At 45.2% G+C, this 144,179-nt stretch overlaps 1 protein-coding gene across 2 annotated transcripts; it reads right to left on the bottom strand.

Moving 5' to 3' along the window:
* Positions 1-70,028: 70,028 nt before the first annotated feature.
* On the bottom strand, positions 70,029-141,170 carry Ryk (receptor like tyrosine kinase). 2 transcript variants are annotated; one of them, XM_032910322.1, is made up of 15 exons: positions 140,987-141,170; positions 114,614-114,735; positions 108,851-108,950; positions 107,724-107,858; positions 104,794-104,847; positions 101,384-101,528; positions 95,430-95,530; positions 90,745-90,879; positions 88,409-88,495; positions 85,726-85,795; positions 80,622-80,754; positions 79,269-79,378; positions 79,005-79,164; positions 72,120-72,256; positions 70,029-71,110 (listed from the first exon to the last, which is right to left on the bottom strand). In XM_032910322.1, exons 1-15 carry the CDS (start codon positions 141,087-141,089, stop codon positions 70,999-71,001), a joined length of 1,704 nt encoding a protein of 567 aa, XP_032766213.1. In that variant the 5' UTR covers positions 141,090-141,170; the 3' UTR covers positions 70,029-70,998. The 2 variants fall into 2 exon arrangements, with proteins under 2 accessions (XP_032766213.1, XP_032766214.1); XM_032910323.1 differs by having other exon boundaries at positions 90,745-90,870.
* Between the last annotated feature and the right edge of the window lie 3,009 nt (positions 141,171-144,179).

Below are 144,179 nucleotides of genomic sequence, written 5' to 3'. Positions count from 1 at the left end.
GGCCAGGCTCCCGCTGAGAACTACCCTGGAAGCTGTGGCGACAGCTGGCTGCCCTATCAGAACTTCACCTTACATTACAGCCTATTATATCCCCATGGATATGGAGGTAGGTGGCCTGTGGTTAGCTGTCCCACCTCATTGTAGGCAGATTTCCTGAGGATCCAGCCCTGAAATTTCAGAAAAGGGAGAACAAATTGATTCCAGCAAAGGACTGCTTCCAAGAACATTAAATCCAGCTGTTGTTTCTGCACTCACAAGACCCCTCCCCCTCCACTGGCTGCTGCCTTCCTGGGGCCCCTGGCCACCTCCCCTCCCACCCTGCCCCTGTTCTTGGAAGCAGAGAAAGATGCTCTCTTCTGGCCCTTGGTCCCACCACTACCCTCTCAGTTCCAACCAGCAGCACTTCCGGTTGGGGTTCTCCACCTTGGACTTGCTCCCAGGAATTTCTGGAAACATCAATGGTGCAAACAGATTGTTTTCATTATGATTATTCTGGGCTTAACCTCCTGGCCCTGCGTCACCAGGATCATGGACTCATTCTTAGGACTGCACGGGGGCCAGGAGCTTGTTTTTCCCTTGGGCTCACATCCTAAATCAATCTTTAGTTCCTTGCTTCAGTTCCAAACCCTCGGAGAGGTTCCCAGGCCTGTGCATACAATTTCTTCCTCCTCGGGCCTGTATTTGACAGAGTCAAGGGGTCCCAGGGGCTAGGCTGCCCTCCCAATCTAACCTGTGACTATGTTCAGATCCAAACCAGCACCGTTGGCTCCAAGCTGACTCTCAAAGGGCTTCAGGGGATGTGCCAACATTTGGTTTGAATGTTTCTAACATGAAGATTTTCCTACTCCTCAAAAATTATAATAAAAACAACACACCCACTCAAAAGTGTTACATACAAATTTTAGTACATTGAAAACTACCAACATAGTAACTTGTACTGTGGGTTGTATTAGAACCTTAGAACAAAACATTTCTGTAATCAATGGGAATCCCAAGAGTGTTGGGAACAATGAAAACACACACATACACACACACAACACACACACATACACACACACTCACACACACACACACACACACACACACACACACACATGCAAACGCACCACCTTATTCATAATATTTTTTCATTCAAAATAGACAGCATTGGTTCTTGACCGAAGTAATTTTGTTACCCAAGGGGACATGTGAAATGTCTGGAGACATTTTTTATTTAAACAAAGTAGCTGCCACTCCCCGTGTCTGGAACAGAGATCAGTGTTTCTGTAAATGTCTTTCAAGGCCCAGAACAGCCTGTGACTTTGGGTCACCTGGCATCCACGTTGATAGGGCTGAGGTGGAGAGAAAGATACATGGGAAGGCATTGCAGGCCTAGGCTGGTCTGAGGCCGCCTGCTTCCTGTCACCCTGGGTTTCTTTCAAGTGTTTGTTAATCTAATAAACTACCTTACTGTTCTCTGACAGACCTTGAATAAAATTATGTTAATAAGTCACTGTGTACTCAGGCTTCTATGTGAGATTCTCTTTTATTTTTTACATTTATTGATCTGTGTGTGCTTGTCCACGTGTCTACTTGCGGGTGCATGAGCACGCACCCACACACGTGTGTACCACATGTGAAAGTTACAAGTTGCTTTTCTCTTACCCTGTGGGTCCCAGGCATTGAACTTAGGCTGTCAGGTTTGGTGGCAAAGCCCCCTTTACCCATCTTGCTGGCCCTAAGTGAAAACAAAAACAAAAAACAAACAAACAACAACAACAAAAGCCTTTTTGTTTTGTTTTAAATCTAGACAGAAAGGTATATGGCCAGATGAGCCGTCAGCCCCTCGAGATGCTCCAGTCTGCACCCTGTAAGAGAGCCCTGTAGGATACGCGCCTTGCACACGCAGAAGGAAAGGAGGTTTGTCCTAGTACCAGAGGTGGACTTCTCAAGGGCAAAGGTGGTACTAATTAAAATAGTCTTCAAATGAATGTGACCTTTAACCCTTTATTCCCTGTCTTCCAGTCAGGGCTGCGAAGTGCCATTCAACTCCTTCAGAGAGCAGGTTGGTGAGCTAGACCGTCCCGGATGCAAGCCTACTGCCTGTGCTGTCCTTGGCACTACCAGGTAGTGCCTTGGCACTACCAGGCACGTCAGACTTAAGGATCAAATGATGGACTTCTTCCAAAGAGACTTTTAACATCAAAAGCCCACCTGTCCCCAGCTCCCCTGAGAGACTGAGGGCCATCCTGAACACTCCCCGAGCCTGCCCGGAGCCTCCCTGACAGCTGTTTTAGCTGCCCACAGGCTATGGATAGCCACTCCAGACTGGAAGAGCCTCATTCCAGTGTGCTGTGCTCAGACACATTTACTCACCGTATCTAAAGCTAGGAAGGAAACGCTCCCATGGTGTCACGAATAAGTCATGCCCCCTGCGCCTTCCAGAGACTCCTCTGAGTGACTCCTCATCTTACCCAGCTTACAAGAGCTGCCACCTGGTGATGGCACAGAGGTCTCACCCTTCAGTGAAATGTCCACCCAAGCTCCAGCAGGCCCCTAAGATGGGCTAGGCAAGGCCGTACGCTGGCCACTGGTAACCTCCCAACTCGCCCCCACTGAAACTCACCATTAACAACTGTAGGAAAAAATTGGTAAGATCTAATCCCTAGAAGGCAAGTACATCAGCCAAATGATTCCTCTCAACTTATCCAAGGAACTTCATCAAACAATGAGTTAGGTATCGTGACCCTGGTCACAGTGGTGCACTTACATCATGGTCTCTCCTTGTCTACAAACTCCCAGAGGTTGGAGACTTTGTGCCATTCACCCTTGGGCTCCCAGAGAGATCTTGTGAGGGTGTGTAGAAGGGAATTTGCTTTGGTGATGAGATGAATGCTGTCCTCCTCGTCCTGCCCTAACCAAGGGCAGCTGTCACCATGAAGCTCTTGTATCGGATCGTATGGATTCCACCCTGCTCCCTCCTTCCCTACCTCAGGCACATCGCTGATCCCTCCAAACCTGGGTATCCTTAGTCATAGGATAACAGCAATGACACGTACATCACTGATCAGTCAAGGGGATTAGATACTGCTGTCACATCAAGGGCTCTAGAGAGTGCCAGGCACTCAGTAAGCCCTCCACAGACACTCAGCTCGACTCCACCACTGTTATAGTCCAACAGACTGCAGACCAAAGGAGGAGCTGGGGAGAGGGCTCAGTGGTTAAAGGGCTTGTCACACAAGCATACGGTCTAGAGTTCAGATCCCAGAACCCACGTCATGTGGGTATGAGGGCCTGTCTGTAATTTCAACTCTGAGAGACTGAGGTTGGGGATACCCAGAACAAGCTGCCCAGCAAGACTAGCCACACTGGAGAGGTCTGGGCTTGATCGAAAGTCCCCACAGCGGTCGCATATCAGATATCCCGTATATCAGATATTTATATCATGACTCATAACAGTAGCAATGTTACAGTTAGGAAGTGGCGATGAAATAATTATATGGTTGGGGCCACCACAACATGAGGAACTGTATTAAAGGGTCACAACGTTAGGAAGGTTGAGAGCGCTGTTCTACATCAACTTCAGACCTCCACAGTATGCATACACATGCATGCATGCCATCACACATCACACATCACACACACACACACACACCACACCACACACACACACACACACACACACCCCACACACACACACACACACGCACACACACACACGGAAAAAGAAATAAAACTCAAAGAATTGGTCAAAGCAGGCTACTTGTGTTCTTATCAGAGGGTCTTTGTCTTTACAGTCCAGAGTCATGATGGGGCTTCCCAGAGGAGAACAGCCCTACATCCCCATTGTAGCTGGGAAGTTGACGCTGCTAGGTAACCAGATTCAGACATGTGAGCAGTAACCCCTTTCCATCTCCTCCGTGAGAGATGGGCTGTGTAGAGACCATGAGGGAAGGGACGTCTGCTCAGGACAGCCAGGATGGAGGGAAGTGCTTAGCAGGCTCCAGTGTTGTTAAGGACACCGGGGCCCTGTTGAGAGTGGGTCTGAATTCCCCAGCCTTGCAACTGAGACCAGACTGTGAGTTTATAGCAAAAGTCAATACTTAACAAATGGAGCACCTGGCAGAATCTATAAGCTGTCTTCTGGTTCAATGTTGAGAAATTTAATTTAAATCTTATAGGTCACCTGGTCATAAAGAAATGAGGCAAGAATAGGAACAGACTTGTCAGAGTTGATCGCAGGTGGACCCTAGACATGGAGGGACTTGGTATTTTCTTCATGAGCACGTCTCTAACCAATACTAAACTCTCTCTCTCTCTCTCTGTCTCTCTCTCTCTCTGTCTCTCTCTCTCTCTCTTTTTCTCTCTCTCCGTGTGTGTGTGTGTGTGTGTGTGTGTGTGTGTGTGTGTGTGTGTTGGGGGCACGGGGATCTTGAAGCTCTGAGGAGGTTTTCTTTCTGTGGCCAGATAGAGAATGATTAAAATGTCTGTTCTTGACAGCTGAGCGTCTGTCCCCTCAGGGAGGAATTTCCCCATCCCTGGTCTCCAGACCATCAGGTACTTAAGGCAAAGTCTGAGATCCCACCAATGTCTCTCACAATGGATGGATGGATGGATGGATGGATGGATGGATGGATGGATGGATAAGATACTTAATGCCTTACTCATCATAACATCCATCTGGCTTTGCCTTTGGATCTTGTCCATATCAGATCATACCCTCACTACATCCAGGGTCGCCCAAGCCAAGGCACTATCCTCCCAAGCTCAGGTCACTGCTGGGGCTTCTTCTCCAGCATTTTTCTGGGTCTGCCCACAACCTCTGTAGCCTTTCCCTACACAGCTGCAGACCAAATGTCTTTGTCCTGAAGTCTGATGCTGTCACTGTCCTGGAATGCTGTAGACCTCTGAGACCCTTCCCATCTCTCAGAGTAAAACCCAGCCTCTCACTTCCACCCACCTGCACTCCCATACCTCTCCCCCATTGCTTCCCCATCTCCTGGCACTCCAGGCTCCTTTCCCTGCTCCCAGCCTCTTGTCATTCCCTCCCCCAGCACATTCCAGTCACTCTTGTTGTGTGGTTTCAGGATCAGCTCCCAGACATTGCCTGCCCATTACCCACTTCCTTCCTGTCCTTTTCAGAGGCCTACATAGACCTTTCTGGTGTGGCATATACTCTGCATTCTGGCCAGCTATCTGACTATTGCTTATTTGCTTATAGCTCACCCTCCTCCCCAGAACAGAAGCTTACCTAGAGCTGGAAATTACATCATTCACAGCCGTAGCCCTCAGACCTAGCAGTTCATGGAGGGAGGTTAAGCTCCTCCTAGTGAGGGCAAGAAGCCCATAAAAGGACAACAGAAGCAGCAACATACTCCAAGTAGAAGAACCAAAAAGCACCCCCCCACATACACACACACACACACACACACACACACACACACACACACACACACACACAAAACCTGCTTCCTGAGCAAGGGCTGGCAAGGTAGGATACAGTCCCGCAGACAGGGCAGACTGCAGTATTTGTGTTGTGAGTATGGGCAGAAAGAAATTTCTGGAACACCTGCTGTGTGCCAGGCCTTTGTGCTAACAGGATGGAAAAGTGGAAAAGATCTTCTTTCCTGACCCCAATCACTCCACACAGGATAACAGGTACCAGAGTCAGGCACACATCACAAAGACATCCTCAGATGGCCTCTGTGTGGCTTTCGCTTGGTCTCCCAGTAGAAACAGCTGCAGGGCTAAAGACCCACGGGACAACTCATAGGCTGTATCTACTCCTGCCCTCCAGTGTCCAAGATCACCTTTCACCTCCAGACAACTCTTTTCCAATGGGTGCCCATTTCCAACTAAACCACGTGCCAACCTGTTTCCATCTGAACCACAGAGACACGCCCAGTTGTGGTCACCAGGGCCGCATGAGGAAGCTGTGCCTCTGAAAGATAAAAGTTTTAAAGTTGCCCCCCTAGACACAAAGTTTAGAGCAGAAAAAAGAAAACAGGTTAGGCCCCAGAATTGTATGTTCCAAGAAGCCTCTCCTAGGGCTATAGAATGGATAATTACATTGGCCAGCTCAACAGCTTTCTCCCAGAAACTAGCTGACCATAAATCTTAGAGAACAATCTTGAAAAGCAGGAAACAACTTCTCCTAAGAACTAGCGGACCATGAAGTTAAACAATCTGAGAAGTAAGAGACAGCTTCTCCTAGGAAACAATCTTGGGAGACAGAGAGTTCTTCCTTGTGATTTTTCACTGTTATTCTATGACGCTATCCCTGCCCCCTCGGGTTGTGGTTTCTCCCTTTAAATACCTCTTCTCCCAGCCTCTCGGGGTCAAACTCCACTGCCCCTGCGTGGGATACGAGTCTCGACCCCAGTGCACTGGTTGCTATCGATAAACCTCATGTAATTACAACAAGGACGGTCTTGTGTGAGTTCTTTGGGGGTTGCGTCATCCCGAGACTTGAGTGAGGGTCTCCCCACTCCGGGGGTCTTTCATTTGGGGGCTCGTCCGGGATGGGTGACCACCCTCGTCTCCAAAGACCCACTTGGAGGTGAAATAGCGTCTGTGTCTTTGTCTGTGTCTGTGTTTTGTGCCGGCTAAACTCTGGGTCTGTATTTGCTACTCTGGGTCTGTATTTGCTCGAGAGTTCTGGAGTTCTGGTTTCGCAGTCACTCCCATCTCGGGCTGAGAGGGAGGCTCGTGTCTCAGGAGAGAAGCGAGTGTGAGCGGTAGACGTGCCTGGGGCTCACTGATTGTACTGCCCTGGGAGACGTCCCAGGAGCTGAGGAGGGACCCCAGGGACGCCTGGGAGATTCCCATCTGGGTGCTTGTGAGGATTCGGTGATTCTCCTGGATTGGAGAAAATACCTGCCCTCCTGGCCATCTGTATTTCCAGAGTGGTTTTTGTCTGTGTGTCTTAGGTCTTTGTTTTGTGTTACCACTAGATTGAACACACAACTTGTCAGTTGAGATTCTGGTTGGGAAAGAGGAGTGATGTGGAATCTGCTCCCCTTCATCTGTTTTTGGTGAGCTCACGGAAGCTCCCATCTGAATCAGTTCGGTTTTGTAGTGATCTTGCGGCGGCCACTTGTCTTTTGTTTTTGTGTGCACTTCTGTTTTTTTGTTTGTTAATCTTTTGATTGTCTTTCTGTGTGACTGAATGCTTTTGTCCTTTTAGGTGGACCTCTATTTTCTGGACTCTCTTCTTGTTTTCTCACCATCCCACTTGAGATGCTTGTTAATAGCTGTTACAGGAAATACAGAATCCTACTAGAGGCCAAAAAAATGTTCCAGACTCCAGACACGGATGTAAGGCCCTCACTTCTGCCTGTTGGATTCAATATGCCTGAAGGTAGGGAGTGCTCTGGGTCTGCCCCCAGGCTCCAAGGGTGGGTCTCCGAGGGGCTAGAAAATGCCCCACCAATCTGGCTAAGATAAAGAAAAGATATGAAGAAAAAGTTACAAAAATTTAAAAGGTTAAGAAGTTAGAGAGCTAAAGAGAGATAAAAGACAAGAGAGGAACATATACTGGCCACAGTAGTTAGGGAACCTAGGAAGACAGTACCTGACAACAGAAGAGAATTCCTGGCTAAAGATCAGTGTGCCTAATACAAAGAAAAAGGACACTGGGTCAGGGACTGCCCCAGAAAGAACAAGAGGGGCCACTGGAGAGCCTCTTGGTCCTAGAGTGCTGGCTATGCACAGAGATAGAAGAAAAGCCTGCCCAGTTGTTTTATGGACTACCCGAAGAACAGTGGACCTTGGCGTGAGCAGGATAACCCACTAGTTCATGGTCATCCCTGACTGCCCCTATCCCTTGCTCATGAAAAATTTGCTCTCCAATATGGCTAGCGTGGGCTAAAATGGCTGGGTGAGACCATGTGTATGCATATCTGCAGACTGTGTATGTGGAGCTTAAGACTGTCTCAGTGCACCAGTACCTGATGCTGGGAGATGTGTGGCTTAGTGCTGTTCTGCCTAGAACCCATCACTCCTGCCAGCCGGGCACTAACAACTGTCACCCAATCCAGGGTGATAGAGTGGCTGATGTTTTGCCTCTGAATAGAACGTCCCAAAAGATGGGACCACTGGTCAGCTGCCATAGACTAGATTCTCCACCGGTTGGGGGCAATCTGGTCACCTTGCTGCCCAATCCTGACCTGGACCCACCATAGCATGAGTATCAAGTACTGGCAGAAGCCAATGGGTGGAAAAAAAGACCTCTGCGACTGGCTGATTGATCCCTGCTGAAAGCCGAGGCTACCTTGTCTACCGATGGAAACGGTTCTCTTCATAAAGGTCAGAGATAAGTACATGCTACAATGAAGGACAACACAAATGTCATCTGGGATGGACAAACCTCTACCCCCCAGCACATCAGCACCACAGATGCCTTACCATCTCTTGGATGCCCGGATGAAGCCAACAACTGTGAGTATTATTCATTGCCCAGGACATCAGGAAGGAAGAGATTCAGTGACATGGGACAGTAATAAAACAGATAAAGTGGCTCGGGGAATGGCTATGCAGGAGCCTATCCTGGTTACAGGCCTACAAAAGACAGCCACTGGAAACTGAGATTGGACTAAGGGATGGCCTCACTTAGAATGTACAACAGAAGAAAAGGCCCAAATTGCTTATCTCCTAGTGTTTATAGATACCTTTCCAGGAATAGATAAAAGCTTTCCTCACCAAACAAGAGACGGCCTCGATAGTCATCCAGAAGATACTGGAAGAAATCTTCCCCTGATTTGGAATGCCCAAGGTAATCTGGTCAGACAATGACCCTACTTTCGTTGCCAAGGTAAGCCAGGGTGTGGCCAAGTATTTAGAGGTCGATTAAAAATTACATTATATCTACAGACCTCAAAGTTCAAGACAGATAAAATAAATAGATAAAGCTCTAAAAGAGACCCTGACCAAATTAACCATGGAGACTGGTGCAGACTAGGTGATACTCCTTCCCTCTTGCTCTCTTCAGAGCAAGAAATCTCCCTTCTAGATTCAGCCTAACCTCCTTTGAGATCTTATATGGGGCCTCAGCTCCTCTGACTGTATTAGATGATGTTACTGAACCAACATGTCATAGTAATAATGATTTGTATGCCACGCTAAAAGACCTACAGGTGATACAGAAAGAAATCTGCTCACAGCTGGCAGCAGCCTATGCCCTGGGGACCCCTGAGACATCTCACCAGTTCCAAGTTGGAGACTTGGCTACATACAACGACACTGAGCCCAGACACTTGAGCCTCGATAGAAAGGACCATACCTGGTGCTGCTGACCACCCTGACAGCTGTCAAGTCTCAGCCTTCACCAGCCACATACTAGCCGTTGGGGCTGAGAGCTGGGACCTAGAGAGACACTCAGATCTTCAAAAATCTCCCTAGACTTACACATCAGAGATGGTTTGAGAGCTGGTTTAATAGATCTCCTTAGATGACTACTCTGATATCTTCCCTTATGGGACCCTTTTAATTTTGCTTCTGTTTCCGATTATAGGTCCCTGTGTGTTAAATAATCTAGTTACCTTTATTAAAAAAAGATGAGTACTGTTCAGATTTTGATGTTACGTCAACAATATCATGTTTTACAAGGTTAAAAAAAAAACAATATTATAAAGATACAAAAATTTAGTTCTAAGATTAGAACTAGCCACGAGAAGAAGTGGGGAATGAAAGATAAAAGTTTTAAAGTTGCCCCCCTAGGGGGTTGGGGATTTAGCTCAGTGGTAGAGCACTTGCCTAGGAAGCACAAGGCCCTGGGTTCGGTCCTCAGCTCCGAAAAAAAGAACCAAAAAAAAAAAGTTGCCCCCCTACACACAAAGTTTAGAGCAGAAAAAGAAAACAGGTTAGGCCCCAGAATTGTATGTTCCAAGAAGCCTCTCCTAGGGCTATAGAATGGATAATTACATTGGCCAGCTCAACAGCTTTCTCCCAGAAACTAGCTGACCATAAATCTTAGAGAACAATCTTGAAAAGCAGGAAACAACTTCTCCTAAGAACTAGCGGACCATGAAGTTAAACAATCTGAGAAGTAAGAGACAGCTTCTCCTAGGAAACAATCTTGGGAGACAGAGAGTTCTTCCTTGTGATTTTCACTGTTATTCTATGACGCCTATCCCTGCCCCCTCGGGTTGTGGTTTCTCCCTTTAAATACCTCTTCTCCCAGCCTCCGGGGTCAAACTCCACTGCCCCGCGTGGGATAAAGTCTCTATCGATAAACCCCAGTGCAGGTTCTTTGGGGTTGCTCATCGAGACCTGGTGAACCTTCATCAGTCACTCTCTCATAATGGATGTGAGTAGAATCGGCAGGAAACTAAGATGAGGGTGGGGGATGGGAACAGAAGACCGATAACATTTTACTGTGACAATGTCTTGTGTTTTCTATCGGGCTGTGTACCGCATAAAGAAAATAAGCACTTGATTTTTAATTTTTTTTTCCTTTCTCAATTTTGAGGCTTCGGGAAGCCAGACTGGTTTGTGGACAAGTCTTCAATCATGGCTGCCCATGTGCTTTCTTTCCAAGTACCCAGCATACCTCAGGCTCTGGAGGACTTTGTGCAGAGCCTTAAGGCTGGAAGGAACGTGGTAGCTTCCGGGAGGCCAGAGCCTGCAGAGACAGGCTGCTTCTGAGCCACCCTGGGAGCTGTACTGAGTGGGCTCAAGTGTAAACATGGCTCAATCCCCTTAGTGGTTCGCTATTTTGGAGAATAAGGTCTCTGGAGAGAAAGACCCATTGGGCAGCCCTGTGCCTGGTGCCACACTGGGCTGTGTCTAAGTGGTAAGAGGACCAGAGTGGGCATCCTACAAACACCTTTGGGTCATTGATGATAAATGGCTTTGTTTCTGAAGGAAATCCATTCTGTGCGGTGTCAGAGGGTACCAAGCCACCTAAAGTGGTCTCACATCCCCCACAGAGAGACAGAACAAATGCACTTGAAATTGGAAGGGGGAAAATGTGAGTGGATGGTCAGATCAAAGGGAACAAAGGGTATGTAATAGGCCACGGGAGACTACGCTCATTTCCCAGCCACAGGGAAGAAAACCCCGGTTGGAGGATGGCTATGCTATTTTGAATGTGAAGTTACACTTCAGAGGCAACTAATAGGATTTAGAACGCATGACTCAAATTATAAATCCCCTCTGGGGGTCTGAGGAGCCACACCCGAGCCTGTTCCTTGGTTTCTAGTAAAAAGCAGAGGCTGGAAGCACAAGATGTTGGGGGACGTAGCGAGGTCCCAGTACAACCCACAGCTTTCTGACTGAGTAGTCTCCTTCTTGGCAATCTTGGGGACACTTCATAATCCGTGGAAGAACATTGTGCTTTCATAAAAATGATGAAATAATCGGAGTGGAGAAACTCCATCAATGATACAAGTCTGGCATGGATATTCCTGCCTTGAGGCCTGAAAGCCCAGGCTGCCAAATACCAGGGTTCTCACTTGGCCATTCTGAAAGCATGACTAACCCCAGTGAATAAGGATGAAAAAATTCAGTATCAGGGGATTGATTTTTCTTATATTGAAAGCCGTAATTCAGAATGGCTAAAGGCTGATGCATACCTCACCATATTACTGATAAAAATACTAGCCTTCGTCAGCCTGTCTTTCCAGTTAACAGTGATTCCGAGAGGCCAAAAATCCATATGCCGTGTCCCCTGTGTGTGTGTGTGTGTGTGTGTGTGTGTGTGTGTGTGTGTCCACATGCATGCACATGTGTAAGCACGCATGTGGAAGCCAGAGGACAACCTCAGTGGCATTCCTTAGATGCTGTCCACCTTTCTTTTATTTTGAGACAGTTTCTTATTAGCCTAGATCTTGCCAAATGCTAGCCGGGTTGGCCAGTGAGCCCCAGGGAACCTTTCTGTCTCCGCCTCCCAACACTGCACTAAGGCTGCACCACCAAGACTGGATTTTTATAGGGGTTTGGGGGAATTGAACTCAAATTCTTGTGCTTGCAAAGCAAACACTTTACAGACAACTATCTCCCTTGACCCCACAGAGATCGTTTCTAAGACTGCTTCCAACCACAGACAGGAAAAAGGAAACCAGGCACTGGTCCCTCAAGTTGATACTCTACTTAAGCTTCAAGGCAATTCCAGTTCCCTCCACAACAATGGCTGTGCTTGTTTTGTTCTGCTACATCAGTGTTTCTCAACCTGTGGGTCATGACCCTTTGGGACCCGTAGGACCCTTTCACAGGGGTTGTCAAGGATCACCAGAAAACATAGATATTTATATTACAATTCTTAACTAGTAAAATTGCTGTTGTGAAGTAACAACAAAATAATTTTATGGTTGTGGGTCACCACAGTATGACCTATAATTGAAGGGTTGAAGCATTAGGAAGGTTTGAGAGCCACTGAGTTGCATGAATGTTTGACAAGGGTAAGGTAGCTCTGTCTCCAGACCCCTCAGTCCAGGACTGCTTCTCCAGTAGGGAAGCCATCTGTTGTTGTTTATTCAGGACTGAGGGGGGTTCCCAGGGCAGGGACTTTTAGAGCTAAAACCAGAGAAGTTCAAGGGAGACTAGGGCAAGTTATTTTGATCTATGGCCTAATTGTTTAGTGCTAGCCTCACAGTCTCCTGAACTCAGACCCTTGAATACAAAAGAAGGGTCATGTGCGCTTGGCACGTGGAAGTCTGGTGGTCCTTGTCTCTCCCAGGCAGGGACTCCCAGACTCAGCCATGGGCTTTCCATGCATTCACACACCCCACACTTCCTACTAATGTTTCCCTAATGTCACCTGACCAACAGATGAGAAGGCAAGAATGGGGCTCAAATCTTTATGTCAACAAAGTCTTGCACGGACAAGACTGATACAAATATTTAGTTTTTTTTTTATACCAATTGTGCTTTGAAAATGTTTGCTTTTAAATCAATAGAACCAAAACTATACATATTTAGGAGAACTGTATGAGGTTTCAACCCATGAATTGCGTGCGTGCGCGTGCGTGTGTGTGTGTGTGTGTGTGCGCGCGCGCGCGCGCACACACACACACACACACACACACACACACACACACACACACACACACACACACTGACGGTCAAAACCCAGGTCTTCATTATGTGCTAAGCAAACATTCTATAGCCACAGCCTTGAACAATTTTTAAATTGGGGTAAACATATGTATCATCATAAATGTTTGTCATTTCTGTTTTTTTTTCTTTTCTTTTCTTTTCCTTTCTTTTCTTTCCCCTGAGAATTGAGCCTAGCTTCTCACAAATACTAGGCCAGCATGCTGCCAATAAGCTACACTCTTAGTCCTCAATAACTGTGAAAGTCTCCAAAATCCCTTTAATGGTTCCAAATAAACAGTGCATTGGCATCATCTGTGGTCACATGGCTGTGTCATAGCACGTGAGAACACGTTACTCCTCTCAGCTGTCACTTACACATCACTGATCAGCATCCTCCAACTCCCCTATACTCTCTCCACTAACAACCACTCCATTGTTAACTTCTGTAAAAGCAGCTTTCGTAGAGTCTACGAAAGAATGACATCCTGCAACACCTGCCTTTGTGTACTTAATTTGTTTCCTATAACATGATGGCCTCCAGGCCCATTTGTGACAAATGACATAGTCCTGTGTTTCTCATGGTGGAGAGACTGTACGTTTTTACCCACTCATCAGTTAATGACTGCCATTTTTTTGTTGTTGTTGTTCTTATGAACTATGCCACAATTTGCACTGGGATGTAGGTGTCTCTTTAAACATACTGACTCCATCTCCTCCGGGTGTATATTCAATAGAGAGATTGTGGGACCATACGCTAGCTTGTTTTTTAAACTGAGGAGATGCCTACCTTTCCATAATGGCTGTTCAAATTTGCATTGGTACGGATAGTGTGCAGAGAATCCATTTCTTCACATCCTTTTCAGTATTTGATGTTTTTGGTCATATTACTAAGACAGATTCTTCCCCACCACACCCCTGCCTCCAGCATGGAGACAAATGCTTGCAAGCCTAGCATTTAGGTGGAAACTAGAGGATCAAAAACTCAAGTCCAACTCTGGCTACACAGTAAGTCTGAGGTCAGCCTGGGCAATCTAACCAAGTTTTTTGAAAGATTTTTGTACTCTCCCAAAATTAAGTAAAAGGGTTATTTCATAGGTCTAAATTGCTGTAAATACATAATTACAGATATACTGGAAATACTAAGAAAAATGTCACATCACTCTTGATAATGTATTCAGTGATAGAAAGTGGCAAGGCCCAACCCTGTCTGTCTTAGAGTTTCTACTGCCGGGATGAAACACCATGACCAAAAGCAAGTTGGAGAGAAAAGGGTTGATTTGACTTACACTTCCACATTGTAGTCCATCACTGAAGGAAGTCAGAGCAGGAACTCAAGCAGGGCAGGGACCTGGAGGCAGGGGCCGATGCAGAGACCTTGGGAGAGTGCTGCTTCCTGGCTTGCTTCCTGAGTTGCTCAGTCTGCTTTCTTATAGAAGCAAGAACCACTGTCACAGGGATGGAACCACCCACAGTGGGCTGGACTCTGTCTTGTCCATCACTACTTAAGAAAATGTTCCAGAAGCTAACCTACAGCCCTATCTTATGGAGTTATTTTCTCAACCCAGGCTCCCTCCTCCTCTCTGATGACTCTAGCTTGTGTCAAGTTGACACAAAACTAACCAGCACAGTGTGGAAGGGAATTTGATGAGCACACCAAACAAAATTACACCAGTCTTTAATCTTGTTTTGGGGATGGGGGATACTAGATCTATTCATGACTCATATAATTAAAACAACTCAAAAGTTAAAGATCTTGCCATACTTCTGGGGAAGGGAGGAGAGACAGATGTTAGAACTGTAAACTAACTTAGGCTTATTGCAAATGGTTATGACAGAGAATGAGCAGCACTCCGTCCCCCAGACAGCATTCGCTGCCTGTCGGTAAGCAAGACTCATTTTCAATAAGAGGTTCAGAGACCTCACAGGGCCCAGCGACCCTAGGGGTGTGCTTAGAATCTGCGCTGTTCACTCTTACACTGGACGTCTAAGAACCGAGTCACAGACTTACCAGCAAGTGATACAAACTGCCCTGTCATCAGATCCTTCTTGTAATAGCAGAAGATTGGAAACACACATTTGAACCACAGGAGGATGCTCAGTGGACCCCACCCACCATGACCAGGCAATGCAGAGCCAAGAAGGAGTTAGAAAGAGCGGCGACATATCAGGCATCTATTGGAAAGCAGAGAGGAAGGTGCAGACCACGTGTATAGTCCACAGGGATCATTAGCTGCTTTTCTTGTGACTGTGGCCAACGTGCCCGATGGAACCAACTTAAAGGAGGGAGAGTTCATTTTGATTCGTCATTTCAGAGGGATTATGGCCTATTCGGGTAGGGAAGGACACAGAGTCAGCAGTGGCTCCTTCTGAGGGGAAACAAGTCACCAGCTCTGACATGACACAGGAGGCTCAGAGCTCAGGGGGACCAAGGCCAGGTATAATCTCCTGAGGCCTGCCCCAGTGACCGGCTTCCTCCAGCCTGGTCACTTAAGGCAACAGAGTCTTCAAAATAAATTGGTCACCAACTATTCAAACCTCCAACTGTGGGAGACAGGGCAACAGGACGCTATCTTCCTCCTTTGTTTTTTTGTTTTGTTTTTTGAGACAGGGTTTTTCTGTGTGGCCCTGGCTGTCCTGGACTTTCTCTGTGGACCAGGCTGGGCTGGAACTCAGAGATCTGCCTGTCTCTGCTTCCCGAGTGTTCAGATGTAAAGTATGTACCACCACCACCCAGACAGTATGGACGTATGCTATCTTTCATGTAAATGCTAGAGGAGTAGGACTGGGAGATGGCTCAGTCAGTGAAGTGTTTGTCACGCAAGCGTGAGGGCCAGAGTTCAGATCCCCAGCATCTGTGAAAAGGCCAGGTTTGGTTCATGCATGTAACCCTTAGAGCTGGGGAGTCAGGGCACTAGAAGGGAGGTACATGGAGGAAATTAGATCCCCAGAGATGGACGGCCATCACTACAGCCATTGATGAGCTCTGGGTTTAGAGTGTGACCTTGTCTTAGATACATACATACATACATACATACATACATACATACATACACAAACAAATGATAGTCATTGATAGAAGAAACCCAATATCAACCTCTAGCCTACACATGCATGTATATACACAAGTATGCACACCAACATGTCTATGTACACAAAACATGCACACATATATACACTCTATACACACACAACATTTAAAAATTTAAAAAAATTAAAGTTGAACCCTATAACCTGAAAATTTGATCTAGAATATCAATATGATACATAGTAGCTCCAAATGTCAAAATAAATACTTATTTTCCTAGGACATAGAAAGCGCACTTTCCACCTGCTTTGCATATCTAGACACCAACAGTCAGTGAAGGAGGAAATATATGAATCCTGAAGTAGGAAATGAACAGGGTGAGGCCAGAAGGCCTTGTCGGACTTGAAGGCTATACAGGACCATTGTGGCTATGCCAGAAGGTTACAGGAGCCAAATCAAAGGCTCCTACCAGTCCCATAAGGGACGCTTGAACACCAGCAAGCTAAATGAACGTGACAGAATAAAATACATCAAAAGTATTTACAAGTGACTGTGCCTTTGGATAATAATTCAAGACGCTGAGGACATGAGCCCAGCACCCCTGCTTTTCCTCAGCCTTATCCCCTCCTTGCCCAGTCTGGGTCTCTTAGTTAGCTGTACACAGAGTAATTGTGTTGGGTCAAAGAATGTCGTACTCAAAGCCAAGGTGAATCTCTCAGTGCAGTGTGTGTCGGCTATCACACAACCCCACTGCATAGACAGTACCTACCTGGGTAACACCAAACTCCCCTGGAGAGACTTAGGATAGGGGAGAACCGGTGTGAGCATCAGACTCGTGCTTGGCCATCGGTGGTAGAGCCCGCCACTTCTGATTTCGACCTTGCAAATCTTCAGCTGGTACCCACAAGGATGGCAGGCTAGCCTGGCAGCGTTCAGAAAATTACTCAGAGGTTAACGCCCGTCTCACTAATTGCCTTTGACAGATATTGAGACACGAGCAGAGGCAAAGGTTTATCTGAAGCTTCTCCATCCACTGTGTTTCAGGGCCACCAAAGGCCTAGCCATTTGCTGTAGGGAAGGGTCTTCTTGAGTAATGAATTCAGAAGTGCTTGGCACAGTTTAAAAACCACTGTTTTGCATGTCATGACATAATGACTGACCGAGGCATTCTGGGATGACGTCAACACTTTTTTTAAATATTGATTGATTGTGTGGGCATGCACGTGTCGTAATGCACATGTGGAGGTCAAAGGACAACTTCCAGGTGTCAGACCATGTGGGTTTGAGGGATCAAGCCTAGGATGTCAACCTTGGCAGCAGACACCCTTAGCTACCCGTGGGCCCGTGGATGTCATTTAAAACTGTCAGCCAGGGAGTATGGAAAACTTTGCAATGAATATATTTCACAAAACAAAGAAGAACGGACATGTTTGCATAATAAAGACTGAACTCATTGCCAATGAATTCTTACAGAGAATTTACCATAGTGAAACCTCCAAATCTAACTGCCGTTGTCAGCAAGAGAGACCAGAGGAACCCATGAAAGACACTAGGAGGGTGCAATCAACAATGATCAACATGCAAAAGATTCTGCAGGACATATGATTCTTTTTTTAAACAAATATATTACAAGGAAAAAAATGGTTGTCTCGAGGAAACTTAAGAGGCGTGTTAACCAAGCAAAATCGATGTGCAAGCTTTGTTTCGACAGCTCATCTATGAAAAACCATCAGTAGGACCTGGATAAACGACTCAAGGGGTAAGAACACCTGCTGTGCAAATATGAGGACCCGAGTTTCGAACCTGGAACCCAGAGAAAACCACTGGGTGTGCCCACCCATTAACCGCTAACGAGGACAGGCCCAGGAGGATCTTATTGACACGGGGTTTGTTGACCATCAACTTATCTCAAGGGGGTGTGGCTGAGAAGAATAGCGCAGAACTGTTGATGCTCTTCTCTGGCTTTTGGGGTACACACAGCTGCTCACTCATACATGGCGTAAAGAGACAGTCGGAAAGCTTAACCACGAAGGGGAATCTGATGACAGTCAGGAGCCACAGTTAACTCTCCTACGTTGCGTTAGCTTGCACATCTGGTTTTGAAGAGAAAGTCCTACTTCTTAGAGCACTAAGTATTCACAGATGAAGGCCTTCAAGTCTAGAGCGGGCCTTACGGTAATCCCATGACCAGAGGCTAGGGAGGAAGTACAGATGCAGGCTGGAGATGAATCAAGGGTGGGCAGATGGTTATTATTAAACCTGCTCATGGCACACTGGAGACCGACTCCACTGTGTATGTTAGACGTTTTTACATGGGAGAAAGTGGTGTTTTTAGGCAAAATACTATTCCTCCTCAGATAAAAACACTTGAAGAAAAATTTCGACGTGGCTATGATGTGTTGAGCAGAATCAAAGCACTTGTCAGTCCGAGCAGGAAAGCCCACACTTTGCCAAGGCTGAGGCTACCTCTTTCCTAAACGACCCTCAGGGACACTTGGTCCCGTGTCTATACCTAAGTAGGCGGCCTGTTTTAAATTTACTTTCTGGAAATTATTAGCAGAAAGAGGGGGTAAAAACTAAGATTACTGTCAACCCAGGAAAAGACATCAGCTGTTTTAAATGTCAGCGTGCTGCATGCCAGGACCCATCTGACCGGACCGTCAGGGACCGCCTCGTCTTCCTTGTGCCCACCTCTGGTCCTCCCTTCTCTACCCCCTCTAGCACCATCCTTGTGGCCACAAGCATGTGACATGGTGCAGGGGGATGGTTTCTGTTGATGCTCTAAAACTGCTAGTGAGAAACGGTCCGGTCCTCCTGCACCAAAGGGCTGGGAATCCTCCCCTGGCTCCTCCCTTTCCCCTCGCGTTCCTTCCTTGGGATCTCCAGGTCAAATGCTTTTGGCACACCTATCTGGTAAGAGAAATCCTACGTGCCCCGAGGGCTCGGATCCTATAAACTTCTGACCGGATGTTGGGTAGCTGGGGTGGGATCTACCACCAGGCTCTTCCGGTCCTTCAGCAGAGCACGATCTTAATGAAGTCTCATCTACCGCTGAGGCCTGAGAGAGAGGGTTCTCAGGCTCTAGGCTCTAGAAAGCTGACCCTGGGAGCCCCCATGGCGTACAGGAAGTCCCGCTCCAAGTTTCTAACTCTTCCTGGTAACAGGGTTGTAAATTCTTCAGGAGTCACAGGAAATTGGGAAGGTTGCACAAGTTGTTAGATCCAAGGAGATTCCAACTCCCCAAGCTCCAAAAGGCAATTCAAACAGCCACAAATGGACCTTAAGAGGGGATTTCTGATTATTAGATAAAAGCCAGTATTCCTCAGGAACGTGTGAACCTGGTTTCCCCCTACCAAAAGGTGTCATTTCCATTACCTGAGGCCAAAGGGACAAATGGCTACCTGTGATGCCTTTTAGCATACCAAGGCACATGCTGGCCTCTGCCCCACCCCCCACTCAGTGTCACAAGTATGTGCACACCATTCAAAGTTAATGCCGCCTTCCTGGACTTTTCACTTCCTCCAGCTCCTGGGCTTCCCTTCCCCCACGTTCTCCACGTAACCCTGAAGTTTTGTGGTGTTTTTTCCCCCATTATGTTTTCTCTCTCCTTCCCCTCCTCTTCCCCTCCCTCTTTCCTTCCCTCCCTCCCCTTCTTCCCCTCTTCCTCTCTCCTTCTCTGTCTTCCTCCTCCTCTCTGTGCTTGGCCCTGTTTGTCTCCTTATGTTTTCTCCTCTGCTATTCTTGCTCTGCACTCTTACTAATAACCATAGCTATTCTCACCCGCCCCCACACGCTGTGTTTTATAAAAATAAAGAGAAAAGGACTATGTTTGATGGAGGTGCGGTAAGGTGTGGGGGAAGGGGGTGCCTCTGTGGGCCCATGCTGAGGCATCCCTTTCCCCTGAGGGACCAGCCACATGACGGTATAGTATAGAATAGAGTTTATTCCTGGCATGGGGAGGGGAGATGAGAGAGAGGGAGAGAGAGAGAGAGAGAGAGAGAGAGAGAGAGAGAGAGAGAGAGAGAGATCAGCCATGAGTATGGGGAGAGAGAATGGGGAAAGGAAATGGGGAGAGAGGGGGAAGAAGGTAAGGGAGCAAAGGCAGGAGAGCAAGAGAGAGAGGAGTCAGTCATACCTGGCTGTTCCCAGGTAACGGTGAGGCAGAGCCTAGACTAATTCCCACCCACCCCATCTACAATAAAAGCCTTCAACTTAACCATACCGTGGAGTGGCCATGCTCTCAGTTTATACAGAGGTCCCTCCAGGTAAGGAGAAATGAACCTTCTGTGACCTGCCAATCTGTCGCCAGAGAGGAAGAGCCCTCCAATAAGAACTCCATCCCCAGATGAGGGTCTGTGAGTGTAAGGGGTAACAGAGCACTGCCCCAGAGGCTTAGTCTCCCCTTTCCCTGATTCTCAACTGATTCCTTGCTATTGTGGCAGCCCAGCATGAAGGGTGCCAGGGACACCAAGTCCCTAGGAAAACCCCTTTGGGTCCACCCACCCTGGGTGTATCTCACCCAAAGGCACTCAGATCCCAAAGTGGAATCCCAGTGTTTCTCTGACCTTCTAGACTCGTGGTCTCTTTATGGTGGAGTTGGGTTGTAGCCTTGGGTTCAGATTCATGAACATGGAAGCCAAAAGAGCAAGAGAGCTTCTATCCAAACGGCAAATGTGCATGCCGTGTCATCTGCTGACCTCCCACGTCAACACTGCATCCTGCACATAGCTGCCCATCACCTGTAAGTGTGTTACCTGTTACCTCTTAGTTCCTGGACCCAGCTACAGTATCAGGCCTGTCTCAGAGGCATGAATGGCAGAGGTTGAGTCAATAATAGGAAGAAAGGCTCGCTGTGGGAGCCTTCCAGGAAGGGCGCCCCTCCTTTGGCAACTCGCTTTATAGCTACAAAATTAGCCGCCTTTTGCCAACTTCTGGGAGCTTTAGAGTTAAATTTCCAAGGAAAGTGGCCTAAAATACCAAAATTCCTCATCCCTCAGCTTCGGGGGATGAGGAAATCTCCCAGAGGTGCCTGCCTCAGTGCCCTGGATGACTCCACTCTGCAGAGCCTCCAGCTCCTGTCCTTATGTTCCAGTTCTGAGCCCTTACATTGGGCAAGCTTACACAGGAGGATGGATGGGGACAGCAGAGACTGCATAGCTAGGGACCCTCAACCTGGGTGCCATGCCACAGTCATGGTACGAGGAGACTTTTTAACCTGTCAAGATTTCTGTCCTGCTCTAGATCTCTGGGGTGCGGCCCAGGCACTGATGAGTTAAGAAAATTCTCTAGCTATTGCAGTCTGTAGCCAAGATGGAGAGTCCCCTCTGGGCTCTGGGTGCCCCCAGCTCCTCCTGATGGGCAATGTGAAAATGTGGCATGAAGAAGGAGCTGGGGCATGACTCCTGCAGTGGCCTTATGACCTTAAATGTTGTCACCGTGGGCCATACATTATGACGGATGTCCTGCTGAAGGCTCTTCTCCAGCTAAGGTGCAGCCCGGCAATCGGCAGACCTCCACAGTCTGGAAAACAGTCCCAGGTTGGGGCTGTTTGTTCTGGGAGAGCTGCTGAGCCTCTGCCTCCAGACTCCCAAGATCATGGCAGAAAGGCAGAGAGAAGTGCAGATGGGGGTGTAGGGATATGAGCTGGGCTTTCGGGTCAGTCCGATTCCAGATCAGATAACTTTATCTATCCGAGCCTCCTTTTTTTCTGCAGCCTGGGGTGAGCGGCTCTGGCTGCCTTGCAGTTAAAGCAAGGAGAGGAGGTAAGAAATTGTCCTTCTCTGTGCCTGTTAATGGTGCTAAGGGAGGCCCAAGCTGGACCTGTGTCAGGGAGAGGGGAGGAGGTGATTCGGTCTGTGTCCCTATAACTAGCACACCGGCTCACCCTCAGCGCCTTGCTCACTGTAAATGTCCCCCACTGAACCTCATGTTCATGTCCGATGGGGGCTGAGGGCTGTAAAGCTCAAGGGCAGGTGTGGCAGCCTCTAGATCACAGCCTGGGCTTTTATACGTCGAGTACCTCAAGGTCTTGAGGATGCCATCGCAAATGTCACCGTCATTGGCTTGGAACTGTCTGAGAACAAGAAGAAGGGACCTCACTCTTTGCAGGCTGACAGACAGGAGTGCAAATCTAGGCTTGGCTTTAGGCTAGCTGTGTGAGACCCTCTGAGCCTCAGTTCATACACTTTAAATCAAAGGTGATGATGTTTACAGACAGTGCTGGAAAGGCGTACCCCAAGAACAGTATATGGGACACTACAGATAAGTTCCAGGCTTGCTTGAGTCAAGGCTCTGACTCACTCAGGACAGCCAGGTAAAGCTGGCACAGGTGTGGTGAGAATGGATGACAAAGCCCCGCTTATCAGACCTGCCGGAAATCCTCAAAGTTTCTGCCTTCACCCCCAAAGGAACCAGTGACCTCTCTGACCATGATTTTTTTTTTCTTTTCTTTACTCAGAAATTAGGTTATCACTTCCCAGGAAGGGTTCCCTAACTGCTTGCTATAACCTAAGACCAGATGAGTAATTTTCTCCCCGAACCTGCCCACCCTATGTCTGTGGTGAATTTTCTTTCTGTCTCCCCACTGGATGACCAGCACCATACAGGCAGGGCTATCTCCATCACCATGGGTCTGGCATTCAGTACAAGGCCTCCCCCCAATGCAGTGTGAAGATACGGTAGCACCAGGTTTGCCTCTGTCTCCCAGATGGTGGCAGCTGATGCCCACCCTGAGACCCACTCATGGCAAGCATGCTGAAGGGCCATTCAATCCAGGAACACTTAGAGATGGATGCCATCTTGGTTGCTGACTATAAAACCCTGGGGTGAGGGGAGGTCCCCATCACTCACTTGCATGGTGTGTGAGACCTGGCTGTGTGACCAATGCTCCTTTGAGACTGGTCTGTGTCCAGTGACAAGGTCCTGTTACCTCAAGGAGGAGGTAGAGTTGAGCTGCACAAGAATACATTTCCTGGAGGGCAAGGCAACCCCATGCTAGGGGACAGTGGCCTCATTTATCTGTCTGCTCCCAATGACTCTTCCAGTGATCATGGCTGAGGTACTACCTCTCCACAGTCTAGGCTTGCAGGGGGCTGTGTCACTGGGTCCCCTCAGCCTAGACGGAGACCCTATTATAAGGTCTTTGACTATATAGCACTTGAATGGAATCACTAAAGGGCTTGGAACTGGAGAGGGATGTGTTCTGATTTATGTTTCAATAGAATCTTACTGTTGCGTTGAGAGTAGTTGGGAAAGTGTGACCAGACAATACTCACAGTTAGTGTGCACTTGGAATGAGCAAAGGTTTAGTCCTTACCCCGCCCCTAACCATGAGGTAGGCATATTATAGTCAATCTCTTTGTAAATAAAAAAGCTGAACCAAAGAGATTATGTAATTGCCCAAATATCAACCAGTGACTGGTAGATTCAAGATTTGAACTTGAGCCTTAGTTCTAGATTCTGTGTATTTAATCAACTCTCTAGATTGAGTACATACAAGTATTTCAAAGGAAGAAACTAATATGAACTAATAATGACAATGGTGTGAGGGCGCAAGAAATAATACAAAAATAATCCTGAACTTTATTACTTCTATTCAACATAATGGTACCAGACTAAGGTATAAGAAGAGTAAATGCTAGAAATGAAGAAGTAAAACTGCCTTTATTTGCAAATAATAATCATCAAAAATCTTAAGGAACCCATCTTAGAAAGTTATTAATGGCAATAACAGGATTGAGAAGGGTTCCAGGAGACAAAATCAGTATATAAACATAATTTGTTTCTGTCTACCAGTAATAAACATCTCAAAAAAGAAAGTAAAAACAAAACCCCCTTAAGTAGTCTAAAGAAATATATAACATTTAGAGATATTTTAAACCATGTATACTCAAGCCCCATTCACTGAAAACTATGGGAAATCATTAATAAAAATGAAGGAGAAATTAAATGACGAGATATAGCATGTTCATGGACTGGAAGATCTTATGTTGTTAAAACATCAATTTATCTCCAATTTGACCCATGAAATTGTAATAAGAATTCCAACATGTTTTCCTTGTAGAAATAGGAAAACTAATAGTAATATTTATATAGAAATGTTAATGACCTACGATAGCCAAATAATATTTTAAAAGATATATCCATTGGGAGACTGGGTGTTATATTTGATTTTCAGATATGCTGTAAATCTAAGGCCCAAGACCAGAGAAACAGACCAGAGAGTTGTCTCAGTCAGGGTTTCCACTGCTGTGATAACTTGGGGAACAAAAGCAACATGTACTGGAGGTTATGGCTTACACTTCCATATCAGTCTATTAGCAAGGAGAGTCAGAGCAAGACTTAAAGGCAAGAAGCAGGAACTGAAGTAGAGGCCGTGGAGGAATACTTCTCACTGGCTTGCTCCTCACAGCTTGCTCAGTCCACTTTCCTATACAACTACCAGCCTAAGGGATGGCACCACCCACAGTGGACTGAATCCTCCCACATCCATCATTAATTTTTCCTTTTAAAAAAAATGCTCTACAGAGTCTTTATCCAGACTTTTGGAGGTACTTTCTCAGTTGAGGGTACTTCCTCCCAAATAACTCTAGTTTGTATCCAGTTGACTTAAAACCAGGGCTGGAGAGGTGGCTCAGCAGTTAAGGGCTTTGAAGTGCTGGAGTTTGATTCCCAGCATCTAGAAGGTGGTTCACAATTGTCTCTTACTCCAATCCCAGGGGATCAGATGCCCTCGTCTGGCCTCCATGGGCATGGCATGCACATGGTGCCCAGACAGATAAGCAAATAAAACACCCATTCGGGTTGGTTTTAGAGTTGACTTTAAAACTAACCAACAGACCAATGCAAAAATAAAACCACATAGATAGACAGAAAAGATGCTCAGAAAAAACCCAGTAAGAAATCTTAAAAGTTCAGTGGGTAGAAGAATTTATTCTTCAAATGAAGCAAGATACCTGAGTATCTATAAACAGAAATACAAAGGAACCTCAATTCTTACCTCAGACTATATGCAAAAACTGAAAAAAAGCATAGAAACAAATATAATGGCCAAAACTGTAAAATTTCTAGGAAAAAAATATGTGGGATTCCCTAGTGTATAAAATGAATCAACTATAAAAGAAAAAGTGGTCACAGATTTTGTCACAGTTCAAAGCCATTTTTGAAAACAACAACAACAAAACACTATTGAGAAAATAAAAAGCCAAGCTACATATCAGGAAAAAATATTTTAAAATATTGTCTGTTCTGAACTGGGTGTCTCACGTTTTTAATCCCAGTGTTTAGGAAACTGGGGCAGGAGAATCTCATTGAGTTCAAGGACACCCTGGTCTACAGAGTGAGTTCAAGGGCAGCCAGGGCTACACAGGACCTCCGGAAGAGTAGTCAGTGCTCTTAACCACTGAGCCATCTCTCCAGCCCAATAATTAATTAATAATTAATTTTTTGAACAGAGGTCATCATGAATTTACACACTATCCTTACACAGCAGCTACGCTAACCACTGTGCCATTCCAGTGTTAGTATATGTATACCAAATGTATATATAAATATAAATTTATATATACATATGTACTGTATATATAAATATAAATTTATACAGTGCAGCCTTCTCTGAAGCCACTGAGAAAGCCCAGCTAACTGCAGGCTTGAGGTAAAGGTCACAGGAGACATCCATACAAAGGCCCTGCACTCTGTCCCCTATGACCTTAGAGACAGAGAAGCTTCACCCAGCTGACCCTTCTCTTTCTACATCTGAGGAAATACCCTAGGAGCAATTCTGGCTTCTTCCTCTCGCTTTCCTCTTCCTGGCAGTCTGTGGCCAGCGTCTGGAGAAGGATGCTGTCGGTCCCTTCCTGTCGCTGCCCATGGGCAGGGCTTGGTGTGAGCACACTGGGTAGTAGTGGGGGATGGGAGGTGGGTGCTGTGGCCTGGAGCACCTGGGGAGCCTAGCAGTCAGGGCTACAGGCTTCTGATTTTGCTAATTTCCTCCAGGAATGACCGCCATTCTTCATTTGTCGCTAGGTAACAACGGGACTCACTCTTTGCCTTCACTGTTGTCCCTACCTCAAAGTCCTCAAACCGTGGTGGCTTTTGCTCTATAAATACCAAGGAATGGCTTGTTGCTCCATAAGGGTAGGGACTGGTGACCCTGAGGAATGCCTCCAGCTGATCACAACCCTGGGAGGCAGAAGAAACCAGAGCTGGGATGTCGCAGGGTTACCTAGCTGATCTGCCTCAGTGTCACGTAGGGGAGTGAGGATGTCTCTGCTTTCAGACACACTGAACCCTGAGCAGAGGGCTGGAAATGTCTATTACTTGCGGCGCATAGGAAAAATATCTTCATGAGTCTGAGCGATCACACAGAGGATCCACACTTGTAGGCTTTCTCACACTGCTTCTAAGCCAGGACATCATTGGTGGACTTAAACTGCTAAGTGCCACAAAGAGTCCATGTGACTAAGTGTAAAGGGAGATTCCTTTCTGTGGTCAGTTGGCCAAGCATGTTGAGATGCCGGATGTCTCTGCACGGGACAACGGCAACAACTTCACTGTTTCTCTCTGCAAGACGGGATAATTGCGGGCAGAAGCTTTTACCAGATTAACTGCCAGGTACCATTTCTTGAGAGAGAGTTTATAGTTTAGAAAAAAAATTCCTTTTTACTCGTAATTTCCCCTTTTACAGGAGCTCACCGAGGGCAGAGCGGTGCTGGCTGGTCTTGGTATGAACATGTGTGTACCCTGTAGCATGCACTGTAGCATGCACAGGGAGGTCAGAACTTGCAGGCGCCAGTTCTCTCCTTCCAGCATGTGGCTCCCAGGAGTTGAATTCAGGTCATTGGTGGCAAGCACCTTACCCTCTGGGCCACCTCTCAGGCCTATGAGTGTCCTCTTTTTACGGGCATGGCCTATTGACGTCAGGTTTTCCATCCACCACGCACACATGCAGTTTTCCTCTGACCACCACATGCCCACTGTGTCATACATATGCTCACAAAAAAATAAACGAATGTAAATAAAATTTTAATCAGAAGTTTAAAAAAAGACAAATCCCTCTCAAAGAAACAAACAGCTTTATCTTATGAACTGCTGACAGCTCACTCGACTTTTCTTTCCTTTTCTTCTTTCTCTTCCTTTCCCTCTTCTTCTTCTTCCCTTCTTTGGCAACAGTGAAGTGTGTCCTATTTTCTCCGTTGTCAGTGTGTGAGTAACAAGTTGCAGGTTACAGCATGCAGGCGAGATTTGCCAAGACTACTTTAAAATGACTTTGCACCACTTCACGTGAAAAGAGGGACTTACAGCCATTTTCCATGTTAACACACACAATTCTCTTCTAGCAGGAAAGGAGAAGGAGAGAAGGGAGATTTTAAATCATCAGACAAAGTAACGGGTTTCCTTATTGTCGTTTTCACACACTCTTAGTGTTGGCTGACCCTTCTTCCCCACTCCCCTCCCCCATCTCATGGCCCACCTGCTACCCTTCCATTCCCAATAGTTTCCTTCCATGCCCATGTCACAGATACTCTATTACCCTCCCTGCCTGTCTCCCTTCAACTCTCCTTGTCTCTCTCATGGTCCCTTTTCATTCCGTGCCTATAACTACCCTCACTCCACACAGATACACAGCCTAACAATTAGAAGCTGGGATCTGCATCCAAGGGAGAACGTGTGGCATTTGTCTTTCTGTCTTCACCTCAGCTAATATAATAACTTCCAGATCCTCCCATTTTCCATGAAATTTTCATCATTTCATTTTTCTTTATGACTTAATAAAATTCCATTGCATATATACATACACACACACACATATATATATATATATATATATATATAACACATGTTCGTTAACCCCTCATCTGTTGATGGACATCTAAGCTACTCCCATCCCCTTGCCATTGTGAATAGAGTAATGAACATCTCTATGGTAGAATGTGAAGTCCTTTGGATATGTACTTAGAAATGTTACAATATTCTACAAAGGATCTGACTATGTATGTATCTATGTATGTACTATGTATGTATCTATGTATCTATCAATTTCTGTATCTATCTATGTATCTATCTATGTATGTATCTATGTATCTATCTATTTATGTATCTATGTATCTATCAATGTATCTATCTATGTATGTATCTATCGATGTATCTATCTATCTATTTAGTATCTATATATGTATCTATCGATGTATCTATTTATGTATCTATGTATCTATGCATCTATCAATGTATCTGACGATGTATCTATCTATGTAGCTATCTATTTATGTATCTATCTATGTATCTATTGTTTGTTTATTTCTATAAATCTACACACACTGTTTTCCACAATGGCTTCACAAGCTTACACTCCCACCAGCGGTGAGAGGTCTCTCTTTCCACATATCCTCATCTGCAAGTATTGTTGTCTTCTTGATGGTAGCTGCTCTTATTGGGATGGCATAGAATCCTAAAATCATTTAAATTTGCATTGAAATGATGACCATGAGGAAAGATGTGCCCACTGTTACAATAGTGGCCTGATGGTTATTGTAACCAGCCAACCCTTTTCTGACTGGATTTGAGACTTTCTCCTCAGATGTGAGTTTGTGTGTGGTACTATAAACCTGCTCAAAAGCCTTTGAGTGTGGAGATCATAGGCCCCAGGGAGGGAATCCACTGGTGGTATTTTGGAAAGTGACCATATTGTCAAACTATCTTCTTAATATTTATGTTTATGCCCACAAATTTGTGATGTGTTCAGCCTTGGTCAGAGAAGCTTCTGTAGAGGATGGCGGTTAACGCAGAAATTCCTAACTGGTTAAAGTGCTCAGAGTTAGTGATTGTGAGTACTTGGTTATAAACAGATCATTCATATCAACCCCCCTGACCAATCCAAGTCCCAGGAAATATCAAAGAACGGTGAGAAAAATGTAAAAGCCAGAGGTTAGGAAGAAAAGCTAGGAAAGGCTGATATGGACGGTTGCCTGTGTAAGTCCTGCACAAGGTCAGACCACTGAAAATTCCGTCATAGGTGAGGGAGGGCCCCTGAGGCCACACCCACAGCTGAGCCACTATTAGTGTTTTATGGCTGCTTGGGGAGGGAGAGTTACTTTGCTTTGAGAATGTAGTCACTGGAGGGCTGTCCATGCCCCAGTGAATGACGGCCCAGCATTTGTGTGCACATGGTCAGCACTAACTCAATTCAAAGGGCTATTCATAAAAAAATAACAACTTTTTTAAAAAAGACATGGAATTTGAAGGCAGACAAGTTGGTGGGTCCTTGGGAAAGCGGGAAGGAGGAAGTGGGGGTGAATAGGATCCAAGTATACATGTATATACATGTATAAAAACTTCAAAAAGTAAATTTAAAATGGTATTCTAAAGAGAAAAGGAAACATTGCTAATGATATTGGTGTCCATAGGCTATGTGCATTGCTGGGAGGTGAGCTGCTAAGGAGGAGGAGGGAAAGGAGAGGAGGGAATGGACCTCCTCAAAGTAACCATATACGGGTCTAAAAAGGAAGCCCACAGTTTTTCACAATTAAAAATGCTAATACTTTTTCCTTTTAATGAAACAAGCTCCTCTTAAAGGGTGAACGAGCCCAAGAGCTCCCTTTGATGTGCAGGACATGGAGATCTTCCCTCCCTTGTGCAAATGCACACAACTACCTGTCCCGAGGAGGATTTCTTTGATCTTTCTTACCGTGCAAGTCTGCACTCGGCAATGATTTCTCTGAGGATTTTTATACCTGAGAAGCTTATTTTTACCATTACTGAAAGACATTGTAAGTAGGTAAGAAACACTCTTATCTCTGTGTAAAAGAATGTTGTTCTGGCTGCAGATGATTCCAACAAGAAAGCCATCTGCTATCTTTCTTCCCTTGGGCTACGGTTCCGACTTCTTATGTTATTTCTGGAGCATCAAGAAGTACTCAGCACTCTACAGTCAGTAGTTCACAGAAACACTTTTGTCCCATCTCACCTCTCTGGGGACTCCAGTGACGTGTGCACTGGGGTGCTCATTGTTATCCCAGTGCTCACTGTGGGTTTGGGGGGTTTTTGTTGTTTTGGGGTGTGGGTGTGTGTGTGTGTGTGTGTAGTATTTTTCCTTTGTGTTTCCAGGTGTCTTCGGTTTCCTTATCTTCTCCCTCTCAATCCAATCCACCGTTTCCAGTCCAAACCAGCCTCAGCTGTGGGCATTCGCACGTCTGTCCATTCAGCCTGGATCTTAGACTTCCGTAGTATGGATACTCAGTTGTTCCTCCATGTGTCTTCTCCAAGATGTAGTGAAGTAATGTGTGAGACTCCCAGCCCAGCGATTCTATCATCTATGTAAGCTCTGGCTTAGTTCTTATTGGTAACAGTTTCTCCGCGTGGAATATCTTATCTCGCTACATCCCTTCCTATCTGATCATCTTTGAGTGTATGCCTGCATGGAAATGTCGCCTTGCCAGGGATTGCATGTTTTGATCTTTCTATAAACATGTTTGAACTTCGTTATGGAACGAGATTAAGTCACTTAAAGACTGGTTCTTTTTTTAAAAAAAAAATAATTTTAATGATGTATATACTTCCGTGCTTCTGTGTGGGTTTGTGAACAGGAATACAGGTGCCCAGAGAGGCCAGAAAATAGCATTGGATCCTCTGGAGCCAGAGTTATGGGGTGGGAGGGCCAAGGTCCCTGATACAAGTGTTGAAAGTAAACTTGGGTCCTCTGCGAGAGTAGTACGTGTCATAAACTTCTGAGCCACCTGTCCAACTCCGAGATTAATTCTTCTAAGGCTTACCTTTAAGTGTGATTATATTAGATCAGAGGAGCATTTAGGCTGGGGCTAATGTTTTTCTGCTCACTGAAGCAGACACTGTGCAATCTACCTGACTCTTAGAGTTTCCATTCTGGATGGCACAGCCAGAAAGTTTTCTTTCTTGGGCTACAAAGATTTTCCCACTTTGGTCTTTTATTTTTATTTATTTATTCATTCATTCATTCATTCATTTATTTTGGTGTGGGGGGGTCATATCTCTATCTCCCCTGTGTGGCTCAACAAATGGACCCTCTGTGTATCCCTAGCGTTTTCTTCCTACAGCTTCTCTTTGCTAACCATTTCCTCTGCAAAGTCAAGCCTTCTTAGGCTCCAGTCCTATCTTCTCAGATGAGGGAGACTCTCTCAGTCCTCCCTAGCTTGTCCTTCTGGAACGAGCTTGGCATGGTGGGATGCACCTCTGTTGTTTCTCTTGTGTTAGAGATTACAGTTCCTAACTGCTCAATGTGTAATGCTTTAAGAGAGATTGTGTTACCTGTTTGCCAAGAAGTTTTGACTGTTTCGAGTGGAAGTAAGCCTGGTTCGTTAATCCATCCCATTCGGCACTGGGAGTCTCGGATATCCATCTTTTGAGGGGATAAGCCTGAAGTCTCTGTTAGTCATCCATGTGGTGATGTATATCCTGAGACCTTATGAGTCAGAAGCTGAGGGGAGGCAACTTGTTCAGTCCCCTAGGAATGGCCTGTTTTCTTGGAATTTGCTGCGAACACCTTGACAGCTGGGAGATAAGACAGGATCCCAAAACGTTCTGTGCTCGGAGAAATGAGTGGCCCAGGCTCGCTTCCCGTTCTAGCTCCACCATCCCTCTGTTTTGTCTTGAACTGACAGAGCCATTTCTGTTACACTGTGGTTGAGGTCTGTGTCAATTACAAACTGTAATTCCTTCAGGCACTTACTCAGTTGCTAATTTCTCTGAGTTGGTTCCTGGTATTAATCACAACACATTCTTTCTCCCCATGTTCTCACGCCCACCCCTTGTTGTCTCTCAGAGGAACAGCAGCTACTCAGAGCCCATCTTGACCAAAAAAAGCCAAATTAAAATGCTTGCCATGAGCTTATATTTAAGTAATAAGTGTTATTGAGTCATTGTTACTCAGAGTTCAGTTTATATCTTTTTAAAATTCTTTATTAGATATATTTCTTTACTTACATTTCAAATGTTATTCCCTTTCCCAGTTTCCTGTCCGTAAGCCCCCATCCCATCCCATCCCTCCCTCCCCCATACGGGTATTGCCCCTATACATCCCCCTTACTGCCCCCCATACTCCCCGGCACTGGAGGCCCAACCTTGGCAGGACCAAGGGCTTCCCCTTCCACTGGTGACCCAACAAGGCTATTCTCTGCTACACATGGAGTTGGAGCCCTGGGTCAGTCCATGTATAGATTTTCAGTAGTGGTTTAGTCCCTGGAAGCTCTGGTTGGTTGGCATTGTTGTTCTTATGGGGTTGCAAGCTCTTTCAACTCTTTCAATCCTTCCTCTAATTCCCCCCTAGGGGGTCCTGTTCTCAGTTCAGTGGTTTGCTGCTAGCATTGACCTCTGTATTGGACATGCTCTGGATGTGTCTCTCAGGAGAGATCTATATCCGGTCCCTTTCAGCATGCATGTTTTAGTTTCATCAAACTTATCTAGTTTCCTTCTTACAGCTTCAAAATACTCTTCTCATTTCTCCGCCACCCTCTTATTTTAGAGTGTCTCAGTTTTATTGTATTTCTACTTTGATAATGGCTGCTCTTCTCCTTAGCATAAAACATTCTTGCCATGCCTTGCCAACCCACCCAATAACATCTGTGCCCACATCGGCACGCTGTTCACCTTACTCCTTCCTGTTCCTGAGGGTCAAGTAGTGTGTGCCCTTCCTTTCTCTCTTGACAAAGCAACAGTTCTACCAAACAGTTGCCTCAGACAACATGGGTCCCTTCTCCAGACTCCAGTACCAGCTCCCTTGCTGTTACAACCCACTCCTAAGTCAGTAGCTTACATGTTGGGGTTTTGTTTCAATAGTCTCTCACTGCCTTTAATCATCTTTTTACAAGTCAAGGAGCTATGTTGTTTTGTGGGTTTGTTTTTTCTACTCTAACACAGTGGGTGTTCCTGGTTGAACGGTCACTCCTAGCTTGTGACTTCTTGGTCACCTCAGCTAGGTCGTTGATTGGCATTCAGGGAGCTAAAAGGCCAAAAGCTGAAGAGTTCATGAGACAGTCAGGCATGGTGACGCATACCCTTAGTCACAGCAGAGGCAGGCAGAGCTCTGGGAGTTAGAGGTTAGTCTTGTTTACATACTGAGTTCCTGGACAGCCAGAGCTACACACTAGAATGATCCTGTCTCAAACAACAACAAAAGAGTTCATGGGGTAGCCTAGGCACTGGGCCATCCATTAGCGAGAACTAGTCACAAGGCCCCATCCAGAGACAGGGAACGCTGGGAAATGCTGGTGATGATCTTACAGCACTGTCCCTGTGCCTTTCTTCTGTTCACTTGCCTACCTATCCCCACCATACTTCAGATTCCTGAGAAAGGCAGAAGCAACAGGCTAAACATAGACACGAGGAAAGAGACGTTATGAAAGATTGGCCCATGCAGTCACAGAAGCCGAGATGCCCCATGGTCTTTGACCTGTAACCCGGAGAGCAAGGAATGCTGATATACCTTTGAGTTTTAAAACCTGAGAACCTATAGTATTTCTGAGTCTAAATCCAAAGACTTGAGAACCACGGGTACAGGCGTCTGAAGATGAAAGAGGACAGCTGCCTAGGCCTTCTGTCTATTCTGGTTCTCAGTATGTTGGAGAATCCCCACTCATATTGGCCAGGGTGAATATTGTCTCTGATGCAAATGTTTCTTCTAGAAACATCCTCGCAGACTCAGCTAGGAATAATGTGTAACAAGCTCTTTGGACATCCCTTAGCCTAGTCAAGTTGAAACAGAAAATTAACCAACGTTATCCTCTTCCTTGTGACTAGTCAATACTTCTGAGCACCGACCACTTCAGAGGCTGGGGAAAGAACTGACTACTGCACCACCCAGAGCCCGTTCTGGGTCCATCTGCTGCCCAGACCTTGAGGCCCTTGCAGACAGAGACAGACCCTGTCTGTCTCTCCGCCTGTGACACCAGGTGCATGCTGAGTAAATGAATATAGAATGGGGGAGGGGATGAATCCACTAATGAGCAAGACACCCTCGGGGCTCCTAGCCTATGATGATGGATCGGAACACCAGTGTTTGTCTCGAGAAAGCGGGCAGAACACGGTTTGTGGAAGGAAGCAACCTCCTGAGGCCAGGTGATGTGAGGTTTCTGCTAAAATCCCTCCCTAGGGGAAAAAGAAAGCAATGTCTACCTTTCCTCCCAAGGTCTCAATGACAGCCAGGCGGGTTCCACCAGACGTCTCTCTGAAGAACTTTACTGGGCTTTACTATTAAGCCCAGGTGAGGGGTTGCTTTCAGGGGTGCAGTGTTCCTCCCACAACTGTCCACATCTGGAAAGCCTCATCCAACAAGGACGTCTTAGCCTTCCCCAGCCTATCTGCTCTAGCTACTCCCCCCAGGCCACACGCAGAGATGCTGGATGGTAGGGAGCAGATGAGCACTCACGAGAGAGTCTCTGTCTTCTATCGTGTAAGCTGTCAATTGTCCTAACTGGGGTGGTCTTTTGGGGTGGGGGATGGGGGCCCAGCTGAACTCCCCAAAATGGTAGTTGTTTGACTCAGAGGACAGTCACTCATGACAGAGGTCCTAGAGCAGGGCCTTTGGTTTCAATTAAGAGAAGGTTCAGAGCCCCCCTGCCCTCTCGGGTGGGCTGGGAGGCAGAAGTACTCGCATGAGTGCCTATGCTGTGGCATAAAGTCTTTAGCTCTGAAGTCACTGTAAAGCTGGCTGAACGTCATGGGTTGGGTACTGTGTTGGGTCCAGAGGACCTCATATAACCAACACAGGCTCTAATCTAATGGGCCTTGCAGCTAACTAGCCAACGATCATCTGTACAGCATGGGAACATCACAGTCCCCTGTCCAAGAGTGCTCCTCTTCCTCCTCCTCCTCCTCTTCCTGCTCCTTCTCCTGTTCCTCCTCCTCCTCCTCCTCCTCCTCCTCCTCCTCCTCCACCTCCTCCTCCTCCTCCTCCACCTCCTCCTCCTCTTCCTGTATATTTTCCCTGGGGGACAAGAAAGCTTTCTGTAAATGAGCAGGATCTTCTTATTCACTTCCCTTCCTGGGACAAGATACAAACCTATTTCATTTCTCTCCAAGTGTGATGTCAGCCTCTGTTGTCAATGTGCCAGGATTTGGGGTCACCTAGGAGACACACTTCTGAGGGTATCTGTGAGGATGTTTCCAGGGAGGCTTAACTGAGGAGGGAAGTTCCCTTATAAATGTGAGTGGCACCCTTATGGGCTAAGATGCCAGGCTTAATGAAAGGGGCAGATGAGGAAGGCAGCTGGGTACCGGGCACTCTTTTCTCTGCTTCCTGGCTCTAGCCACAATGTGACCACCCAGCCACTTTACTCCCCCGCCGCACACAGCTGTGTTTGCTGGGGCCACCATACCTTCCCTACGATGAGGGACTGTACCTCTAAACTGAACCCAAATCGACCTTCTGTGACGTTGATTTGGTAAAGCATTTTGTCCCGGCGTTCAAAGCAATATCCCGAGCTTGCTGAAAGGATAAAGAGGCGGTCGTCCTGAGGGAAGTAGAGGGAAGAAAAAAAACAGAAACAAGAATAAAGGGACAATAAAAGGCACCTGGGACACATCAGGCCCGTTCTCTCTCCAGCTCTGTGTCACGCCGTGTCCTGGCAGAGCTGAGCGGCATCCATCTCTGTACAGAACTGGCTGGGGACTCAGCTGGCCTAACAAATGCACCCGGGTGGTCCTGACGGGCGTGCGGAGTTCTAAAGAGACCATCTCTGCCTTCTCCAGACTACCCAGATAATGGATCCCAGGAAATTGGGATTTCTCCAGGCGTCTCATCTGGAAGAAGGGAAAGACAACACACGGGTACCGGCCAGGCAGGGAAGAGATGTCACATAGTCTTGGCAAACTTGCCAGACCACCTTGTACAAGAGTGGAGCCAATGGCCACCCTCCAGGGATGGGACAGACCACACCCTTGATAGTACTGTTTAGGGCTGGAGAGATGGCTCAGTGGTTAGAGCACTGACTGCTCTTCCAGAGGTCCTGAGTTCAAATCCCAGCAGACACATGGTGGCTCACAACCATCTACAATAGAATCCGATATCCTCTTCTGGTGTGTCTGAAGACAGCAACAGTGTACTTATAAATGAATAAACAAGAAGACAAGATCCTGTGTGGAGGGGGTGTCTCTGAAGGATCCCCATTGAGGACTCTTGACTGGTGCGGGTGACGCCCCACCTTGGGAATAGGTAAGCACTGTGTAGGCTTCATGCTGAGACCATGATCCTTTTTTTCTAGGTATTGCCTTCCTGTTCCCCGCTTCTCAGTCGCAGCTTCATTCTGGTAATAGGATTAGTGAGTCTTCTCTCTCTCTCTCTCTCTCTCTCTCTCTCTCTCTCTCTCTCTCTCTCTCTCTCTCTCCACCCCCACCCCACCCACGCAGTTTTTCTGAGCCTTTTATTTTAAATGTAATCCTGGCTGTCCTAGAATTTACTCTGTAGACCAGGTTGGCCTCAAACTCAGCGATCAGCCTGACTCTGCCTCTTGAGTGCTGGAATTAAAGGTGCGGGCCAGTGGCTCCCCTTTCTAAAGGGACCCCCTCAGCCCTCTGCACACACAGGGAAGACTGCCTAGCTCTATCTTAGCACAGTGAGGAAAATCCCTACGAGGATGGCATGAACTTAAAAAAGAAACAAACAAACAGAACCTGGGCACTATGTAACAACTCCCCCAGTTCTCCCAAACCACACCTCTGAATTTTAATGAGCAGACTCAAGGGCTGAGGATCTAAAGTTCAGATTTAAAAGGCCAACGCCCAGATGCCCCTGATGCACCAGGCTACAGAGCACACTCTGAGGAACAAGCCAAAGGGACACCGAAGCAGGCAGCTGGGAACCCTCTAGGGTAGTGGTTCTCAACCTTCCACGAGGCAGCTCTTTAAAGCACTTCCTCATGTTCCACACGTTATGGTGTCCCCCGCAACCATAGAATTATTTTTGTTGCCATTTCGTGACTGTAATTTTGCTACTGTTATGAATCTTAATGTAAATCTCTGATATGCAACCCCTGTGAAAGGGTCATTCTACCCCTGAAGGGATCTCAGCCCAGGTTGAGGACCACTGCTATAGGGCTTCCCTCCAAAGACATGGATGTACAGAGCCCTTCCTCGAGCTGAGCCAGATCAGCCAAAGGGGCCACAGGTCTCGTGTTTCTACTCTCTGCCCTCCCTACATAACAATGGAGTCGTGGGGGAAGGGAGACTTACCAATGTGATGGTAAGAATATAGACTATTCATTAGTTAGCCTTCCAAGTTGATTAAGTGTCACTGTTTTCTACATATCCTCCTGCCACCCTGGGTGTTTCTTTCCTGCTTACAGAAGACTTGCAATGCTTCTCCATGCCCAGGTGGTAGATTGACATGGACTGAGGGCAAGCCGTCGCTAGCCTCCTCTCAATGCCTACCATCAGTGTTTTAGCCAGGGTTACTCTTGCAATGTTAAAACGCCATGACCAGAAGCGACTTGGAAGAAAAAGGTTCATTTCACCTTATGACTTGTCCATCATCCAGAACAGTCAGGCAGGAACCGGAGGCAGGAACTGAAGCAGAGACCTTGGAGGAGCCCCATTGCTGCCTTGCTCCCCCATGGCTTGCTCAGCCTGCAGTTTTATAAATTCAGAGCCACCGACCCAAGGGTGGGACTCCATAATGGGCCGGGCCCTTCTAACATCAACCCCAAGGAAATTATCCACAGGCCAATCTTTTGAAAGCATTTTCTCAGTTAAGATCCCTTCTTCCCAAGTGATCGTAGCCTGTGTCGAGGTCGCATAAGGACTGGTTGGCACAGGCAGGTGCTTGTCTAGTAATTAAGACTTTACGTTGTAAGTGACAAAAACTAGGTTCTGTGATAAAGTGCCTGCCTGACATTGATGTGGCTCTGGATTATATCCCCAGCACAAGACAGACAGACAGACAGACAGACAGACAGACCAACGTGGTTTAAATACCTACCTCCCCCCCTCTTTTAAAAGATCACTTTTTAACTTTTAGTTTGTCTGTCTTTTGTTTTTCCAATGCTGGGAACCAAACCCAGGGTCCTCGTGGTCCTAGGTAAGAGCTCTCCCACTGAGCTGCATCCCACCCCTGGCTTCTGTGTTCCAGGGAACGTCTTTATTAACAATTAGAATGTCTAGAGAGGCGCCTGGGCTGATAACTAGGTCAGAGGGCCGGGACCCGGAGAAGGAGCACAGGAGTGACGGCTGCTGATGTAGCCAAAGTCACAATGAGTCTGCTCAGCTGTTGATGACAGAGACCCCTAGACGTCACAAGCAGGGAGAGCACCATGGCCAGGGGCATGAAGCCAGACAGCAACTCTAGATGATGCACACCAACCCCAGCCTCAGTCCCTCTTGCTTGCCTCTCAGCATGGCTCAACATTGCCCCAATCCAGCCCTGCTCCATTCTGTGTGGTCTGTTTCCTCTGCCTAGAACACCTTTCTCTCCCTTCTTCCTCCTGCAACGTTCCCTCACCTTTTACAGCTTTGCCAATATCTTCCCTGATCCTCCAGGGAGTGTCAGAGCCTGGGTGGGCTGCTGCCAATCCAGTGGTCCACAACTTCTAGCCTCTTAGGCTGAACCTGTATTGTCCTGTAGGCTATCAATTATCACCACAATAATAAAAAGTAATCAAGAATATATCTACACACACACACACACACACACACACACACACACACACACACACACGGCTGTGTGGTGGAGACAGAAGGCATTTCATAGCGTTGGGAACATGCATAGAAGAGTTTAACAGTCTCTCCACATCCACATTGCTCTCTGGTCCAAGGCCTCAATATCATCTCTCCCTTACCTCCATAAGGCACTAGGTCTGCAGCTCAAAAGGCAACAGGCTACAAAAGGAAGTGGAAATAGAACAGAAAGTAAGAACTGTAGTGCCTTGGTCCTAATTAGACACACAAATCAAATCCCCACAGTGAGAGTCTGACTAGGCTCCGGTGGCCGCAGGAATATGAGGAACAGTCGAGGTGGGAGGTGGTGGTTGTTGTAATTCTTCCTCAAGGCCATGTTAGGAAAATCCCTGAGAGTTTTGCTCAGCCCAGCTTCTAGCTGCTGTTCTTGGTCGCTGCCCCCATTTCCAGGCTCACTGTGTGGTAGTCATTGTTCTGACCTGTACATCTGGCTTGACTAAATGTGAAGGAGTTAGGGAGACACGGAGACTGAGAGGTGAGGGAGCAAAAGACAAAGAAATCAAAGTCGAGATGCAAGCTGGCACACAGTGGGCCATCACAAGCTGGCACGCAGTGGGCCATCACAAGCTGGCACGCAGTGGGCCATCACAAGCTGGCACGCAGTGGGCATCACAAGTGTGACACTGTATCACAAGCTACACAGCACTGTAAGCTAGTTGGTGAGACATCACAAGTTAGCATGCAGTAAGCCATTACAAGCTCGCACACAGACAGCCATCTTAAGCTTGTACACAGGGAGGAGTCATTATTGAGACAGAGCAGCTTGAGAGGGAAGCCAGGAGCCAGTGCTTTTTACTGTGTTGGTGCTTACAGAGTACCAGGGACACAGCCCTAGCTGACCAGGTCTTTGTTCCAACAACTGCACCCCATGGAGAACTTAAGAGTGCTCCCCCTGCCCTCATTACAGTAACTACAAACCAAATTTCTCCTAAGTGTGTTCCTAGTGGTCTCTGGCTTGTGTAATTATCAATAACTGAGATGCCATTGATTATGACCTGGGGTGATTTGGCTATTTTTAAAAGGCTATCAGATTGATTGTATTTGAAAAGGTGAAAATTATGCTGGCTTTTTTTTTTCAAGAATATACTATATTAAAGTAGAAGTTTTAAGTTCAAAGGCTAGATAAAGATTCAGTACGCAATGCTAATGAGAACAAAACCAGGAAATAAGATCAAAGTATGTTATACCTCTGTGTGTGTGTGTGTGTGTGTGTGTGTGTGTGTGTGTGTGTGTATGTGTATGTGTATATGTGGGTATGTATGTGTATGTGTGTGTATATGTGTATGTGTGTGTGTGTGTGTGTGTGTGTGTGTGTGTGTGTGTGTGTGTGTGTGTGTGTGTGTGTGTGTGTGTGTGTGTGTGTGTGTGTGTGTGTGTGTGTGTGTGTGTGTGTACACATTACTCTAGAGGTGGTAGGACCTGGGAGAGTGGAACCATTAAATCAGGCAGACTAAGTCTCATGCGATAACCAATTTTTTTCAGACTCCCAGACAGTTTATACTCTGAGGGTTAAGAAGGGTCATGTGAGTAAAGTTCTCATGAGCTCACGCTGTATACAATCAGAAGGAAACGCCACATGTGGCAAAAACATGTTTTTCCACAGAAGGACAGAAAGGCTAGTTCAGACATTTAGTTGACTATCAGCGGCAAGCAGTAATGAGTAATCTGAATAAACTCACGCCTATCCGCTACACCTGGGAGGAGCACGAAAACACATTCCAAGGACAGTTCTGTGTTTTGAAGAAACTGGGCTCACAAGACTTGTTTTCTTGGAGTTTTTTCACAGGCACTCAGAATTCTCACGTGACTCCATTCTCAGCCTGTGTTCCGACATGTCCGTGTGTGCATAAGTGTGTACGTGTGTGTGTGTGTGTGTGTGTGTGAGAGAGAGAGAGAGAGAGAGAGACAGAGACAGAGACAGAGACAGAGACAGAGACAGAGACAGAGAGAGAGAGACTGACTCCCTGCTTTGGCAAGCACCTGCATTCACATGCACACACCCGAACACTGGCATACATGCATACGCATAATTAAAGATAACAAACATTTTTTAAATGTACGTGAGTTGGTGAAATACTGGATGGAAAACTAGGAATAAATAGAAAAGCAGGTCCATGAACTAAAGAAAGAGTTAAAATAGAAAGTTACAGGCCACTCGGTGGGACACAGAGGGGGTCTAATAACGAACCTAATGTGGTGTTAAGGAAGGTAGGTAATGAAGACTAAACTCCTCACCAACAAGAACACGTGGCGAGTACAAGCCTTGTCACCTGCTCGCTTCCTACTCTGTGAGAGGAAGATTGCCGGTGTACATCGCAACTGCATGCCTGTCCGTACAGACACGGGACTTCAAGGGCCACTCGTCAGCTTCCCTCAAAGGTCTCCAAGGAACTCGGAGGTCAGGCAGCTTCTCATAAGGGGTAATGGTTCGGAAAATTAAAAGGGCAAGTTAAGGAAGGGAATCAAGATAGAGTTGGACATTTTACTCAAAAGTAAACGACCAACCAACCAACAACGAGCCGCTGGAGTAACCACGTGACTTAGCGCTCTAGCGAAGCTTCTAAAATAAGTCACGACCCCACCTGAGGTCTCACAACCCAAGCTGGGGGTTGTGAAAATCTGGCAGAGGTTAAAGGTTTCTAAACACACAAGGGCTAAAAGCGAACCCCAAGGCAAACACGTGAAATCCAGGCTGCTTCTGATCATGCTCGCCGGACTGCTCCGGGCAACCTCCAACCTCCCTGAAACTTTGCACCTTGCACTGCGCACCACACACGATGCCAGGGTCTCACTGAGATGCCTTGGCTCAAGTCTGACGCTTCTGTGCTTTTCTGCTCGTTTAGGAACACATCGGTTTAATTATGTAAAATAAAAAAAGACTAAGTTTCCCACTCACAGTCTTGAGTGTGCATCTAACTAGTTTATTCTACCTTCAAACTGGAACGTCTTAGACAAGTAAACACAATCGTCCATCCCATTAGTATAATTTTGTCTTTAATAAGTGTAAAATTATATGTATGCCAAGGAATTGTTTTTAAACGATCTTCCTTATGATTTACTATCGGTACATGTTGATTTGTACGTTTATACCTATACGCCCTGGGTGATCTAAAATGAAATGAGAGGCGTGAATAGCAGAAGTTTAAGAAATCCTATAATAGAATACAAATTTAATCTCCTAAGCCCCACCCATATTCATGAACAGTAGTTAGACATAATTACAAAATAGTAATAAAATTATAGCAAGGAACAAACACATGGAAAAAATAATCAATAATCTTCTGTTTCTTGTTATTTTTAGATTAAAAAAGAGAGAGAGAACTCCACCAAAATCATGTTTAAAATTATTTTGAAACTGTTGGAACACTCTTTGAGGGAAGCGATACTAACAAGATGTCGCACTAGGAGGCCTCAGCCACAGCCACAGTTATTAATAAGACACGGACGGAATGCCTCTGGGAGACCGCCAGTGAACAGGAGAGGCTTCGGCGCACTGGCTGTCAGAAAACCAAAACCACATTCCAGTGAAAACGGGAGGGACATTTTCAGAGATGGATGGGTCTGATCACGCCCCTCCCTCTACACTGCAGAGCACGGGTTATCCAGGTGGACGCCCCACCAAGGTGCGGCTCCTCCCTGAGAAGGAAAACAAAGAGACGGACCTTCACCCGATGTCGATGTCATGGATTATCTGAGCTTGCTTCTGAAGGCCTGGTTAAAAGGACCGCTGAGCAAAAGCCAGAGTCTGAAAGGAGAGTCACGCGGCCACTCCAGCTCTTCAAACAGACAGCGCAGAGAACGAGAGATAAAAAAGATCTCTGAGGCCCGAAAACCGCTAAATTGGGCCAATCGACTCAAGATTAGTACTGGAAAGCTGGCTTAAATATATATATGAATATATATATGTATATATATATATATATATGAATAAATAGCACAAAGCATACAGAGACACAGAGACGAGGTCCAATGAAGCTCTGTGATGGGAGGAGGAGGGAGGGTGGATGGAAGCTCTCTCTGGGAATGTTTGAGGACTGTCCTAGACAGTCTTCAAACAGGAATGAAGAAGCAGAGTGTCCGTCTAGACTATATAAACAAAGTTATCTGTTATTGTTGGCAATAAAATCACATACATTGGAAAGCCCCATAAAAATCAATTAAGTTCTCAGAACAAGAGGTAGGGCAGCCTGACGCAGATAATGACTTTGGAAATACAATGGGAAAAATTACTATCCCATTCTCCAAAAACCTGGAAGACTTCTAATTGCAGGCTTTTAAGAGTATGGTTATGAAGTGCTATTTGGAATTGCTGGTGTTCCTTTACATATGAACTAGACTGCATTTTGAAGGCCATGGACCGGCAAGATGGCTTGGTAGGTTTAGGCCCTTGCTGTGTAAGCCTGGGGATCCGAGTTTGACCTTCAGAACCCGCAGTGGGAAGAGGGAGACGACTCCTGCAAGCCGTCCTCTGACTATACACATGAGATAACACTGCGTGTGTGGGAGACACACACACAGTGATAAATATAACAATGATAACAGTAGTTTGTATATAAAAACTAGTGGGTTGTGATGGACAGTCACCGAGGCACTGAATAGCATGGCCCTATACATCACCATGTTAATTCTCTAAAACGTCCTTGCAATGTTGCTCCAGCGTCCACTGAGGCTTGGCTCCAGAATTCTCTCCTATGCCTTGGAAGTTCAACGTCCTTTCTGTAGAATGCATAAGTGTTTGTATACAATTCTTACAAGTCCTCTCGTGTTATTTAAGCCACCTCTAGATTACTTATTATGTCTAAATTAAATGCTATAAGTAGTTGCTATACTGTCTAATGGATACTGGCTGTCCATGCTTTTTTTCCCAATATATATATTGGAAATATATATATTAGACTGACATAAGATCCTGGGCTCATCAAGTAAAAATTTAAAAGTCCATAGGAACAGAATGAATCTTATAAGAAAGCATATTAATCAAGCTATAAATATGTGTGTAATGTTGGTTTCGGTATAAATAAGTTCCTAGTTAAAGTGAACATAAAACACAGAATTAAATTGACACATGAAAGAGAAGTGAATTTACTAAAAGTGGCATGGCAGATGAGTTTTCCATTTTGCTTTGTGAGGTAGGGTGCTGCTGTGGAGTCCAGGTTAGCCCAGAACTCACTATGTAGCCCAGGCTAACCTCAAATTCAACATCCTTCTGCCCCAGTCTCCCAAGTGCTGGTATTATAGGTATCTGTCATCATGGCTGATGCAAATACACTTTATGAAGGCTATGAAATATTTGATGAGTGATTTGGGAGCAATTGGATGTAGAAGAAAGGATAGGATAAATTCACCACCAAGCTATGCAATTATTCCGCCATCAATCAGAACTCTGGGAGAAGCTGAGAACTAAATATAAAACAAAACCAGGGAAAGAAATAAAAGCACCCAGAGAAAATTTAGATTAATTATAGTTAGAAGATTTAAAAAAAAATAGTTCTGGGTGACTGGAAATGTAGTTCTATTGAGAGAGGCTTGCCCAGCATTCACAAAGCCCTGGGTTATCCATGGTACTGTGTCAGCCATCTGATCTGTAAAGAAAGAATAAAAGGAAGGAAGAAAAGGAGAGAGGGAGGGAGGGAGGGAGGGAGGGAGGGAGAGAGGGAAGGAGGGAGTGGGGTGCTGGAGAGATAGCTCAGCGGGTAAGAGCACTGCTTGGTGTTCCAGAGGACTCAGGTTCAATTCCCATCACTCACATGGTGCCTCACAACCATCTGTATCTCCAGATGCATTGATCCTAAATCTTCTTCTGTCTTCCATGGGTACCAGGCACTCGAAGGGTGCTCAGACACATGCAGATAAAACACCCACATACATAAAGTCCTTTTTAAAAATAAGAAAGAATGAAGAATTAATTAATCCCCAGTGCAAAAGTCTGAGAGGAAAACCAGATAAATGTGATCATATCAAAATGCTTTTAGCCTGCTGTGGTGGCACAGGCCTTTAGTCCTTGAACTTTGGAGGCAGGGGCAGGCAGATCTCTGTGAGTTTGAAGCTAGCCTGGTCTACATAGTGAGTTCCAGGACAGCCAGGGCCCTTCCCATAGATAGACTATGTCTCAAACAAGTAAAAGCACAAACTAACAAATGTAATTTTAAAAACTGACAGACTAGGAGAAAAATATTTTCATCATACAGATCGGATAACAAGCAACAGCCATAAGGTATATCAGAAATTTCAGTGAAAAGAAGAAACAAAAGATACCAACTCAAAAGGAAGCAAGTGTCACCTCCAGGCGATCCTCAGGAAGATACTGAAGAGGAGCGGCCCACTTTTTTTTTTTAATTAGGCATATTTTACTTTTTGTTTATGACTGTTTTGCCTGCACATATGTGTGTTCACCATGTGCTTGCCTGGTACTTGAGGTGGTTGGAGGGAGTTGGATCCCCTGGAAATGGAGCTACAGACAGTTGTGAGCTGCCATGTAGATGCCGGGAGTGAAATCCCAGGTCCTCTGCAGAAGCCCTCTCTGCAGCTCCAGGAATAGTCTCTTTCACTCGTGTGCTCAAACTGTCCCCAGAGGACGAGAAACCCCCAATCGTTTTTGTCTTTCTGAGTTGTGGCCTAAACCAGGAGTACAATTGTGGGAAGTAGGAAATTAAAAGTGGGGCTTTAGTCACAGCCAGAAAACCAAGAGGAGGGGCTCTGGGGGAAACAGGATGTCAGAGGAAGGGTGCAAAGAATAGGGGCCTAGGTGCAGAAACCCACAACACTTATGTATTATAGTATATAATAGCATAATATATAGTAATAGAATATAACAATAATATGTAATAATGTATAATAGCATGCATCTTATATATTACACATGTATTATATAATATACACTATATAATTGTATCACTAATTACATAATATATTTAATACAATAGTAAATAATACTGCTTATGGAATCCCAGGCTTACATCTAACTGTGAGTGAATGGATATGACCCTAAAATACACGGAAACATCTGAGCATCATGGGAAGAGTGAAGCTGGTTACACCAGGGTAGGGGCACCTCACTCTCAATGCAAAAAAATTGAAAATGGAGCTCATTTCAAAACACAAATGCCAGAAGCTGGGTCAGAACTTGCTGGCAGGCAAAACGCAATTGAGTTGATGGACTCTAAAAGGCAAGAGCAATGTTCTCCAGAGAACTTAAACCAGACTTGGAGTCTGATCTATTAGATTCAAAATGACCAGAACATATAACCTGTGCACGTGCATGCTCATGGGCATGCCCACGCGCGCGCGCACGCGCACACACACACACACACACACACACACACACACACACACACAGAGACACAGAGGAGAAGTTTAACTCCTTCCAGACGGTATAACATTTTAACTGTACAGGTTGAAGCTCAGTGAGTTGAGAAAGGAAGCAGCAGGAAATCATTTTGCACAATTGCCCCAAGCTGATGACAAGGGGAGGGGGAATTTGGAAATCAGCAAGTGAAAAAAAAATTTTTTTTTAAAAAAACCGAAGATCAAAACGAATGGTTTCTTATCAAAAATCAAAGCAACATGGAGATATGGGATGACATTTCGAACATTATGTGTCCTGACGGCACGGATGTTTCTGAACCTCTCTGGCTGTGTGGAAATTCATAGGATGACACACAGAAAAAACGTAGAATTTTTCTTGTGTTAAAAAAGATAAATAAATAGTAAAAGTACATTTGAGTAGCCTTCCCCAGCGGGCAAACATTATTATAACGCATAAAGAAGTATCTTTGCAGTTTCTGTATTTACACTGTGATCTTCCCAGGTAGATTACCAAACCTTCTGGAGGCACTGGAAGCCACCAGCGTACCCTTCTTGCATTGACTTAGGACACGTACACAGGGTGTTCTGCCTCTCTAAAGGCCTTCACATAGCTTGGCTCTTACCGCTTCACACCACCAGTGCTGGGGGAAATCATACCCAGACTAATAGACTTTATGAATTATTCTGACGTCATCACTTATCAATCACATATGCACTAACTGCTAGGAAGGAAATGTATCACAACGGAACAGCCTGTACCCGACAACCACGGGGAAGGAATAAATGGGTCAGAAGAGCTGCAGTTCCACTGCCCAGGGAGTGGGTGAAGATGCCGGTTAACACTCATTTTCAGAAGTCCGGAGGTGGTTATGACTGCCTAACAACGCAAATGTGTGAGATTGAAACACTGCTTATTAAAACGTGCCCGGTCAAAAGCGAGGAAATAGATATGAGGCGCTGGGCATGGGGTGAGTGCTCAGATGTGAACCAAGTAGAAACAGGTTACCAAGTAACTGTCAGACTGTGGCAAACGAGACACCTCTTAAACATAACAGAGGCAGGAGCACAGAAAGTGACTAAATCGGGAAAGTGTCAATGTCACGAAGGATGACTGGGACTGGAGAGCTGGCTCAGTGATTAAGAGCACTTGAAGCTCTTCCAGAGGACCTGCGTTTGATTCCTGGCACCCATAAAAGATAGCTCATCATTACCTCTAATTCCAGCTCTAGGGGAATCTGACATCCTGCTCTGGCTGACACACACACACACACACACACACACACAGAGAGAGAGAGACAGAGACAGAGACAGAGACAGAGAGACAGAGAGACAGAGAGACAGAGAGACAGAGAGACAGATAGTGAGAGTGAACAATAAGTAAATCGTAAAAAAGAAAGAAAGAAGCTGGCTTAGACTATTTTTAACCATCTACCTCTAACAGCACCAGTACACCATCATCATCAATATTCTGAGCTGATTTGAACAACGCAATTAGCAAGTGTATAGCAACAGGCACATTTTCTTTCACCTAACAACCATAGATGCACATTCTTTTCAAGTGCACTTAGAATATTTGCCAAAATTTACCATAAAACATAAAAAAGAATAAATTTTATGTGATTAGAAATAGAGAGGGAAAAAAGCCATTATGTAATTATTCTGGAAATTGACAAACTATAGCTGGAATTATTTGTTTATTTGGTTATTAATTAATTCACTTATAAATAATCGATGGGTTAAACAATCATATTAGAAATGAACAGCCAAGTCTTGGGATTCAACCAAAGCAACAGGTGAAAGAAAAACAATGACTGCAATAAATATATTAAAAAACATTAAAGATAAATATTTTGGATGAGGAGAATGTATAAAATTAACACAAAGAAACAAATAGAAAAGAAGATGCAATATGGAGGACCAAAAACTATTATTTGATAGAATTTTTAAAACTGACCAACTTATTAAAACCCATTGTTAAAGAATAAAAGATAAAAACACAATAAAATAATGAAAGAGGATGAAATAGTATAGACATTAAAACAGAATAAATGTTAAAACTATATGACTTTAACTTTCTTAGAGGAAAAACATCTAGCAGGAAGAAATAGAATGCTAGTGTAGTCCTACATCCTCTGAGAAATTAATCAGTAGTCATGTGGCTTGCCACGAAGAAAACTTCTAGATCTAAGTTACTAATTAATCTAGAAATAAACAATCCAAGTACTATTAGCCTTCTTCTAGAGAAAGAAAAACAAAGAATATTTCCAATATCTAAAAGAAGAAACACTTTTCCTTTCAGAAGTGACACCATAACCCTGACACCATAAACTGACAAAGAAAAGTATAAGAGCAGAAAGCTAGAGGCCACTATCACACAAACATAATCCCCCCCCCAAGTCCTCTCAAAAATGCTACTCTATCAGAGTCAGCAATGCATAAAAATAATGTATCTTGACAAAGTTGCATTTACTCACAGATTACTTACTTACTATAAGATTGGGATGTTACTGCCTTACCAGGAAACTAGTCGGTAAATTGTTTCTCCATCTAAAAAGCTAAAACAAAACAAAACAAACAAAGAGAACCAACATGACACTATTAACAGGTGTGCATGGAGAATAGTTCAAGATACATTCCTTCTGTTAGTTTTTCCCACCACTGCCACACTAAATACCTGAGCAAACCAACCTAGGAAGAGTAAAGGTTTATTTGGACTCATGATTGTTTGGTGCCATTGTCACTGTGGGCCTGTGGGGAATACAGCATGGCAGAAAGGGCATCATAGAGGCAGAGCTGCTCACCTCCTGTCAGCCTGGAAGCAGAGAGAACACGAGACGGGAAGAGGTTAGGGAGAGTTACTAATAAATTGAATTGCTTCATGTTCGTTTTGAGATTGTTTAGCTGGGCGATGGTGGTACACGCCTTTAATCCCAGCATTCGGGAAGCAGAGGCTAGCCTGGTCTACAGAATGAGTTCCAGGTCAGCCGGGGCTACACAGAGAAACCCCTGTCTTGAAAAACAAAACAAAACAAATTGTTTATTGCTAGTTGTACTGGCTGACTTTGTGTGAGAACTTGACACAAGCTAGAGTCATCAAAGAGAAAGAGTTGAGGACTTGAGATCCAGCTGTAAGGCGTTTTATCAATTAATGATCAGTAGGGGAGGACCCAGCCCATTGTGGGTGGTGCCCTCCCTGGGTTGGTGGTCCTGGGTTTTTATAAGAAAGCAGGCTGAGCAAGCCAGAGAAGCAAGCCAGCAAACAGCACCCCTCCATGACCTCTGCATCAGCTCCTGCCTCCAAGTTCCTGCCCCGTTTGAGTTCCTGTCCTTACTTCCTCTAGTGATTGACTACACAATCTAGAAATTTAAGCCAAATAAACCCTTTCCTCTCCAATTTGCTTTTTGGTCATAGCGTTTTCATCACAGCAATAAAAACCCTAACTAAAACACTAGTATATAAGATATAATTGATTTTTGTAGGTTGACCTGGTAGACAGCCCTCCCGATATAAATGGTATTGCTTTCTTTTATACAAACAATTTCTTACAAACTTATAGCCAGCAAATTTGGTAAACTCTTAATAATTCTACTTTTTCTTTGTATTGTTTGAATTTTTCTATGTAAATGATATGTACAAATACTGAATTTTGTTTGATCTAGTAATTATTACATACATAAATTAAATATACTGTATTCAGTTGCTCCCACAGTGAATAAAGTTGTACAAATATCTCATCTAGACCAACGGATTTGGTGTGATCACAGGCAAAATCCTAGTGGGGTCCCCCCCCCACCAATAATTGGCAAATTGATTCTAAAATTCATATAGAAATGCAAGGGGGCCAGAATATCTCAAACCATCTTGGAAAAGACTTAAGAGGCTCATACTTTCTGATTTTAAAAGTTACCACGTGGGTTAAGGAGATGGTTCAGCTTCACCTAGCACTCATGAAGAAGTGAGTTCAATCCCCAGGACCCAAGTAACGATCTGAGCATTATGGCACATCCCAGCACTAGGAGGGGCAGATTAGATTCTAGATTCTGTAAGGTTGATACTTAACACTAGCCATCCCAAGAGTTTCTAGCTTAGCCTAATTGTAGAGGCCAAGATCCCAAAACCCAAGATGGATGCCCCTGAACAATGCCATAGAGGTTGAGCTCGGCCCCTTCCTTGGCTGGTAGTTGGTGTGCCACGAGTTGTTAAGGAAATCCACACTTTCACCTGCTTTCTCTTTCCCCTCCCTCTCCCTTTCTATGTTGTTAAAAAGCTCCCACTTTTGAAAGAGTAAAACAACCTTTCGTTGTTTACTTGGAAATTTTAACCTGGCTTCATCTTTGGCATGGGCACTTTTCTTTTTCTGGGACAAAGAGTGTCTTCTGAAATTAGACTACGGTAATGGCTGCGAAAGTATTCAAACCATTTAAACGGTCCGAAGAAAATGACAATGCTATGTTTAGAGAATTTCAAAAGGCCTTTAAAAAAAGCCATCTATATTTTTGTTATATAGAGGGGCTGTTTTAAAGACTTGTTTACTTTTATCTATGTGTATGAATGTTTTGCCTACATGTATGTATGAACCATGTATGTGCCTGGTGTCATGGGGGCCAGAAGAGGGCATTTATTCCCTGCAGTTACAGACGGTGTGAATCACCATCCGGGTACATGGAGTCAAACCCAGGTCCTATGCAAGAGCTTTAAGGGCTCCTATCCTCAAAACCATCTCTTCTTGTCTCACATAAAGATCATGAAAAGTTTGTTTCTCTCATCCTCACACAAAAGGAAGAGGCCGGATGTCAGCCACTCTTCTTAGAAATGAAGTCATAGCGCAAACTGTACTGAAAATCAGGGAGACAGACAAGCTCGCTATCTTTGGAGGACCACAGCTCTCTAGGAGAAGTCCGGAAGTAGAAGCCACAGCTGGAGTCAGCAGGGGAAGGAATATTTGAATAGATGAGTTGGTGGACACAGGCGCTGGTAAATTACAGTAGGGAGTCTGAAGGGAGAAGAGAGCTGATAAAGTGACCTAGATACAGCACAGAACACACCTGGACACCAGATTCTCACCATAGAGACTTTACTACTTGGAGGGACGGGGGTGGGCGGGGATGGGGGTAGGTTGCCTCTGGATTGGACAGAGACAGGGGTGGGTGACTGGCACTTGGCCCGTAGCCAGTTTCAAGTTCTCACTAGGAAAGGAGAAAGGGGCTGTGCTCTACGCCCCGCCCCCCAGAGGGTTGGGCCTCTTGGATTGGCTAGGAGGAGAATGAAGGAGAAGAGATAGCGACAGCTTTCTGTCCTGTAGCCTGGTAAGCTTGAGAGGACCAACATTTGGTAGAAATGACAGTGGTAGGGGGCTGATGGTGATAGTATATCGTTATCTCATTAGAGATAACCGATATGACCGGCCGGAAGATCACAAGGTTGATGACGTCAATACTAGGAGGCAATGAAGCAAATGGCCTTAGGAAATAGTCTGGCTCTCTGGGGCCCAGGAACGTTGATTGGGTTTTTCAGGAGTCTCCAGACTCAACATGAAGTTGCCTGGAGGAATACCGGCCTGCGGGGAAGCCCCTGTCTGTTCTGTAATCTCCAACTGGCTTCCTGTCAGGCCCTGTGGTAGTTTGGTTGGTGATGGTGGTGATGGTAGTGATAGTTAGGGCGGTGAGGAGGGAAAGAGTGTGGCTGGGGCCATGGAAGCAACCAAGGCTCGGCCAAAGAAACTCAGAGAGTCTTACACCACTTTGCTAGAGCCAGAGAACTAAGCCCAGGATTCTAAACAGGTAAGCAAGGCATGCACGGCAAAGTTAACCATGCTGCCGAGGCCTCGGAAGAGCCCAAAAGTGGGATTTCAGGCCCAGAACATCTAGGGTCGCTGTGAAAATGCACCAGGAACAGTGGATGTGTGAAGAGGGATGAGAACTCACTCTCCCTCCTTCTGTGAATGTCCCCACCTCATGCTCCTTCAGGCTTTGTTGATTTGCTCTAGTCATTGGTGATATCAGCATGTTTCCTTAAGGCGCCTCTCTTCTTATTGTCCATAGCGCTCCGATCTGTAGTTCCCCACAGCCAAGAAACCAACTATCTCAGCCAAGACGGTTATAGGAAAATCTGGGGAGGTCAGAGGACACTTTACACTGGGGTCCTGAGGCACTTGTCACAGGAAGAAATCAGCACATCGGGCTATTGTCCCACCATATCCCAGTCACAGACTTCATAGCCCACAGGGCCTTAGAGAAAGACAGTCTGAGACAGAGGCCTGTGGGAAGTGTTCACAGAAGAAGAGAAGGTGTGTGCGGGAAACCCTCTCTTAAGGCCAGTGTCCTTCTGGGCAGTCTTCCCATTGGCGCTAGGGTTCCTATGAACTAAGCTCAGTCCTCCTGGGCCACGCAGAGCCAGGCTATCTTAACCCCAGGTTGCAGCTGAAAGAAACAACATGGTTTTCGTTCCAGGGGCAGATGGGGCAACTTTCTCCTCGCTGTCCTCGAAGAGAGCCTTGTCTGCTCTACGAAGGGCTGGGGTTCCTGATAGGAATGCTGCCACATCCTTCAAGGTCCGGCCACACTGTCTTAAGAAGCCCCACTAGCCTGCCCAACTGAGTACCTGTTCTCTCTCAGGCTGAGACATAGCCAGTTCTGTCTTCTGGATTGTAACAGTAAGCCAGCCATCATGTATGCACGATGCTCCCTTCCATGTCCTCCGTTCTGTCAGCTTCCTGGACTGGGCTGCTTGTATACCAGGGGTCTGCCCAGCTATGCCTAGCAGACTTTTTATTTTGGTTTTAGCCTTTGTCTAAAGATTTGGGGTGGAGTCTACACTGATAAATCTAATATTTTGTATGCTCGGCACAGATTTAATCCACAGTACAAACAGGTGAAGTCCACCTCCATGTCCTCAGAGTCCGTCCCACTAGGTTCTCCAGCTATAGTTGGAGAGTACTGTCTGTTATACCATCACACTGGACTCAACAAATAAACCAGATCATTAGTGCAGCCATTCTTTCAATAAGGACACTTGGTGTGGTCATGGGATTTGACTAAGATCCCAGAGACCTCAGGAGAGGAAGAGAAGTCTTGATCCCATGGCCTCTCCTCTCAGGCTGGCCCCCAGCAAAGCAGGCTCTTGTGACTGCCACTGCCAGCCCTCGAAAGTCTAGACATCTGCTATTCCGAGGCTCTGGTTGGACCGTCACTAGGAGTCATTGAGCCCTCCACTTCCATAAACTGTCCCGAACTATCTCAAATAAAACGCCACGGCTCTGAAGGATCTTCTCACAGTTATGTAAAGGGGGAATTGAGCACATTTAGAACACTTGGCTATTTTTGTAGGCCTGTGAACTCAAAAGAACAGAGCGCTCTCTGCAAATCAGCACTACCTATCTTGGGGTCCCCTCCACCCTCAATGCTGCCCAGACATTGTGACGCTGACATGGGTCAGCTAATCCATTTTTCAACCACAGAGCGCCGTGTACTTTGCAGGGAGGGATCTTTATTGCCTGTTACCAATTTACCATGAACAAGCATCGGGCAGTGCAGAATGTAAGCAGCAAATACCCTTATTCAGGTTCCCAGATGCAAATCTCCAGCAGGCTCCCTGGCCTTTAGAAAAGCAATCACTATTCAGTGCTCTGGTCAGTTCTAGTTTTAAGGATCTTGTAACAGTGTCTACCAACCCAGTGCTATCATAGAACTCTGAACTTTGTGAACTGGAGATCTCCTCTCTCTGTGCCCCACCTCAACCCCCTATAGGCTCCTCCCTCCTGGGTTGTAATGTCCTGGAAGTGTTTGGGAAATGGGTCCTCTGCGCCTCAGTTTCCTAATCTGCAAAACAGTAGCGTTAGGGATTGGCTCTAATGCTGTCTCAGTTCAATTCAGCTCCCAAAGGCCTTGTTCCCAGACGCTGAGGGTCTCCGTCCCCAGCTGGATTTGATTGGCAATAAGAAAACTTGTCGTACAGCCAATGGGTGGGCAGGTAGACTGAGGCAGGACTTGGGGATTTGCAAGGGCTAGGAAAGGGGGAGAGGAAAGAAGGACAAAGGGCCACTTTCCCAATTGCGTTTGGGGTAGCAGAGATGAAATACAGATTTTAAAAGATGCTAACTCAGAAGTACCAGAGGGGAATGTTTGCTAGCAGCAAGAAGGATTAGAACTTCCCAGCCTTTGATCTAGTCAAGGCATTTTAAAATTAACCGGTGTGTGTGTGTGTGTGTGTGTGTGTGTGTGTGTGTGTGTGTGTGTGTGTGTTTCACTTGAGAATCCAGTTAGCTCCTGGGTGGGTGCACGCACGTGTAACCCTCCGGGAGCCAGAGCAGCGAGCCAAAATTACCACTCCACAGAAGAACTGCCATGTGCACTGATTAACTGACCAATTCTCTTCCAGATGAATGTGAGACGGCGCTTGCCAAGTCCGTATTGTAACTACGTTAGCAAACTTGGGAAGGGGTGACGTGTTTATGATCTTGGATCTCCTCATCTTCCACAGAGAGCATCACCACGTAATCAGAGCAGGCTTTGGTTTGCTAAGCCATGCACGTTCGTTGACTTGTTTATTCCTTGTTTCTATTTCTTGTTTTTATTCTGTTTCAAAAGCAATCTTTGCCCAGTCCTTAAAAAAAAAACTACTCTTTAAAAAAATTATTATATCTATTGGAAAGTAAGACACAGGTAAATTATCTTTGCCAGGTCTCTTAGTTATGAGTAAATGTACTCTAATAGATGATTGGTTTTTTTTTTTTTTCTACTTTCTGGGTTCATTATAAAATCATCTGCAAATCATCCCCTTCCTCCATCACTTCTTGATCATGTCTCATCAGGATGAGTGTGCTGGCTAGTTTGTCACCTTGACACAAGCTAGAGCCATCTGGGAAGAGGAAAACACTCCCACCACCTTGGCTTGTGGACAAGCCTGTGGGGCCTTTTCTTGATTGATGAGGGACGGGCCAGCCTGTCACAGGTGGTGTCACTCCTGGGCAGGTGGTCCTGAGTTCTATAATAAACCAGGCTGAGCAAGCCTTGGGGAGCAAGCCAGTGAGCAGCACTCCTCCATGGCCTCTGCTCCAGTTCCTGCCTCCAGGTTCCTGCTTGATTTCTTGCTCTGACTTCCCCCAGTGACAGAGTGTGATCAGAGAGTTTTAAGAAGAAATAAACCTTTTCTAGAACCGGTTTCTTTTAGTCATGTTTTATGAGGGCAACAAAAACCAGAAGACAGTGAGGAGCAATGGAACAGGAGCAGCAGAAGTGAAGCCTACCTTAGCAATACTGCATATGGAAGGATGGATGTGCTAAACATCCCAGCTCATCAAATCCTGAACTAAGAACTTGATTAGAATTGTTCTACTGGTGGGCTGGAAGGATGGCTCCTTGGTTAGAAGTGTTTGCCTCTTAATCCTAATGGCCTGAGTTTGATCCCTGACACCCCAATGGAAGAAGAGAACCAAGTACTAAAAATTGTCCTCTGACTTCCACACATGCACCATGGAACACATGTGCCTGCATACGCTGTGCTCACTTAAGTCTGTCTCTGTTTCTGTGTGTGTGTGTGTCTGTCTGTCTGTCTGTCTGTCTGTCTCTCATAAACAAGTGTGTGTCTGTCTGTCTGTCTCTCATAAACAAAAGTTGAAGAATAAAGACTTATCAAGTTTGGCTACACAGTGGAATTAAGTAGGAAATATAAAAAAAAAAAATACTGGGCTAGAGAGATGGCTCAGTGAGGGCTGGAGAGACGGCTCAGTGGTTAAGGGCACCGACTGCTCTTCCAGAGGTCCTGAGTTCAAATCCAGCAACCACATGGTGGCTCACAACCATCTGTAATGGGATCCGATGCCCTCTTCTGGTGTGTCTGAAGATAGCTACAGTGTACTCATATACTAAATAAATAAATAAATCTTTAAAAAAAATACTGATGCCTAAAATTCTGATATAAGTGTTCTAGGTGGTGGCCAATGTATTTGTAAAAAATTCTCTCCAGATCAATCTAAAATGGTGACTGTGGAACCAGAAACCACTCCTACCACTAATTCCCCACCTGTGGAAGAGATAAAAACAGAGTCTAATCAGGAGGTTGCTAGCCCAGAGCACTATATTAAACACCCCCTACAGAACAGGTGGGTACTCTGGCTTTTTAAAATTGATAAAAGCAAAACTTAGCAAGCAAACCTTCGATTGATCTCTAAGTTTGATACTGTTGAGGACTTTTGGGCTCTATATAACCATATCCAGTCGTCTAGTAATTTAATGCCTGGCCGTGGCTACTCACTTTTTAAGGACGGTATTGAACCTATTTTTAGTGGTGGAGCCACTCTTTGTAGCTGTGTCTGCGTGGGACGGATAACCAATCACTGTCTTCAGAGGAAGTCCTAACCTGTCCTTGTAGACCCTCCCTATGTGTGACTTAGCTCTGCTAAGATATGAGAGAAGTCTCATTCGCCTTTGTCTTTTACTTCTGTGCTCATTCTCCTCCCCCACCCCCAATTTTTGCTGGTGTGTCCACTATCCCAATCAAAGAATTACAGTATGCGTCACCCAGAACCCACAGATAGATGTGTTCCTGGCCCGCTCTGTAACAGCCGGGTAGAATTACCATGACATACACACACTTGTCTTTCCACGGTATTCGAAAAAGAGCATGCACTTCTATTACCTTAGCAGAAAGAGATCTGGTTTGTTCCACTCCACGCAGGAGCAGTTTTTCCTGGTGTGAGAGTCTGAGTACGGCTTTCTAGCGGCCTTCTGTTTCCTGTCACAGCATTGTCCTTGCTGTTCTCTTGCTGATGGCTGCTAGATGTTAATCGAGCCGCTTCCCTCCTTGATTAACATTAGTGATTCTGATTTCAGTTTTTCATTTGTTTTGCTTTTGGTTTTTTTTTTTTTCTCACGTGTTATTGGTGAAGGATCCAGGAATGTGACAGAACGGTAGAATAAGCATTAGATTTGTACGTTCTTTGGTAATTTTTTTTGTAACTACAAAGCTTTGCTACAAATTTATGCATTTCATTCATATCAGTGATCTATGTCTGTGTGATCCCTAGACATAATTGTGGACTATAAAAATGTAGCACCATGGGGCTGGAGAGATGGTTCAGTGCTTAAGAACAGACTACTCTTCCAGAGGTCCTGAGTTCAATTCCCAGCAACCACATGGTGGCTCACAACCATCTGTAATGGGGTCTGATGCTTTTCCGCTGTGTCTGAAGTGTACTCACATAAAATAAAAAATTCTTTAAAAACAAATGTAACACCGTAACCACATTCCTAACTAGAATTAGTTGTCTGCTTTTGTATCTTTATGCTGTACTTTAATACTTAGTATTTCTTAGATTATTTTGCTTTGGTTAAAATGGCTCAAGTAGAAAAGCAGTCCTACCCATATTTAGACAGTGTACAAAACTGTAAATAAAATGTGTACAGCGGAAAAAAATTCTCTCAAGACTTTAGTAGTAAAAGCTGCCAACTGTTGCACTGCGGCCATTGTGGTCTTCCGACTAACAGCAGCAGTAGCAGCCTGACACCGTGGACAAGCTAATGGCAGGTGAGGCTCAGGGCTCTAAACAGACTCTCAGGTGTCTATGATGTTTGCTCCAGTTTGAGGCCACAGATCTAATAGACAGAGAAAACAGTCCTTGAGAAAGCAAGAGGGAGTAAGGATCAGACTGCAGACTGGCCTTTCTCAGGCTGGGATGCTTTCCCAAACCTAGGATAGGGAGATGTGAACACATATGGGTATTAGCATTTCATCTAGGCTCTGCCTAGCAGTTACCTAGCAACAGCCAGGTAGGAGCCTAGTTTGCTATAAAAGGACTGCTTGGCCTCTTTTTCTTTCTCTCTCTGGCCTCTTTCTTTCTCTTCCTCCCCCTCTATCTCTCCAAGTGTTCCTGGTCAGCCTCTTCCCTTCTCCTGTCCTGTCCCTCTCTGTCCCCTTTCTTTCCCACACTCCCTTCTCCCCTTCTCATACCCCAAATAAACTTCATTTCATACTAAACCCGTCGTATGGCTGGTACCTAGGGGGAGGGGGATGCTAAGGCACCCCCTCCCACTGCATCATGCTACAGCATCACAAAACACACCAATAGGTCCATACATCTGGTAGCAGAGAGAGCAAAGATATGATTTCTGGGGTCTCCTATGGTCTCCAGAATGAGGGAAGCTGAAAGGGATAAAGGGAGCCGGGCATGGCTCTCTTGGAAGGTTTTGAGGTCAGCCTGGATAATAGAGAAAACTGCGGGACAGCTTAAGGTACAGAATAAAACCTTGTCTCAGAGAGAGAGGGAGGGAGAAAGGAAGACAGGGAGGGAGGGAGGGAGAGAAGGAAGGAGGAGGAGGAGAGGGAGGGGTAGAGGAGAAAGGGAAGGAGTTGTAAGTTTATGAAAAGACAAAGTATAACTGACTTTTCACCACTCCAACAAAATGAATGATGGAATAGTATAGAAGGATGAATGGATGACTTTAGCTCACAGGTTCTGAAATTTCAGTTCCTACTGGGTTAGCTCCCTTGCCTGAGGCACAGCTGAACATTCTGGCAGAGAGCATCCTGTAGAGAGAAGCAGTTCACACAGATGGGAGTCGGAGAGGTGGGGGGAGGGGTGGGAAGGAGAGGCACTGGGCACTAGGGAGAAGTTACGGTCTCCACGAACATGCCCAGTGATCTGTCTCCTCCACCTCCCGAAGTTCCTGAACCTTCCCAAGCAGCACCACAACCTTAGACACATGAGCCTTTTTGTGGCAACATTCCAGATCCTAACCATAGCAGTAGGAAACTTGCAAGGATGATGAAGGCCTTGTGAAGTTTGAGGTCTTCATCTGAAAGGGAAACTCATAACCCAGGCCTGAAACTCCCAGAAATGTTTGGGTTGGGCCACCCTCTTCCCTCGGACTGCCATTTTCCCCTTTTGTGTTTTCTATTTGTTTTGGAGAGACAAGACGTTTCCATGTAGCTCAGGCTGGCCCACCTCAGATCCTCTCCCTCAGCCTCTAGAGTTCTGGAGTTACAGAAATGTGTTGTAACTATGTCTGGGTTTCAAGGCAAGGTACAGATTCCAAGCTCCTGACTGAATGTGACCCAAGGAACCTGACCTAGGAAGACCAGGAAGGAGTCTGACCAAGGATTGAACGAACACAGGAAAAACAACCTTCATGGGCCTAAGTTACTGCTGGGGGCACAATGAGGGAGCTGGTCAGTGTCTGAGTTCCTTTTTCTGCTGTCATAAATACTCTTGACAAAAGCAGTTCTTAGGGGGCTGGGCGGTGGTGGCACACACTTTTAATCCCTGCTCAAGGGAGGCAGAGGCAGGAGGATCTCAGTGAGTTCAAAGCCAGCCTGATCGACCCAGGGAGTGCAGGACAGCCAGGGCTACTTAATGAGATTCTGCCTCAAAATAAGTACCACCTTTATTAAAGAAAATACAACTACTGAACTTTAAGACCTAAGCCCACTCTCCATTGGTGGATAAGGGCAGAGCTGAAGAACACAGCAGATTATTGTCCCTCTGAGGGCAGAGTTAACAAGAGGAATAGTATTTTAAAATATCCCTGAAAGATAGGGTTGCTGTAATAGGAAAAGGCCTTCAAAACTAGTTTTATTCTTCTTACTGTTAAGACTTTATAGACCCAGCCATAAATCCTGAGCCTATATTCAGTTTGACATTTTCTTTCAAACAGGAAAGAAATCAAATGCTTACTGTAGCAAGTACACCAGTAAACAACTTCAAAGCAACTTTTTAGTAGCCTGTGCCTGGTAAGAAAGTGTATTTGCTAACTATGTAACAAGGTACCCTGCATTCATTTTACTCCAAAAAAAAGAAAAGTTACAAGAAACCCAATTTCTGAGGTAGTGAGGAGATAGGCCATTGTTGGAAACTCACATTGTAGGCCCAGCGCCACCCCCAGGGAAGGTCAGCCAGCAGTGTCAACTCCTTAGAACAGCATTCTAGGTGATGTTTTGTGAGAGAGCTGATGAAGCAGTACATGACTGATGTCAGGTCACAGGCCATTTCCTCAGTGGCTCCCAGCCACAGGTTGCAGCCCAACCTCAGGAGGCGCCCTGTGGTTTCAGGCCTGGATGCAGAGATCAGGGTCATGTGCGGAAGTTTCTACTCCTACTACGAAAGCAACTCTTGGGACTAGCTGTACAGTGTCAGCTGAGTAATTACGGGCCAGAGTGGGAGTGGTGCCATAAAGACAGGCTGTGGGAAAGGCCCCCACCAGCAGGGTTTTCATAAAACAAATAAGGACAAACCTCTATACATGGCTCCCTCTGCAGGTCAACATTGAGGATAAAAGTTCATCTTCATTTGGGGGTTTGCTAGCCCTGTCTGGATACCTTCCTCTAAGCCTTTGGAATATATTTAGGTTTTTTTGGTTTGGTTTTGTTTTTTGCCAATACAAACTTTTAGAATATTGAATTCCGTAAGTGTATTTTCTCAGCGAGAAGTAATGTTTAATAAATTCTAGGCTACAGGAAATTGCAGAGCGGTGGAGTGGTCCTTTGTTTCAGGAAAGACAATAGACAGTACATACATATATTCTCCCACACACACACACACACACACACACACACACACACACACACACACACGCCTTAGTTCACATGATCCTTTGTATCACTGGTTGAACAAAACCAGTTCCCATAACAATTTAGAGCCTGAGTGATTATCTAAACAGATAATAAAAAAAAAAAACATGTATAACTAATGGTGGGGGTAGGTGGGGTGGGGCTGTGGGAAAGCAGGCTGGGGCAATGGAGTCTGGTGAGAACTGTCAAGAGACCACAAGTTCTGCCCACAGATGGCTCAGGAAGCACTATGAAGCAGTAAGGGTGGCGTCCTGGTGGCCCTGTGGAGGGTATAGTGTTGGGGATGAGGGATGCCGGATGGTCCTGCAGAGCTATTGAGCACAGAAAAGACCACTGATGGGCAGGTGCTCAAGACTGACATAGGAACCATAGGAATCTAAAATTTGGGGAAGGGGAAGGTGGACGCTTGAGCAGCAGAAGAGCTAAGTGTGGAAGGAAGGCTGCAGTGGAAAGACAGTCAGGTACATCAAAGAACGTTTTGCTCAAGCAGACACGTGAAGGAATGTTTCACGGAAGCAGACACAGGTGAAAGGATGTTTTGCTAAAGCAAGCACGTGAAAGGGTGTGTGAATTCTTCACTAACGACACGCATGTATTGGTTTGCTTTACATGCATCGTTGAGCTCCATTTCTTGTGACTCCATAGAGGCTCCTGCAGCTTCTTGCCGCTAACGAGGACTCAGGCAGGCCAATTGGCAGAGTGATACGGGCTGACATAGACTCGTGGAGTTTTGCTAAGGCAGACTCACGTGCTGAGGTAAGACCTGTGGTGCAGCAAGCCCTGTGGAGGACACATGATGTTTGGGGGGAATATAACTAGGACTCAATGGATGGTGACAAAGGCTTGGTTTGGCTTGCTTGCACAACTGTGCAACACTTCTTGGTCTTGAGGCTTCGCTGATCTTGGCTTCACTCATGGCAAAAAAGTTCTGGCGTTCCTGGTGGTCCTGCTCTCTTCTGCTGATTTGTGAAGATTTGCTTGAGGCCTGGATGTCTCTGCTAGGTCGTTCCACCACTGATGACTCACGTTTGCTATCCCAATCTACTGACCTGGACTGCTGGTGTATCTGTGGAGTGTTTGCGAGTGGAGCGAGCTGCGGCTGCTGATTCCTGTAACCTGAACTGCTGGTTTTCTGACAACACAGTTGGGATTTGCTTCATAAAACAATTTCTAAACAGGCCCACTGCCCCCATATGCTAATAACCTTTCTTTTTCACTACCTCTGGTGGGTGGTGGGCTACCAGGGAGGTTCAAGCATTTAAGAACAACTATTAAAAACAGAATTTGAAAAGTCAAAGTTGGGCTGCATATAATAAAACTGTATATAATAAATCTTTTTTTAAAAGATTTTATTTATTGTAATGTATGTAAGTACACTGTCACTGTCTTCAGACACACCAGAAGAGGGCATCAGATCCCATTACAGATGGTTGTGAGCCACCATGTGGTTAATGGGAATTGAAGTCAGGACCTTGGCAAGAGGAGTCAGTCAGCTCTTAACTACTGAGCCATCTCTCCAGCACCCCACCCCCTTTTTTAAGGATTTTTTTTATTTATTACATATAAGTACACTCTAGCTGTCTTCAGACACACCAGAAGAGGGCATCGGATCCCATTACAGATGGTTGTGAGCCAACATGTGGTTGCTGGGATTTGAACTCAGGACCTCTGGAAGAGGAGTCAGTGCTCTTAACCACTGAGCCATCTCTCCAGCCCTAAATAAATCTTTTAAGAAAAGAAAAAAGAAAAGTCAAAGTCACAGAAGGCAGTTTAAGAGAATGTCCCTGAATTTGGCACCTATGGTGTCTGGGGCCTGCAAAGGGAGCCATTACCCTAGGGAGTAAGGACCCTGATCCCACATCAGGGCAGACACTGAATGGAGTGAGGAGGTGGCAACTCACTCTAACAGGAAGGCAGGGAGAGGTGCTGGAAGTTGGGGAAGTCGTTGGCAGAACAAACCATGCATAGAACAAGTCTGAGGAGTCCAGGAGGCAAACTTGAAGCTCTTCTGATAGAGAAGATATCTCAGAACACTCTGTCCGGCAAGGAGGAGGAACTGTTGACTAGAACTGAGTTCAAGGGAAGCCGGGGAGAGGGTAGAGTGGAGGATGAGGGCAGGGCAAGCAGGGTCAGAGTGCAAGAGAGCTGGGGAAGATGATGACAGAGTTGGGGTGCCAACTGGATAGTCCTGGTGTCAAGCTGGTGCCAAGCATGGCCAGCTGCTTAGAAAACACACCCAAGCTCACAGCAGGCTCTGTCCCTTATGTGGTCAAATGTGAAATCCGCCCCCCCCATCTGCTCATGTGACACTCATGTTATATGGTATAAATGACCTGGGGGTGGGGGAGTGCAGCCTTGATGGGGGCAGACTGAAAGCGGAGACTAAGGATCCTGAAGAACCTCTTTAAGAGCTTCGTCTAGACTGCAGTAGGTATGGAACCTTACACAGACAAGATTATCCGTGAAGGCACAAGGCAGGTGTGTGTACGTGTGCTAAGTAGAAAAGAAACCATTTGTGAAGTAGGTGGTCAAGGACCAGATGATGCTAGAGTTTGGGCTTATGTCCCCAACAAAGGTCCTGTGTAAAGCCTGGTCGCTAGTTCAGGGTATTACTGTAGGGTGGCAGAGTCTTTCAGAGGTGGGGACTACTCAGAGGCCTTGCAGCCAAGAGGGGTCACACCTTTCAAATCAGTATTGGCCATCTCCTTTCTCTCTGATTTCTGGCTTCCATACAAGAATTAGTTAGTCCACCACATATGCCCTCACTTGCCACAAGCTCAAAGGACGGTTGGTCCTATACGAACAGAAACCTCCACAAACTATAAACAAACATAAGCTCTTCTTTCCTTCGGTCATCTCAGGTATTGTGTTAGAGCAAGCCGACCGAGAGTAGAGGGTGCTGTGTGCTAGGATGGCACTCCTGACCACACCATGCTGTGACTCCACCCCAACCCCTTCACCTCCCAAGCCATGGCTGCAAGGGGTTTATCTTCCAGAATTAAGGCATTCTGGGCTCAAAACCAGTTTCTCCTCTAGCCATGAAACACCAGCTCTCACTCATCTACTGTCAGCCTTAGTCCCATATTTATTCTGGAGAAGCTTAGGCCCACGGTATTCAGATCGTCAATGTCTTTGTGGAACTGGAACGCATGGCCAGGTAGCTCCTTTCCCCTATTAGCCTAAGCTCTGGAGTGCTGCTAGCCTCATGCCTGTCCAGAAAAAAACAACTGCTGTGTACAAACTATTTTCTTCCAGGCAGCCGCCAAGTAAGATTCCTTCCTACATGATGTCCTTAGGCTGGTTCCCAAGTCTTACCTGATGGATGTCAGCAGAAGTGACCTGGTGGCTTTTCTATCACTTACTGATAAGGAAAGGGCCTTTCCTGCTCATAGCCTCCTCTGGGAGCTGCACTGGTGTGCTTGCAACCCAGCACCCACCATGCAGCCACAAGGCATCTGATAGGAAGGGCAGGATGAAAGGATGATGGGTCCTTAGTTGCCCTGCTCCCTTTGGACTATAATGTAAGAAGAAAACAATTACTTAATCTACTATTTTTTTTTATAGCAGATTCCACTGTAACCAATTTTCTGAAGAAAAATGTGCTGACCAACCAGGGCAGTACCAATGATTTACCTTAGTTGTATCCCATTCCTATTTGCTTCCAGTTAGCTCCATTTTTAATTTCCCTCCATAATACTTCAAGCTCCTACAAGGCTTACAAGCCCTTCCCCAACCTGGTACTGCAAACATTAACATTACCTTTTAGATCACCAGAAATACTGGAACCAACAAGCGGGTTCCCCAAGATGTCCTGCCTCCCTTGCAAACCCCTTTCCCTCATGTCAATGGCAGTGTTTGGGCCAGACTCCCTGGATCAAGATGCAGCCTTATCTATGCAACTGAGCTGTTTTCATTTCCAGTTGTGAAATGGAAATGAGGCTGGCCAGTGCTTCGGTGTGCTGGAGGTTAGAACCGTGCCCGATGTACAGTGCCAACAGCTGCCTGCCACAAACACCGCTAAAACGCACGTGGCTGCATCTCTCCGACGTGAGCCTTTTATTGAGTTTCTATTACCTCCAGACCAAAGTCTGAACTTCTTGATGTTAGACCCTCATGGCACATCTGCCCATTTACCTCAGAACCTTCCTTCCCAGCAACTTTGTTTTTGAAGGGTTTTGACCAATATATAATAGCACTCTGTTCATGGGTTCAGAGAACCAAATACATGAGTCTGACCTCATTTGACAGGTGTTTATCAAAATGCCTACTAACAGTGTTGGTCAGGGTCCTACCAAATTAATTCCCCTTTGTGAAAAGCACACCCACCTCCTATAAATACACCAACACAAGAAACAGCCTATTATACATCTTATGTCTATAAGTAAAAGCCACTTTCATTTGCTTCATTTGTAAAATAAGGGTTACATTGTATCAGCTTCCCATCTCTAAAAACACAGCACTACACTGAGGCGGAGATGGGAAATCCAGTATTTATATCTGCTTCCCGGTCTTATGTTGTTTTAATGCACCTAAGGGCCACATCCTGTGGAAAGAGAACATCGTTCCTTCAATGGGGACAAAGCCTGAGCCAGAGGGTGAGTCCAGCAATGGGAGCCTAGAGCGTGCGGAGACCTGAGTGGCCAGGGGAGGTGGCGTGGGAGCTTCCCACCATGCCCAGCAGGCCAGACTCCTGTCTCTTCCTTTTCCTGCCTTCCCAGAAGAGGCGAGGAGAATCCTGAGGAAGCACTTACCACAGAACAAGAGTCTGTTTAGGTGACCAAAATTGCTGTCAGGTCAAATGCACAACCCTCTCCTTCAGCAAAGCCATCTGTGGGTCTTGAGGGGATAGGGGGAGCCAAGGCCAGCAGGACACTACCTAGAGATTCCAACACAGAACTTAAAATACTCATACTATGCACTCCACTTCCTGACCTGCTGAGGCCAAGGCCATTCTGGCTCCAGACAAGTTGGGGCCACAGGATCTTTCCTCACAATAGTAAATCTGATGTTTCTATGAAGCCAGAAACACTGAGCAGTGGCCTTCAGAGAAAGACAAATCCTAAAGCACTCTTGAGATAAACTTACTTCTGTGACTGAGTAAAGCCAGTTCAAGGTGGCAAACCTCTAGGGGCTGAGATGGCTACGCCAGCCTGTCACAGAAGCACAGGGATCTGAGCTCAACTCCCAGCACATACACAAAAGTCAAGTTTGGCTGGGGAGGAAGAGAGGAGAACCCATGGAGCTCGCTAGCCAGCTAGTCTAGATGATCGGTGAACTCCAGGTTCAGCAAGAGAATCTGCCTCAAAACACAACGTAATGGGAAAACACCTGATGCTGATGGCTGGTGTGCACTCACATGGCACACAAAATTAAATTAAAATTAAATATCAAGCTGGGCACTGTGCTGCACATCTGTAATCCAATCCCACTGCCCAGGAGACTGAAACGCACTGGTGCGCGTGCGTGTGTACGTGTGTCAAGAGTTTATGCTACACAGTGAGATTTGGTCTCCACAAGGAAATGTTAACAAACCTCTTATACATGCAGATAAAGACTTAAGACCTAGTCCAAGACTTGTGTCATTAGGCGAGGGCTTAAGCTCATTTACCTTTTGCATGGGCACATGGCCGACTTCTGCATGATTACCAGAGGCCAAAGTCCTAGGTAGTTAGATCATACAGCCAAAGCAAAGGCTCCCCGAGGTAGATGTTACAGTGTCAGGTACGGAGACATACTTAACTTTGCAAGCCCAAATACAGTTTGGCACAAACAGAGGAAGGCCAGAGGTCAAAGTGGCAGCAGCCATGATGTACTGGTAGGGCTTTCAGGACGAGGAGCCAGAAGTTTAGATGGTGGCGCTTACCAGGCTTTCTCCTCAGTGGTGGCTTTGCTAACTTGAACCTTCGTAGAATCGTGTTGCTTCCCTTCACATTTGACAACTTCTGAACACATTGGCAAAGGAAGCCAGGTCAAGAGTCCATCTCTAGACTGTGGCTGACCTGCTAGGAGATACCTACAGCCATTCCTCATCCTTACCCACAGAAAGCCTCTTTTTTCTTTTTTTTTCAGGTGAGGATCTGATTAAACAAAAACTCAGTTCCCTCAAGCATGTGTCAACTGACAATGTTGCATACCCTTACAAGGGAATATTTTTTTCAGCAGAACAAAGTATCTGCTGGCCACACCACAACATGGAAACCCTGAAGACCATGTGCTAAGTAAAAGACGTCAGACAGACATGAAAGACTACATCACAACTCCACATACTGCAAAAGCTCCGAGTACAGACAAGGAGATTGGTGACCACCTAGAGCCGAGGGCAAGAAGGGAAGGGGATGACTGCGAACGGGCAGTGGGTTTTCCTAGGGGCTGTACGTCTGAACAGGGGGGCTAGCACAGTACTGTTCCCCCTTTCTCCTGGCATTTGCAGGCTAAAGCAGGAGGGCTGCAAGGCAAGGCCAGCCTGGGCCACAGTCTGAGAACTTCCTATGCTACACAGTGAGGTCCTGTCTCAAAAATAAACCCGTAAGACAAAAACCGAAATGAAACAAATTGAATCCGACTGTGGTTATGACCATTTGACAATGAGTATGCCAGAACTCATCTACTGAATGGTGCAATATCAATTATATCTCAATAAAGCCACCTTTTAAAAAAAAACCTAACAAAATACAACTTCTGGGCTAGAAAGATGGCCCAACGACTAAGAGCCCTCAATGCTCTGGCAGAGAAGCCAGGTTTGATTCCCAGCACCCACAAGGTGGCTTACGACCAACTGGGACTCATTTCAGGGGATCTGACACCCTCCTTCTGGCTTCCACAGGCACTGGGCACACAAACTGTGCACATACATACATACATGCAAACACTCATGCACATAAAACAAAAATAACTCTTAAAGTGTTTTCCCTAGAATGCTCATTAGCCAGGTTCCAGTGAGATGTCGGCAGAATCATCCTACGAGAATGTTAGCAGTTTCCTCACACAAGGACTCAGCTAATCGGTGTTCCCGTTTTCCTATCACAGCACACAGGGCTGGAAAGTGGCTCCACTGGTGAAGTGCCTGTCATGCAAGTGCACAGAACAGTTATTGTCACAGTCTTCTTCTCTATGACACTGATCCGCTTGTGTTCACACGAATGCATGCGGTAACACACGGTGGAGGTCAGGGGACAGCTTGCAAGAGGCAGTTTTCTCTTTTCTAGGGACTGCACTCCAGCCATCATGTTTAGTGGGAAGCATGTTCAGAAGCTGAGCCGCCTCAACAAGCAGGGCTCTAAATCCCATCCCCAGCGCCCACCACGGCAGAAAAGCAGTGCACTGCGTCCAGTACTGGGGAAGCACAGACAGCTGGATCCCTGGGGCCTGTCTCAAACAGGTGAGTTCCGGTTCAGTAAGACACTTTGTCTTGGGAAAACTAAGGCACGGATCTTTAATCCCAGCACTCTCTACAAAGGCAGGCAGATTTCTGAGTTTGAGGCCAAATTGGTCTACAAAGTGAGTTCCAGGATAGCCGGTGCTACACAGAGTAACTTTACCTTGAAAAACTAGAAGAAGGAAGGAAGGAAGGCAGGCAGGCAGGCAGGCAGGCAGGCAGGCAGGCAGGCAGGCAGGCAGGCAGGCAGGCAGGCAAAGAATTAAGATAGAAAAACTATGGAAGACATTTAACATCCATCTCATGCTTGCACACAGAGACAGAGACAGAGACAGAGAAAGACACCAGACCTAGAGAGGAGCCATTTTCAGGGCCATCAGCATGTGTGGAGTGAATAGCTTCTGGTCACCGTTACTATGATATAAGCCTCTATGTAGTATTAGCCTGTGCTAATTCTTGGTGGCCAGAAGGCAAAAATATAAAATAACTAGGAACACTGATTCCAAATGTAACTTTTAGGCAACATGGTGTCAATTTTAGGTTTTTGTTTAAAGATGATGACTTTCAAACTGTGCTCATTTCCTGTTTTTTGGTTTTTGTTTGTTTTTGTTTTTGTTTTTTTTAAATCCTGGAGAGGTCCTTACTACTTTAGAAACAAATCACTAAAAGATGTCTTACTTTAGCCAGACCTGGTGGTGTTTACTTTGTAATCCAAGCACTTGGAAAGCAGGAGCAGGTTTGAGCTTAGCCTGCTACACAGCAAGATACTATATCAAAAATCTTTTTAAAGTGTTGTCAGAAGAGACAACCTATGGTCAATCTCTGTTCCATCATTCTGCTTCTTTCTTGAAAACCTACATTGTTGGTGGTGTTCAGCAGTATTCAGAAGCTACACAAATCACTGGAGGAGGGCATTTTGGCCATGGAAAACAGCGCTTCCTTTCTTCCCTTGTCACTGTCTCCGTAGTTCAGTAGAAAAAACAACAGAGCACGCACATGTGCATAGGTAACAAATCCTCAAAGGAAACAGAAGTACAACTTAACTGGGATGCAAGTTAGACAGCAACACTTTACCTTAAAACAGTTCTAGCTAAATCTATGAATATACACACATACCTGTATACCGTGTGCATGCCTGGTGCCCGTGGAGCCAGAGGGATCCCTGGCGTTACAGGTGGCTGTGAGCTGCCCGCCGTGGGTGCTGGGATCCAAACTTAGGTGCTCTTAGGTGCTTGGGTGTAAGCAGTCTTAGCCATGGAGCCATGTCTCCAGCCCCAGCACACTGACTTTTAAAACCACGTGTATTCAGAGAACTGTGATCAGAGAGCTACGATTTCTACACACTGCTTTCATCTGATAACAACAAGAGTGCACTGGACGTTGGAAGCCGGAGCTGAATTGCTGTAGTGTACACACTCATTGACTGGATGCTGGATTACTCTGTAACATTCACACCAGGACTTGTTGACTGGATCCCTTCTAAGATGCAGGCTATTAACAATGTGTCTTAAGTTACAAAAGAGAAAGAAACATTTTCAAACTCAGACACTTGAGGACAAAGCACATCATAAACAAAACACCGGCAAGTTAGGCTCTATGCCGGGACCCGATGCAGGATGCTGAGCTCCTTCCTGGCTTGCTTGTGGGAGCCTTGTCCTGTTGAAGCTGTCTTTTCAGATACTCTCTTTATTGATAAGACTTATTTTAATATAACAGACCCATCTTCTCCCTTGCATCCCTGAGAAAATGGACACAGAGGCAGCGGCTGCAGGCCCAGTCACTTCACAGGCCCAGGTGACCGACTCTCCCTTAGGAAGACTGAACCTGTGTGTAAATACATACAACATGCCACTTACAGGCGCTCTCTGTGACACTTCCTGTAGGAGTAATTCCAACTTCTTAACAGGCCATGGCGGTTGAGCAGAGTCAGCTGTTCTTCTGTTAGGGTTTTGGAACCTGAGTCAAACACTTAGGGAATAAAAGTGTGACCAACCAGCTGCTGCATACTCAAAGACTTTCAAGACACGACCGACAGTCACACACTGTGAGCAGTATTTTGAATACCAGCATATAAAACGAGTCCTTTAATTTTTCAAGTGTTTTAAAAAACAAATTTATACTTAAGCCAGCCTTGAAGATAAGCATAAAAATTACCAATTTAAACCAAAAACCCAAACCAAAAGACCCCAAACCCACAACATCGGAAGCACCGGCTCTGTGCACAGCTCCACCCAGGCGTGCATGGGGGAACGCAGCAGTAGAGAGGGGTCACTGTCTGGAACTGCGTCATCTCCTTACCGGGAGAGCGAAAAATAAATAGGATCACCACTGCCTTCTACGCATCTGCCCAGCCTTCTTCCAGCTCACAGGAAAGCTGAGAGGCGATGAGCTGGGAGCTGCTTCCCTCAAACACGAGCAAGGCCACAGTCACTCAACGAGCATTCCCATGCAGGGTGTATGCTTTTTCACTTTTACCTTTTAATTTCTTTTTACTTTTTTGTCAATTTTCCTTTTGCTAATATACCATTTTTCCTTGTATAAGGCAAATCAGACACTTTTGTAATGTTGATTTTCCTAAGAAATGTACCGCATTTTGAAGATACACCATTCCCAAAAGTAGTGACCAAAATATTAAAAAGCTTTAAAGGTGAGTCACCTACATTACCTCAATGAAGTAAAACATTAAAAATAAAAGCAGTTGGCACTACGACAGCTATTCCAAATGTCTGTCTAAATAATCTTTAAAACTGTTTATTTTTAAAGAATGCAACCCCTAGTCCAAAGTAACTATATTTTAAAAAATTTTTGGCCAAAAAATTTACAAAACCCCTTTTGGTTCAACCTAGTAAAAGTGGTATCTAGAAAATACTCTGCATTATTAAGTTGTCTTTAAAGGTTCGGTCTGAAAGCATTCCTAAGGCTGTGTGTTCTAGGAGACAGATGGCTCCTACAGGCACTGCGCTGCACACGAAGCAACTGCGACAGACAGGCACTTTCTTCTGAGTGGTGGAGCTGGGAGAGAAGTCAGACGTAGGCGCCCAGGGCAGCATGGAACTCTGTGAGGCACTGGACCAGCTGCTGAAACTTAGGCCGCTCCTCTGGGTCCAAGGCCCAGCAACAGGCCATCACAGCAAACCTGCAGAGTGACATGGAAACATGGCAAGCCTCAGTCAGCTGCTTGCCAGTCATGTGTGCTGTTCAGGTGTGCTGTGGGAAAACAGCCACAAGCAATTACTTTCAGAATTAAAAGAAGCTAAGCTATTTGGATTACACACAGTGATCTCTGTTCTTCATGAGAATACAATACTGAGAAAATTCAGAGCTTCTCATAAATACACAGAAGCCAGAATAACAGCCTACGTTGTCCTGGCCACTGCTGAGGAACAACAGAAGGAAGTGTTACCTGAAATTAAGATTCCTGGACCCACCAGTCACTGTGCACCCCTCTGCCATGGTGACAGAGACAGGAGGCACATGCCACTCACTAGCCCTTAGCATCTTCCTTAAGAAAGGCAAGCCCAGGACAAGAAAGGTGTCTGTCTGTCTGCCTGGGTTTACCGTCATGTGGTGTATGTACATACATGTCTCTGTGGTTGTGTGCGCGCGCGCGCGCGTGTGTGTGTGTGTGTGTGTGTGTGTATAGAGCAGAGGTCAGCATTGAGCGTGTCCTCTATTGTTTTCTTTCTTCAGACAGAATATCTTACTGAACCTGGAGCTCAGAGATGCAGCTGTACTGGCTAGCCAATGAGCTTCAAGGCATCTGCCTGTCCGCCTGCCCTGTGGAAGGGTCCCAGATGCATGCTACCATGCCTGTCTTCTTGGTGGGTGCTGGTGATCTGCACTTGGACCCCAAGTTTTGCTTGTACTGTACATTTCTGTCTGTTTAACTGACGCAGCATCCCATCAACTTCCTCACTAGATGGTAGATTCTCAGGCCCAGTTTTAGTAATTAGGATGATACACCACTGATACAAGATGCCAAGTGCGTTAAAAAGAGACTGCTGTCTTCTACAAGATCTAAGTCATGTCTGAAGATTTGCCGTTCTCAAAGAGGGGTGGGGGGCTGAACACAGGAACTTGCTTTCCTATGTTTATATTAACATAGTAATTCATCAAAGCTTATGTCCAAGATCCAAAAGACTCACAGTTCGTCAGGGCAGTTGATTGGCTGGGCTATTCGGTAACCATCTTTCAGGTAAGCAGCCATCTCAAAGGGGTCGATGTCCACGTAGGGCGTCTGGCCCAGAGTCATGAGCTCCCACAGCGTCACTCCAAAGGCCCACTAGGAGAGAACAGCAGCAGAATGAGGGGACATTTTAAAACTGGGTGCTGGTGACTACACACAGGTCAAAAATAGCAGCTGAACAAACTCAAATAAAGTCAGTATTGTTCATAAAATAAAATCTACCATATTGGTTAGTTTCTCTAGCTGGGGTAGGAAAGAAAGCATTTTAACGAGTTAACTCTTTAATGTGAACATTGGTATCATTTGTTCTAAGTAATTAGGTCTGTTCAAAGAAACCATTTTTATCTCTGGCTACCCCCAAATTAAGTAATTATGGTGGGAAATGAAGAACAACCTAAATGGACAGAACATCCACTCAGTAGATGAAAGATGCAAATTATATAAAATATAAGTCATGGGTTTCTGATTTGCTTATTTTGCGGGCTAGGGATGGAACCCTATCGTGTACAGAGGTGCATCATTCACACTTTTAGGAACGCCCTGAAAAAAGAAACAGCAAGTGGAGACCAGTAAGAACAGAGCCTACACAGAGGCAGCACAAGTCCTGGTGGGCTGACTGGACCTCTCCTTCATGAGAAGGATGAGCATGTAGAAGACAGGCTCCACCACCACCCAGAGCTGCCGCTATGCTGCTGCCAAGGGCATGATGGGGACAACCTCTGTGTGTGAGCCCTGAGTTCACGACTACGCTGGGGAGAGGGAACAACGCCTGTGCAGGAGCTAAAGGGTTCTCACCAGTATTTTGCACTGAGCCTCCAATCACGTTCAGTTTTCACGACTAACCCTGGGAAACTCACAGCTCAGGTTATAGGGAGAGGAAGCAGGTGAAAGCGGTGGCTGCCTAAGCACACAGCTCAGTGAGTGAAAGAGCAGAGCTGGGGGCAGAGGGGCACGGAGCACATCTGACCCAGAGCGTGAAGCTGGATTGTTTTCAGTATGAACAAAACCTGGAAGCACTGTGTAAAATACATGGATTTTTTTAAAAAAGCCATTCACAGGTTGAATATCTCTAATGCAAAACGTGCCAAAATCTAAGTTATAGAGCTGACATGACAATAAAGAAATTCCCATACATGGAACTGTTTCATGACAAAAATCATTAAAAATATTACATAAAAACAGAACTGTGTTTAGACTTGAGTTCCATTTGTACAGCGTATGTATGTATATATAAGTATGTATGTATGTATGTATATATGTATGTAATCTAGAAAAATATCCAAGTATTTTGGATGAAGCTATTCAACCTATGCTAGTGAACAATTGCCACGTTTTAACAGAATGTATAAAACAGAACAAAACAAAAAAATCCACAATGGAATGACATTAAAAATTACTCTAAAAGGTGGTCCGTTCCTTCCTAATTCCAGCTTCTACTGGTCACTGGAAGTCCTAGGTGTTCTTAAAGTTACAGTCTTAGTTTCAGGGAGTAAAATTCCCTGTCTATCATCTGGAGAACAGGGGTGCGGAGGTGATGCAGTTCAACCCACTACCTGATGTCGCATGAACTCTCGAGGGGCAGCGCGCGCTGCCAGAACCCTGCCTGGGACAGATGCAACAACTTAAACCCGCCCCACTGCTCTTTTGGAGGTTGGGAACTCGCTTCCTTTCCTAAACTTAGAACTGAAGACAAATTTGCCAGAGCAGAAATCATACCCGGAGGCTGATTTTAGGCAAACGAGGATCAGGAAGGAATGAGAGTGATCTACTACGTGAGGGACGGGAGTTAGGAGGCCTGGCAGCAGAGCATTAGAGACGCACTTTCTGTATGCTGCTGCAGTACATTTTGAACTCTTGACCCCCAGTGTGAGGGAGCTAGCAGGTGGGCTTGTGGGAGGAGTTAACAGCATAAGGGTGGAGCTCCCAGGAAAGGGCTTAGTGCCTTATAAAGACCTCAGCAAACCCCACTCTTCCTTCTGCCAGTGAAGAACCAGCAGAAAGCAGGACACTTCCGATCAGCACCCTCAGGTTGGACTTCCCAGGCTTCAGAGCTGGAGGAATGAATGCAGCCTGTGTTCTGAGCTACTGAGTCTATCCTTAATCCAAGACACTGCTTAACCTCAGAATTAGCATCTGTAGCGGCTGGCATAACTAATCCTCAGACACCTACACACAACCAAAGACTGTCACAGAACTGGTTGTTCATGCCACTTTCTCCGCGAACAGACACTTGCACACGGTGTCGACAGAATGCTGAGGTCTTCTCAGGGAAAGGAAGCAGGAGGAGGAGTAATTCCCCAAAGCACCCAGGTAGAGAGATGACGAGATTCTTGAGATCCTAAGAGAGCAGCACTACAGACAACGCTGCCAGGGGAAACACAGGAACTGTTCTTAAAGTAATTCCTATATTCTTCATTCTTAGAAAATATCAGGACAACTAATGTTAGAGTAACACAACTAAGCAGTATCTTAGCATCAAGAATATTAAATCTTAAATCTCTATTTCCTAAACTGAGGTCTCAACTGATCCTTTTATTTCTACATTGGTCTTTTGTCCTTACATTAACTGTCCTAATGTGCATTTGATACTAAAATGATAGGCCTAAGATTGTTAGCATGTACAATGTGCAACCATGGAGGAAGCGTGTGACTACTGTGCATCTTCTAAGCACTGCTCTAAAATTAGTAATGGGAAATACAAAACACAAAGAGTTCTCTGCTTTTAAGAATAGGAAGCACCTTCCAGTTCCTCCAGCTTTCCCTTAGACCCCGCCGTAGCTCCAAAGACTGCTGTTGGTGGGAACATTGTAAATGTCTCCTGAGAGCGTCTACTGCGGATTGGCGATGGCCGCTAGAGCACTCGGCAAACTGGAGCAGATGAAACACGCTGCAGATGCAAGCTCTGACCGACTGCAGCCTCTGCTCCCAGGACAACGTCCACTCATGTCTAGAAAGAAACAGGAGGCACACGGGGCACATTTTACTTGCCCTATGGCCTCATAACTAGTCACATGCCTTAAAAAGGGTCCTCAGAGTGCCATAAGTCATGCTGATAAGATTAGCATGGAAGTCATTTCCTTGATTTGTTTTTCCCAAGAAAATGCTTTTAAACACAATGTAGCACCATAAAGACAAGAAAACCAACATGAAACTCTCAACCGTGCTTTCCTGATTGCATTCACCACTCAATTGGTGGCAGAACCTTGACAGCTGAGCTGTATTCGCTACTATAATTATCTAAATAACTCAAAGGAGGCATCAATCAAAAAGTATTTTTTCAAATAAAGGGGGGGAAAGTCCTAACAGAAATCTGTAGTTGTGCCTACATTTGACAAAAACACGGAACAAGAACAATACCCAGACAGTCTTCAGCATGCCTATGTGAGGTCACATCTTGGGATAACAGACATTCATAACCAGCTGGATCTGGTTGTGTGTATTTCCTAAGCTGACAGTCAAAGGTGATGCTAATGTTATTAGAATCTTAATGTACCAAAATACTGGATGTTTCCAGACAGAATTACAAAACAAAGCCCAAAGTGGCAGTGTAGTACTTTTATGACAAAACAAACAACCAATGTGTTTCTAAGCAAATCACGAAGACTCCTTAACTACAAAGAAATGCATAACTGTAAGGTTCTTTCAAGGGGAAAAAGGAGTCCTGAGTTATACCTTCAAGTGTGCATTACACACACCTCCAAGTGTGCACTTTACACGTGGATTCCAGTGGGAGTGGGGTTACACTTCTTACTTAGTACATGATGGTGGGAACTGTTCAGCACCCCCTAGAAATGACAGTGAGTACAACTTTACACCCACCTCCTAGCACTCAGGAGGCAGAGGTGGGTGGATCCTCAAGTTCAAGACCAGCCTGGTGTACAGAGAAAGTTCAAAAGGCAGCTAGGTTTATACAGAGATACTCTGTTAGAAAAATAAGATTGGGACGGGGTGGGGTGGGGTGGGGTGGGGTAGGGTGGGGGGTTGCGTGGGTTGGCGTTTGTGGGGTGGGGAGGGGATGGGTTGGGTTGGGATGGGATGGGATGGGATGGGATGGGATGGGATGGGGTGGGGGTGGATGGGATGGGATGGGATGGGATGGGATGGGATGGGATGGGGTGGGGTGGGGTGGGATGGGGTGGGGTGGGATGGGGTGGGATGGGATGGGATGGGGTGGGATGGGATGGGATGGGGTGGGGTGGGATGGGATGGGATAGGATAGGCAGACAGAATCCCACCTCCACCCAAAGAGAGCAAATAAACTCAACGTGTTCATGGAGTTGTTAGCATTGTTAACCCCGTTAGAATGTAACAATAATCTTTAAGAATTTAAAACAATATTCAATGCCCAAACTGAAAGGTAGAATAGTAACAGGCTATCATAGTCACAGGAAAAGACCTATTTCTTTCAGTCCCAAGTATTCAAGGCAAAAGACACTTACAGGAATTATCTATGTGCATGAAATGAGTCTGGAAGAATTTAAGAGAAAAATCTTATCATTTTTAGGAGTTAGCCACATTAAATGTAACCAAGGGACATTCTTATAATGACATGCTAATCCCAACTCAAAAGAACTTTGAATAAGGCAAAACAGAATGCTCAACCCATGGCAGCACATGCCTGTGATCCTAGCACTTAGAAGGCAAGTTCATGTTCAAGACAAGTATGGGCTGTAATGAGTGAGAACTTCATTGAAGTGGGAGTTGGTATTCTAAGTCTAAAGAATTCTGTTAAGATGCCCATTATTGGACTCATAGTGGTCAAAATGAAGCAGAGCCATTTGAGGAGTCATAGGGAAACCTACTATAATAGATTATTTCTTAAAATATATAGATGATGAGGCCTACTGCTGAACGCAAAGCCTACATAACTCACTGACCATGGAGAAGTTGCACTGGTGTCTAACTGGCGTCTTCACCCGTACAGACCAGTGTTCATCAGTGCTCTGCATACTCCCAGAGAAGGTAACCATCAACCCAGTAACAGACCCTAAAATCTACACTGGTGACCGTCCTGCATGATACTCTGCTGATAGTGGCACAAACGTGGGAGTGACCACCCACTCTCTGACTGGATTTAGCCCACTCCATGAGACAGAACCCATGCCTGACACTGCTTGGGTGGCCAAGAACCAGAGCTTAAACAGACCACAAACCCATAAGAAAACCAAATACTGTTGTTATGCAAAAATAATTTAGCAATAAAATATTGCCATAATTATTTAATCTCAAATCAGGGTTTCTACCCTGCCTTTGATCGTTCAGTTACCAGATAAAATACACAAACTTTTATTACCACACTAAGCCTTCATCGTCACTAGAGCTGGGCAGACATCTGCCCCTCTGCAGGACTAGAATCTACCTCCCCATCAGGAACCCTGAATTACCACTTACCATGTCCCGTCTGGGCTGCTCTTAACTCCAATTGGCCAGCCCTCATGGCTATGCTTTCATGACTCACCTAACCCATGGGGTCTTCCTTCTCCCCTCCTTCTCCCTCTCCTCAACCCCAAGCCTGGGAACCCCAAAACCTGCCTATCTCAATTCTGCCCAGCCATAGGCTGTAGGCATCTTTATTCACCAATCAGGGATAACTTAGGGGACACGGTTACATAGCATCAGTTGGTTCTATGTACAGATTCTCTTGTCCTTGGAGCAACTAGGCCTTGGGAGCCGTTATTTAGCATTACAATACGTAGCAAAAGACAATACCCCTTTTTAGTACAATAAAAGGTTCTTTTTCTTCTCAGATATAAATTGAATATAATTATAACAATTATGAAAGCTATAAGGTATGATATACATTTATAATGTCCAGTCCATTTATGTCTGAGCACTGAGGTTATAGTAATTGGTTAAAGAACCAGCAAAATTAATATCCTGAGGAAAAGAGTGTGCACTAATCAACTAGCAAAACTAGCAAAACTGGTGTGAGTACCACACTGCTAAAGGGGAAATGTGTAAAGTACACAAACCAAGAGAAAGGGAACTCTGAACAAACAAAGTAAACCGGAGACCAAACACAATAAGCCCAGTTCTTCAATGTTGAAACGTGAGATCAAATCCCAATTATTTTATAAGTAATGCAGTATTCTCAAATGATGGTTTAGGGACCTTAATAGCAAAACTTTTTACCTAATTTCCAGATACATAGCTACAGTGTATAAGAGCCAAGAGATAAAAACAAAACAAAACAAAGCACGTTATTTTTTTTCTTTCTTGAGATATAGTCACTATGTACCCTAGGTGGGTCTGGAACTCATCATCCCCTGACTCTGCCTTCCCAGCTCTGGGATTACAGGCATGTGCCTCCAAGTCTGGGAGGACTATGATCTAAACTAGGATAAAAAGTCAAGCAATGGATGGAACCTTACAACAGACGAGTAGATATGGCTCCTGAAAGCCTATCACTGAGCAGGAGGGCTTATGTGTGCTCTGGAAGAGGACACCTAACGGGAACAGTGTCAGGACTACAGACGAGAGGCTGCATACTGAGAAGAGACCATTCACAGAAAGCAACCATTCTGGCTTTAGTAGACACTCGGTCTACTGAGGCTTATACAAGGGTGAAGATGAGGGGCCGTCAGCTCCCTAAACCTCAGTGCCCACCTCGGTGGGAATGGTGGGAACGGTGTTGCCTCAGCTTGTGTGAGCAGGGGGAACACACTGCACCAGCCCAGGATCTGGGCCAGTCTTTCTGCTTTAAGTAGCCAAAAGGGAGCTAAGTGCAGAGCTCTCCGGATGGAAATTTCAAGGACTAGCACCAAGACTTTAAGAACAGGACACTGAATGCAGTGGAAGGACAAGTTTCTCCCCCACCTGCTGCCGCCTGGCCACAGGCACTTACCACGTCACTAGCACTAGAGAACTCATTGTTGACCAGGCTTTCCAGAGCCATCCATCTCACTGGCCTGTTCTCGTTGTCCCCCAGACAGTGGTAGTCCATCGGAAACAGGTCTCTGGAAAGGGCATTGTCTGTGATTTTTACTTGAAGAGTGTCGTCGATGCTGAAAAGTGAAACATGGACATAAAGGGTGTCAAGGGGGTTCAGATGCAGCATTACCCATAGACAGCTTGGGTCCCGCAGCTGACTCAAGCCCCTGACACCTACACGCAGTTCCTAGCAGCCAGGTCTTTATGAATCACTTCCCTTCTGGCCAGGTAGCTCATTCCGCAGGCAATCTGAATAGCCATATGTACCAGATCTTGTTGGGAAATTGCCTGTTCAAACAGAAAAAGACAGTTTGCAGACACTACAAAGCTAGTTTGGGATCTGATTATCTGAGTCTATAGCCCCACCCCAAAACACTGCCTTGCACTTACCAAGTTTTTAAAAACCCATTTCTCAATCAAGATGTGCTCTGGAAGCATGGTATACTATTCATCTACTACGACAAGTTTATTGTCTATGTGACTTTATCCATGACACTTAACTTTTGCATTTATCTCTCTAAAATCAGCATTTGAGAGCAGTTTCTCAGTGATTCCTGCACAGTAACACTGAATCTCTAGAGCAGTATTTCAAGTGACTTGATCTCTTCTTTTGCAGTAGTAAGTTTTATCAGATTATCACCATTACCACCACCCTGGGGTTGGGGCAGAGTTCTACCAAAACAAGTCTCTGCTGACAAGCTCCTCGAGATGCACGCCAGCAATGCAGGCTGGGGAGGAAGCTCCTCTCCTGGTGAAACTCATGGACCACAGCCTCTAACTACATGGTTCAAACCAGAGCTTTATTCTTTTAGCTTAAATGACATATCACATACATTAAGAGTCAAATAGTGCAGATCTGAGTTTATTTTTCTTTTTTCTTTTTTTTTTTTTTTTGTTTTTTTTTCGGAGCTGGGGACCGAACCCAGGGCCTTGTGCTTCCTTGGCAAGGGCTCTACCCCTGAGCTAAATCCCCAACCCGAGTTTATTTTTCTTAATAACTACAATAAGTATGCTATTATAAGTCTTAAAATCAACTTAACAAAACCAGCGTATAGAAGACTCTCTTTTCACTGTCACAGCATGTCTGGAACCTGAATGAAGTAAGTACATGGGGTAGTGACAAGAAAGAACTCTCAATGGTAGCATCTCAGTCACTCACATTAAGGATATTCCCAATTATCTCCCACAACCCTGACCTCCAACCTTCAGAGCTGGCACCATATGATCAGGCAGCTCTGTTAAGATTTCCATTACAGGAAGGGAAATCCTGGACCATCTTCAGAAGCTACCCCAGAGGGGACTTTGAGATGCTGTCACAGGGCATGAGAGGTGACTGTGAATGAGTATGTGGTGAGCAGTGAGAAACAGCATGGGCCAAGGTCTCCACTGGGGGAACCACAGGCCATCTTCATGGTCATCTAAATCAGCAGCTTATCAACACCTCCTTTAAAGTCTTTAGACCATATTGTGTAGTTATTAATATCTCCTTGCAATTATTAGAAATTATTCCTATCTAGGGAAGTTTTCTCACCTGTGGATTATTGGCTTCTACTAATTTGCACTGCCGTAGAAATAATTTAAGATTCCCCCAGTTCATATATGGCGATATCACCATAGGCTTTTCTCCTTCTTCTATGCACACATGAGTAATAGGAAGAAGGTTTCTAGAAAATAATACGAGATTGGTAAAATGCAAATGAGATTTAAAATCTTATTGGTTTATCGTAAAGTAACAAAGATAATCGAAAGCAAAACAACCCCAAATACACTTAGAGGATTATCATTGATACACTTGTTTACAAATGTTCGACTTTTAAACCAGATGCAAACAGTCTTCATGTGTGTGTGCTTTCTTTGTAGAATAAAAATTACCAACACAGAGTGAATCCCTTTGTCCTAGATTTGCTGAAAGCCATGTTAAATTCACACCCCAAAGGATGAGCACAGACAGCTGACAGCAGCTTAGCCAGGAGCACAGTATGATGCTGTCCCACTGATTTTCGTCATTACACTTGAAAATGAGAAGGCCCAATCTAGGCCGTGAACGAAAGCATGATCATCAAATTCTCTTTAACAGGTTCAAACTGTCACAAAAGTGAAATGTTTGCAATAGAATTTGAAACCTGATTTTTGAAAACAAGATTCACCATTTGAGTAATATTGTTTGTGTGTGTGTGTGTGTGTGTGTGTGTGTGTGTGTGTATGTGCGTGCGCACACTCAAGTGCACACAAGTGTGCATAGAGGCCCTGCTCCCCTCCTCCACTTGGCCTTGGTTTTCAAACTTGTAACATGTGGATTTCACCAGTCACGAACAGTTCTTATGTACAAAATAAAACAAGAATGTACTGAACAATCTTGTCCACTTTACCTCTCATGGTACACACATACACACACACACACACACACACACACACACACACACACACCACACCCTCCTGTACAATGCCATACCAGCTGATACATAAAAATAACTCATTTTCCCAAGGTTGTAAGTATTTAAATAATTACCTCCCCTCTACTAAGCCAGAAATAATCACAGGCTCAATTTATATACTCAGTGCCACATCCTGGGCTGTTACGTTTAATGCATTTTTGAAACACATGCATTAACAATACCCTAAAAGCACTATTTATTATTAAATTCTGTTCCTAGAGACTGTCTCGTAAAGAAGGAATATATGGGGCTAGAGAGGTGACTCGGCATTCAGAGCACTGGCTACTCTTCTAAAGGACCCAAGTTCAAATCTCAGCACCCACAGGGCAGTTTACAACTGTCTGTCATTCCAATTCTAGGGGATCCAACACCCTCACACAGACATACTTGGAGGCAGAATACCTATGTCAATAAAAAACGTTTAAGAAGAATTAATAGGAAACGTTAAAAGTGCATTAACAAGAGGAGTCTATAGGACTTCAACAGTGAAAAGCTGCAAACAGTAAGAATGCCTGAGAATGACGAATAACACCTTACAACTGAACGATCAAACAATGACAAGAGCTCAAAGAGACTGAGGCACACAGCACACTTTCACAGACAACCAGGAAGACAGGGAAGCTGCAGAAATGTACCAAGAGGAGTAAGCTGTCTTTGACTTGTGAGACTACAGTATGTTTCTGCTTTGCCTTTGTGTCCTAAAAGGGTCCCTGCTGTAAGAACCATCAGCCTCTAAGAGGCACTGGACCCATCGAGGGCTTCTGCTTGCATTACAGCTGAAGAGTGGCAGCCATGGCAGGGAGAAGGTTAGATCAGTATAAAGAGAAGAAAACTCAGGTGTCATCAGATTCCACATGCTGTGCTTTCCCCTGGGCTGCTGGACATTTCCTCCCCAGGAAAAAGGAGAATGCAGGAAGGACTGTATAGTTCCCTCCTTTCTAGAAGCCCCACCCACCCACTACAGACAGACAGACAGACAGACACACACACACACACACACACACACACACACGGTTCACAACTGACTGTAACTCCAGTCTCAGTCTCTTGCCTCTTCTGCCCTTCTCAGGCCCTGCATAATATGGTGCACAGATGCATACCAGATGCAAACACCCATACAAATAAAATAGAAATAGAACAGGGGGGGGACACACTCTGGAAGCAGTAATAAGGTTTATGACAATGTTTCAAAGAACAAATGACTGCTTCACTGCCTATTTTACGAAGCAAATGAGGACAAGCAGAAAGGTCTGAGGTATCTTAGAATGGACAGGTGGAGGTACAGGAGAGGAGGTGAGAAGGTGGAGTCCAGGCAGGGCTGCCCGGGTGGGCACAACTGCCTCTCATGCTGAGTGTGCTTACAACAAGTTGCATGTCACTCAGCATTAACGAGTGTCGTCACTATACATCCTGGGCCAACGGGGACTTCAAACCACAAAAAAATGACTTAGGGGTTTTCAGACATGAGATAATGAAAGCAGATTATTTTTAATTTATACAAGTATTAGTTATGATAAAACATTTACAAGTTTTAGAGGAAAAGCCAAGGATTTCAAGATGCTTTAAAATGTGTCATCAGTGATTCTTAACCCATCATCACAGAATGTTAGAACACAAAGCAAACCTTCGGAATCACAGACTACAACCAGTTAGAAGGTGAAATCTGAAAACAGGTGGCATTTCTTTCTGAGCACACTGAGCCTGCATGACAAACTATGGCACCGATCTTAAGGTCACTCTCAGTTTCCTTCTCTGCCTGGCTGAGTTCTGAGTATAAAATGGGCAGTTTGTGAATGGAATCCAAGTGAGCAGGCACACAGCCATGAGTACTTGGTTAACAAGAGCATGTGGTCAGGTGAAGATCTGCAGGAAATGTAGCACACTAACGGCTTTACTGCCTCAATTGGGAGTCCTAATGTCACCTCACGGCCAAGATGACAACGAACTCTGACCAACTTGCTTTTACAAGCTCCATCTCTCATTCTGTGGGTGCCTGGGACCCATCATGGTGGGATGCTGGGAGCAGTACAGCCTACAGCTGCATGGGAGAACACTAAACGCTTGCCTGGAAGGTTGCTCAGCCAAGGCACGCGTAGAGCTGAGGTAGAGCTAACGCTCCTCCTCGGGAAAACTCTGGCTTTGTCTGCACTTATTCCTGCCACACGCTTCTGTCCTGACGGTTGTGGGTTTCAGAGAACTGGCGGAGCGTAAGCCATGTGAAGGCAACGTTCTTGAGTTATGTTACTCAACTCTTCAAAGGAACCCACGCCCTCACTGTTCCTCAATGTCGCCTTCAACTTTTTTCAAAAACCTCGTTGCTTTTTCAATGAAATTTTAGAAAATGAGTATTTACTTTTATATTAGTCAGTATCCACATTAAATAATAAATCCAATGCAACATCTGTCTTGGGATCTGAGACGAAAAAAGCTTTTTAACTTCCTTTTAAACGTTTTCTCTTTCCTCCGCTTCTGAGACTTACAGACTTTAATGTCACCTTCATCTCAGCTGATCAGAAGCCAAGAATTACCTTGTGTTTAATCTTAGTCCAAACAGGTCTTCTACTCTTGGCTTGTTTTCTTTTCTACCACAACCAAAAACTTGTCATTTTCATTACCACTGAGCTAACTTTCATGTGGCTGTCATCTTTTCAGACGCTCACAAACCAAAGTAAAAACAAAACAAAAAGAAGACATTTCTGGGAGTTCACACTCCAATCAGAACTCAGCAACTGCTGAGTCCAATGGAAGCCGATGACGCCCTCTGCACATGTGGCCTGCCCCTCCCAGAAGTCCACAGACCCTTCCTTCCAGTGTGTAGAGTCATGGTCACTCTTCAGACATGTGAGATTCTCAGTAGTCATACAAATTAAGCAGAGTCTACACAGTACTTGTATGTGGTACATGTACATGTAGGAGTGAGTATATGAGTATGTACATGTCTGAGCATGTGCACAGAGGTCAGTGGTCAACGTCATGTGCCTTCCTTAACTGCTCTCCATTTTGGTCTGTCTGACCTGGAATACACTGACTCAGCTGGGCTGGACAATGAGCTGCACACATCTGCTTGTCTGCACCCCTACAACTCCAGGTCATAGACATTACCACCTCCCAGACCTCTACATGATGATTCAAACAAAGCCAGACTGCCTGCTCAGCCTGGTGGAAGATGTCTTTAATCCCAGCGTGCGGGTGGCGGAGACAGTGGAAACAGTCTAAACAGTGAGTTCCAGGAAAGCCTGGGCTATAGAGAAACTCTGTCAACAAACAAACATACCAAGAAAACCTGCCATGATACTGATGCTGCCGTCCCCAACGATTCCTGGTCTAGAAGAAGCTGTTAAAAGTTCTTCCTACAGGAACATTTTGTGAAATCATACTGTGTGTTTTAAGAGCATATGTTAGAGATAAATTAATTAAAATGTGGTATAGCCACTCAGTAAACCACTAAGCAGCATTTTAAAATGGGGACAGGGATTTACTGTTACCAATGGGAAAACCTAAAACAGGTTTTTTTTTTTAATTGTTACATAAAGAAATACATTAATTTTTATTAAAGATAAAAACACTGTCCTTTTTAAAAGTATACTGGAAACACACTAAAGTGTTGAGATATGTAATTTATTACAAAATATCTCTGCAGATAAATACATAGATAGCTATTTCTAGATAGAGATCTCAAGTACACAATTACACACACACGCGCGCGCGCGCGCGCGCGCACACACACACACACACACACACACACTCACACACACACACGGGCATGCATATGCACACATGAGTTAACACTCACAGCCCATGGCAGACCATTAACCTCTCTGAATCCAAGGATGGTTGATTATTTTTGGCCCTGGCGTTCTACACATTTAAAATTTCGTAGCATATATTATCTTTAATGTATGTATCATTCTGTCATATCTGTTAAGGGAGACAGGTGTGTAAATACGTAGACTATTTTAGAAAGCTTAGCTGTGTGCATTGAGTATTTACACGGTGTACACCCTGTCCTCCGTCGTCATCACCCTTAGCTGTATGCAAGGTGTGTTCAATGAGCACACATTTACCTTCATGTTCAGGAAAAAAAAAAAAAATCAAGAATTTCCAAAAGAATTCAGTTCTGAAGAAGACACATCGTTCTTAAGAAATAAGTGGGCGCGCCGAGTGGCGCTGTGCCTGGGCTGACACAGAGCCTCTGCTCACCTGTGGTGCAGACCTCGCAGCTTGCAGCTCTCAGTAAGCATCATGGTCACCTGAACTTCAGAAGCTTGGTCTATGTATTAAAAACAGAACAAAACAACGCAGTGCCGTGAGTAACACTGTGCTGGTGACACTAACATTTCGTTATGGAGGGTCAATTTTATGGTAAGTTACATGCAGCCTAAAGCCCCAGGCAGCAGACAGACCCTTGCTGAAGACGTCGTCAGCTTTCACAGAAACGCTGGAGCAGAAGACAGAACCTGGAAAGGTCCCATGAGCCCCACTATGTTCTAAAAACAAATTACCTGAAACATCAAAAATACCCAGGGCCATGCTCTCCCTGGCTGTGGGAGAACAGTCTACTCTTTACGTTGGTTCCTTGGGGATGTGACAATTTCTATTTTGCACTTTCGGTACTGTTTAAATTTTCTGAACCTACAAAGTCTTCGGATGTAGCCTAGGGTGGCCTCCAACTTCTGATCCTCCTGCTTCCCCCTCCTAAGCACGGTGTATTGTGCCTGGCTCCATTTTATTTCTAGCCTCTAACTTCATGGGTTTTGAACCAGGTAACATACCAACTTCAGTCTCTGGAAACCAACACGGGTATCTATTAGCTCTCTGGACAAAATTATTAAACTTTAAAAAAAAAAAAAAAGCTCCAATTTTTCCCATAAAAAATCTGCATTCTCTTAAACAAAACCCAAAAAACCCCAAGTTATTCTTTGTAGAACTACTATCTGTGCAGCATGCAGTAGGGGAAATAAAGCACACAGCCTGTCAGGGACGTTTGTCAGCAGCGCACACCATCAACTGAGAATCGGTACCCTAAAAGATAAACTTGGAGCGACTCAGTCATGGGGCCCATGCAAACAAGCACCCCTGCGTGTTGCCAGCCCCATGTGAGCCATGACTGGATGCCAAGGACTCACTGCGTTCGCTCCTGTTTCCCTCCAGTTAAGGAGAGCACGGTAGTTACAGGGGTGGGGGTGGGGGAGTGGCCACAGCCCCAGCACAGGAGAGGCTTATCACACAACTGCAGGATCTGTGCTGTGCTTTCTTATCATTATTATTTCCTTTCGACCTTAACTCAGGATTGAATTCGGGATACATTATGATGCATAGAGTATTTGTAAATCTAAAAAATACTGGCATTAAAATAAATTTTTTTCTTAAGAAAAATAAGAAAACAAAAAGCAGTTCTTTTACTACACTTGTGGCTCAAACCTTGTATTTATAAAGAGTAAAATATAAAGAGTCATGTAAATTATCCTTCAAAATTAGTCAGAAAGCCCACTATTCTCTAACAAAGTATTAAAGGTTTTAGGTGCTAAGGGGATTGGTAAACAAAAAAAACAAAACAGCAAGGTGAACCATTTGTTTAGAAAAGATAAGAACTGTGAAGGGTTTTGAGGATTTGCAGAAGCTTTAAACAGGCAATTTTGTTAAATTACAGGCAATAAATTCTAGATGTTTTAGTTAAGACTAGCAAAACTCAAATTTTTAGAAATTATATACATAAGCCTTCCATCTTTCCCACATATTCCTTTAAGTCAATTTAGAAAGTTATTATCATTTATTTAACTTTGTAAATCTCAAAAAATTTTACATCTTTTACTCAAAAGTAATTTTCCCTCAATCTCTGTGTTTATCAGATTGGAAGGAAGGCTTTAGTCTGTAAAGCACTTGCCTTACGAGCATGAGGAACCAATCTGAGGGTCATGAAAAGGAACCAGGCACGCTGGCCCGTGCCTAAGCCTCTCACTCTTGAGGCAGACCCAGGGGTTCTCTGGTGCTCGCTGACCAGTCTGCCTAGCCTAACTGAAGAGCCCTGGGTCCCAGAGAGGGAGACACATCTACAAGGTCAGGTGATTTGGGGAGAGATGCTTCAGTGGTTAAGAGTAGTGGCTGCTTTTCCTGAGAACTTGGGTTCAAATCCCAGCACCTACATGGTGGCTGACACCCATCTATTCCAGGGGGTCTAACATCCTCCCAGGGGACTGGGGCACCCAGGTGGTACAAATGCACACATGTAGTCATTCATATACATAAAATAAAGGTAATTTAAAAACAAAACAAAGGTGGATAGCAGTCGATTAAAGAAACCTAAGGTTGACTCATGGACTCTCTGCGTGTATGCCTGCTCCCCCACTGGGTGAGCGTAGAGGGCAGCAGTCGGGTAAGGGTTGTAGAAACTGGCGTTTCTTAGGGCACTATACAGCGTGTAAGAGGGGAGAGAACGAAAGGTAACAACATATATCCATATAAGGTACTGTGGATCTGAGGACAGCTCATTATCTTCTTTATAAACGTGTTGAAAAGGAAACTAATGACAATGTTTTCTTATGTAGGATTAAGGAAGTTATGAGAGAGTTTTAACTGGAAAAAAACAAAGTTAGGCACAGCCACGTTAAGCATATGCGATTATGCAATTTAACTACAGTTGGAGTCATATCTTATAAATGTTAAGAAAACTATGTAAGTTAGAAAACTATGTAAGTTAGAAAACCATGTTTTCTATCTGGTGAGAAAAACCGGATTTGCAAACATTAGCGTGTGAGTCACACTAATATAGACTAATTCCAAAGGTCTGCCACACACTGAGACAGGACAGAGTTTTGCTAGTCTGAGTCATGGGAAAAAAAAAACTATTACGGAAACAGCATGTTAAAAAAAAACAAAACCCTACCTTTAACTGTTTTTACGAATGTTTGTTTTTCTTTATTTGGATCTTTTTCATCTACTAAAATCCCATGGAAAATACGCCCAAAAGTACCTAAGAGGAAGAAAAACAGTTAATGAGGCCATACGATAATCTTCACATCCCAAAGCTTTCTAGTGACACGACTCAACTGTGACAGGTGCGGCTGCGGCCAATTCTCCTCCAGAGTAAACTGCACCAAACCTGTTAAAAGCAATTCAAGGCCACAAAGCAGGCTGCTTTGAGAAACATCATATCTCAACTAAGTATCTGAGACTATTTTTCTTAATTTCTCTAAATAAACCAGTGACAGGGTCAGGCGTGCTGTAGCGGCTGCGGGTCTGGCTGGGACACCTGAGTCTGCTAGTCACCTCAGACTACAACGACAGAGGAAGAAAACAGCCTCTCTTTCTGTAAACTCAGACTTCAAAAAGAGAGTGAGGAACGCAAACCCTGGCTTCAAGGAGGCCTCCGTGCCTTCTACTGCTCAGCCTTAGGCGAGGTGGCCCAACTCTCAGGTCATTAGGGCCAAGTGTGCTCCTCAAGAGCCCTCCCGGCAAAGGGAAAGAAAGTATGGCCTTCCTGGGGGGTGGGAGGGTGGGGCAGTGGTTAAAACAAATGCAGACATCCATTCAGATTATTGGTAATTCCTGGTTTCCAAAATAATACTTTTAATTTTTAAAAGGTTTTCTAGTGAGATGATCTTTAAAAAAAAAAAAAAAAAAGATTACTGACGTTATTCTTTCTCACAAGACCATTCTTTTAATTTCTTTTCATAATTTAAAAGAAATGCCTGAAACAGTTTAGGTTTGCTGTGGACACCACGCACACCTTGGACTTTAATGTCACTCCCTGTGTGTGCTGAAGTTACTGGTGCCATGGGGAAGGGCCCACTAGAGATGGGTGACATGGGTGCTGCAGGCAGAGGGGTTTAGAGAATCTTTGCTTAGTGCTGTCCAAACACCTCGAGTCTCTGTACTGTCAAAGGAGCTCCTCCCTTCTACCCCTGCCCAGCAGGACAGATCTCTCCCTTCTACCCCTGCTCAGCAGGACAGACCTCTCCCTTCTACCCCTGCCCAGCAGGACAGACCTCTCCCTCCCACCCCTGCCCAGCAGGAGAGATCTGGTCCTCCCCTCTACCCCTCCTGCTGTCTCCTCTTCCCCATACCAGTCCCCTTTACATATTCCAAACACACACTTTAAAGGCAAAAGTAACTGTGGGCAAACCCACACTAAAGCATGTGTATACACAGATTACCTTACCACAGGTCACAGTGCATAACAGTTTATACCCTCGTACCCTGTCCGGATATATATAGCTATCTCTTTTTCATCCAATCTGACAGATGAGAAAAGTGGCGTGTAATTACTGATTAATTTGTACTTAATCAGATTTCCAGTGAACCTCACCACTTTTCAAAATATTAGCCAGTCACATTTACTTTTCTGAAAGCTAAAGTTCTTATTTAAAAAACAAAACAGGGTTGGGGATTTAGCTCAGTGGTAGAGTGCTTGCCTAGCAAGCGCAAGGCCCCGGGTTCAGTCCCCAGCTCCGAAAAAAAGATAAAAGGAAAAACAAAACAAAACAAAAAAAAACAAAACAAAAAAAAAAACCTATTATGGCTCCGAAAACATCAAGGAAAACATGGTTCCACATTTCCTCAAAGTATGGGCATCCTGTTTGGAAACAGGAAATTGTTAGGCATAACCATGAACTCTGTAGGAAATGCTGTCTGGCCTGGTTATTCTCCTCAGACTGCAGAGAGATCCGAAAACTAGTTACTCAAGTTAGGAAACGGACAACTGCAGGAGCAGCATTCCTACTCTGAAAAACAGACCGGAAATAAGCATCTGCATCCACTGAGCACTGCTTGCTCCTAAGGCATCTTAGCCCCTCACTTCGCTGAGGTCAGCTTCCAGGAGGCCCAGCAAACAGAATGGGTTCGTGTGGACCGACACATTCCAGACACATTCCAGAATGAATAGCGGAGGAAACAAGCATCTGCCATCTAACCGCGTGTGATGCAGTGGTTCACTGTTAGTTTCTGTTCTTCCATTTCACCAACTCCTCAATCAAGATCTAAAGCTCAAAACAGAGAGCAAGGGCCTAAACTAATTTAAATATTTAAAATACACATGCTGGGTACTGACCACTTGAAGTAAGAACAGAATACACTTATAGATAACAAATACTTGTCTGTTTTATCACACTTCAAAACCAAGATGTTCATCAAAGCTGCTAGGGCACATTGTATGAAAGTCTAAAGAAATGGGAAATGAAAACAATTTTTTAACAAAACTAAAAATGTAGAGAAGATAAGTACCTTCTTGAAGTACATCTTTCAGTGTGACCCTTTCCCTGGATATTGCAATATCCTTCACCTTGGCTTTGGCTTCCAAAAGAGTGACACTTCGCAAGTCGTTCTTCTCTATCCGCAAGGTAGGGTAACCTGAGGAGCCAACAAAGCCAGACCAAGCAAATAAATACCTACTACAATATAAATACCATATAAATACCTACTACAATATAAATACCATATAAATACCTACTACAATATAAATACAATATAAATACCTACTACAATATAAATACCCTGCCACAGCATGGGGCTCACATAGGCACTCCACCTGAGCACTTCAGTCATAGCAATGACTAAGGAAGCAAAAGAAAAGCAAACAACTACATACACAGGCCAGGGGAGCTAAGACGAAGGGCACATAAGATGTTAAGGAAAGAGGCTGGAGAGGAGGCTCGGCAGTCAAGAGCACTGTCTACTCTTCCAGAGGACCCAGGTTCAAATCCCACATGGCAGCTTACAGTGGTCTATAACTCCAGGTCCAAGGCCCTGACACCCTCACAACAGACAGCAGGCAAAACCTCAGTGTGAATGAACAAGAATAATTGTTTTTAATGAAGGAAAAACAGTGTCGTCCAGGACTACTACTTCCAAATGTTAAAACAAGAAATGCGGGTTGGTAGAGCACTTGCCTATGAAGCGCAAGGCCCGGGGTTCGGTCCCCAACTCCGAAAAAAAAAAAAACAAAACAAAACAAAGAAAAAAAAACAAGAAATGCTAAAAATGTTATAATTTGGGATGCCTTTGAGACAGATGACACAGGTTTGACTAACAGACTCTAATACCGCTCTTAGTTTCCCTGCCAAGTGAGTTTTCAACAAATCTTATAGCAAACGATCTTCTCAAATAACAAGTTTGAAATGCATCCCTTACGATAAAATGTCATCACTTCGGCCACTCTCATTAGTACTCCCGCAGCCCAGCCTGCTCATGCCATTTCGAGGTTCAAATTTAAGTTCCCTCAATTTCTAGCCATTCTCAATACAACGACCAGAAAAATACAATTCACAGTCATAAATTAGGGTTTTCCTGTCAAGAAAGAAATTGGGATAAAAAGAACAAGTGCTGGCCAACAGAACCCAGGACAGCAGCCTGCTGACTTCTAACAGACAACCGGAAGGAAGCACAGAGAGGGGCACAGGTCAGAGGGCGGGAAGGAGGAGACATCTTAATTTTAGAAATTTACTGGGTCATAACAATGAGCACCAGCACCTGCCAGACGACTGTATGAAGTCTACAGAATGGTACAGTGGATGGAGTCTGGCAATACCTGAACCATTACTGCAAGTTTGAGTCCACATGAAGGTTTCTTAGTGTGCTGGATCTGTGATCTGTTCTACTCTGCTCTGTTAGAAAAGTCTTGCTCAATATATTTTTAAGTATTTTTCTTTCTGTCCCCTGCTCCTTTTTTTTTTCCTTTTGGAGACAAGGTCTCGGTAGGCAGCCCATGCTGGCTCAGCACTCACGATCTGCCTCAGATCTGCCTCAGTTTCCACGTACGGGAATTGTAGGTATGTCCCGCCACACCCCATCCCTTTAGTTGTTATTACTATTTTGTTTAGTTTGAGGCGGGGTCTCACTATGTATCCCTGGTTGGCCTGGAACTCACTATGTAGAGCTGGTTGGCCTCAGATTCCCAGAGACCTATTTGCCCTTGCCTCCTAAGTGCTAGGATTATAGGTGTGTACCACCATGCCTGGCCTCTATTTTTAGTCATAAAACAATCATATTTGTATTGAGCTTTTTAAACAATAACTTGTAGGGGCGGAAGAGAAAGCTCAGTGTTTAAGAGCACTATAATTCTAATGGAGGATCCAGGTTAGATTCCTAGCACCCATATGGCAGCTTACAACTGTTGTAAACACTGGTCCCAGGGAATCAATGCCCTCTTCTGACCTCTGCAGGGACTTCATGCACGTGGTCACATACATATGCAGGCCAAACGCTCATCCAGGTCAAAGGTTAAAAACATTTTCCAGTGTTCTGCTTTCATCATCTATTAATAAATGAATTACCTGTTTCTTTATGTTAATGTCAACAATGAAAACCAAGAAATAAGTAAATTTCACATTAATGACAAATTTTTAATACATAAATTATTTTCATTGGCATTCTTAAATATTTTTCAGCATAGTCACTGAATTATCTCTTTTATAAGGTCATATCCACAAGTAAGGACAGGCCCCAATGTCAACATTAAAAGCAACATTGAAAGGTTTGCCTTTCTGAGCAATAGTGACCTTCATATCTACCACAGAATTTTCACGGAGGGTTTGTCATATTTCATCCTTGAGAGTGACCACAGGTGCTGCTCTGATTTCCCTGAGGTTTCTTGTTGGCCTTTCTTTCTTGCCACTGCCACCAAAGGAAACAGATCAATGATGTAAAACTGTCCTCCTTGCTCCTGGAGGATCCTTCATCTCCTCCCTCTGCCTTTAACCACGGGCCTTGGTTAGATCCAGGCTAACTACCTCGGGTTGGAATTTCATATCCATAGGTGTAAAGTATCTGGTGGCTACACTTTTTGGACTGCTAAGTTCTCTGTCAGTGGGTCCCGGGAAGGGTGAGTGAGCTGACGGTGAAGCCTCCATTCCCCTCGTGCTCAGGGCTTTCAGCAATGGCAATCATTCCTAAACAAAGTCTTTTATTGAGGACTGTAAATGTCCTTTTCTAATTATTCCACTCCTCTGATATTCATTAGCTGGGAGCCTTCTGTAAAGAGGTATCTGCTCCAAGCAACCAGCACTAGCTCGTTACCCTGCAACACAGCTCCTTTGGCCAGCGGTCAGAAAACTGAGGCAGTGGTGGAGCCCTAGTTAATAATTATGCTAGGCAATATAAGCATTATAAATGTATGGAGTATTACACATGTTTTGTTCCAATTTACTGCAGTCATTGTTCTCTTGTACACTCAGTGGCTCCGTCCTTAGTAAGTGAGAGCTTCAACCTGTAGCAACAGCCTTGATATGTTGTTGCTCAGTCATATGTCTCAGATTTGTCCTGCTCATTTCCTGCCCCAGACCTGGAACCTGCTCTTTCTCCTAACAAGTCTGATTCTTCTTTGTTGGAAACAGTTTAGAAAGACCACCACAGGGCACTGAAGTGTGCTGGTTTGATACGAATGGCTCCAATAGTCTCCAGGGAGTGGCACTGTTTGAAAAGATTAGAAGGATTAGGAGGTGTGGCCTTGTTGGAGGAGTATATCACTGGGCAGTAGCCTTTGAGGTTTCAAAGCCACACCTGGCCTAGGTGTTGGTCTCCCCCTCGCCCCCCTTACCTCCCTCCCTATAGATCAGGATGCAGCAACATGAACTAAAGAGAAGCCCAAAGAGCCACAGATCAAGTCTTGACTTGGAAAGGCTGATGATTAATTAGGATCTTGTAGGATATTAGCTGTCTTCTTTGGACTGGCATTCTCTTGGTAATAACATTAGATCAAGGCTGTCTTCCTCCCTGCCTTGGTCATTATTTTATTGCTATAAAGAGGCACCATCACCAAGGCAACTGTCATTTAAAAAAAAACAAAAACAAAAAAACCATTTAATTGGGGTCTTGCTTACAGTTTCAGAGGGTTAGTCTAGTCTCATGGCTGAGAGCATGTTAACTGATCCCCTACTAAATCTAAATTATATTCCCATAATGACTACAGTATTATATACATATTTTACATCACACTGTGCGATGGTTCGCATATGCTTGGCCCAGGGAGTGGCACTATTAGAAGGTGTGACCTTGTTGGAGGAAGTGTGTCACTATGGGGTGGGTTTAGAGACCCTCCTCCTAGCTGCCTGAGGATGCTCAGTCTGTTCCTGGCTTCCTTTGGGTGAATATGTAGAACTCAGCGCCTCCTGTACCAGGCCTGCCTGGATGCTGCCACGCTCCGGCCTTGATGATAATGGACTGAACCTCTGAACCTGTAAGCCAGCCCCAGTTAAGGTTGTCCTTTATAACTCGCATTGATCATGGTGTCAGCTCACAGCAGTAAAACCCTAACTAAGACACACTGTATATATTGTTGGTTAATTATTTTTAAAAGAATTATTTTAGTTGAGAGTGATAACGCACAGCTTTAATCCCAGCACTCAGGAGGCAGAGGCAGGTGGATCTCTGTGTTCGAGGCCAGCCTGGTCTACAGAGTGAGTTCCAGGACAGCCACAGCCACACCGAGAAACCCTGCTTTGAAAACCCACAGACAAACAGACAGACCATTCCAATAGTAACCAGATTTGTATTGGGATTAGAAGACAGTGCCAAGGACTGGTGGACAGCTCCTGACACAGTGTAGCTGGCATCCTGGAGACCCCGGGTTCCATCTCTAACATTAGATGAGTAAAACCAATTCAAAGGCTCTGTGTGCCCCATAAAAATACTAGCTTATTCCAGAGAAATCCTACAGTTTGGATTTGTATAAAATTGGTTTATTAGCTCATTTAATAAAATTAAATATGGAAATCTCCCCAAAGTAAAACTAGCTCTAGCAATTATTTTTAAATACCCCAATTTTTGTTTTTATTCAATGCTGTAAAAAACAAAACTCGGAAGATCAAACCGACTTTTACACAACTTGGATGCTTGTACATTAATTCCACAAATGCCCTAACCGTGGAGAGCATGCAGCCATGCAAACAGCGTTAGAATTAAGTGACTCTTACTGGTGACAGGAGTTGCATTGTTGGGTGTGTCAGCTCTCAGATACTGGGTCGTCTGGGTGGACGGCTGAGACAGCCCCTGTGAACTGCTGCTGGCGCTGATGCTGCAGAGAATTTTAAGACAGAAATACTTAATAAGTGAGCCTCAACAAGGAATTTCTTTCCCATACATATAAAATACATGTAGCTATAAAGTTGAGAGAGATAATAATGCAATAAACGCATACATCTCTATCTGCATCCACACTGAACTCCTAAGGGATGACACAATGGAGGGCACGTCAGCAGAGCAAAAGTAATCACAAGTGTAGGGCGAAGTACTCAGACAGCAATTCTGAACCTCACAGGGGCTGTGTCAGGGAACTGTGGCGCAGCTCTCTAGGAAAGACCCCATGCTGCTCAGTTGAGCTGGCTTTGAGACAAGGAGAAGAACAAGATCATTTAAGCAATGGCCCAGATCAAATGGACTTCAGATGAAGTCGTCACAAATTAAATCAGTGTGCCATGCTCGCACCGTGGGAAGTGGTGTCCTCATAGGCCCACTATTTAATCATACACGTTGCCCCTCTTTGCTCTCCACCCCACTTTTAGAACTCACAGTTCTCAGAAATCTCTAGAACTTGAAACATTACATTATACCACACTTTCTAAGAGGAGCCCCTGAAGGTGGTGGGCTCAAATCTTGTCAATCAGGTGTTTGTAATTACTATAAATCAATAGTTCCCAAACATATCCTTCCAGTCTTTCAGTGGGTAGCAGCCTTGTCCCAGGTCACCCTGGGCACACTTCCATCTCACTGGCCTATTTCTTTTAGTTTTGTAGCTGTGGAGGGTCAAGCGGAGAGATTCAGCACAAAGAATAAGACCAGAAAGCCAGATGGAACTCCTGCAATACAGAGGTGGTGGGGCCCACCAGAGGCTCCAAGTCTGTTACATATGAACAGCCTTGTGACTGACTGCCCTTTGTACCCTATCACTGTAGTTTCAAACTCCAATGACTTCAATGAAACTGGTGACCAACTGCTATATGATCTGGACACTTACACGTGGATTTATATTTTGCCAATTCGAAGAGCCCAAAAATGTAGAGATGTATGGCATCCAAGTAATGAGTACTGGAGGCTCTAGGAGCCTTTCACCACTAACGCAATTCAGAACTACCTACTATTATGGCTAAAGTACTGAGATAGGGGTGTCCTCCAATGAACATTCGGAGAGCATGTGTATCCACAAGCCACTTTGCACAGCACAATCTCCATGTGAAATGCCTGTTCGTTTAATGTGCCCTGGCATCCCTGCCTGGAGATGCCTGCATTTCAGATTATTACTTCTTCCTGTGAGCTTGCGGTCAGCTGTTTCCAGCAACTTTGCTGAAGGGACTTTCAACTCAGAGAACGTAACAAAGATTTGTCAGGCCAACATGTGGTCGGAGTTCTGGAAGTTATTAAATAGTGATTTATGTGAGTTTACATACGTAGTTGGTCATAAGCAAATGGAGAACAAAAACCTGTAAACCATAATTGCCCACATCACCAGCTGTGCAGCTTAGGCAAACTACTCAATCCTTCTGGAGCCTCAGACTCTGTGGGGTAGAAGGAAGCATAAGGCTACCCCCACCAAGACATGGAAGAGTGTAAGTACATCCCTGAGAATACTGCTCTGCCCTCAGACACTCACTGCTATTTTACCATGAGGAATGGTATGCATCACATCTCCAACCTTGGAATGACAAGGACTCACAGGGTACATGTTTTGGCTGAGTACTTCGCAAAGATGTGACCAAAAGTCAAATTTGTTAAGTCTAGTCTTCAGTGCAGAGGAGGGAAGGGTTGCATCTCAAAGGGAGAACAGATGAGAAACTCTCCACAGAAGTGGAGGAAACCTACCTCACAAGATGTGAGACTCAAGTTTATGATAAATGTAAAAACCTCAAACACTCTCTGCAAGCAACAGTGTGTATGGCTGAACAGACTTTGACAGCTGAACAGTAGGTGGCGCTCCTGTGTCAGCTAAAAATGAGTAAGACCGGAGCAGTCAAGCTTTACCGCTATCTATGCCAGATTTTCATTTCCTTAACAAACTCTGGGTAAATGACCAAGTAAAGAATGAGCAAAGCGACAGCAGAGAAAGAAACTCTCTTTGGAGCCAAAACTTACTATTGTAAGAAAACAAGAACAGTCAGTGACCTGCTCCTCACGCTCATGAAAGCTCTCATCACAGGAGGCGGGAACAGATTAAAATGTGTCCTTACTAACGCTTAATAGCTTATGACTAGTCTAAACAAATTTGATTTCATAAGCAAGTAAGCACCCAGATTAGGACTAAGAATTTAAACAAAGATCTTCAAATACTAGACTCTTACTCTATTTTTAGAGTGGTATCCATTTGTGTATTCATTCAATAAACAGTCATCACGTGTCTACTGTATGACAGGTGGCGCTCTGGCTGCTGAGGACGCAGCACTGGACACGAAGTAGGTTCCCATCCCGCTCCAGCTGGGACTTCTTGCTGAAGCCTCCTCAAGGCAGACCACAAACTCCGCGGGGACAGCTAAGTGCCTGTTCACTCCACCCTCCCCAACACCTACACCCGGTTCCTGGCACAGTGAGCCCAAATGGGCCCCTATGAGAGCCCAAAGCACAGTGGGTTGACCACTCAAAGAAGCCACACCTACGAACTGGAAAGACATGAACCAGGCAGAACACTGCTCTGACATCAGCTACTTCTGACATCAGCTGCTGGTACGTGATGAAAAGGGAAATGTTTAGTGTAGTAACTTTTCTGCTTCTCTTCATTCTTCATGCACATCTTTAGTCCCATCGCTCAGAAGCCAGAGGAAGGCTGATCTCTGGGTTCAAAGCTAGCCTAGTCTACAGAGCAAATTCCAAGACAGCCAGGGATAGAGAAACACAGAGAAACCCTGTCTCAAAGAAGAAGAAGAAGGAAACTCTAAGACTCTATATATTACTATATATGCCAGTCTGTTATAACAATAAGTGTAAAGACAAATACAGAAAGGAAAAACAAAAAAACAAAAAACCCACTTTGCCACCCTAATGGTGAGGGTAGTGAGGCACTAGAAAATAATAATTAAAAGAGAAAATGAAAAAACACATCCAAGCACCCCATACTTAAGGAATGGATTTTCCAGTCACTAAGGGAGACCAGAGAGAACAGCTACAGATGGATTTCTACAGGAGACCAACCCTCAGCCCCTTCAGGACAGACACACCTGGTGTAACATCAGTTTGCTGTGTTGGGAGAGGGGGAAAGCCACATGCATGGACTCCATGTGTCCCTGATGAGAGCACATCTCAGACAGCTACACTCTCAGACAGAAACTTTATATGTAACAGAACACCGGCTCTTCCCAAGAGTTCACAGCACCACAGGTCTCCCCACCAAGCCTCCCAGGGAGCACAGCCTGTTAGGCAGCAAGCATTTTATATATCTACAATATAGGGATGACAGAATATAACCTTCCTTGCACTGGTGTAATGCTACAATCCCAGAAGCCATGGTCTTTAAGTCTGTCTCTGGGTCTTGACTACACAACCAGCAGGAGAAGCAGAGTGAAGACAGGAGCAGCAGGTGACCCTTCAGTGTTATCAGAGCATTACCTAGGAACCTGGTCACCACCATTAGCTTGCCTGGTGTGTCGTAAGCAACTGCCAGGAGGAATGGGGATGCCCGAAGAAAGGAGTGGCCACCGTGTCTTCCTGGGAATGAAATTGGCAGGGCGTACTTGCTGCATGTAGCTACGGCTGAGAGCTACCACCCTCTAGCAGCATCTCTTCACAGCCCACGGTCTCCGCTTTACTGGTGAGAAGGCAGGCGTGAGGCCCGCAAACAGCAGGACATCAGATGCAGATGGCCTGGCCCCAGAGGCTAGCTCCTAACAACAAACAATCATGTAATTGCCTTTATTCAGACAACATCTAGAAACCTAGAGTTTGCTTGTGAGTGCTCACTACTTAGCAGGAAGACACATGTGCTTCATGGAATCTACAAGTTACAGCATGAGCTTGGCCTATGTGAATTCATAGCCTTAACACCAGCAGTCACGGAAAACTCAACTCAATGGGCATCAGAACAGATCTGTGAGCTCAGTATACTCCTGTTAGGGAGTGGAGCAGGAGGATCAAAAGTTCAAAACCAGCCTGGACTACATGAGACCCTGACTCAAAAAAATCAAAAGCACAAAGTATGACTTCTGACTATCCTGCTCCTCAGTAACGCTCCTCACTTTTATCATCTCTCAAAATCGTTTATAAAATATCTACCACCACTCTATTCCCTCAACTGCCAGTTCTTCCTCTGCAAAACAATGAACTCCATTCTCACAGTGTACACCAAACATTCTAAAACACAGTGTCCACTAACCTAGTTAGCTGTCAACTTGACACAGCCTAGAATCATACGATGTCTCGGCTGAGGAATTGCCTAGATCAGAGGGGCCTGTGGTTTTGTAAATGAGGAAATGTTCTGGTTAATGATGATGTGAGAGGGGTCCCCCCCTACTGTGAGCTTCACTCCTAGGCAGGTGGGCCTTCGGTATTTAAGGAAGCAACGCAATTGGCGTCCATGCCCAAGGTTCCTGCTCCAGGTTCCTGCCTTCCAGTTCCCACCTTGATTTCCCTGTGACCTGACAGATGAGCCTGTTCCTTCTCCACAATGGTTTTGGTCAGTGCTTTATCACGAGAACAGAAAGCAAATTAGAGCACCTATGTGTACTCTGCCATGTTCCCATCATTCCTCTCTTCTTTCTCTACTCAAGGAAGAGAAGAAGGACAGTGGAGACCAAGTCATGTGTACTGAACCCAACTAGCTCCCAGATCTTTTATAAAGGGAATGTGGGGGGTGGAGAGATGGCTCAGTGGTTAAGAGCACTGACTGCTCTTCCAGAGGTCCTGAGTTCAAATCCCAGCAACCACATGGTAGCTCACAACCATCTGTAATGGGATCTAATGCCCTCTTCGGTACTCATATACATAAAATAAATAATTATAAAAAATAAAAGATAAAGGGAATACGGATATCATGGTTCTACTGTACAGTGTTAGGTCTGAGTTTAGGGAGAGAATGCCCTCTCCTCCCTGCCTGGACAAAGCTTATATTTTAGTTGTGGGGAAGACACGGATGGATCTGGAGTATAAATAATGGGTATGGATTAGTAGACAGTACCATGGCCCCAGTATGAACAAAAGCGCTGAAAGGGCAGAGTGAGGGATAAGGAATCACCTGACAATCACAACTAAGATCAGCAAGATGGGTAGAAAGGGTTCAAAGTTCAAAGTCAAATACAATGCTGAGAATGCCTTTAGTCGCTGAGGACTGTGGGTTATAAGCACGTATCTTTACCCCTCACTGCACTCTAGCTGTAATGTGTCTGACTCATCCAGGTTAAGCCAGCACCGTCTGCATTCCCACACTACATTATGCATACCACAATCATCAATTCTATACTATAATTATGGGTTACCATCAAAGAACCTTGATACCGTGAGGAGTATCATTAATCCTTATAATCTCAACACTTAGTGTAATTATCTCCCCAGTGTCTCTGCTCTGCTATACATCAGGATCATAGAGAAACTTTAAAGTGCTGCAGATACTCGAGTGGGAAGTCACAGAGAAGAAAGGTAGGAGGGGAGGTGAAAAGAGGGGGTTGGAGGAAGTAGAAGAAAGGAGCAGTTTCAAAAGGGCAAACGGACCTGGAGGCAAATCGGGATAATGAACATGAAAAACATATCTGACCTTTATTTCTCCCCCAGGTTATAACTCCACAAACTTTAAAAGACGAAAATAAAAATAAAGGTAGTAACAGCCAAGGCATCTGATTTCCTCTTTGGCTTGAGCTTCTGCATTCTCCCTCCTCCCCTGCAGTGTGCATGGATGTGGGTGGGCGGGGCACTCATGCGCATGCAAGCAACATGTTTCCCAAAACATGTACAGTACCTGTCATCCAGTTCAATCCTTTTCATACTATGAAGGTGCAAAACTGCTAATATTATTGCTACAAGAAATATTACTGCACAACAAACCCCCACACTGATGTAAAACACACGTGTGGAAGTAGTTGGAGCTGCGTGTACAGGATCATCTGAAACAAAAATGAGAAGCGCATCAGGGTTTTAAACAAAGCTAATGGAGGGCTCTGTGCCTAACACGGGGAGACCTGACCCTGTTCCTCACAAGAAGGCCTGCATTCCATCACTCTGATAAAACCAGATAACCACAGTGCGGTACTCATACAAATTTTGGTGGTTTTGATATGGTTTTAAGAAAAGACTTTAAATAAAATTTCCGGTTACTAAGAACACAGTCCCTCAGAAGTGGTATATATAAAACACCCCAGTACACGAGACGCACAGCGGCGCTGTCCCACAGGGTGTTCTTCAGTAAAGCAATCTCCACAGCACATTTACAGGAACAGAGACTGTCCTGCCCAACACAGTAGCCACCCTGGCTATGTGGTATGAAAAACACCCAGAGTAACTTCAACGTACTTTATTTTATATCATGCTAATGTATTCACAGCCTCAAGGCTACACACAGCTAACAGTCACTCTGCTGGGCAGACTGCATAGCTCTTTTGATCAATATTATTCTGCTTCTCTGATATTTTTAAAAAGATTCTATTGATTAAATATGATTATACCCAGCTAAGATTATTTTAAGAAACACCACAGGAATAGAAAAATTAATTCAATGCGTTCTCTCTCTCTCTCTCTCTCTCTCTCTCTCTCTCTCTCTCTCTCTCTCACACACACACACACACACACACACACACACACACGTACATGCACACACAAGCACACATACAGATACATATTAAAAAGAAAGATATGAATGAAAACATAAGATAGGTCAGGACACAAAAGTAGAAATTATGACTTTTTAAGGGGGGAAGGGCAGGAGTGTGTGTGTATGGGAGACTCGGTAGGAACTACAGGGGGAGTGGGTAAGATTGAAATACACTGTGTGTGTGTGTGTGTGTGTGTGTGTGTGTGTGTGTGTGTGTGTGTGTGTGTGTGTGTGGTGTGATTAAAAAAAAAAACAGTAAAAGGAGAAACAAGGTTGCGGTTGCTTTCAAAATTTCAAACCCAAGCTGGACATAGTGGCACAAGCTTGAAATCCTAGCACTGGGAAGAAGGCTGAGCAGAGTTCTGAGCTTGAGGCTAACCTGGGCTACACAGTAAGCCTCTGCTCAAAAACCAACAACCAAACAATTAAATTTGGAGTAAAAAAACAAAGTCAATAAAAATCTAAAAGATTAGCGCAAAAGGGAAAGTGGGACAGCCAGATGTGGGGCAAATGAGAACAAGTTGGAAGAGGAAGATGAAGGAGGAGAGACAGAGGCCAAGAGTACCCTACATTGCTCTTGGTGAGAAATACCTTGTGAGCATTTAAAACTGAAAAGAAAAAAGAAAAAGCACCAGAATGTTTTAGGTAAACCTGGCAAGTAGTGACAGTTAAGTCTTTTCTTCCTCCTCAGAGATGAACGAAAGCAAATAGTGTGGCAAGTACATAGCAACTCGTGTTATTCCGTCATTTAAAAAGCCTGGCCAGGCAGTCATGGAGACACCTTTAATCTCAGCACTCTGGAGGCAGAGAAAGGTGGTCTCTGTCAGCTCAGGGCCAGCCTGGTCTACAGAGTGAGTTCCTGGACAGCCAGGGCTACACAGAGAAGCCCTGTCTCAGAAAACAAAAGCAAAACAATCAAATAAACAAAAGCCTCCATTAGGACAGATGCTCGGTGCTCGAGGTGCTAAAATAAGTAAATAAGAAGCACACAGGACAGCCATGAAGTATTTTCGCCAAAAGAAGTGACCCTAATCTAATTAAGTGCAAAATTTAACTACCGGTTATAAAGAAGAGTTAAAAGCAGGTTAAACAACACAAAAGGATTATACTTTGGCAAATTCTATGGGACAAAAAGACAATTTGATCAACTAATAAAGAAGTGGTGTGTCTGATGAACATAAAATAATGACTCTGATGGACAAAATGCACTATGAATAGGCTCCATTTAGATCCTGATTTCCAGGAAGGAAACTACAGAAAGATGGTTTGGGCTCAATTATGTATGAACATGGACTTGATAGAAGAGGTTACTAAGGAATTACTGCTACTTTGCTATATGTGAGAAATCAAAGTGTATATATGTTGGGTAACTGGGGGCTTTTTCAGTGACTTACAGTGAAATACTTAGAGGTAAAATGACGTGATGTTTATAATGTGCTTTAAAACATTTATCCCCTAATCGTCAAATTCGGAGGTAATGCATAGAAGAACACATGCGAGTTACTAAAGACATAAATGTCCACCAGTGCATGCTGAACTTCAGTATTCTTGCAACTTTCTCCTGAAAATATCATCTATTTCTATAAAGATCATTTGGTGCAAATGCTACCACGTGTTCATAAGAGAAAAAAAGTTTAATAGTGTATAATATAATCAATACCAAGAGTAAACAAATAAATCTAATTGGCCTAACAATTTTCCTCTGTGTGTTTAGTAATATATGCCCAGGCTGGGAGTGTGGCTCAGCACTAGGTGTTTACCTAGCACATGTCAGGCCCTGAGTTCAATGTCCACCGCTCCAGGCCAGCCTGAACCAAAGTGTTCATCTGTCTGACTGTCTCTCCATGTGTGTACGTGTGCACATGCGTGTGCATGCCTGTGTGTGCAGTGCATGCAGGTGTTTATGTGTGTGCACGTGTATGCACAGACCAGAAGCTGACCTTCTGTACCTTCCTCTATCACTTCCTGCCTCGCCTGTTGAGACAGGGTCTCTCACTGAGCCTGGAATGCACTAGCTGGCTGGCTGGCTGCTGAGCCATCTGCCTGTCTCTGCCCCTCTACCCCTCCCCCTTTCCCGCCCCCACAGTGCAACACCCAAGGAGTGTGTCGCAGCACCTGCCTTTTACATGAGTGCTAGGAATCCAAATAAGTCTTCACGCTTGCACAGCAAGCACTTTACCAACTAAGTCATCTCCCTGTATCAAAATACAGTATAGAATAAATGACATAAATTTTCACTTTCATCAAGATGAAATTAGCTAAGGGCTGGGCCCAGGCCATAAAGTCAGATTCGTAAACGCTCTGCTAACGGAGGTCTTACACATATTTCTCAATATCCTTTCCTCTGTTGGGCCTACCTGAGAAAAACCACAATTCTTGCTTCTAAAAGGCATTTGTTAGCTTGCTATAAAGTATGTTTAAATTTGAATTTCTCAAACCTTCAATATCCTAACAGCTTCACTCGGTCTATGCATCCATCTGTAAAACACACTAACACTGGCACCATCACACAATCATGCTCACACACTCAGGGGGAAGAACACTAACACAGTGACACTTACAAATAGTTCTGCTAGTGTTTTTGTCCAAGGCTGAAGTTTTTACTTCTTCAAGTTCTGGATTAAAAGAGAAGTAAAAAGTGCTTTAGAAATTGTTTTCTGTAACATCTCTTACATACTAACTTACCTTCTGAGCATTGTTTGAGCTAAGTCACAGCTGTTTGCAACAGACCATGAGAACTACCTTCCCATCAGTGCAATCACTGGTCAAAGAACAGTCTGTCAGTCACTTACAGATCCCCAATGAGATGGGCTTCTGTGGTCAAGAGTGTAGGAAAACCCACAAACTTATCCTGTCGTCGTGGAAACTCAGGGCACAACCAGTGGAGTGGAAAGGTGCTACAGTTCTAGAGGAAGAAAACTTCCTGACTCCTAAATCTCACCTGTAAGATACAGAAGCTTCTCCTAGGGAGAAACCGCCCTTAGCATCCCACACAGCTCGGATCTGCGCCCAGAGTGAAGGCTGACTCACAGCCCTCCAGACCCAAAACCTGCCGGGAGAGAGCTGGTCTCCCAGGAGTGCTCTCACTCCTAAGCCCAAAGGTGAGACCCCACACAGCTCAGTTATGTTTTTTAAGTGCCATAGGCTAGGAAACCAGATAAATACAACAGAATCACACATTAAAGTAAGAGTCATGAATAGAAACTACATGATTCAAGTGGACAACATGACCACCAAATTACGATGGTGATATACATTAAATCTAAAATAGAACCATTTTCGTAAGTCAGGCATCAGTCTCAGCTACCTGGAGGTTGAGGCAGGAGGAACACAAGTTCGAGGCTTGACTAGGTTACATAGTGAGTTCAAATTCAGTTTGGGTAACTCACCAGAACCCTGTCTCAAAATAAAAATTCTAAAATAAGAGTTCTGGATATAGCTCAATGGTAAAGCACTCTCCTAGCACATCTTAGGTCCAACCCTAGTATCCATCATCCATCATCCATCCATCCTCCATCCATCACCCATCCATCCATCTACCCATTCTCCATCCATCCATCCATCCATCCTCCATCCATCATCCATCCATCCATCATCCATCCATCCATCTTCCATCCATCCATCTACCCATTCTCCATCCATCCATCACCCATCCATCTATCCACCCATCCATCATCCATCCATCACCCATCCATCCATCTACCCATCCATCCTCCATCATCATCCACCCATCCATCCATCTACCCATCCATCCATCCATCCATCATCCATCCATCCACCCACCCATCCATCCATCACCCATCCATCCATCTACCCATCCTCCATCCACCCTCCATCTACCCTTTATCCCTCCTTCCTCCCATCCATCTACTCTCCATTCATCCATCCGCCCGCCCATCCATCCATCCATCACCCATCCATCCATCTACCCATTCTCCATCCATCCACCCATCCATCCTTCATCCATCATCCATCCATCCCCCATCTATCCCTACTGAGTAGTTACACAAACCTAGGAGGCCTCCTACTCTAAAGTGTCCGTGTCCTCGTGCCAATCGCAAAAAGATTAGGTTGGAGTAAAGCCTCTTCAGTCCCCTTAGGCTTTAAATTTACATTGAAGTAGGTATGTAAGTCATAGAACTAAAGCTAAGGGTGTTAATTTTTTATTTTAAAAATGTCTCTTTTCAATGAAATACAGATTTTTTTATTGGCCTGTATCTTGGCATCTGCCACTGTAACTCACTTGCTAATTTCAACTGGGAAACTGTACAGTTTCACAAAGAAGGTGCACACGCTTGCCTCTTGGCTACAGCACTTTGTCTGACCTTGGCCAGGTCACTCAGACTTTTTGAAAACATTCCACCTGAAGTTGGTGTAAGACTCACGGATTTAGTGCATGTGAAGTATACAGACCATGGGAAACACCCACTGAGTTATATTTGTTTTGTTTCTACCTTAAACAGTAAACAGCTCTACCTATTTGTAAATTATGGAAGTGCTATCTCTGGGCTACATGAAGATTAGATAACCTTTAAGAATCTTAAAAATTGGGGGTTGGGGTTTAGCCCAGTGGTAGAGCGCTTGCCTAGGAAGCGCAAGGCCCTGGGTTCGGTCCCCAGCTCCGAAAAAAAGAACCAAAAAAAAAAAAAAAAGAATCTTAAAAATTGGAGCTAGAAAGATGGCTCAGTGGTTAAGAGCACTGACTGCTCTTCCAGAGGCTGCAATTCCCAGCAACCACATGATGGCTCACAACCATCTGTAAGGGGATCTGATGCCCTCTTCTGGTGTGTCTGAAGACAGCAACAATGCACTCACATATATAAAATATTAATATTTAGATCTTTAAAATAAATCTTAAAATTTCAAAACTCAGCCTTGGTGCTCTAGAACTCACTACTATCTGTAGTGATTTCCTGGGCAATGGATGATACACTCCAAACCCTAATTATCAAGTGCCCGCCCACATGTCACTTTCTGGACTAGGTTTCATTACTTTAAAACCTCTCTGAAACAGCATCATGCACACTTTATAGACAAGGACCTCAGCCGTACAGTGGTAAAATAACATTCCCCACATCCTGAAAACAGCAGATTCAACAGTGGTTCAACCCAGGCCCATGTGACCCCAACACAAAGGTCCTGCAGAGCCCAAGCCCACAGAGCAAATGCTGGGCTCTGGGTCGCTCTGGGTCGCTCTGGGTCGCTCTGGGCCTGGGAGGTTTGTCTTCCTCCCTTACCTTCCAAGCACGCGGCACCACCTCCGCTCCTGATGGAACACCCACAAGGCTCCAATGGAGCTGAGAGCCAGAGGCAGTGTTATCCTGCATAGACGCTCGAGGCAGCACTCAGCACAGAGTCCATCGACTAACATGCCTTGCTTTCTCATAAGTATAATCAAAACTTGATCATGATTAAATCTCTAAACAGGTAACACAGTCTTTCACTGACCTCTTAGCTACATGAAACACATTTTGTTAAATAAATTCCTTACTTTTGTAGCACATTTTCCTTCGTTTAAAATTTAAAACTGTAAAATTTTTTGAAGAATTCACTGTCAGATTGAGCTGCATTAGTATCATGACTTCCGAGTCTACTTTGCCGGTACACGAAAGCTCGACCCGAAACACTGTTAGAAAGAAATGAGAGAATACTTTAGTGTCCAAAAAATCAGGGTAAATACATACAACATTTTCTTTTATTTCTGCTCAAATAAAACAAACAGGAATATTTCAATAAGCGGACCAGACAGAGGCTCTCAGAGACCCCTTCGCCACTGCTCTGGACATCTGTCTTTCATTCCCTGTACATCCAGAGGACGACCGAAGCAGAACTCAAGGCACAGAGGAGGGGACGGTTACTTCCAAGCCTTCCTGTGGCTTTTGAAATACCAGTTTGTCTTACATGTTCTGCTTTCCAATACACTGAACGTACAGAAACACACGGCAAACTCTGCTGATCTTACCAGTCTCCCCAGCAACAGTATCAAAGCTACACCAAGGAAGGAACGACCGCAGTACAAATGCATCTATCTATACATTTGTCCTAGCAATGCGAGGGATGTACGTGTCAAGAAGGCAGTGCTGACGACACGTGTGCACTGCTGTGTGTGGGGCCGACATGGGACACCCAGAATAAAGCACGCCATCATCATACTCCTAAGGCAGGGAGCCTTTCCTGTTGTTTGGCTAACTAATATGGGAAAACCAGGGCCACCCTGAACTGGGTGCCAGGAGAGTTCCCCTTGGGCTTCGAGCTATGCCAACATACAATAACACGCCACCAATAACAAATACATCCACAGTACAAGCAGACAGCTGGATGACATGTTTGGAAGTACTCTCTGTGGAAAATGTATATGTGGATTTAAAGTACCCCAGGAAATAAAGACACTGTTACTGGGGGAAAATTATAATAAACCTATAAACAAAGCTGAGAGTTCTTGGCTATGAATTAAAAACAGCACTGCCTTTCTAACAGGATTAACTTCTAACGGTAAATATAGGAATGTTAATGACGAAGTAGTAGATTTTAGTGACATTTGGTCTTTTAGCTTAGCACTCAGTGACTGTCCTTGTAGGGATAGGATGGGGACAGCTACGTCTGTCTTTCCTGACTCACCTGATAAAGTGCGTGGGACCTCCCCTTGAGCAGAAATATTGACCTGGGGCATGCCCATGGCCACAAAGTTGTCTACTTGGAATCCCAGCTTATATTCAACCTGTAAAATGAAGAGAGGTAAAGCATTACACCTGCAACAGCAGAAAAGGGCCTTACTGATTAGTTCATTGGCTAAGCAGTATGAAAGCTAGTCACAGGTGTAAAAAGTCCACTACCAAAAAGATTCCAAAGAGCAGGCCTTAACCCTAGCGGTCTACAGTGAATGGTAGGGAGATCCCTGTGAGTTTGAAACCAGTATGGTTTATATAGTAAGTTTGAGGTCAATGTGGTTGATATAGGAAGCTTGAGGTCAACATGGGCTACAAAGTGAGACTCTGTCTCAAAAATAAATAATATAATATAATATAATACAATATAACATAATATAACTGAAATCATGCTAAGAATTTTCAACTAGATAGAAATTCAACATGAAGGCTACCATCTATTAGGTATTTGAAACTGGACCACCCTTTGACCTAAAATCAACCGTCAACCCAGGAGAGGAAGTATTCAGTCTTTTACTTAGCTCATCACAATGCCATGACTGCCACCAAGGGGTGCTAGAGAGCTATCACTAAGGTACCCTTACAGCACTGACTGTAAGGTCTGGCATGTTCTAGCTAGGGAGGGTGCCTGAGAGAGATCAGCTTGGGATCTAGAAACAGGAGGCAATGTGGCCTGCGCGAACAAGCAACTTTTCCAAGCTTCAGCTTTTAGAAAATGAGGACCACATCATATGAGGAGCAGAAGTGCTGACTGACACAACAGGCCTGTGAGACTGGCTTCAGACCCTCTGCTCACTGCAGGCGCAGTGGTCTCAGCTGCCTCTCCCACTGCAAAGCTGCACTTCTTTGTGGTCACCAGCCTCCTGACAACCCAGGGATTTGCACACAGCCTCTCACAACCTCATCTCCCTCATTGTCTCCTTCAATGTGGCTTTCCCCTCAGGCTCCTTGCTTATGTCCACATTCTACACCTGGGGTTAGCACCCATGTAAGGCTCTACGGCCTCTCTAGACATCCTGCGTGAAATCAGCCCCTCTATTCTGAAGCGCACTTCTACTCACGGTGGCATGTCTCAGGCCATCCACATGTCACACACAAGATTCTACAAAACTTTGAAGGCTGGCTCATTCTGTCCCCTCCCATCTTTCTGTTAACTTTGAAACTCAGTGTTCATTCTATCATACCACTCAACTTCTCCATGTCCAAAACAGATAAAAAATACTGTCTGTTCCATCCACTACCCCAGCACTGTCTCTGACCACCCACCTCTGGTCCCCACAAAAGCAGTTCTTTGTGTTCACTACTCTAAGTCAGACAACATTTATGAGGCATGTTTATGAGCCAAGGGCTACGCTTGTAGAGGGGGAAAGCAGTGGTCAATTAAACTACTTCCTTCCTTCCCAGCACAGCCAGGACGCTTGGTTTCATGTTCCCACAGCCTGTGCCCCAGCAGGGACATCACTGACACAGTCATTCTGACACCTTCAGCCATTCACTCCCTCTTCTTCACACTTGGATGTCACCGGCCCGCAGCCCCATGGCCTTTGGCTCAGCTTGCTGGGGAGATGATACACGTGATGACCCCTCAGTCCTATGCTCAATGGCTGCTCCTCCTCAACCTCACCCATGTCCTCACTGATGCAACACACACTACCAGCCTGGCTTCTTCACTTCCAGGCCAAACTCTTGTTCCTCTCAGCTAGCATGGAGGAATCTTTTCTGTCCTTCCCAGCATCAGGCAGATCTATCAGAATATCAACCCTGCGCTCTCTCGCCAATCCCAAGGAGAGCTCCTGCCCCCTCATTACAGGATAACCTTCAACTTGTCTCTCACTCTTCTTTTCCTCCATCTCCTGACTAGGCATACCCATCTGGTAACTTCAAACACCGAAACTGTAGGGATTCCAGATAGAGTTCAGCTTACCTGATTGCCAAACTCCTCTCACAGATACAGATAGGCACCCCACTGAGAGACACTATGGATTCCTAGTATCTGTAGCTGCTTCCTCTCACAAGTAGACAGGCACCCCCACTTGGACACTGTTCTAGCTAACATAATCCCTGAAGCCAGGATCTCCTACCTAGCAAGTAAGTTACTTGGTGCCACACCCAGTTTCCCCCCTCCAGTCCCTGCCTCCTGCCCCCCCCCTGCCCCTGCCCCCTGCCCCCCTGCCCCCTGCCCCCTGCCCCCTGCCCCCTGCCTCCTGCCTCCTGCCTGGGAATCAGTCTCTCTCCAAAGACCCTGCCATGCTGTCAGTTTCCGATGCTAGGGTCTGAGCTGTGCTTGAGGCCCACATCTGTGTGTCTGTCTGTCTGTGGCATTGATGCTTTTCCAGAAGCTGCTTACTCCCCAGGAATGCCCCTCAGTGTCCCTCTTGAACATCTCCTATAAGCTTTAGTCTCCTTTATGACATCTCGGTTATTATAAGCACTGGAATAGCTCCTCAGGGACCAAAGCTAGGAAAGCAAAGACTGGGTACAGCCAAGAAGTCAGAGGGCTCTAACAGCTTAGGGCAAGGGGCAAGAGTAGTGGCAGGGTCATCTCAGTCTAACCTGGGAGAAGGAAAAGGGAGGAAATTATGTTGCAAGATAAGGAGCAAAGCACAAGCAGAGGTGGCAAAGAGGCTGAGGGAAGGCCTAAGGAAAGCAGCAGCAGCTCAGAGGAACCCCCAGTAAGAAGCATGGAAGCCTGCCCTTTGCCTCAGACTTCCTTTTGACAGTCGAATGAGCATGGGAAGTGTTAAGAGGCAGTTCTCTCCTCACACTGGTGTCCTTAGGATACCTGGTTTTTAAATGTAATTTTTGGAGTCAGAGAAGAAACTGCCAATCATTGAGATACAGTATTTCCCATTTGGTGTATACTGATCTTAAGGAATGCCATTTGTCAATCACCCTTGAAGAAGCAGATCTATAGAAAGGACACCACAGCCTACCCACCCACTCCCCAAAAAAGGAAAAGAAATTCTGTGTAGCAGTTGTTTATCAGAAAATAAATGAGCCAAAATACTTCAGAAAAGTAACTAGGGAAAATATAAATATTTAAATAAGCTAAAAAACAAGCATGTTTGGTATTTTCCTTACTTGGAACACATGGCTGTGTGAATAGGAGATGATGAATAAAGCCGTCTCCTTCTGGAACACATCGAAAGAGAACTTGCTTGCCTACAATCAACAGCCTTTTAATTTCTCTCAAACTGCCAGAGCTGCCCTTCTCACAGCTGCTTCACTCCCTGGGACACAGCAAGCCGGCCCCAGAGCGGCTGCTGGAGCTCTGACATGCTCCCCGCAGAACCTCCTGGACGGAGTCCAAGCAGAGTGGGTGGCGGGAGTCCTCTGCCACGTCCTACTATGCCTCTGCCTTCTGGCTATCTAGCATATCTACTGACACTTAACAGACACAGTTGCATGTTTTTTCTTGAACACTGGGGAATGTTCTGGAACATACAAGAAACTAATTATCTGTTAAGACCGCCTAGTAGTCTACTCTTGTGAGAGAATCAATACCAGAGTTCTCCTCCCATCTTAAAATACAATTAACACATTCTTAACCACTCAGTAAGGCATACGTGACATAGATGTTAAGAAAAGACACACACAGTTCCAGCCACTGAGGGAACTGAAATCTTTGGCAAGACCAGTCACATAAACAATGGAGAACTCTACCAAGCAAAAGCTTTGATGTGGAAAAACTGATGTTAAAATATCTGCACTGCTGAAGTGATACACTGGGGAGTCTGGAGATCCTCGGAAGCAAATATTTCATCTTCTGGCAAGAGCTCAAACAGCCCAAACAGAGATTCTGACAGAGTGTTAGAAATTGAGAGAGACAGCCTTCCTTCTGGAGTCTGACTGTATCTCAGAATCAAGTGATAAGAGACCCTAACATGCTACTGCCTTCTCGGGTGACTGCCAGGTCAGCTCAACCCTGGCACCCGTTTCTTCAGCCTCCAGACTCATTTAAACAAGTCCTTCCCAAACCTGGATCGCAGTTTCCTCTTGTAGGAAATGACCAGAGCACAACTATATAAGAAAATCATGATACAGCTATTTGAAGGGGGAAGCACACAAAGCATTACAAAGGAACAGTGCCCCTTTACCAGGACACATTGCTCACAACTCTGCACTACACAAAAGCATGAAGCACTTAGGTGTACATGTGCATACTGCACACACATACAGTACCTTTCTTTAGGAGACAAGAATCAGGCGACAATGCCTAACGAGGACAGTGATCTAGATGAGCTTGCTCAGCATGCTACCATGACGATGGGAAACCTTCATTTTCACTGTATACCCATACAGGGTTTTGGAATTTATACCATATCCATATCCATATACTACCTACTCATATGATTAACTTTTTCAATAAACTGCAATTAGTCAGATGTGCTAAAAATCACCAGATACTGTGACCTAAGAACTAGAATCAGGGACTGTAATATCATCAAGAAGAAGCCCAAATGTACAGTTAAATACATGCTGCTATCCAGGTGCAGTGACAACACATACCTTTAATCCCAGCACATGGAAGGCAGAGACAGGCAGATCTCTGAGTCCAAGGCCAGCCTGGTCTATACATAGCCAGAGCTATAGAATAAAACCCTGCCTCAAGAGGAGAAAGAGAGAGGACAGGAGGAGAGGCGAGAAGAGATTTAAGGGAAGGGGAGAGGGAAAGGGAGGAAAGAGGGGAGGGGAGGAAAGAGAAGAGAAATCTACGAGATGATAGAATCATTAGAGTTACACTGGGTCCCATCAGTATTTCCCCTGCAAGCATATATATTCACAGACAACTCTTCCAAGCTAGCTTCCACTGTGATGGGTTCCCCACTACCAACAACTTAAGCTGAAGCGCATGAACAGGGCAACAAAACTCCAGACTGACACAAACTAAAAGGACATCAATCACTAGTGAAACCTTAGTCATAAAGATACGGAGGGTACCTGATGAACTCTGAGTGCTGGGAGTTAGAACATCACACTTCCTGGTTTTGATAACTGTGCTTGGATTGTGTAAATAACACCAGTGTTCTTAGAAAATGCAGGCTAAATAGGAGTGAGGGGACACAATGCTTTCAATTCACTTTGAAACAGCTCAAGGGTTCAAAAGCAGGGAGGAGAGCAAATGGTACACACAGTATCATCTGGCAAATCTGGGAAATGTGGATGTAAGGTTCCTTGGCAGTCAGAGGTGAAAAATTCATCAATAAATGAACAGCAGGAAGTTGATAAGCCCCTGGCTTCAGTATCTATGGTTACTAGGGCTTAGAATGGTGCATGTGGGAAGCTGCATGTGCTGTACCTTGCTTCCATTGTGAACTGGAAAATTATGTTCATGTCACCAAGTGTGTGTGGAAGACCCAGCTCAGCAATGCTTCTCTTCAGCCATTCACACCAGTCCTCCAGCCATATATGGCTTCTCTATAACAGCAGGCTCACCATCAGATCCAACTCTCCTTTCCCTGGATCCAGATCCCCCTGGAAGAGCCTCAAAGGACCCAGCCCTGGGTGATTTGCTGATCATTCACATGGTGGCCACCTAAATCTAAAGTCTTAGGGGAGCAGGCTCAAGACTCTATCTGTCAGATACAGATATGAAAAGACCCAATGCTCTATACCACCACTGACTCTTCTGTGGAGAGGAAGGTCCATCCTCAGGGAGAGCCCTTGCCTCTGAAGACTGAGTGACCCTGTCATACTGTCTGACAGCAGCTCTTACCTTGGACTTTGCATGCCAAGTGAAGTGCAGAAAGTTTGTCTCACTGGGCACTAGCAGGTTAAAGGACAGAGCGTAGTGACTGATGAGGTCATTTCTCACATAGTAAAGTTCTGCATCAAGACCTAGAAAAAAATGGAAAAGCAGTTAACCACCAAATGTCTTCAAAATAACTGCCTTCAGTTTTGCAAATCCTTGTAGAGGGCAGAGAGAATGCGCTGCTGCACGAGTGTGCGCTGTAGACAGCTGGCGTGTGAGCTGCCTTGTGAAGCAGGATGCTAGTTTCACAGCCCACAGAGAAACTGGCATCCAAATCTAGATCTCCTTCTGAGACAACTGCGCTAGGACCACCTGTCTTCTGGATCCAGTGCCTCTCCAAAGAGCACCAAAGAAGAAACATCACTCCTTCTCGAATGCTGGCCCACACTTTGATTCAAAAAGGAGGGAGACTGCCTGTACTGAAGTTACAAAAGGCTGTGAGCTACATGTGGGCCTGTGCTCTTGACTGCAAAGCCATCTCTCCAGGCGCTGAAGAAAGCCTTTAGCTGATACCGTCAGTGGAAAAATCAACCCACTGTGAAAAAGATATAAGATAATAACAGGAAAAGAAAGCAATACTATCAACAAAGCTAATTACTGATGCTACCAAGTCAGTGACCTTGAGTCCTGGGCACTCTAGACAAAAGGGAGAGGGAGGAACTATCACCAAGTGTTAGAGACAGGCAACTTATTTAAACTTATTTACTGTTAGTCTAGTCCAGATGTCCCTAGTGCTCACACAGGGCAAACAGAAACTTAAATGGCACATGTACTGAGCATGCGCTGCAGGTCTGTGTCTGAGGGGTGGCATGAAGGAAGTCATCTGGATACCTCAGATCCCTCAGCACACAACGAGAGACCAACAGCTCTGCCACAGACAGTTTGTCTGTCAAAGCTCCTTCCTCATTTCTGACCCAGATCTGATAATACGTTTAAGTCAAAACTGCGGTCTGAGTAGCGCTGTGTTATGCATCCTGCACGAGGTGCCAGACACAACAAGGGAAAGCTGGAAGCCAGTGCAGGAGGCTCTGCCTGCTGAAGACAGAAAACGCTCAGGAGCACAAGGTGGGGGCTGGTGGTAATAGAGAAAGATATAGAGGAGACAGGGAAGATGGAGAGATCGAATGGAAAATGAATTCAAAGAAAACATCAATAATCACAATAATACAGTTTAAATCCATTTAAGGGGCTGGAGAAATGGCTTGGCAGTTAAAGAGTACTGATTTCTCTGTCAAGGACCTGTGTTTGATTCCCAGTACACACATGGCACCTCACAGCAAAGGCCCTCTTCTGGCCTCTGTGGGCACTGCACACATAAGACGCACAGACACGCATGCAGGCAAAACACCTATACACATAAAAATAACAGATAAACTTTTTACAAAAATTCATTCAAGTCTGAGATATGCTAGTCTAGAGAGATTGATAAAGACGGGGTTAAAACAGTTCAGAAATATGTCAAATAACAAAAAAGAAAAGGACACATGAGGCAGAACGACAACACACAATTATAACTCAAGGTGAAAGGACTCATTAGTTAATAAAACTTACAACTGAGCTCCTCTGTACACAAAAGATACAGCTCTGTAAGAAGCAAAGCTTCATATACAGAAATCAAAAGCCAAGAGCCACAGTCACAGCCACAGACTGACAGCCCCTCATACCCAAAGGGTTTACTCATGGGTAATCATAAAACATGAAACGCATGTAAAAGGGAAAACACTGCATAGCCAAGTAATCTCTAAAAGGTCAGAAATTCGCCACATTAGTAGAAAAGAAAAAACAATAAAGGCGGGTGTGGTGACTCACACCAGTCATTCCAGAACAGGGGCAGTGCTGCAAGGTCAGGCCTTCAAAGTCACCCTCAGCTATTTAGCAAGTTTGAGGCCAACCTGGGCAACATAAGACGCTGTTTTGAAACAAAACACTGATGGCATATAGATTGAAAATCTATATGGATGAAAACAGACAACAAATAATAAACGGACAGATACTTTCTCAGTCTAATGATGAGCGTTTACAAAGCCATACACTCAGCATGCTCAATAATGAACTCTTACACTCTTCTAAAACCATTAACAATGTAAGGATATCCCTACTCCTACTCAATTCACACTTACAATGAATGGTAAGACATTATAGCTGTAGTACACCGTGAAACTGTTAAACACGCTGGAAATCAAGCAGTGGAAAATCTGTGCTAGACGAGTGCTTTTGGGAGAAAACTTATGGGGAAAGACTGGCTGCCCCTTTAAATGCTGGTGAGCCCTCTTCCAAGACACTGTATGTTTTAGATAGGGCTGTGCAGAGAAACCACAAGGAATGGGCTTGAAGAGGCCCAGGCCTCTTCTCAAGACCTAAATAAACTTTGCTCTCAACCACATTCTATAAGTAGAAGGGAGATTGGTACGCTCCATAGGAAGATACACACGGGGCTGTGGAAATGTGAAGAGGTGCTAAAACACATCATTAATCTTCAGAAAAACAAATGTTAGAAGCACAATGAAAACCACTAGCAGGACCCAAGAGAATAACCACAATTGATGCTGGCAAGTCAGCTCAGAGCATCCTTCCAGGGTGAAAAACCGCTCATCTGCTTTGGAAAGCTAAAAGTTGCTTATAAATTAAGCACGCACCTACTCTACGGCCAGCAACTACACTTGAGGTCATTCTGCAACGGAAATGAAAACACTGTATCCTCACAACGCCATGCAGATGTTCGCAGGCTTTTACTACTAATAAGCAGAAGTGGGAACAATGCGAATGCTCCCCAGCGGACAGTGAACTTGATACCAACTGTTTACATTCAACAATGGAATACTACTCTACAATCAAAACCAGACTCTGCAACAAGGATGGACTTCTCAGGGTGAAGGAAACGTGACACATGAGAATATCAAACCATCTGACTTTATTTAGATAAAACTTCTAGAGCGTACAGAACTGATTTATTGTGATAAAACTCTGAACTGTGCCCATCTAGAAAGCATGAGACGGGAGTTCAGGAACTTCTTGCAGTGATGGCAATGTTCAACATCTTGATTTGAGTCCAGGTCATAAAGCCATATATAAAAAACGTATTTTCTTTCTATCTGGGGCAGAAGGGTGTGTATGCCAGTGCTTGCAGAAGCCAGAAGAGGGTACTGGATCCCCTGGAGCTAGAGTTACAGGCAGTTGCTAGCCTCCTGATGTGGGTGCTGAGAACTGAACTTGGGTCCTCTCCAAGAGTTGTATGTGCTCTTAACTGGGCCACCTCCCCAGCCTCAAGGTAGGCATGTGTGCACACGCCCTCTCAGCTCCATTTCAAGACTATTAAAGGTGAGCACATGCGCAAGGGCTCCCAGAGGAGCACAGTCTGGCCTGTGCATGCTTCCTGGCAGAGCAAACTGAACTCCCCCTGTACCACTCTTAGGCCAGCCCCATGGCTCACAACCACGAGGCCTGCAATTTCCATCCTCTTAGACTTTAATAGCTTTACTCTGCTCCCAGGGAGCCGCAGCCACAATAAGTGGTTTGACTAGGCGACCCACCTTACCTCATAAGGTACCAATTATGCTATTGTTAGTGCTCTCTGGTCTGAAATAGTAGAAGTCTTGAATAGTCTGCCCTGAACCTTCTTTTCACCATAATCCTGTTATTTTTAGTGAATAAGCACTCTTGAAAGTTTTCTTAGGAGTGGATTTGATTTTATAACAGAAATGCTCATGTTCTTTAAATACAACTCTGAATGCTGGGCAGGGAGTGGTGGCAACTTGTGACTCTACACTACTAAGTAATATAAATTCCTAGCAAGACAGCAGTGACTAATAAACAACAGTCATGTCAGGCAGTGCTGGTGACGCCTTTAATCCCAACACTCGGGAGGCAGGGAGGCAGATGGATCTCTGTGAGTATGTGGCCAGCCAGGTCTACAGAGTGAGTTTCAGAACAGCCAGGGCTCTCAAAACAAACAAACAAACAAACAAACAAACAACAGTTACATCTGTTGAGAAACAACGATCTAGACCTTTCTTTGTCTGCAGAAGAGCACCTAAAGGCAATACTCCAGGTATTAGGCCTTTGGATCCAAACAGTCCTCAGTTCATCCACACTAGACACCTGCTGTGCTCTGAATCCGCTGTTACCAGACACTCATTTTTAAATGCCCAGCCCTCAGCTTGTGCCTCAATTTTGAAGACTGGAGTAAGCTTTCAGGGAGCAGACCCTGCCTGTCAAAAGCAGGTCACTGAGAGCAGGCCTCTGAAGATTGTGTCTGCACTGGCTGCAGCCTGCCTTTTCTGTTTCCTGTCTGTTGCCATGTGAACAAGCTGCTGCCTGCACTCCCACTGTCCTGACAGACTGGACCCTCTGCAACAGAAAGCCAAACAAGTCTTCCTTCCTCAGCTTGTTTCTGTCGGGTCTTTTGGTCCCAGCAACGCAAAAATAACTCTGATGACAAAAGAAGGAAAAAGGAAGGAAGGAAAGAGGGAAGGAGGGAGAAGGATTGAACTACAAAACCCTGAAAAGGGCTATGACAGTATGAGTGGGGCAGGGCTTCTACAAATACAGTTGTGGTGAACCAGTTTTGTCCAGACCTTAACACTAAATAAAAACAGGCAAGATATAAATTGTATGGTGCAACTCTTAAAAACTGCCTGGCACCTAAAAGTGTTCAATAAATATCCAAGAAATTAAAGTCAGACATGGATATGAATAATATATGAATGTACACATTATATATGTTCCGTTTTTTAAAAGAAAGTGAATACCAGTATATACTAAGTAGCTGTGGTTTGAATAGGTTCGGCCCCCATAGACTCATGTGTTTGAATGCTTGGCCCATGAGGAATGGCAATATTAGAAGGTGTGGCCTTCCTGGAGAAGATGTGGCCTTGTTAGAGGAAGTGTGTCACTGTAGGGGCGGGCTATGAGGTCATATATATGCTCAAGCTCTGCCCCGTCCCCTTCAGCTGCCTGCAGATGGAGATGCAGAACTCTTGGCTCCTCCTCCAGCACCATGTCTGTCTGCATGACACTGCCATGCTTCTCACCATGATGAGAATGACTGAGACTCTGAAACTGTAAGCCAGCCCCAATTAAATGTATGTCTGTATGAGTTGTCATGGTGTCTCTTCTCAGCAATAGAACCCTAATAAGACAAAAGTGGACAGTGGATTATGAGTCACTTTTATGTCCCCTGTATTCTTTTCTTTCTCCTTAAGTTTTCTATGAAGGGTGGGCATGGTGGTACATGCCTTGAACCCCAGCATTTAGAAGGCAGAGGCAGGCAGATCCTACATAGTGAGTTCCAGGCTATCCAGAACAATATACTAAGACTTTATCTTTAAAAAATTATAATAAGTTTACATTTTTTATGAAGTAAAAAAAATTAAAAGTTTTCAAAAACATTTAAATATGCATATACCATTTTGAAAGTCACTAAAACCAAATTCAACTACTTTCTGTGGCAGTTTAAATGAGAATGGCCCCTATTGAGTCATATATTTGAATATATGGTCGCGGTTTGGTCCACAGTTGACGAACTGTTTAGTAAGGACGGGGAGGTATGGCCTTGTTGGAGGAGCTGTGTCCCTGCTGGAGGAGGTGTGTCACTGCTGGAGGAGCTGTGTCACTGTTGGAGGAGCTGTGTCACTGCTGGAGGAGGTGTGTCCCTGCTGGAGGAGCTGTGTCCCTGCTGGAGGAGGTGTGTCACTGCTGGAGGAGCTGTGTCACTGTTGGAGGAGGTGTGTCCCTGCTGGAGGAGCTGTGTCCCTGCTGGAGGAGGTGTGTCCCTGCTGGAGGAGCTGTGTCACTGCTGGAGGAGGTGTGTCCCTGGCTTTGGTGGGCCTTGTGAGTGTGGATGAGATGGAACTCTCAGCTACTGCTCCAGTGTCAGGCCCACTTGCTGCCTTGCCCCCTGCCATCTTTTCTAAAGCATTTTTTTGGTCAGGTATCTCCTCACAACAGAAAAGCAACTGAGACATTTTCTTATTAAAAATCCATTAAGGTTTATAAGAGCTAGAAAAAAAAGGCTGCACATGCTCACCCACCCCAATATCTTTTCGATTAAAAATTACCGTGAGGACGTCACCGTTGGTATACTACAGTTGACATTAGTAATAACAAAGCATTAATAACTAAAAGCCCTTCCTCCAACATCCCTTAAAATACCGAGATAGAGCAAAAGGCAAAATCTGGTAAAGAACTAAAACGAAAGACCAAAGTTTAGGAAGAATCTCCACCTAGAGCACTGACAGCGGGTTGATGTGAAGACACACTTCAGACTGGCCATGTTCACTAGCATGGGTGGCCATGTTGTTCACTAGCCTGGAGACTGGCATGGAAAATTCTAGGATGTTAGAACAATGCATGAGTTTTCCAGGGAAGACAAGGCCAGCAAGAAAGTCCATTTCCAGACAAATTCTAATCCTATGCAAAGAGCACATTCTCAAAGGCCTCAGAAAAGAGCCAACTACATATTCATACCCCAGTAAGTAACTCTAAATCATACTAAGAAAGCATACAATTTTTGTTTTTAACAGGAAGCAAGAATCCTTTTTACCAAGGAGAGCTGTATGAAGATAAAATAACTGTCAATCTTTACTGATTAAATCAAAACAAACTGTTGCTGGGGCTGCAGCGATGACTCAGTGGTAAGTCCACTGAGGGCTCTTGCAGAGGGTCCAGGCTTGGTCCCAGCACCCACAACTGTCTGTAACTACTGTTGACGGTGATCGGGCGCTCCCTTCTAGCCTCCATGGGCGCCAGCTCACACGAAGTGCAAACGCATGAGACAGTTATACACAATCGAAATAAATGTTGTTTAATGTAAAGCATACCTAAACATAGAAAATAGAAGACACGCATATCCATCTTAGTATAGTCATAAGTAAGGCACACATAAGTAAGCACAGATACACTACAGACACTGTCTTCTCTCAAATCACCCACCCGATAGTTATATAAAGCTATCAGTGACCAGGCTGGTAATTGGCAGCAGGAGTTCAAGGCATCTCCATTACTTACTGAGGTTTTAGTTAGACTGAATAACATAAAATAGTGTTCTCAAACAAAAACAAAACACCGGGCCAGTAAGAGAGCCTTGTAGGTAAAGAGACTAGGTAGACAAGCATTGGTCAGCTAAATCCAATGCTCAGATCTCACAGTGGAAGAAGAAACTCCTAAAGGTTGTCCTCTGACCCCCACACATGTGCCACATCCCTCCCCATATATATAAAAATAGCTTTTATTTTAAAAGTTATCAGCTATAAGGAAATGCAAAACCACCTTTTTAAGGCAGAAGATGTTCAGGCCAAAATTTGGTCCGCGGTGGGTGAGAAGAGGGCACAGAGACAGGAAACACGTGTGGGCTAGAAAGAATAACCTGTCTGCTTTCTTTACCTTTTATAAGAATACCAAGAATGCGAAAACAAGCTAGGAAGATTACTTGCCAAAGGTTGATAATGAATGTTTAATATTTTTCTTCTTCTTTAGTGATATGAACATATATCTTCCAAATGATCAATAAAGACTATGTTTTGCATTGACATCCATGAAATAAAATTAAAAATTATTAACAATTTTATCTTGATTTTTTGACAAATACTAAATTTACAAGGAGTATCATATTTTATATTTCTGTGTTTAATCTCCTTTCTCTTTTACTCAAAGTGAAAACCAGGCAAGTGAAGACAGTGAAGTCTGCCCATTCCAACTATTACCAATTATCAATGCTTCGACTGTAATCACTGTGACCAAATGCACACTGAGCTCAGGGATGGGCTAACAGAGGTTATGAGATGGGGATTGGTGGGGCAAGCATCAAACAGGTTGAATGGACACTGGGGAGCGGTACTGAGGAAAAGGACACATTCCACAATGCATCAGTGAGCCAGTCTCATAGCAAGCCAAAGCGGAGGAAAGTGAGAAAATCAGGGGCCAGGAAAGGGACCGGAGGAAGGCTCGGTGCCTGCCAGTGAGGACCAGAGGAGAATGAGTCTAAGGGTTGGTTACTGTAGCAGATGCCTTTAGAAAGACTTCTGGAAACCAGGGCATCATGGTCCAAAGAGGAACAGCTCAAAGAAAATCAGAATAGGTTCTGATATTTGGGGAGACTGAGGAAGGTAAATAAATTTTGATTTAGGGAACAGTTTTTGGGGTCTTTTGGGCGTAAGGTTATTTATAGTAAAGATCATACAACAAAAGAGAAGAGGGTTCTGAGTGACCATCCTGGGCAAAGCAATAGATGGAAAGACAGAAGGTATGATAAGAGCCAATTCCTCACAGAACAATTCCAAAAGGAAATTAAGAAACCAATTCCATTAATGCTGCACTCCAAAGGATAAAATACTTAGGAAGCAATGTAACCAAAGAAATGAAAAACTAAGTTAAAAAATACAAAGTTACTGAAACAACTAAATAAACAGAAAAACGTGTTTACAGAGGGAAGACAGCAGGATCAGTCAAATGGTAATAGAGTCCAAACGTACAAAGTCAGGCAATCTCTACCCAAGCCCGCCTGCCTTTTATGCAGAAATAGAAAAGTAGATCCTCGGATGGATATGGAATAATCGCAAAGTTGCTCCAAAGAGCCAAAACAATCTTTTCAAAGCACATAAAAGATCTGCATTTCAAAGTTTCAGAATTCACTACAAAGCTATGTAAGTCAAGACAGTGCAGAAGCAACACACACACCTCAGCCTCAGTGGTACGCAGCACTCTCTAACTGGACTTGAGACCTACTCAACAAGGAGAAATCATCCCTGGTCCTGGAAACCTAGCCAACTACCCCCAGCTAGTGAAGTCATGCATCTGGAGGAAAAGCTACAACTTTACTAAACCTGCAGAATCCCTAACCACGTTCTAAACATTTGTCCCACACCCAGATAAGCCCTCACCCCTCGTCTAGGAAACTTCTGTTTTACAGTGGAAAGAGACCTTTACAGAAAACCACAACAAGCAAAATGCAGTTATGGAGCCCAATCTCAACAGCTACATCTACAGCATTAACTCCTGTAACTATGGCTCAGGGATCCCTGTGGAAGAAGAGAAGATTCTAAGAATCAGCAGCAGCCATAGAGCCTCACCAACAGGACTGCGGAACAAGAACAAAACCAGACATCTAAGGTGGGTGAGGGAAAGAGGCCTGGAAACACACATAAATAAATGTTATACGGTCTGAGCAGGTTGTATTTACATATTTAGAATCAATTTCCCCTCCCTCCTGTCCCCTCCTCCTCCCTGTCCCCCCTCTCGTAAAAAGAGGGACCATGAATTGGGATATATGGGAAGTTTGAGGGGAAGGGAGAAATGATATGATTATAAACTCAGAAAGTCTAAAAAAAAAAAAAAAAAAGAATGGCTCTAACATAACGGCAGCCGTGTAAACTAACAGAACAGAATTGAAGCCAGAAATAAAGTTATAAAATTCTGAAGACTTGCCAGGCAGTGGTAGCTAGCACTACCCCAGATCTCTGGAGGCAAAGGCAGGCAGATCTCTGTGAGTTTGGGCCCAGGCCTGGTCTACAGAGTGAGTTCCAGGACAGCCAAGACTACACAGAGAAGCCTTGTCTTGAGACTGCCTCCCATCCCCCAATAACTGAAGACTCAAGTTCTGATAAGGGAACCAAAATCATCTGCCAGAGAAAGACTACTCATCGTCAACAAACAATGGCAGGACAAATGGATATTCTGTAAGAAGGATGCAACTGGATCCCTACCTGACACCACAGACCAAGATTAGTTTAAAATAGATGACCTAAACATAAGACTTAAAACCATAAAACTCTGGGGAAAATATTAGAAATATATCTTCATAACTTTGGTAGCGAGTTCTTAAAGTATGAGAGCAAAAAAGCAATGGATGAAAAAGGAAAATAAACCAAGCCAGCAGCGGTACCACATGCCCTTAGTCCCTAGTCCCGGTACTAGGGAAGCAGAGGTGGGCCAATCTCTGAGTTCAAGGCCAGCATAGTCTACAGAGTGAGTTCCAGGACAGCCAGGGTTTCTTTTTTCTTTTTTTAAAGATTTATTCATTTATTACATATAAATACACTGTAGCTGTCTTCAGACACACCAGAAGAGGGCATCGGATCTCTTTACAGATGGTTGTGAGCCACCATGTGGTTGCTGGGAATTGAACTCAGGACCTCTGGAAGAGTAGTCGGGTGCTCTTAACCGCTGAGCCATCTCTCCCGCCCGACAGCCAGCTTGTCTCAAATAAAACAAAGCAAACAAACGAAGGAAAAAAAGAGTAGATAGACTAAAATTCATTTTAAAAAATGTTTTTAATTCTATGCAAAAAACCAGAAACAGAACCAAAAACAAACAAACAAAAAACCCACCCCTACAAAGACAGGAAAACACATAGAGTAGAGGATGCACATCACACCTGGCAAGCATCTAATTTCTAGATATATAAACAATTCTTACAATTCAGCAAACACGGCCAGCCAATCTAAAAATGGACAACGGACTTGAACACCCGTTTCTCCAGAGAAGACATAGAAAGAACTACATGAAAAGATGCCCCACATCATTCAATACTAGGAAAGCAGAGTCAAAACAAAAATGAGGTACTTCATACTGGCTAGAAAAACCACAACCAAAAAAAGCAGAAAACTGCAGGAGTGGGAAAGCACAGAGAAACAGGACCCCTGCAGTCTTGGTAGGAATACAAAACAGTCAACGGGAAAACACCCCAGCAGTGCCTTAAAAAGTTTAAGCAGTGTTACCAGATGATCCTCAATTCTATTCTAAGTATGTATCTAACTTGAACAGCATCCAATTGGGTACGTGCCTATTCTCAGCACCATTATTCCTAACAGCAAAGTGTGTAAATAACTCAAATGTCCCTGAATAGATAAAAAGTAAATTGTGTTATAAAAACAATGAAAGGATATGTGGGAACCTCCACAACATTATGTTACATGAGTAGTCAGGAAAAAAATCACATAGTGTGTTAATCCACTTATATAGAGATATACAACAGGGTCAGTGAGATATTCAGCAAGTAAAGGTGTCCGCCACCAAAGACCTGAGTTCGATCCCCAGAAACCAAACAATGGAGAAAACCAATTCCTGCAAATTGTCCTCAAACCTTTTTGTTTGCACAGCATACACATACAATAGATAGGTAATAAGTGGGTAGGTGTGTAGGTAAATGGATGACATGGATGAATGGACGGACGGACAGACAGACAGACAGAGACGTTTGATAGATAAGACAGATACAGATGGATGATATAGATAGAAGATATAGATGGGTGATAGGTTTAGATAGATGATAGATAGATGGATAAAAGATGGAGATAATAAGGCAGACAGACAGACTGATTTTTGAAAGAAGCAGCACTATGGAGTCTCAAGATCCGAAATTCTATCATATAAGGGGGGAGGGTCAAGAGATGAGGGAACAAAACAGGGAAAGGTGAACAGGCAGAGAGCAGAGAGGGCTCTGTGGAGGTAGATAAGGCAAAGGCCACAGGCCATGGGCTGACTAGATAGCATTTTGTCATCAGAATGCACAGAATATTACCATTCTGACTTAAGATAAGAACTCCACCTGTTCAACTTCATCAACCTGACCTAAGTTTTTTACTGCCATTTCCAGCAAAGTAGGGATGTTAATTTGTTCATAATTTGATTTTAAACAACCCATATTTGATGCTATAAAACTTATTACTCTGCAAAATTATCAAAATTATCAAGAAAAGTAAGTTTTTCACTATACAGTTTTAAGTCCCAAATTAATAATCCACTAATCAAAATTTTTCCAAATGACTTTGAAAGTTAACTACGTTTTCCAATGTTGTCACCTGTTGGTGAGTTTGCCACTGAAGAACCTCCCTCTATAAAGAGTGTTACCTTCGCAGCACTTGACAGAGCACATCTCTGAGAGCTGCTCGCAGGACAGTCTCCTCTACCTAGTGTGCTTGCAGCAGTTAGCGGCAGATGCATGAATAGCTGGCTGTTGATAAAAACCAACTACAAAGACAGGCTTTAAGAAAAAGTTATTTTAAAAACTGTCAGGCATCAGTTAAAATAAGAAAACAGAAGTAACACTGTGGAGACTGAACTAAAGCAGCTTTCACAGCAGATCTTTCCTCCCGGCTCTGAGACTAAGTAGGTGAGTGGCCTTTGGCACTCAGTCCCTGGGCCATCTTCCATAAGTCAACTTTCTCAACTATAAGACAAAAGAGGTAGACCAGATGGTGCTAATCCCCTCCCCACTACAAATTCTATAATTTTATGACATCAGCAGTGGTTTCCAAATGTCAACCAAAATGTAAGTATTCTATGATACATCCATAATCCCCACTTATCAATCAAAACTTTGAAAAAATTTCAAGTGAGGACAATCGTTTAGGTCTAATCAGAAAGAAGTGATCAATGTATTTTAAACCACTAAATACACTTACTGATACAAAATGAAAATAAAAAGCTCTTCCTTCCTTTCAATGTTTCTAATTTATATAAAATAGGAAAATAAGTAAGTTTGTTCATCAAAATCTAGCAAATCTAGTCAAGCCCAGTGCGCACCCAATTTACTGAGAAGTAACATTCAACACAGCAGGGACTGAGGGGCTGGAGAGGTGGGGAGGGGCTGCTTTTGCGGCTTCTGAGCTCAGCTCCCGGCAGACACGTGGGCACCCCACGACAGAGTGGCTGACATCTGATGGCAGGAAAGGCGCGTCTTCTTTCACCACTGAAAAGGTCTCCTTCAAGCCTGTGGCTACTCAGGTAGGAATAATGTCCACTCTCAGGTACAGAGTTTCTTCACTTGTGTCTCTCTCAGCCTTAAACATCTAGGCAGAGCCAAGGTAACGGTGCATACTTGCATAAGAAAAAAACAAGGCGAGCATGGGTGCTTATAAAAAGACAGCTACGATCAACCAAGGGCCACTATATCCCCACTCTGCACCTCTTGTTTTAGGCTTCCTCCTTCAGGCCAAGACCTGTCTTCTCAAAACCCAGGGTACCTCTGTGATACCTATCACAGAAACTCGAGCCATCCATCACAAAAGCTGTGTTCTGGTTTGTCTCTGCTAGTGCTCTGGAAGAAGTTATGCAGACTTGGAGGAAGAGTAAAGGCGTTTGATTTCAAACATCACCTTCCCCCATCAGCAAACACTGTAGCAAATAGTCAAGACTTTAAATTAAAACAACAAAACACTCCACTCCCAGAGAAAATATAGGCCAAAGAGAAATGCGTAAGACAATTTTCCTAAAAACTGTGATTACATATGATTTGTACAAGAGCCAAGAGTGTAAAAGGTCCTTCCCAAATCCTTTTCAAGGATACACATGCTCCAATACCACAGCATGAAAGTACACCCTCCCTGCCACAGAGCCACTAGCCCCAGCATTTGGTAAGACAGAGACTCTAGACAATAGTTTGGCGTGTTCCCTGACCTAGAAGCAGAAAGTGGTATGACCAGTTTATACTTGGGCCACCGACACAGCCACAGAAACGGAGACGTACCCAGGGCTTCAAGCCAGCACTGCCCAACTCCTTTCACCTCCGATGCTAACAGGAGCACACTTCACCTCAGAGGCTGGACTCAGACTTGCCTGGTAATATGCTAGGCTGTTATCACAAAACACAGAGAACACTCAGGCATTGCTCCTCCCTGCCAGCAACAGGCAGCAGGGCGCTATCTCAGGAATTCAATCCCAAAGCTATGTGAGTTTTTTCAAAGGCAAATCACATAGCTCTCGGTCAAAAGTTAGTTCCACAAGGCCAGATTCTTTATCTGTCTTATTCACCAAAAATATACCCTAGCTCCTAAGATAAGGCCGTTACACTTGTAAAAGAATAGTTACTAAAGGCAATCAACCAAGTATCTAAATGACCCAGGAACTTGAGGCCTGTCTGTTAAACTGGTGGCCAACAATGACCACTCCAGTGGGTTGTGCTTAAGCGGCCTAATGTCTTAGGCCAGGAATAGTGTTTCCTCACAGTTAAAAGTGAGGAAAGGGGCTCAGGGGCTACAGGTGTCTGGCTCTTCTTGGGGATGACTAACAACAGGCTTCTTCCCTGTGTCCTGCAGCTTATTCCCAGTCCTTCCTCATAACTAATCAGATGAGCCGCTCTACCTTCCTCAGCAGAGCCCAACCAGAAACGCAGCCATTTAGGATGTTTGTTTCTAATGCAGACACAGACATCCCAGCAGTGGCTCACATAAGCTGTGCAAGGCTCATGCAGCACACTCATAAGCTGACGCTCATAAGGTGACGCTAGCACCTGGGCTAAGAGCAACCCATCCTACAGACGCAGAAAGGAATGCTCAGTTCATTAGTTACAGCTTGCCTTTCTATTGGCCTGATAAACACCATGACCCAAAGCAATCAGGGAAGAAGACTGCAGGTCAGAGCCAGTCGATGAGGGCGTCCAGGCAGGTACTGAAGCAGAACCACTGAGAGAGAGACCCTCTTACTGGCTCACTCACTAACTCATGCTCAAATACCTTTTTTAAACATTTTCTATTAGATATCTTTCATTTACATTTCAATGTTATCCCCTTTCCTGATTTCCCATCCATAAACCCCCATCCTATCCCCCACCCCTTCTTCTATGAGAGTGGTCTCTCACCCATCCACCCACCCCTTCCTGCCTCCCCACCCTGACATTCCCTTACACTAGGGGTTGAGCCTTGGAAGGACCAAGGGATTCTCCCCTCATTGGTGCCCAACAAGGTTATCACCCTCTGCTACGTATGCAGCTGGCGCCATGGGTCTGTCCATGTGTACTCTTTGGATGGTGGTTTAGTGATGCTGTTCTGGGATTGCAAACCCCTTCAGCTCCTTCAATCCTTTCTCTACCTCCTCCAATGGGGACCCCGTTCTCAGTTCAATGGTTGGTTGCGAGCATCCACCTCTGTATTTGTCATGCTCTGGAAGAGGCTCTCAGGAGACAGGCCCTGCCAGCATGCACTACTTGGCATCAGCAATATTGTCTGGGTTATATGAGCTGGATCCACAGGTGGGGCAGTCTTTGGATGGCCTTTCCTTCAGTCTCTGCTCCAAACTTTGTCTCCATATCCCCTCCCATGAATATTTTTGTTTCCTCTTTTAAGAAGGACTGAAGCATCCACACTTTGGTCATCCTTCTTCTTGAGCTTCATGTAGCCTGTGGATTATCAGAGCTTTTGGGCTACTATCCACTTATCAATGAGTGCATACCACGTGTGTTTTTTGTGACTGGGTTACCTCTTGGGGTTTTGTTTGTTTGTTTGTTTGTTTGTTTTTTAAGACAAGGTTTCTCTATGTTGCCCTGGCCATCCTAGAATTCACTCTGTAGACCAGGCTATCCCTGAACTCAGAGATTCACCTGCCTCTACCTCCTAAGCGTGGGGATAAAGGTGTACCACTGCCACCAGGCTCAGATAGCTTTCCTATACAGCCCAGACCCACAAGCCCAGAGTAACACAGCCCACTGTGGGCTGGGCACTCCCACATCAGTAACTAATCAAGAAAATGCCCTACAAATATGTCCACGGGCCAAGCTGATGGAAGCCGTTCTTGAATTGAGGGTCCCTTTTTCCAGGTGTGTCAAACTGGCCATCAAGATTTGCCACTACACATGCCTAGCCACACAGAGTGGAAGAAAGGGACGCAATTAACATGCAAACATGCAGGTCCCCATACTCTCCTACACTTGCTACCTACCATGTGCTCACAAGTGTGCATGCACAAACAGATCCAAACCTTACACGCTGCTTCTTTGAGCAGGGCTACTTTTTTCCTCCTATAAATCATTAAGGAATTAACCTTAGGGGAGACATGAACAATAAGCATTTAATTAGAGTTTGGGAGCTTGACTGATCCTCTCATCTGAAATAATCAAAACTAAGACTGACTCCTTAGTTTAAAGGACCCATCAGGAGGCAACAGTGATCCCAGGAGCAAAGACCACAGTAGTTGAGCTCTACAGTTACAGCGCAGAGAAGGGGCTGAAGCCAAGTGCGATGGCTCAGCAGGTGACCACTCACCACAGCGTCTAAGAGTGAGCTTGATGACCAAAGAATACAGTGCAGAGGGAGAACTGGCTCCTCAAACTGTCCTTTGACCTCCACATGAATGCTGTGGCACGAGCGTCTACAGAGATAGATGGGTGGGTGGACGGATAGACGGTCTATCCGTCCAGATGGATGGATGGATGGATGAGTGATGGACAGACAGAGAGATGAATGGATTGGGGGGGGTCTCAAGGAAAAAACTGAGGTGACAAAGGTAAACTGGGCTTGTGGTACACACCTATTAAGAGGCTAAGGCAAAAGGTTGCTGTGACTTTTAGAAGCCAGTGCGACCTAGAGGGAGATCTAAACCTAAAGATTAAAAATGTTTCAAAGATCTAAGTCCGGAAAGAGTCTAGAGGTAAGGTACACAGAACAGACTAGTAGAAAGAAAAGCTAAACAAAATGAAAGATTCAAGATCCAGAGTGTTGAGCTCCAGTGCTCATCTGAGTCAAGACGGCACGCAAATGTAGAAGCCAGTCAGGGGCAGAGAGAGGGTAAAAGTGGACAGTGCCCAATACTCAGAATGTGGATCCATTCCCCTCAGCCAGACTGCAGCAGGTTCATGCTTCCCAGTTCATGGGGATAAGTACAGAAGTGTCTCAACTCCCTGGTGGGGAACAATGAGTAACCTGATTACTGGTTTTGCTCCATCCAACAAGCCTTATAAGCAACCCCCAGAAGGCTCAAACTGTTTCCATGTCATTTAACTGCGTCCCAGAACAAAATCTAAGAATAGTTAAAGGAATTCATAAATGTTCAGCACTCGGGCATCCTGGTACACACCTACCATTCCAGCACATGGGAAAACTGAAGCAGGAGGCTAGCCTGGATTATAGAACAAGTCTCTGTCTAAAACAAACAAGAGCAAAAACAGAAAAGAAGGCAAACAAAGAAAGGCAGGTAGGTAGGTTCCGAGGATGCTCAGCTAGTGACGGGCTTGCTACAAGAATGAGAACCTGCTGAGTTTAGATCCCAGCACCCACATAAAAGCTGGGAGCAGTGGCATACACTTGCAATTCCAGCACTGAGGTGGTAGGGACAGGAAGTTCTCCAAAGCTTCCTGGACGGCCACCCAGCTGAGCCTCATCAGCAAGTTCTACGGCAAGCAATAGATCCTGTCTCAAAAACTGCGCGCACGCACGCACGCACACACACACGCACACACACACACAGTCAGCACCTAGAGATGTTCACAGTATCTGCCACCCAAACATGTATTTATACACATACATGTATATATTCACATTTATATATTAAAATGGGGAAAAGCACAGAGCACTAGATAACAACTAAAACTCACCATCAGGACTGGATGTTAGGATTAAGTATGCCATGGTATCCATGTGGCCAAAAATGTCAGAGAAACAAAGACTAAGTAATACAGACAGCAAAAAGACTATAAAGTCCAATTTCTAGAAATGAGAACTACAATGTAAGAGACTAAGAAAAAATGCATTAGGCTAGAGAAACAGCAGGACTTCAGAAAAATGAATACTGGAAATTCTCTTTCCTGGTTCTTCTGGCTTTTCGTCTGGTCGATTGGGTGGGTTTCTGTTGTTATAAATGCAAATGCCCCTTCCCAGCATTGTCTTTTAAGAGAAGCATATCTGTATATCTGATATACTCTCTATATGCTGTATGAGCAGTACATAGAGGACATTATGCATTTGTCAAAGCCCATAAAAGCTTAGAGCAGAGTGAACTTTTTAATTACATACCTACATGCATTCATTTATTCGTCTGTCTGTTTATGGGAAGGGCTCATGTGTGAGGACAACTTGTTGGAGTCATTTCTCCCAGGTGGGTCCTGGAGACCAAACTGAGGCTCCAGGCTTATACAACACATTTCATCCTCAGAGCCATTTTTCCGGCTCTAGGATTAACTTTTAAAGACAATTTTTTATTTAAGTTGTATTTTCTATTTATTTTATTCTATGTTTTAGAAGTATTTTGCTCACATGAGTATCTGAGCACCACATGTGTGTCTGGTACAGGGTCAGAAGAGAGCGCTGGATTCCCTGGAATTAGTTATGGACAGTTGTGAGCTGCCATGTAGCTACCAGGAGTCAACCCTCGGTCTTCTGCAGAAACGAGTACCCTTAACTGCTGAGCCATCTCTCCAACCCCATAATAATTGTTTTAATTCATGTAAGAAATTAAAAAACAGCCAGGTAGTGCTGGTACACACCTTTAATCCCAGCACTTAGGGACAGAGGCCAGAGCATCTCTGTGAGTTCAAGGCCAGTCTAGTCTACAGAGCGACTTCCAGAGCAGCCAGAGCTACAGAGAGAAATCCTGTCTTGGAAACCCAAAAGACTCAGAGATTACCCATGAACTTCACCAGGAGTTCTGTGAGGCCCCAACCTAAGAACTTTCTAGCAAAGTAGCAATCTTACTATGCAGACTTCCTGCCTTCCAGAAAATCTAAGACTTTCACCAGAAGGGTGAAAACCACTGGCATTTCCCAGAACAGCACCTCTTCAGCTGGACTTTTTGAAATGCGATGCTGGTTATGTTGTTGCGTACCCTGATAACAGGGTATGTCACTTAATCTGAGGTATAGGGGGAAAACAGGCTGTTAACAGAGGACTCTCACTAACTATAAGACAGCTGCAAATTTACAAACTGTGCATCTTGCAGTCAGTGACGCATTCAGACGTCAAAGGGCTGACTCATCTGAGCTCCACCCCAGATCAACTACAGGGGCTGAGGACCTGGCTCTGGGGGTACAGCATTCTTGGAGCCCTGGTTTGATCTCCAGCACCACATGAACCAGGAGTTGTAGACACTTGGAATTCCAGAGCTTGGAGGGGAAGGCAGGAGGACCGGAAGTTCAGGTCACCACACAGTTGGTAAGGGCATATCCAGGAATCTGGGTGTTGCTGCAGCTCCCCAGGTGATTTCAGCGGAGCCTAGTAGACTGCTACCCTTCCCAGCAACAAGGCAGGAAGCACGCACTTCAGAGCTTCGTAACTACATGCATCTGACACCTCCAGCAAATCGTGTATTTTTCCAGAAGCTTGGTTTTATCTATTTAAAAAGTAAACATTGGACCAGATGCTGTGAAGAACACGTGTGAGATACCTGGCATGCATACGATGTGTCTGTTCTCTCTAGATTATGGGGACCTTCCAAGTTAAGAACTGTGTGCATTCTATTATAGCTTAAAATATAAGAATGAGCCACCCAGCATCATCATTGTTGGGAACAGCAAAACAAACCCTCCAGTGAGCATTTACTATACAACTCAGCCCTACACACGTTTGTTTTGGCACGTGACGTTTTAGGAAGCCCTACACAATGGAATGTTGTTTAGCAACATCCAGATTAGAGCATAATCAACAAGGATAACACACGAAAAGACTGTGCTTTTGCCGTAGTTTTAGAGTAACTTAATAGTTTGGTCTCAGGTGCGGGTTTTTCTTAACTCCCAGGCTGGCGATATGTAAAAGAACAGGGATGTACACTATCAAAACCCTAAAGCAGTGCAGGGGAGGGTCTCGGTTCTGAGTGTTTGAGAACAAAATGTGCACCTTCCACTGACTCCTGGAGAGAACTTAAAACCCAAGCAGCACTGAGGCAGCACCTCCAGAACTCACTAACCCAGGATGTGACTCACATGGGACAAGTTTAGCCATAATTGGACAGAATTTTCCCCCATATGTGCAGGGAGAAAGAAACTCAAACCCACAATTGCACAATGTCTCAGTCCTGATCTCCCAATGAAGAACACATGGGCTCAGATTAAGCTGTGCCAATACCGCCAACCCCGATATAACGCCTGGGGTTAAGGGTTCACTTCAGGATGCTAACACACTCCTGCCAAAGCTGCCCTGTGGCAGGTTATACCCGTGCCACCAGCAGGGAGGACCCCACCCCTCTCCAGCCAGGCATCAGGCCTGAGACTCTGGAGGGAAGAGGAGCTTGGCAGGGAAGAATGCTTGGCTCATCACATTTTTTTTTCCTCAACTGCCTTTCCCAGAAAGACAGGGTCCTTTGGCTCAGACACCCAAATCTAAAAAAAAAGTGGACTCTACAGAATACCTTCTCCTTAACCCTGAGGTCTCCTTCGGTTAAACCTCCCAATTCATCGCCAGTTCCTGATAAATCCGCCTCACCTCTTCGCCTGCTCCCCTACCCATGTATCATGACAGGTGTCTTAACTATGGACAGGAGCCACATACTATCTTTCCTACAACCCATCACTGACTGCGCGCTCCCAATTCTGCTTTATTTGCTTTGGGGTATTTTATTTTGTTGGCTGGGTTTTGTTGTTGTTTTATTTGGGGGGAGGGGGTAAGTCAGAGTCTCACACATAGGAGGCTAGCCAGGAAGCCCTGGTGCCCCTGCCTCCACCTCTGGAGTGCTGCCTAACTACTCCAATAGTTTTCCATTCCCAGAGAAACAGTTCCGATCCCTAATCCCCACCGCCCTCCCAGCTGTCCTCTCTGCCCCTCCTTGGCTCACTGTTGTCATCCCAGCCACTTTAGAGTTCTGCAGTGTCTGCCCCCACACTCCGCACCACACTCTCTGCCTGGCCCTGAGTGCTTCTCTCTTCAGCCTGTCCAGGTCAACCTGGAGATGAGATGTAAATGTTTTCTTTCCTGGGATCCCTTCCCAGACTCTCCAAGCCTCTCTTTCCTCTCTTAAAAGTAATCATTCCAAAAACAACAACAAAAAGGTCCCATCAACCATAGTGAAAAATAACCCTTCCCTTCCCATCACGTACCCCATCAATCACAATCAAAGTGAAGTGACCACTCCTCCAATAATCTACAATGTAACCTTTATCTCAGAGCCACAGTCCTACCTCTCTGACTGACTTTGAGTAAGATGTGAAAGCATGGCTTTCCCAGAAGCAACTCAGTTTGAAAGGAGAAGCAAGCTGGCCAGAGGAAACGTTTAACTGGTTCCTTCTCTCCGAATCTGTCTTCACCGCTGTGGACCACCGCTCCCTATCACAGCCATCACTGTCACCACACCTTCCCACCCACTGGCCTCTTAGTCCCAAACCTCTGGCACTGCTCCAGCAGTTGTGGAGCACAGGATACATTAGTGAGCCCAGGAGGACACTGACAGTAACCAGGACCACAAACCAGCATTGTTTGAGTTCTGGCTTAACTGCAGCTGCTCCCTGCTGCTGCTGCAAACAGCAGGGATCCAGACTCAGGTACAACTGAGTCAAGGCCTGGCCTTCTACTCAATGTCAACAACAGCACTGAAGCAAGGTCCTCATACTTAAAATACGGACACAGTAGCCAGTGCTGTAGCCTGCTAAGGAGAGTACCGAGAGCAAAGAGGCAGGGCCAGCCCAGCTACACGGGAAAACCACACAGACACGGTTCAGAACATAGGCAGATTTCCACCAGAACTGCATGCAGTACACAGACCAAGGACCCACTCCAAGTCTGTTTCCTCACTACTAAGGGAGGAAAAAAAAAAAAAAAACCCTTGTATTCCCCAGAATTCATGTTTGCAATTCTAACCCGACAGTAGCAGATAAACAACAGGGCTTTGGAAGAGGATTAGGTCTTGGAGACATGAGGAGGATCAGTGCCTTATAATGAGGACCACAGAGCTCATTTCGCCCTCCCACTGTGTGAGAATGGATATATCTATGAACCAGAAAACAGGCCCTGACCAGAAACCAAGCCATCAGCACTTTGATGTTGGCTTTCCCAGCATCCACAACTGTGAAAAATACATTTCTGTTGCTTCTAAGTTTATGGAATCTTGTTTCAGCCTGCTTGTGTACAGGATGGAAGTGTCAGCACACGCCTGCAAGGACTATGTATTTGACACGGGGAAACTTGTACCACACACCAGGGGCACTGTCCACCACTACTGACCACCGCTGTCCTTACAAAACAACTGCCACACGTCATCTTCAATGAGGTCCAAGCTCAGCTGCTGTTACACAGCTAAGTATGACCAAGCCTTAGATGGTAAGGGAACTGCATTAGCAAGCTACATCAGGAAGAAAAAACCTCCATTTTAAAGAACTTTTGCATGATAGAAAGTACTCCCATGACCCCCCAAGAGGCTCAGCCCTAGAGGTACCTGGGAGGTACCAAAGGTCACCCAGAAGCCCAGGTCCCCAGGTTCAGTACGAGACCCAAGGTCTAGGGAAATTGAGTCGTAAGGGCAGGGAATTATAACCAGAAATCAAAGTCTACAGCCTGAGGGTGATACCTTCCATTCCTCTCCATCAGGTGACCCAAAGCCTGGCAGCTGATTTATCATCCCGCATTCCAGAGGCAGGAAGTTCCCTGAGGCTTCTTTACCGACACTGTGCAGAGCCCTAATTAGATACAAAGTTGTGTACTGGTGCTCAGGAGGCTTCCATCGAGATGCCCACCTGCACTCCAGTGACTCAAGGATCGTCAGGCAACACAAGTGTGCTCCCCCTTCTAACAATCACAGCATCTTGCTACACAAAGTCAAGGATCAGACACTATAGCCATGAACAGGAGAATTCTGTTTAATTCTGGCAATGACAACAATAACAATAAATTAAGATAAAACAATCACAAGGTGCAATAGGATACAGAGAAAAGAGATCCTAAAACTACAAACATCAGTAACATTTCTTAAATGAAAGCTGGGAAGACAGAACTGAGGAGGAGGAGAACCCTCTGTCCACTGGTCTCAACATAGAGCAATAAAGGTAAGATAAGAAACATGAAGTTCAACTCTAGGAAAATCAACAGACACACAACATCCATCTCAAAACAAAAACAAAGACAAAAACAAAACAAAAACAAACACACACATAGGAAGAAATAGGGCATAGGATATTGTTTAAACGTGAACAAACACTCCCCAAAACTGAAGGCTTTACAACCCAAACAACAAAATAAACCACACACGCTCACTTAGAAAACTTCAGAATACCTGAGGAAAACACTCTGAAATTCTAAAAACCGTGAAGAGGGGAGAAAAGGGAGTCATAAGTGGATTTGGATTCTTTATGTGAAATTCTTACAAGAGAAAACACTGTCCAAATTGTGAACAAAAATTGTGTTCAACCTACTACTCTAAAGTCAGCCAGACCATCAGCAAAGTGTGAGGGTAAAATGAAGATTTCAGACATAAAGGACCTCAAATAATCTCTCTTTCCCATAAACCCCATCCTTAGGGTTCCACTAAGGAGACACAATCAGCAAAGAAAAGCAAAGAAAGAGGAGGACAAGAGACCCGGAGAGGACAGAGAGGGACAAAGTGCTACTGTCCAGCCTGAAGCAAGGGATGGATGACGCTAAATCAAGACATCACTGAGAAGAATCCAATGGAACTAACAGATGTCTTAATGTGCTGCCTGAAGGGGGAGGGGGATCAAAAGGCACTCACATGTTTCTTGGGGTACCTGAGAGAATATACGTACAGACACAAAGCAGGCTAATCAAGAAAGTTTAAAATCCAATTATTTCTTCTGGGGAAAAAAAAGGGGTGAGGGTGGGAGGGGGCGTCTACCAGGTCGCAGCTAACTCAGAAAAGGGCAATGTACTTGTACACTGTGGTAGCAGCACTGTCTGTGGCACGGTCCACTGTGGCAAGGACTGCTGGCTTAAAATGGACTGGAGGGGCTGGAGAGATGGCTCTGTGTTTAAGAGGGCCCATGCTCAACTCCCAGAACCCACACGGCAGCTCACAACGGTCTGTAATTCCAGTTCCAGAGGATCCTATACCCTCATAAAGGCAAAACTCCAGTGCCCATCAAATAAAAACAAATCATTTTAAAAATTAAAAACAAAACAAAACAAAACAAAAAAAACAAAACTGGAGAGCATGGTGTACGGAGACGCCTCCGGAAGACAAATGTTCAGTCCACACTAGTCTAGAAATTCAAGAGCCAACAAGGAAAAGATAAACACCACAGCCATTGAGTGAGCTATGCCCACGGCGGGAGGGGGACCTGGAGGACAAAACGTTCAAATGCAGGGTGCGGATGGTTTCTGGTTTAAGCCCTTTTCTGCTATTCAACTGATTTTTATTATGTGCAGTTAATGACTGGATTAAAACCACTTTTCCTGTCAAGTACAACTAGCCTGACGGAGTTGCTGCTCCCACCTTCCAAGTTCTCGCTTGGCATTCTGAACCCTGGGTCTTAGGGACACTGTAAAAGCAACGCTCGCTTGTCTGAGCTTTTGGAAGTCACTTAACCTTTTAAGCACATGAAAATGTGGTGGAAAGCACTATTTCAATCAGTCTCAAACACACACCGTAACCGCCAGCCACACCCGGGAGGCCCTCCCTGCATACATCCCACTACTTGAGCTCTGCCACCCAGACAAAGCCAGGGAATCCTTCGACAGCAGCAGCACAGCTGAGCGAAACAGAAAGGGACAGAAAGAGGCCTGGTTCTGGAAGAGGACTGTGTAGAGATCACACTGTGACAGGACACCTCAGCTTGCACTAAACTGAAATAGCTAAGGTGGATGGGAGTGTTACAGAAGCAAGCTCCCCCCTCTATACCACACACTGCCCACTGCTGGACATCCGTGCCTGGTGCTCATCAATCAGGTGCCTACTCAGCCACGTCCTTAGAAAATCGGTTCCTGGCTAGAAAGGTATCACTTCAAGTACTAATGAGCAGTAGCCTCTTTTCTAACATGCCAAAATCAAACTTCTATATGTACATGCCTTTTGATAACTTAGCCTGCAGCCAGCAAACACTGTCTTGTGTGGGTATATATTATATATGTAATAAATGATATAAGCCATGTTATCTTAACCAAGTTACTTAAAGCCTCACTTTTCTCATCTCCCCTAACACTTGCCTCACTGGGAAACAAGAAACTGAGAAGTAACATGTGTAGGTCCATCCCAGGCCCCTGCTAGACGGCTCAACAGGTAAGGGTACTTGTTGTCCAGTCACATGACTTGAGTTCAAGCCCTGGACCCCTAATGTGGAAAGAGACAGCCTACACCCTCAAGGTGTCTTCTGACAGTCACGGAACACATGGTGGCACACACACACAAGTAAATAAATGTAACAGCAACATTCTAACATGCAACAGTAGGCACACTGACTCGTCCATGTCTGCCGCTGGCTACCTCTGTCCCCTGGCTTCCATGCTGGCTAAGACAGGAGGAAAGGAAATACAAGTCAACAAAGTCACAATTACGTAAGTTCTTTTAACAACAACGACAACAATAAAAGCATGCCTAGGAGCTGCTTTACAAATCGTTATTTTTCCTAAGCCTTTCTGCCATGCTCCAGGAATCGCTTAGATGCAGTTTCAATTCTGCCAGACTAAATTCAGCTAATTCAACTAGACTATAAGGAAGGTGAAAATAGGATGTTGCAAAAACACAGTTCTTCTTTGGTTTAAAGAGTACAAACCCACAAATACAACTATGTCTAAACAGTCTGCTAAAAGCAATTTCATTCCGAGGCTGAGCTCTCTCAACAGACCTTAAGAAATTCCTCTTAAAAAAAAAACTCTCTGTGAGCTTGAGGCCAACCTGGTCTTCATAGTGGATTCCAGAACAGCCCGGGCTACATAAGGCCCCTGTCTCGAAAAGATAAACGAAACTCCTCTAATACACAGACACAGACACACACACACACACACACACACACACACACACACACACACACACACACACACACACACACACGGGGAGGGGTAGGGGGGCATATGCGCGCCCACAAAAAAAGTGACACTTAATGGATGTTTAGGAGGCGACCTTTGCAAGTTCCAACATTTCACTCAAGAAACACCCGAGAGAAAAAAAAGTGAAGGGACTACCTTAATGCACAAAAGACGGTAAAAGCTGGCTATCCCCAACTATCAGAGACTTCCTTTGGATGGATGGCCAGGCCTTCCTTCAAGGGCTGAATTTCAGAATGCATAGAGTTCCGAGCGGAGGGCAGAATCATTTTTCAAATGGACTCCCCAAACAACGGGGCTAAACAGGTAAACGGAACCACCACCGACAGACCCAAAGCCAAGTTCTCCTTTCGCTTCAGGGTCTGCAGAGTAGGCGAGTGGCCTGGAACGGCAGCCTCAGGTCAAACTCAACGAACCCAAGGCAAACCCCGAAGCCGAAGGTCCGGTCGGCCCCAAGGTGTGCAGGATGCCACACAACTCAGGGCGTCCGGCTCACCTTGTCCCCACTCGCTAACCAGAAAGCACGCGCGCAGCGGCGTGGCCTGTGGGCCACCCACAGCAGCCTAAGGAGCAGCCACCCGTGTCCGGAGCGTCGACTCCAGAGGCTCCGGAGCTCCGCGGCCTAGAGTGACACGCGCAGGGAGGCTGCGGAGAGAGCGCGCGCGGGCGGCGCAGCGGCAGCACCGCGGACTCACGAGGCCCCCGGAGCGGCGCCACTCACCGAGCAGCCGGCGCACCTCGTCCTCGCTCAGGTAGAGACTCACGCTGGGTCCCGCAGGAGCGGCGGCCAGGGCCGGGGACCGCGGGGCGGCGGCGGGCAGCATCGCCAGCAGCAGCAGGAGCAGCGGCGGCGGCGGGGCCCTCAGGCCGCCGGTCCCCGGGACGCCGCCCCGGCCGCGCGCATGGCCGCCGCCGAGCAGGGCGTCCGCCGCCCGCCGCCCGCCGCGCCGCCGCGCACCCCGGCCCCGAGCGCCTCCACAGCCCCGAGCCGGGGGCGGCCGGTCAGCTCATCGCGCCGCCGCTTCAGACCCGCCGCCCGGGAACGGGAGGTGGGGGGGGTGAGCTGCTGGCGGAGACGCGCGCGTGCGCGTGCCCACCGTGCGCGAGAGCGCGCACGCACGCGCCGCCGGACAGAGAGCGCCGGGTTCTGGAGCGCGCGTGCACGAGAGAGCGTCGCAGACCTGAAGTCTGGTTAGGGGCCGCGAGTAGGGGTCGGTATAAATAGCATAGGTTGTTTGCCAATGTGAAATGCGCAAAGAATGAAGGAAATGAGATAAAGAGGAGCAAGCTAATCAAAACAATAAAGAAATGTCCCGGCCAGGCGAAGGGCTCTGGGTAAATATAGCCAAGTCCCCAGCCCTAGTCGTTGAGGCCTGGGGTCGGTTGATCCACTGTAAGCCTCTAGCCCCTTTATTCTTCCCCAGGTGCGCCCCAAGTCTTGGATGCTATTTTAAAAGAAAACCATGCTCGTTTTGTTTAACAAGAAGGGGCAGATACATAGGAATCTTCCCTTATCCCACCCAGGTCAGCCTCTAGTTAGCTGTCTATTCCCTGGGGGTTCACATGCCACACACTTTTCAGTAAGACCTCAGCAAATCTTAGTAAACTTTTATTTTGTATTTTGGTTTTCCTTTGTTTGTCTTTGAAACAGAGTCTCACTATGTATCCCTAGCCAGCATGGAACTTGCTATGTAGACCAAGCCTCGGACTCACAGAGATCTGCCAGCCTCTGCTTCCCAAGTGCTAGGATGAAAGGCCTGTGCCACCACACCCAGCAAGCTTGTTTTTATATGTGATGAATTTGCATTATTCTAGTTCTCCTTTCTGTAAATCAACCTGCATCTGGGACTTTAACTTGTGGTCCCTTCCAGCCCCCGCCCCCAAACATGTAGTGTATGTGGCAGTGTGTGCTTATGGCTGTGTATTGCTGTCTGTGTGCATGGGTGCTTTCACATACATGGAAGTGGTTCTTAACATTTCATCGCTTACTCTAGGAAGCCCTGGTCTCCCTAAACTGGTTAAGAATGCCTAATGCATATCAGAGACTGATGAATAACTCTGGGAAGGCCCCTACCATGACAGTCAAGTCTACTCCAAAGGCCATCACTCAGGTTGGCTCCCAAACACCCCTCCTCACATCCTCCAGACCAGTGTCATCCCACCCCTGTGGCCTGTTCACTGACCTCCCTCCTCCCTCCATGCCTGAGGAGAGAGCAGCTGCTTTCTCCCCTGCCTAGCTTCAAGCTCCCAGTTGCCCATCCACTCAGACCCTGAGAGATACTATTTTGATCCCCTGCCAGGGCAGAGAGAGAGAGAGACTGAGGAGAAGGAAAGTTGGGTCTTGATATTTTTTTTCTTCCCTCTCTCCTGTAGTGAGAGGGATGGATTCCATTTGGAGACAAGCTGGCCTCAATTTGTCAAGCTTCAATTCCTCAGCACGGAATACAGTGCCCTGCAGGAAGAGACCAGGAAGTGGGCATGAACTGAACAAAAGCATGCATCGGTGAATGATGAAAAACACAAGTCACCTGTGGCCACGGCTACCTAGTAGGGAGGGAGCCAGGGCCCTACCAGGAAGAACTCTGGGAACATGCTCTGTGAACAGGGCTCTCTACTCAGGAAAACAAAGGCGTGCGGGGGTGGGGTGGGGTGGGGTGTTTAAGGCAATGGTTTGGTGTCTCCATTTTTGCCGCAAGCTAATAATCCCCAAGGAAGGAAGCTGAGTCTTCTAGATGGCCTTTTACCTCCACATCTTTGGCCAGTGACGTCTTGAGACACTATGATATGTGCATCCCAAAATGTCAGTCAAGCCAGGCTAAGCTCTGGTATTTATCAATGGTGTGGCCTTGGGAAAATTAAACTCTCGGAGCCCTGGTTTCTTCCTTCATAAAACCCGGGCGCTAAGGCTTGACTCGCAGAGGTTTTACAAGGATTTAATTGGAGAAGCTATAAATAAAACACCTGGGCGGACACCGGGTGACTGCCATGACTGTTATTAGTACTGTTGACATAATGAATCCCTCCTTCCCTCTAATGGCCACTTCTGTGAAGTTTCATCACCAGACAGTTCAGATGAGGTATCCTCCCAAAGTCTCTTCGAATACCCCAGAGCCTGTACCCAGCATGCATTTTTGCTGGGCCTGGGGTGAAGAAGCACGTTAGGATGCAGGAAGGACAGAGCCTCCCTGAGCCATCACTAATGGGAGTTTTCACCCATGCTGTGGAGGAAAACTTAAGGGTCTCTGTGTGTGGTTCCCAAACCAGCTGCTTCCCCAGGGAATTACAGAAATGCAAATTCCTGGGCTCCCCCCACCCCTCCCCCAGAATAAGGAAAAGAACAACTGGAATTGAGGAGCCAACCTGTGTTTCCGGTGAACCCTAAAGGTGATTCAAGTATTGGCCCCTCACTTAAGAAAGGCTCAGCTCCTGCCTCTCCTTTGATCTGTTACAGGTGCCTCCCCACCCCCATTTCCCGACCACCACACCCCTACCACCCCCGGGGCTCCTGCCTGCTACTGTCTCCCTCACTGGAGCTGTTCCCAGCTGCCAGGGCCATCCTGTAAAACAGCAGCCCAATGTATCATTCTCTGGCTTTCTGACTACCACCAGTGTCTCCCTGGCTCATAGAATAAAAGGCAACATTCTTGCAAGGCCAGAAGGCAGGTTTCAAGCCCTATCATCTCTCTCTTCCCCTCTGACTGTATCTCCTACCCTTCAGCTCTATGGCTTCCATTTTGGCTTTCTCTCTCTTCCAGCCTTAGGCACAACCCTTCCTCAGGAATGTTTGCCCCAAGGGCTTCCATATCGCTTCTTTTCCTACCTCCTTCACATCTATGTCCACAAATTAATCTCTGAATAAGAAGAAAATTGCAACACTCTTGTTGAACCAGACTCCAATCACACACTCTTCCTCT

The sequence above is a fragment of the Rattus rattus genome, chromosome 8 (assembly GCF_011064425.1).
Source record: "Rattus rattus isolate New Zealand chromosome 8, Rrattus_CSIRO_v1, whole genome shotgun sequence".
Classification (NCBI taxonomy): Eukaryota; Metazoa; Chordata; class Mammalia; order Rodentia; family Muridae; genus Rattus; species Rattus rattus.
This window is presented reverse-complemented; position numbering and strand designations above follow the sequence as displayed.

Bases quoted from the DNA above. Each gene is read 5' to 3' on its own strand.
- Ryk (XM_032910322.1), bottom strand. From the start codon at position 141,089: ATGCTGCCCGCCGCCGCCCCGCGGTCCCCGGCCCTGGCCGCCGCTCCT. The intron at 85,796-88,408 runs GTAGGGTTTTGT...TTTAATACATAG, and splicing joins ATTCGTAAAAACAGTTAAAG to ACCAAGCTTCTGAAGTTCAG. The intron at 71,111-72,119 runs GTGAGTCTTTTG...GTCACTCTGCAG, and splicing joins ATCAACTGCCCTGACGAACT to GTTTGCTGTGATGGCCTGTT.